Genomic DNA, 144,179 nt, shown 5'->3' with positions numbered 1-144,179 from the left:
AATTTGAAACAATCAAAGCCCACCAACCCAATTAGGTTTCTTCTGATTTCCCACAATGGCCGCCAATTCCCACAGAGTGGGTTCTTCCTACGGCGGCGCCGCCCCTTACAGATCAAGGTATGTGTGTCTGTCTGTGTCTTCGAATTCATCATATCTATGCAGTTAATTGTATATGATGGATATTGCAGAGATGGGCTTAGCACTCGACCCGTTAGTGCTTCTGAGGAGATCCAATTACGAATTGATCCCATGGACTTGGACGATGAAATTACCGGTCTTCATAGCCAAGTTAGAAGGTTGAGACATGTATGAATCTCCACCATTTTTTTTAATTTCGTATTCTATTTATTCACTCTGTGCTTGTTATTTCTTTATTTTTGTTGGGCATGTGTGAAATTTCGAAAAGATGATACTTTTTTTCTTATAAATTGAGCACTTTAGAAATTCGTTTAGACCTGATCGACCAGAATTAGGGAGTGGATTGGATTGGACTGGACTGGACGCATTTGAAGAAATGCAATTTCATAAGACTCAAGCCCGGTTCATTGTTTTTAAGGGAAATTGAACTCTTTTCTATTTAAACAAGTAGATGTTGGTTGAAGACTTGAAGGTGTTACATGCTATGATGGATGAAAACTTAGTAGAGAGCAAGGTTTTAAAAAATGCTCCCCTGTTGCAATTTTAACTTTAATGTCAAGGTTTTGAGGTCTCTGGGGTGATCACAATTGCAGCTGCATCGGTCACTTTTGTCAGTATTTTCCTGCAGCATCACAGATCCTGATTAAATCGAATCATGTCCAACGATGTTAGAGAGCACCTGGACTGGTCATGTTAGTAGCCAAAATTTGAGGTTAAATAAGAAGAGCAAAATATTTTGGGTTGGGGACAACTTTTTCAGCATAAATCAATCCAACGATGAGCTACAGCTAATAGTGATTTCTCTCATTCTATGATTCTTTGTTTTTTGTCAACTTGTAGGTAATCGCCTATTGGCTAAAATGTGGTTCTTGTATAGTGGGGGTCACCATTTCACTAGTTTTCTTTCTCTTTGGTGGTGTACAAGCTCCTTACATTCTGTTTTTTTTTTTTTCTTTTGATGGGAAAATTACCTTTTAAAAAAAATCATTGTCTGTGCTACTTTTATTTTTCTGAATTCCATGATAGTAATAGTGGGTTGTGAACTAAGTCTTAATATGCAACTGTGGTCGCGATCACAATCTTGCAGCAGTCTTTGAGATTTAAAAAATTACAAACAAATGCAGCCAATGTGGAGGAAACCTAAAATATCTTGATGTAATGGCGGTGGTAGACCATCTTTTAAAGCCTTAGTTGTGAAAACTAGCTAGTGTTGTCAGATAGCCTCTATATAGTGCTTTTGTATTGCAGTATTTCTTGGATCTGCGATTGCCACTCTGTTTTCCTATTTCATCCTTCATGGGTGTTGTGGTTGTGGTATGCATCCTGTACCCTCATGTCATCCTTAGCAAGTCTTCGGCCAATTGATTTTTTTAGTTAATATTGTGCCAATTTTATGCACTTTATTTTATTTACATAAAACAATTTTTTATATGTATATATATCATATGTTTAATTCCTAGATGCAACCTCTGCCAGTTGTGCATAATGCTATCCACTATATAATATAACAGATTGTTGGTTTTCCACCATTTTCTGCAATCAATAACACTTAAACGACCAGTGGCTTTAGATTACACCTTAAAACATGAAACGTGGAAGGGGAAATAAAAACATCTACATTTTTTAGGTCACTTAATTCTTGATTAGCAATGTGCATCTTCTTGGCCCCCAAAAGGAATTGTCAATGAAGAGAGCCATATGAATATGCTTGTGGTGTGTATTCTTTTTTCTCCCCCGTATTTACTAGAATATTTTATAATTGATGCATGTATGCTGTTTCCAATGATAAAAAATTAAGTTCAGTTTCCAACTACAAGTTATACGGTGTTCTATCAGTGCATATTGACTCGTTGAATACTTGAACCATATCCGGCTAATTATTCCTTTCATGGAGCTAGTTGGATGAGACTATATCATGTTTCAAAACTCATGTTCTATATATTTTTCTTTTCCATTTCTTCTTCCTTCGTTCTTATCCTCCTTCCAATATTTCTGGTGCAGGTTGCTGAGGAGATAGGAACAGAAGTGAAGTATCAGAAAAATTTCCTTGAAGAACTGGTACACAATTTCTTGGATAGTTTCCGCTTCTCAGTTTTGTTTTCTATTATTATCTGATGTGTGTGTCGCAAAGGGCATGTTTTGGTTCTTAGATGACACATGCAATGCAACTATATATATCCAATTTTTTACTAGCTAATTTCATTATAACAATACAAATTTTATAATTTGATGTTGATTATATTTATAATTTAAAAGTTAATCTGTCCAAATTCTTCATTCCATACAAAATAAATGTGGAAAAAGAAATAAAGCCATCAATATCAAAGAAAATAAGATAATTCATTTCAATTTAAAATCAGAATTCCAAAGTATGAAATAAATAATGATACAAAATTAAATATGATATGACAAGGCTTATATGTCTGCATCTAAATTTTTAGTATATAGAATTCTTCTGATAGTAGTATGGAGGTGTCATAGATATACTACTAATAATTCTAATAGCCTATTGCATATACTAGTTCTATCATTCTTGATAATACTTGCTTAATTATTTGGGATCTCCTTCCAGATTGTGGCACATGTTGAGGCACTAATGTATTGTCTTGTCCCCGTGAATTTATGTTCTCTGCAAGAAAAAAATGACTACAATTTTCCAAATGTTGCCGGCATCAGGCAAAATGAATTTTTGATTGAAATTTCTTTCTTTAGATTTTAAAAGCTGAATGCAAACTGAGAGAAAACGTTTTTCAATCAGAAAATTGTTGGTCAGCTTTTTGTAATGGTAAGAAGGACTTTAGAAGTTAAGGAAAGGAAAACCATCCATATTTTTTTGAACCCTTTATTAACAGTGTACACAGGAAAATCTTTTGGCTGGCTTTTGTTGCATGTCATTCATAGTAATTAGTGTTTTTATCTCCTCTTTAACAGGAAAATGTCAAACTGTCTTGTTAATATTTTAGCTTTGTCTTTTTCAACGCAGCAAATGACAATGATAAAGGCTCAAGCTGGAGTGAAGAACAACTTAAGAAGATTGAACAAGAGCATCATCCAAAGTGGTTCAAACCATATCCTTCATGTCATTCTTTTCGCGTTAGTCTGTTTCTTTGTTGTGTACCTTTGGTCCAAAATGTTCAGAAAGTGATTTACGGACCAGCTTCCTGGTTGAAAAATCCAGCTAAAAGGGCTTAATCCATCAAAACACATGATTACGTATTTTGGTGTAAAGAAAAGGCTCCATAACCCTTTGGAGTTTTCTATTAAATGTATCTGACTTTGAGATGTGTTTATTAGATATATAACGTAGTTAAAGCTGTAATTCTATTTTAAAAATGATGAATGATTTAAGTTCTTAAGAGTTTGCGGTGTTATTTTTGTCTATGAATACTGTGATAAATTAAGAACCTATGGAGCTAGCAACCATGATTTATCTAGGTTCTGTGTGAAACTGTTTATAAAGCCCCAAATTACTGGTTTGATAAATAAATTAAGAATCTATGACAAACCACAGCAGAACCAGTTTTACGGAAGGAGACGGTAAATTCGTTTCTAAGTCTTACTTTAACATCATTAATTAATTTTGATCTTTTAAATTAGAAAATTGTTGATTACAATTTTATAATCAAGCAATTGTAATATATTATTTTGTAACACGATCTGGGATATATTACAATTTAAACAGAATATATTTATTTAAAAGAATGTTTAGCTTGAACAAATATCATCGATTAACTTTTCCTTTCTTTCAAGTTTGTTTTTCCTATCTAGTTTTATTGTTTTTGTTTTTGTTTTATTATTTTTATAATAAAAGAAAATAGACCTTTCGTAATTATGGTTTTGTCACGCTTCTCAAATCAAATCACTTCGACTTTCTTTCTCTAAAAGAACTTCATATTTTGCTTCTCTTCTCAAAAAAAATTTCTAGCCTACCTACGTTCTCTTTCAAATATTTTGGTTAGATAAGATAAATCAAGAAAATAAACATTCTGAGAACCCTTTTCCAAGGAAGTGCGAGTCAAAATGGTAACCTGTTGGATATGGGCTAACCAATGAGAAGGAGGGATGACAATGCGGGGTGGATCATATGGGTCGGTCCACAATTTGTTATCAAAAAGTGCGGGACAAACTTACTAATCTAGTCCACTGTCCCGTTTAGGTCTGTCACATTTAACCCGCAACACAGGTCAACAGTGGATGGGGTGAGTTGACCAACTGATCCGCATAAATAAAAAATAATTATTTTATTTTCTTGCAAAACTAAAATCATACCACACTTACACATCTTTGCAATGTGATTTTTATTTTACTTTATTTTAATGTACTAAAAAATTAATATTTTATTTTAATCATTTAAAGAAGTTAATATTAAGAGTGTTAGTTGATTTAGTTTTAAGTAAAATCTTATATTTAAAATTTGTTAATAAAAAGTAATATAAAAAAGAGATTTCAATAAGATACTTCTTAAAAAATTTGTCATATGCGTTAAATATTTTGTAAAAAAAGTTTAATAAGATACTTTGATACATTCACATATATTTTGAGAAAAAAAACAAAAAATTAATTATTTTTAATCAAATCTTATAACAACCCTCATATTTGAATTTATTTATATTTTTTTATCTTAATCGAATGAATTGAAGCATTGAGGAAATTTTAATTTTGCAACAACAAAAATAAGTTTTTTAAAATATATTTTTCTTATGTAGGCTGGACCGTAGGCTTGCGGATTACCTCTTATGTGGGGCGGACCAGTTAAATGAGTACGCATTCATTGTGCGAGGCAGGCTAGTCCGCACTGCCACCCTTAACGAGAAGTAGGTTTTCTAATAGATTTAAGTAAGGGTGATAGGATAATGGCTTCTTCTTCATGAGCCTCCATATATTCTTATGGCACCTTATAAGTTTTTTATTCCAAAAATGCCTTTTTATATAAAAAAAAGTTAAATTACATGAAGTTATGGTTGTGGACATAAAGTCCCATAAGTTTTGTATTCAAAAAATGTTATTTTTTATAGTGTCGGTGCGTGAAGACATTAGTGAAGGCAAAGCTGTTGGATGCTCTATTCTTGAGTTACAAGGTGGTTTTCGGTGGTTCGTGGTGGTCATGATAATCGGAAGTGCATGTCTATAGAGTTTTTGGTCTCTGTACAATTTCTGGTGTGGTGTAGTTTATATTCCAGATTGTGTAATCTGAAGATTCACCAAATTATACAATTTGAAATTAATTGAAATGTATGTCTACCTTCTGGATTGCGCAATCCAGAACTTGTTTCTAGATCCGAAAAAATGTTCAGTATTAGCCAATTTGTAATGCAATATTCTATTATGGATTACATAATCTAAATTTTTTATCTGGATCCGGAAGCAAGTTCTAGATGGTACACACACAATTCAATTAATTGCAGATTATGGAGGGTATTTATGGATTATAGAATTTGATGGAGAAGTGCCTTCATGATTTGGAGATTTTGTTGGTGATCGGCGGAAACACAATGGAGGATGACGAACAAGGCCCTCCTAAGAGGTGTGATGGCCTTGGAGGTGCATGCTAGGTAGGGATTGAGAGTGGTGAGGCCATCTCTCTTTGGTAAGGTGAGAATTGAAGATCAATAGTCTAACCTTGGTTTCTAGACAAGAAGTGAAATTGGCTCAAATTTGGCAACAATTCACTAAGTATATTAATCTTGTAAAATCATGAGCCAAGGCACTCCTTAAATAGCAAGGGAGGCCGATTTACATCAAGGTAAAAGAGAGGGAAATTCAAACTAACCTATTTGAATTTGGCGCCTAGAATTGAAGCACATGGGAGGCATGTTCAAGGATCTAGAATGTGCAATTGATTCTAGAACTTGCGCTCCAATTGGGCAAGCTTGGACCGACCTAAGTTTAATTAGAAGTTTAGGAAACTCTAATTAAACTTAGGTTGGTATTTTAGGTACCAATCTTCATTTTAACAAAATTACAAAAGAAATATTCTATGCTAATTTTGACAAGAATTTAAATGCTACTCTACACTAGAGTCTATGGCGTCTTGAGCATGTATAGATAGGTTTCTCTGCCATCAGTGGCAGTATTCCAATCTTCTTGAAGTTTCCTAGCCATGGCTCTAGTGATTGGCCCAATGTGACATGTTGGTGGGCTTTCATTTGAGGTGGTGCTTGGGCCTCTTCCATCATCCCCTCCCTCTTGAAAAGGTCCATCACCTCGGGGACTATGTTTAGACTCTCTCTTAGTTGGGAATCTATCCTTCCTAAGATGAAGCCAAACTAGGTATCCTTCCTCAAAAATGATTTATCTCTTCCCCTTAATGTTATATTTGACATATTTCCCACTTTGTTGTTGTATTTGTTCTTGAACCTTCTCATGCATTTTCTTAACAAATTCAGCTTTGGTAGCGCCTTCCTTATGCATAAAAGTTTGTGGATTAGGAAGGGGTAACAAATCTAAAGGAGTAAGAGGGTTAAAGCCATATACAACTTCAAATGGGGAAATATTAGTAGTCTTGTGAACTACTCTATTGTATGCAAACTCAATATGGGGAAGATACTCATCCCAAGACTTGTGGTTACCCCTCATGACCTCCCTAAGCATAGTAGAAAGAGATCTATTGACTACTTTCGTTTATCCATCTGTTTGAGGATGACAAGATGTGGAAAATTGAAGCTTAGTGCCAAGTTTTTCCCAAAGAGTTTTCCAAAAATGGCTTATGAACTTTGGATCTCTATCCGATACTATGCTTCTAGGTAATCCATGAAGTCTTACCACTTCTCTAAAGAAGAGTTTGGAAACATTTTGAGCATTATCTGTTAGAATGGATGACTTTAAACTAGAGGGGGGGGGGTGAATGGTTTAAAGAGGGATTTCGAAAACTTTTAAGTCAATAATGAAATTATTTCAAGAAACAATTGATAAGGAATCCAGTTTGCCAAAATAATAAGCAAAAACAACAGCACCAGAAAAACAACCAGTTGTTTCGTAGAAACAATTGGTTGTACCAGTTCACAAAATCAAAACTGAATTTAAAGAGTTAAGGATAGAGAGAATGCACACAAATGTTTATACTGGTTCACTATAAACCCAGAGCTACATCCAGTCTTCTCAGAAACCACTGAGGAATTCCACTAAGCAATCAAACCTAGATCACTTACAACACAACCAAGAAAGTGACCTTGATCCCCTCAAGACACACACTTCTCTTGGCCAACACACCAACACTAAGAATGCTGATCTTGATCCCCTCAAGAACACACAACACTTCTCAGCAAACACACAGAAGAAACTTGTTCAATAGATACAAGGATTACACTTGTTACAGAAGAAAATCTGAAATCAATACAAGCAGAAATCCTATCTCACACTCTTTGATCAATCTCAATCTCTAAGCAATCTCAACTCTTTGAAAATCAGAATCTTGTTGTTCTCAAAAGATTGTTATTTCTCAAATTTGTTTTTCTAAATTTATTCACGATGTTTGTTATCAAATCTTAACAAACTTATTCATTGCATTTAAAGATTGGTCAAAGCATTAAAAACTGGAGCGTAAACAGTTAGAAAATCATTTAATGCTCAGTCAAAGCACCAAACAATTTTTCTGTTATGGTACCAAAACAAACAATCGGTTGTTTCCTCGAATCAATCGGTTGTTTTGGTTTTAACAGTTCAATCTAGAGTGGATTACAAAACTCAAACTACCCCAAATCCTATCTAGGACAACTCAGCAACAACAAGCACAACCTAGCCTTCAACATTCTTCAAAGGGTTTGGATTCTTCAAAGCTTGAACACCACTTGGTTCAACATTATCCACCTTGTGGCATGGAATAAAATGTGCCATTTTTCTAAAACGGTCCACAATCACAAAAATGGAGTCAAAACCTCTTGCAGTCCTAAGGAATCCTAGAATAAAATCCATGCTAATGTCTTCCCATGGAGCACTTACAATCGGTAGAGGAGTATAGAGTCCATTAGACATTGTTTTAGATTTAGCTTTTAGACATGAAATGCATCTAAAAAAATGTCTTTGAACCCCTCGTGTGAGGCCAAAAGAATTTTCCTTTTAAAAGATCAAGAGTCTTCCCATGAGACCTCCTTCATGAGATTCCTTTACAAGAAGTTTCCTATGTGTGCCTTGAGGTATACAAAGTTTTCCTTCTTTAAAAAGATACCCCTCAGACATATAAAATCCTTCTTGTGCTCTATGTTCAAACTTAGCAAAGAGGGATGCAAAATCTTGATCTTCTTTGTATAGTTCTCTTATGTTATCAAATCCAAGAATTTGGGCTCCAAGTTCTGAAAAGAGCACATGTCTCCTTGAGAGAGCATCAACCACTATATTTGTACTACCCTTCTTGTATTTGATGACATAAGGAAATTGTTCAAGAAATTCCAGCCATTTTGCATGGCGTTTGTTCAACTTATGTTGACCTTTCAAATATTTCAAAGACTCATGATCACTATGAATGACAAATTCTTTAGAAACTAGATAGTGTTCCCAAGTCTCTAATACCCTCAAAAGTGCATAAAGCTCTTTGTCATAAGTGGGGTAGTTAAGGGTGGCTCCATGAAGTTTTTCACTAAAATAAGCAATAGGATGCCCACCTTGCAACAAAACCGCACCTATGCCAACTCTCGATGCATTACACTCTAGCTCAAAAGTTTTTGAAAAATTTGGTAAAGCTAGAATGGGTGCTTTAGTGAGTTGAACTTTTAGCCTCTTGAAGGCTTGTTCATGCTTCTCATTACAACAAAGTAGAGTGTCCTTCTTCACTAACTCATTGAGCGGTGAAGCTAGACTTGAGAAGTTAGGCACAAAACGTCAATAAAATCTTGCCAAACCATGAAAGCTCCTAACATCTCCTCATTTTGTGGTGTTGGCCATTCTTGGATGGATTTGATTTTCTCGGGGTCAACATGTACCCCATTTTTGTTAACTACAAAACCTAAAAACACAACACTATCAACACAAAAAGTACATTTATCACTATTAACAAACAAACTATTAACTCTAAGCAGTAAGGGAACTTCCCTAAGGTGTCTTAGGTGGTCTTCTAGGCTTTGTCTATAAACTAAGATATCATCAAAATAAACTACTAGATATTTACCTATACAATCCCTTAAGACATGATTCATGAGCCTCATGAAGGTGCTAGGTGCATTAGTGAGACCAAAAGGCATCACCAACAACTCATATAGTCCAAATTTGGTTTTAAAAGCAGTTTTCCACTCATCACCCTTTTTGATTCGAATTTGGTGATATCCACTTTTAAGATCAATTTTGGAAAATATGATAGACACATGCAACTCATCAAGCATATCGTCTAGTCTTGGAATTAGATGCCTATACTTGATGGTGATGTTATTGATGGCTCTACAATCGCAACACATTCTCCACTTGCCATCTTTTTTTGGAACCAACAAGACAGGTACAACATAAGGGCTTAAGCTCTTTTGAACCCAACCCTTCTCCAACAAATATTGTACTTGCGATTCTATCTCCTTAGTTTCCTCAAGATTAGTTCTATAGGCTGGTTTATTGGGTAGACTAGCCCCCAGAAATAAATCAATTTGATGTTCTATACCTCTAAAAAGGGGAAGTCCTATGAGGCTTTCCTTAGAGAATATATCATCAAACTCTTTTAAAAGATCTTTTACTTGAGGAGGTAAAACACAAGTCTCAAGAAGAGTGACAGTGCATGTAAGTGTTCCTTTACAAATGATAAGGCTTGAAGGTTGTTCAACAAGAAGCATATTCTCAAAGGTATTTTCAAATTTTTCGTCTTGTTGAATGATCTTGTGGGAAGGAACACTCTTCTCCCACGCCTTTGGCTCCCTAAGGGCTTTTTGTTTTTCTAATTTTATTTTATTTTTTCTCTTCATCCCTCTTTTGTTTCATTTGTACTTGATCTTTTACCACTTGTGAATGTGATAAAGGATTGAGTATAAACTTCTTTTCGTTATGGGTGAAGGTAATCTCGTTGGTTAGACCATTGTGCATGGTTTTCTTGTCAAATTGCCAAGGCCTACCCAATAAGATGTGACAAGCTTCCATGGGAACTACATCACATAAAACGTTATCTTTGTAGTTTCCCATATAAAACTAGACTTTCACTTGCTTGTCTATAGTTAGTTCTCCATCTTCATTGATCCATTGAAGTTTGTAAGGTTTTGGATGAGGGACTAATTGTAGATTTAGCTTTTCAACCATCCTAGCGCAACAACAATTGCAGCAAGAGCCACTATCCACAATGAGAGAACAAATATTTTCTAAAACCTTGCATCTTGTATGAAAGATGTTCTCTCTTTGTGTTTCTAGGTTCACACTAGTTTGGTTGTTGAGGGTTCTTCTAATCATCATTAATTCCCCCTCACATGGATATACTCTCTCATTGTTCTCCTCTTCTTTCCCACTAGGTGCATTATCACATCTACTATACTCATCTACCCCCCTTAAAAACAAAGTTCTTTGATTTGGGCATTGAGCTTGTACATGACCTCTTCCATAACATTTAAAGCACTTGACATCCCTAACGCGAATAGGTGGAGTGAGAATATATTTTCCTACACTTTTGGGAGTTTCTCTTGGTTTTTCCTTAGGTACACTCTCCTCCATTTTAAATTCTCTTCTTGGATAAGAGTTAGGGTATGAACCTTCCCTACGACTTGAGGTTTTTCTCAAATTTTGTTGTTCAACCTTAATACACAATTGAACTAAATCATTCAAGTCTTGGTAGGGTAAGAGTTCAACTCTATCTCTAATCTCAAGATTAAGCCCACTTAAAAATCTTGCTATGGTGGTGGATTCGGATTCCCTAATTGAGGCTCTCATCATATATAATTCCATTTCCTACCTATATTCCTCTACACTCATGGTCTTTTGTTGGAGTCTTTGGAGCTTGTCCATTAACTCCCCTATTGTAATAAGAGGGAATATGGCGGCGTCTTAAGGCTCCCCTAAGATCATTCCAATATTCTATGGGAGGGTCCTTATGAAGATGCCTATCTCTCTCAAGGGTCGTCCACCAATACATAGCATTGCCTTGAAAAGTTAAAGTGGCTAAGGGTACATTGTTTTCTTCACTCACTTTGTGACAAGCAAACAATTGTTCTACTTTCATCTCCCAATCTAGATAGATTTCTACATTTTCCTTGCCATGGAAATGAGGTAGATCTACCCTAACCTCTCTTGGACTTTTTTTTTTTTTTTTTCCTTTCTAACTCTCCTAGAGGGTGTGATGGAAACCATCCAACCACATACATCCACATAATGATGATGAAGAAGAAGCATTGGATTTGAGGACAAATCCTTTTCAAGAGGGAGGGGATGATGGAAGAGGCCCAAGCCCATGATAGAAAAAGCCCAAGCCCAAGCCCAAATACAAGTTCAAGCTTCAGCTCAAGCCCAACAAATAGAAGATATGGGCCAACTAACCATCATTGGATGTCTTTCTTTTGTAATTACTTTTGAGTATTTTTAGTAGAACATAAAGGGAGGTGTAGATATAAATATAAAAGGTGCAAATGTATAAAGCTAAGTCACACCTTCCATGTGACATAAAAAGAAGGTGTAGGTGTAGATTTAGGAGGTGCCAAAAAAAAGAAACCAAGTCACACTTTCCTTGTGACTAGGAATTGGCTCCAAATTCAAATGCTTCTCATTTGAATTTCCCTCCACTTTCTTTTGAATTTCCAGCCCTCTAAACACTATAAATAAGAGGGCTTGGCTCATGTATTTGCAAGATTGAATAGAGTATTGTTATGCTGCCAATTTAGTGCCATACATTACTCCTTGCCTAGCTTCTAGGTTTTAATCTTCATTTCACCACCTTCAAAGGGGTTGGCCGAACCTCCCCATTTCCACACTCTTCATGCACCTTCAGGGTCACCACACCTCTTAGGAGGACCTTGTTCATCTCTTCCATTAAGCTTCCGCACCATCTTCAACAAACATCCAAGAAAAGCTCATAGGAAATCCATCATTTGGTATCATGAGCTATGGTTCTTCAAAGATGAGTATCTCTTTGTCATTTTCTTTTTGAATTTTCTTATTTCCTAGTTTTTCATCTTGATTCCATATTGTCTTGCTGTTTTAATTTTCGTTTTGAATTGGTGTGTTGTTTGGAATTTCCAATCGGTGCATCTTGTTCAATTGTTCTTGAGCAATCTTTGTGCAATTTTTGGTAGGATTCCATATAGTTTGTGTTGCTGTTTTTTTTATTTTAGGTATTTGAGTCCTTATTGCAATTTTAATTGGTTCATATTGTGTTCATTTGAGTCTTTTAATTTATGAATCTATATGTGTTTTGTCTAGTCATGTTTCTTCCAAAAATGTCATCAAATCCTAGTAGTACTTTTTTTGGCTTATTTGTTTCTTGCTTTTGGTATAAATGCTTGATCTGAATCTGTTGTGTTTTTGATCCTTTGGTGCTTTTTATTTTTAGTTTGAGTTCATATTGGTGTGTTAGATCCACATAAATTCCCTTCACTAATTCCATTGTGTTTCTTTTGGTATATCATTCTGTTTTTGTTTCTAGATTTACAGAATCCTTTGTTTCCACCATTCTGTTTTGGCTGATTTTGCTTAAGAAAATTAATTTACACATAAGAAAATTATGAGCCTGTGGGTTTTGCTAGATTGAGGTGTTAGAAAGAGGACAAAAAAAAGAATCCGTTCAAAAAAAGAAATAGAAAAAAAATGATAAATATTATAAAAACAGTGTGCAATCCTGACGCTACAACTTGCGAATCTGAGCATTGATTTTAGAAAATTTATTAAAAAAAATGGTGCATGCGTTTGGAGTGAAAAAAACGCCAAAAATTTGTTAAGATCTTGATCTGTTCAAATATCAATTTTCAGAAGCAAATTTTAAAAGGCCATCTCAGCATAAATCTGTGAAAATCACGCTTTCTGGACCACAACAACTTGTTTCAGTGGTGCTGTTTTTGATTTTGAAATCAAATCTAGTGCTATTCCTTAGGTTCCATTTTGTGTGCCATCCTTTCTTTGAGTACCTTTTATTTGCTTGTCTAATATTTCATTGAAACTCTTTCTAGTTGTCACATTTAATTCCATTTGTGTGGTACTGTTTTTCAAATTAATTTGTTTCTTGCTTTAATTCTTTGACCTCTAAGCTTGGTGGTGGATTAATTATCAATTGGTACTTGATTCAGTGGGAATTGACTTGAGGAGAGTCTAGTTTGCTTAATAGGTGCTGGATTGAAGAATTAATTACCTAATTCCAAGAGGAACAAAGGCAAGGGACAGAAACAAACACTTTCTAAATACACCACATACATTGGAGGGCCCAACAAAGAGGAGACAACAAAGGAAGTGCTAATAGAAAATCAACAAAGGGAGTATCATCTAATTTCTTTGCAACTTAACTTTTGTTAATTACTTGTTTAACTACGTAATTACACGGTGAGTGTGTCTTCAAGGGCTCCAAGTGTCCAAGAAGCCTCACCTAGGGCCGACTAGTTTAGAACTATCTAGCTTAGCTTTTGTTAATTGTTTTAATTGCATCTTTTTGCCTTAATTTGCTACGCTTATCAAACAGTTTTGTCTTGTTTAAGCTTTGTTAATTTTGCTTGGTTGATTAGATAGTTTGCATTGTTTTCTTGCATTAAAAAATTGATTTCTCCAACTTAATTGTGTTTTAAGTGGTTTACCAAGAGAAAGATTTGTGTGAAGATCTTGAGGGATAGTTTTTGGCTAAGGCAAGACTTGGTATTTAAGTAGTCCATTGTGACTCACCTCTCTTACCTGGAAAACTACCTTCTTTAACTTCCCTCATTTTTTTCAAAGTAAAACATTTCTAGACACAAAGTTCTAGTCATGTCTTCTCATTCTTCAAAGTCTATGGAAAGTGATGTGAAATCCATCAAATCCCTTTTGAAACAACTTTCCAAGGATGTTCAATTAATTTCATATAAACAATTGGAGAATGAGGCCAAAACTATTGTATTGACTAAAGCAAAGGATGAGAATTCTCAAAAATAAAAAAAATTACATTCTCATGCATCTAGCTCTAAAAATCATGATTCTCTTGGGGAGGAAAGTCTTAGAATAAATGAATATTATCAACCACCCCCTAGGAGGAATAGAAGGAGAGAGCAAGAAAGCCCAAGAGAGGTTAGGGTAGACCTACCCCATTTCCATGGAAAAGAAAATATAGAAGCTTGCTTAGATTGGGAAATGAGGGTAGAACAATTGTTTTCTTCCCATAAAGTAAGAAAGGAAAAAAAGATGCAAGAGAAAAGATCAAAAGAGGAAGACGAAAGGAAAACTAGTGAGAGTGAAGAAAATAAGAAAGAGAAGAAGAAAGCAATAGAAAAGCCAAGTGAGGGGTTGTGTGAATCTAGAAAAAATGAGGAATATCTTACAACATCCCTTGCAAGCCTAGTGAAAAAGGAATCCTTAGAGAAGGATTGCCTAGACAAAAAGGTAGTAAATTATTTTGAATATGTACTAAGATATCACCAACAACTGAAGGTCAAGTTATCTATAGGCATCTACAAAGATAAATTTTTATGTGAGGTAGTGCCTAAAGAAACTTGTTATGTCTTATTGAGACAACCATTGCAAACTGTTAAAATTTCCATGATCAATGGTTGTACCAACGAGACTACCTTCACAAATAAAAGAGAAATTCTTCATGAAGGAGAACTCATGGGCCAATTTAGAGTTGATAAAATTCTAGGGCTTTTAAAAAGAAAATTATTTTGGTCACCCATGAGAAAAGATGTTCAAAGACATTACCCTAGATGCATTTCTTGTTTTAAAACTAAAATTAAGGCAATGTCTCATGAACTCTATACTCCTTCACCTTTTGCAAATGTTCCATGGGAAGATATAAACCTAGATTTTATATTAGAGCTTCCTAGGACAACAAAAGGGTTTGGATCTAATTTTATGGTTATGGGTAAGCTCTTCTTTAAACAAGTGATAAGACTTTATGGTTTATCTCCAAGCATAGTGTTAGATAAAGAACCAAAATGTGAAAACCATTTTTTGAGGATTCTTTTGGAAAAACTTGGAACTAAGTTGAACTTTTCAATTTCTTATCATCCTCAAACAAATGGCCAAAATGAAGTTGAAAATATCATTTTTTCTACTATGCTTAGAGTAATCATGAGAGACAATCACAACTCTAGGGATAATTATAAAGTAGTTCACAAGACTACTAACATTTCTTCATTTGAAGTTGTATATGGGTTTGATCCTCTTATTCCTTTAGATTTATTGCCCCTTCCTAATACACATACCTTTGTGCATAAGGAAGGAGTTGCAAAAGCAGAATTTGATAAAAAAAAATGCATGAGAGGATTCAAGAACAAGTACAACAACAAATAGAGAAATATTATGAGAAGTTGCCAAAAACAAAAGGAATGGCAACTTCCTAAAGATGATTTTTATACAACTTCTCCAACTAACTCATTTGATTTGTTTGATGACTCACAAAGATGGACATTTGATCCTGGAGGACGAGCCTATTTTTCAAAATAAGAATAAGGCTGTTGTTCGAGATCAAACCTGTAGATCTGAGGACAGATCCTCTCAAGAAGGAGGGGATGATGGAAACCATCCAGCCACATACATCCACATAATGATGATGAAGAAGAAGCATTGGATTTGAGGACAAATCCTTTTCAAGAGGGAGGGGATGATGGAGAGGCACAAGCCCATGATAGAAAAAGCCCAAGCCCAAATTCAAGTTCAAGCTTCAGCTCAAGCCCAACAAATAGAAGATATGGGCCAACTAACCATCATTGGATGTCTTTCTTTTGTAATTACTTTTGAGTATTTTTAGTAGAACATAAAGGGAGGTGTAGATATAAATATAAGAGGTGCAAATGTATAAAGCTAAGCCACACCTTCCATGTGACATAAAAATAAGGTGTAGGTGTAGATTTAGGAGGTGCCAAAAAAAGAAACTAAGTCACACTTTCCTTGTGACTAGGAATTGGCTCTAAATTCAAATGCTTCTCATTTGAATTTCCCTCCACTTTCTTTTGAATTTCCAGCCCTCTAAACACTATAAATAAGAGGGCTTGGCTCATGTATTTGCAAGATTGAATAGAATATTGTTATGCTGCCAATTTAGTGCCATACATTACTCCTTGCCTAGCTTCTAGGTTTTAATCTTCATTTCACCACCTTCAAAGGGGCTAGTCGAACCTCTCCATTTCCACACTCTTCATGCACCTTCAAGGTCACCACACCTCTTAGGAGGACCTTGTTCATCTCTTCCATTAAGCTTCCGCACCATCTTCAACAAACATCCAAGAAGAGCTCATAGGAAATCCATTAGGGTGGTTGGTAGTACTCATTGATTTTAAGACTTTGTTCCCCATATGACTCATTTCCCCTAGAGCAAGATGCATGCAAACTTTTTTTAGATTTGGCGTATTCATCTCTTTCTTTAACCACTTTCCACTCATCCTGTATCAAAGCAAATTGAGCATCCCTTTCTTTAAGTTGGACCTCATGTTGCAATTGTCTATATGAAAGTGTTTGAACATCTTGTGCTATTTTTTCCAAAAGAGATTTGATAGATGTTCCCTCACTTTCATTGAAATTACGAGATTGAGAAGACATGGTTAAAGTTTTGTGTTATAAGTATTTTACCCCAAAAAAGATAAGGAGAGTAATGAAGGTAGCTTTCCAGGAAAGAGAGGTGGATCACTAGGATCTCTTAAGTACCAAGTCTTTCCTTGCCAAAATCTATCCCTCCAAACTTTTCACAAACCTTTTTCTAAGTAATTTACTTAGATCACAAGTAGGAATGAAAAACACAATTTTATGCAAAGAAAACAATGCAAAGCAATTAAACAAACAAAGCAAGTAAACAATGTAAAGCAATTAACTAAACACAATTAAAATCTACTAGCTAGAAAGCTTTTAAAACTAGGTGTATCCTAAGGTGAGGCTTCTAGACACTTAGAGCCATTGAAGACACACTCACCGTCTAATGCGTAATTATTCCACTAATTAATCAAAATTGAATGTAGTTACAATTCAAAGGAAATACAATAGAACTTGAATTACAAAAGTAAAATTCAGATTTCCTATACTATGCACTCCTTTGCTTTTGGTACTCTTTCTTGTTGTGTCCCACACTTTGTATGTTTTTGTAATCTTATTTGCTGCAGCCCCTTGCTTAACCTCTTAAGGTTAGTCAATTTAAATATTCAAAACAGTACCTACTAAGAAGGGATTGACTTACCACAAAGGTTAATTCCAAACTTAACAAGCACGACATCGAAATTCTTTCATCAACAATTAGAGGTCAACAAATTTAAAGCAAAGAACAATTCAATTTAGAAATAGGACAACAGCAAATGGAGTAATTGTATGACACAACTTGAAAGAATATTGAATAAATTTGACAAGCCATCAAATAAGGCACTCAATAAAAGGTGGCACACAAATTGAACCTAAGGAATGACACTAGAATTTATTAAGAAAACAAAAACAGTACTACTGGAAATTTTAGGCACAAAATGCGTTACTTAGAAAATTTATGATGAGATGGATATTTGAAATTTGAATTTTAAACTTTAACCACAAGCAGCTCAAGATCTTAGCAAAGTTTTGGCGCTGGAATCACACCAAAACAATGCACCAATTAATTGTGATAAGTGTTTCAAATATGTTATCAAATTACAGTCTCTGTTCGCGCTAGAATGCACACTTTTTTCATTTGATTTATCATTTTTTTCTATTTTGTATTTTGACTTACTTCTTTTTTTCTTGTTTTTCTAACACATCAACCTGTGTAAATCCATAATTTCACAATTTTTCTTCAATGGATTTTAATTTTATAAGTAAAAACAGCCAGCACAAAATTAAAACAGAGTAATCCTAATCCTGGAATTAAAAACAGTTTGAAGAAACTTTAAGAGCACAATGGAATTCATGTATAAGAATTTTTATGGATCTATCACACAAATATGAACTCAAATCTAAAAGAAAAATGCACCAAAGGATCAAACAATTTCAGATTAAAACTGGACTCAAAGCAAATCAAGCAACCAAAATTATCAAAAATAGTACTACATGGAATTGATGCCAATTTAGCAGAAACATGACTTGACAAAACACAATTGGATTCAAAAATCAAAATGACTCATATCAACACAATATTAACCGATTAAAATTGCAATGAAGACTCAAATAAACCAAAATTAGAACAACAACACAAAACTATATGGAATCCTACACAAATTTGAAAATTAGAAGCTCAAGAACAATTTGAACACAATGCACCTATTGGATTTCTCCAAACAACACCTAAATCAAATTAAAATGTAAAAAACAACAAGACACTCAAGAACACTTTGAAGAACAACACGAAATTAGAATGAACACAAAAATAAAAAAAAAGATAAGGCACTTATCTCTTGAAGACCATGGCTCTAGATACCAAATGATGGAGAAGTGCCTTCATGATTTGGAGATTTTGTTGGTGATCGGCAGAAGCTCAATGGAGGATGACGAGCAAGGCCCTCCTAAGAGGTGTGATGGCCTTGGAGGTGCATGCTAGGTAGGGATTGAGAGTGGTGAGGCCATCTCTCTTTGGTAAGGTGAGAATTGAAGATCAATAGTTTAACCTTGAGAGGTTTCTAGACAAGAAGTGAAATTGGCTCAAATTTGGCAGCAATTCACTAAGTATATTAATCTTGTAAAATCATTAGCCAAGGCACTCCTTAAATAGCAAGGGAGGTCGATTTACATCAAGGTAAAAGAGAGGGAAATTCAAACTAACATATTTGAATTTGGCGCCTAGAATTGAAGCACATGGGAGGCATGTTCAAGGATCTAGAATGTGCAATTAATTCTAGAACTTGCGCTCCAATTGGGAAAGCTTAGACCAACCTAAGTTTAATTAGAAGTTTAGGAAACTCTAATTAAACTTAGGTTGGTATTTTAGGTACCAATCTTCATTTTAACAAAATTACAAAAGAAATATTCTATGCTAATTTTGACAAGAATTTAAATGCTACTCTACACTAGAGTTTATGGCGTCTTGAGCATGTATAAATAGGTTTCTCTACCATCAGTGGCAGTATTCCAATCTTCTTGAAGTTTCCTAGCCATGGCTCTAGTGATTGGCCCAATGTGACATGTTGGTGGGCTTTCATTTGAGGTGGAGCTTGGGCCTCTTCCATCAGAATTTGAAAGGTATTTCTGAATCTGGAAATACCTTTTGGATTTTGTAATCTGGAATGTTTTTTTAAAAGAAAAATATATTTTGGATTGTAGAATTTGTTTCCACAATCTGAGAGGTGTAAATAGAAAAAAATACATTTTCGAATTTTAGAATCCATAATGTATTTTTTTAAGGACAAAATAATCTTTTTACCTGACCTATAGGGTGTTAGGAGAAGCTATGGAGGTTCAATAAGAAACAACTTAGGATAATTTAGTTGAGATGATGATGTTCTTCTTTAGTCCATTTTTAAAATAATTGATAAATCACATAATTTTCAAATCCATTATGGGTGAGTTGATAGTTGTCGTTTTGTTGTCAAATTAAAATGATTTTAGTGTAGACCTGTCTAACACTAGAGAGATGATAGTATAATTGTGGTGAGATGATCCCAAGTCATCCACCAATGAATCCAATAGTGAATCCAGTGAACAAAATTCAAAACTTATCTACAAGCAATGAGAATTAGCAATAACAATAATGATAAAAAGGGGGTTAATATTGTTTAGCATAAAATATAAAAGAGATTAAAACAGCAATTAAAAAGCGGTTGATCCCCAAGTTCCTCCATCAGTGAATTCTTTATAGATCATCTAAATATTATCATCCTTCAATTTTCACACAGAGCAAACCAGATTAAACATGCGTCAATCTAATTCAACTTGAAACTCACCATTAAAGCATGCATCTAATGGATTAATAAGTACCCACTCTGTTCCATGCGTGTACTCCATGGGAATGCTCATCTCCTCTCTCTTGAATCAAGCGTTCAAGTACAACCTCTCACAAAAATCAACTTTTCAGGAGATTAGAATATTAAAACAACTGCTATAGAGAATTAAAAAAAATGAAACTTTTATTGATCAAAACCTCATAACTCAATGGGGAATTATAAAGGAATCAACCAAAAAGGTTTAGCCTTTCATGAAGAGGCAAAACAAAAGTATTACAAAGAAGAGAAGAAAACTAGGTTTAGAATGTATTTGCTCCTCTAAAACGCAATCCAAAAAGCTCACCCTTCCTTCCTCTGAAGTCTCTTTTATAATCTTCTTTTCCTTACATAAAATTCGGATCAAAACCTGTCTTATGATATTGTTTTCAATTATCATATGCTTCTATTTCTGTCTTAAATTATTAAACATATATTTTCATTCTCAAACTGTCTCAAATTTTATTCTTGCTTATCTTCCATATATTGTTTCCAATTTACTTCAGACTTGTGCATTGATTGTAATTCATTCCAGTAGTATTGTGAGAGATATTGCAAAAGATTTTCTTGAATCATATCTTCAAAGTATATTTGTTCTATTTTTGAAAGATTTTGCAAAGCAATTTTAATTGCATGATTTTTAGAGAATATCACTGTAGAAATTTTCATTCAATTCCTTTTCTGAGATATTTGAAGATTTAATTCTCTAATTCTTTATTTCAGATTTTGTTTCCTGTTTTGATAAAAAAAATAAGCAACTTAGGTTAAAAATACAGAATTAACATAAATAATAATTAAGACCCAAATAAACCTAATTACAAGAATATTAATTAAAACAACAGATTTATTTATTATTACATTTCAATATTTTATGATTAAAGTTAATAAGTGTGAATAAAATCATGTTCATCGTAAGTTGTACCGACCAGTCCTAGGACGTCGTTGACCGCTAGCAATGTAGGGCCATGTAAGCTGGGTCCCGTGAGTGGCGTGGGCCAGTGTCTCGCAAGGCATGTGAGCCAAGGTGCCGAAGAGTGGTCAGGCGTTGATCACCAGGATGTACTGATGTGTCCTCGATAACAGAGTTAGGGCGATGTGACATCATACATCGGTGACTCAAACAGGAGAACTGGGCCACGAGAGGTGGATCCCAGATCACACACCAGTTATTAGTAGGGAGAAGCCTAGATCATGAGGGTCCATGCGTGTGTTGTGGATTACGCGTTCAGGCGTAACACAAGTAAAGAAGCCTTGGAAGAGCGAAGACCTATCAAGGTTACGTTACAGGGGTAAGCTGCATGCATGGCACGTGAACAGCTAGGGCACTTTCTGGACGGATGGCCCTAGAGATTAGGTTCACAAGTTGGTACCCAGGCGGTCATCCCGTCAGAGGTTGCACTCCAGTAAGGGAGCCTTATGCGCTAGATTGCCCTAAGAGTGTGTTATAGCGGCGCTAAGGCACACTCTCAATAACCCTAATTGCGGTTAGCAGAAATAGTGGAAACCCTAGAGTATATAAAGGGCAGTAACAAACCTAATAAGGTACGCAAGTCTTACGCGAATACACAGACAGTTTGACACAGAGCTTTACGGCTAAGTGTTTTGGTGTTTCCTAGCCCAATACTGACTTGAGCGTCGGAGTGCAAACGACCTCTAGGGCGCCCCTTTTTTCTTTGCTGTTTTAGGTGTTTGATCGAAGGAAAGCACGAATGAAGGTAGAGATATCTGGGCGTGTGATCGTCGTAGAAGTACGAAGGCAATCGAGTCAACCGGCAGAAACATTTGGCGCCCACTGTGGGGCCTGATTTAAAACATTGTCCCATTCACAAGAACGGAAAAAAAAAGATCCATCAAGATGAGAAACACGAGGCAAGGATCCGTTGCACCAAACGGAGGCGAGAGCCTCACGCTGCAACAGATCATGGAAACGATGTAGGCCCTCCAAGAAGCGGTGGCGGCATCAAAAGCGGATCAAGAACGCATCTAGGTTGATCTGGCTGCGTCCCAAGCAAGGAATGAGGAATTGTGAAGGGATTTGCGGAATCAGGCAGGGGAACGTGAGGTGGAAGAGCAAGAACCTGTGACACCACCCAGGGATTTTCCAATGCCATTCTCGCAAGCGATCATGGATGTCGTGATACCAACCACGTTCGTGGGGCCCAAAGCTACCTTCACAGGTGTAGAGGACCCATAGGCTCATCTCACGGCCTTCCACACGCAGATGATGTTGGTTGGGGGCTCTGACGCGGTGCGTTGCAAGCTGTTTATGAGCATGTTGGTGGGCACAACAATGGATTGGTTCATTAGCCTCCCTGATTGCCATGTGACATCGTTCACGCAACTATCTAAGCTGTTTAAATAGTAGTATGTAGCCAATCGGGCTCCCCCACCAATTTCTTACGATCTTTTTGACGTAAGACAGTATCAGGGAGAGCCCTTGAAGGATTTCCTCAATCGTTTTGAGGCACAGGAGGTGAAGCTGAACAGCAAGGACGAGACCATGATGGTACACGCGTTCAGGAAGGGGATCGTGCCGGGACCCTTCATTCGAATCGCTCATCAGGAACCGCCCCAAGACTTTCAACGAGATTAGGCGTCGAGCGGTGGCTCACATTGTTGCGGAGGGAGAGGTCAACGAGAAGCGCACATGCGTTGTCCCCTCGCGCCCGCGAGCACCAGGTCGACCTCAACCCATGAGGGTGCATGAGGCAACGACGGAGAAGAGGCCCCAATGAAGCAGCAGCCCTACGAGCCCAAGAAGCCCCAAACCAGGGGGTGCACAAGGGAGAATGTGCCATCAAGGCACAACTTCGTAGTAGAATTGAAGGACCTGATCGCCGTCCATAACATAGCGGAGAGATTGAAGATACTCGCAAAGATCGACAAGAAGTTGGGACCTAACAAGAATTTCTGGTGTGAGTTCCACCAAGTGTTTGGTCATCCAATACGAAACTGTTTTGCGTTGGAACACCAGTTAGACGAGCTGGTGAAGAATGGTTTCCTGAAGGACTACTTGGTGGAGTCACAGGGAACGAGATGCCCGTCCATAGCGAGATTCATACCATCTCGGGGGGTTTTTTAAGTGGAGGGTGCACCGCTTCTCAACAGAAGAAGTATGCACGAGTAGTAATGACAGTAAAGGCGCAACAGGCATATCAAGCCCTTGACGTCGACCTTGTCTTCACCAAGGCCGACCTCCGAGATGTCGTCCCCCACGATAATGATCCAGTGGTGATCTCAGTAGTGACCGCAGGAAGAAAGGTACATCGTGTACTGGTGGACCAGGGAAGCTCGACAGACGGATGTTCTAGACGACCTTCAACAAGCTGGAGTTGTCTCCCAACCAACTAAGGCCTTACACTGGCTGTTTGTTACTATGCTCGCATGGGAGGTAAAATCTAAAGTTTCCCCTAACAGGTCACTAGAAGCCCAAGGATATAGGGTTTTGTAGTTTGGGGTTGGATGATCCATCTTATATGAGGAAATCTAAAACAGAGAAGAAAAAACAAATGCAATGCTTAGAAGAAGAAATGCACGCATTTGGAAAAACGAAGCAAGGAAGCAGAAGAACAGAGAATAATGATTATAGGTGCGAAAAATATAAACAGTCCCATCGTAGTTATAAGCAAATTAAGAGCATCGAAATGATAGACCAATGGCAGTTACAGGATAAAAAAACGTACCTTGAGATGATTATCGAAAGGAGACAATGAGGTCTGTTTGAAGAAAAGAGAGCAGGGTGTTCGAGGCATAAATGCTCAAGAGATATGCGAAGAGGGAATGAAATAGTGAAGGGAGAGTAAAATTGAAGGGTTAACATATAAGGGGAAGCGCAAGCGACAACGCTTCCCAACCGTTGATGTGGCCATGTGTACGATGGTGAAGGAGTATAGTGAAACGTCACCTCGAAGCACTGTGCACGTCCCGTCACCCACAAGACACGTAGGTCGTCGCAGGCGAACAATTAGCTTTTTCACTAGAACAAGTTCCAGCTCGAGCCTGGGGGGCTTGTGTACTGGACCAGACATCGACATCGGCATCGGACATCGGACATCGGCACCTGTGTGGAACAGGTCGGTTCGGTGCTATGGTCGAGATAGTGGGCCACGTAAGTGGGCCCCCAAAAGATGTGTGTATTGAAACCCGTATATATGAAAGGTCTGGTTAGCGAAAGTGCATGTGGTGTGTATAGTACATTTGGGTTTAGCACAAGTAAGTACTCATTAGAAACGCCTAGGCCCAAGAGCGCTAGGGTTTCCAAGGGTAAGCTACATGCATGGTACGTAAAGGCTAGAACGTCTACAATGACAGATGGGCCCCATGATGCTGGTACATGAGTTGGTACCCTAGCGGCCATGTTGTTGGTACCCCATTATGTGTGGTTGCTACACTAAGATTGTGTAACAACGTAACAGAATGCTTCCCCAGCAAACCTACTTTCACTTGAGATAAGGTTCTCGTGTGAGAGGGGTTGCTACAATGAGGTAACCTAAAAGCAGTCTATAAAAGGGAATTGAGATCCCTAGTAAAGGGACACTGTTTCTAATACGGAAACTGCTTACTTACTTATTGTTTCTATAAGCCTGAAACTAACTTGATCGTCGGAGTGCAATCAACAGGTATGGCCACTTTGTATCAACGGAGTCATCTTCCAACGTCCAAAGGGATGCATAGAATCCACCAGAAGTAGGACGAGCCACCACTTGCCTTTGAAGTCAACCGACGACCAGGTCAATCACCAAGAACAATTATTAGTATTATTAATATTATTAATAGTATTATTAGTATTATTAGTAGTATTAGTATTATTAGTATTATTAATATTATAAATAATATTATTAAAGTTATTCAAATTATTAATATTATTAATAATATTATTAAAATTATTAATATTATTAAAATTATTAAAATTATTAAAATTATTAAAATTATTAAAATTATTAAAATTATTAAAATTATTAAAATTATTAAAATTATTAAAATTATTAATATTATTAAAATTATTAATATTATTATAATTATTATTATTATTAAAATTATTATTATTATTAATATTTTTAATATTTTTAATATTATTAATATTATTAACATTAGTAATATTTTTAATAATATTTATAACATTATTCTTAATATATTTAATAATATTCATAACACTAATATAATTATATTATTAATATTATAATATTTTTAATATTATTAATATTGTTAATATCATTAATATTGTCAATATCATTAATGTTACTAATATCATTAATGTTACTAATATTAATATGATTAATATCATTAACATTATTAATATCATTAATATTATTAAAAAAATTAATATTAATATTATTAATGTTCCTGTCGGTTGACTCGATCACCTTCGTGCGTAGCTACGAACTGCGTATCAAGGACTTCTTTGCCTTCGTTCCAATCTTCACCCTTCGTCGCCGTGAATACCTGAAACAGAGAAACAAATGGGCGTCCTTGCGGCCGTTTGCACTCCGATGCTCAAGTCAGTTACGACAGAAAACACCGTTGCACTTCCGTCACAGAACACCACTAACACCATGCTCAGAGAAATGTGTAACTCAAACTTTCTCGCTCTTAGTCACTTGTGTGTAAAGTGTGAAAACGTACCTTAGTCTGTTAGCAACGAGACCTTATATACCTTTGCTTGTGCTTCAGCCACATGTCTTCCTCTGACTTAAGCCTATCTGTGGGTGCAGCCTTACGACACTGTAGCCCAAACTTAGGGAAATCCCAGCGTGTAAGGCTCCCCTCTCGGAGTGCGTCCTGCGCGGGGGGTGATTGCTTGCGTGCCAACTCATGCGCCCAAGCTCCTAGTCACTCATCCTGGGAGTGTTTTCGCCTTCCTCACATGCTATGCATGTTGATCACCCTCTGGGACGTGAATATGCAATGTTAGAATAGTAATTGCAATGTCTTTTGTCCCTATATACAACCTACCTTACTTCCTTTCCTATGCATTGAAACGTATTTACTCCACTGAATAAAGTCAATATAAAACCTTGAACATTTCTATTACAGATATTTTATATTGATAATATGGTGGTTTCATTTTTGAAGCCAGATAAACAAATATCTGCTGTTATTTGAGATATTAAAATTTGTTCTCTTAGCCCGTGTAAGCAAGTAAATAAGCTAGGACAAAAATATATTGAAGCCAAATGCAATGTTGTGTTCCCATCATTTTATTTCTGGTTCATAATAAAATGAATCGATCTTTGATTTCTTTGTACTACATATTGCCAAGAACGGAGAGCATCTCGAACATGCATGTAATCCAAACAATTTTCCAACTATAGCCAGTCTGTCGACAGTTTAAATTAAGGCTATGTTTGGATTTGCTAATATACTGTAGCTAATACGGGTGCAGTTTGAATTTGAATCCACTTCTAAGTATACATTCTATAAGCCTACTCGCCTCTTCAAACCACCTAACATTGAGACTGGGGCTTGATAAGAAAGCTAATAACAACAAAAGAATTCCAATCTATTTTACCTTGCCACTTGCCCTATTCCATGCATCATTTCCATGTGCATATCCTGGATCAACCACAACATATTCAGGTGGAGCATTCTTCTGTCAAGAGCATATTCATCATCACTGTCATAATATTGATGTGGTTCTAGTGCTTTGAGTATCATTGCCAATAAATCTGTTTAGCCTCTTTGGAAGCTCAATTAAGTGCATAAAACTAAAAGTTTAAGCACTGAAATAATAGTGGTGGTTGTTTAACACTTACAAAAAGTGCAATTAAGTGATAATAATTCAGTAGAGAAAATCAATGACTACATTGTGAACATTTCCATATTTAAATTATTTAATTATTATAATTATCTTAAATATTGTATTATATAGTTTATAGAATATTTTTTTCTAACGTACATTAGCAATTAAAAGAATAGCAGAGAATCTGAATCCAATTAAAATTGTATATCTGTGCATAAAATTAAAATTTTCAGCAGTGAAAATTAATTATTTGAATTGCTAGCTAGCTACCTTAAACATAACTTTCTTATTTTATTAAATTATAACATGAGTTCCTTACTATGCATTTAGCACTTAAAATTAAAAATTCCTGATTTAGATATTGAGAAATTGCTTAAAAAATATCGTAAGAGTAATCTTATGACACCTTTATATTTTTGTTTATTTTATGGTATGATACAATATCTACAATTTTTCATATATATGTTCTTTGTATTCCCATACTTGCAACCTAAATTTTAAGAAATGTCACATCCATGTGTACCATCAGAGCCGTATCTGATACTAGTGCATGTGTTTATTCATCACATAGATTGAAATATAATGGTAAACTAAAGAAAAGGATACCAAATACAGGGAACAACCATTGGCAGTTTCAGCGGAACATGACCTCTACCGGTTGGACTTCAGACGACTGAATACATGAATTAATAATATAAGATAATAAATACGTGGCAAGAAAGCAGTTATAACTAACGTTGAATAGGTCAAAGGCACGTCGAAATACACTTTCATAATATCAAGAAGCCACTAGACACGACCTAAAGACCACTAACTACTACACATGCCTTGGCAACCGATTATCTAGCCCACGCGAGTGTGAAGGTCAAAGTCAACCTATAAAAGGTACGTTTTGATATCCTAAGAGAATAGACTAATCACTAGCATTCACTTGAGTGTCGAAGTGCAATCGCAGGTACCCCCGCCGACCGGCGGAACACACGTGCGAGGGAGAAAGAAGTTTGAGGAATTAGGAGATTACCAACACGACAACAAATTGTGTATCAAGTGGATCAACGTTACTTAGGCCCCGACATCCACACATGTACAATTGGCGCCCATCGTGGGGCCTGAGTAATCTCATCTTCCCAGACATAAGGATTTCAACAGGCAATAATGGTATCGGTAGTGAACAACACCAGGAATGATAACACAGTAGAATAGTAGATGATGATGCTTCAAACCCTTCAGGCTCAGATGCATGAATTGCTTCAGAAAGGAGTTACAGATCAATTGTGTCATGAGGAGGATTGGCGTAAATAGGAAGAAGAGCGACAGCGGCAGGCAGAGGAAGTGGCTCAACTGAAGGAGCAGAATAAAAGATTACTTCAGCGGCTTGAACAATCTGAACGGGGGAGAGACATTCCCGCGCGCCGACATCACCCACACATCAATCTGGAACAAAAATACCAACTCCCCATACTCAGGTGGTACATCACACGTCACTTACGCACCACACCCACCAAAGCGTTAAGTATGTTTCTCCCAGCAGGGTAGCTAATCCAAGGGGTCATCCCTTCACAGATGATATCATTGCTATGCCTCTTCCCGATAAGTGGAGGGGCTTAATTATGAATCTTTACGATGGATCCACCGATTCGGACGAACACTTAAATATTCAGAACACAGATGACCCTATACACCGTGGATCAGACGGTATGGTGCAAGGTTGTTCCCACCTCACTGAGAGAGGGACCCCTAGGGTGGTTCACTAAGCTTCCCCCGAACTCTATAACCAATTTTGACGTTTTGGAAGTAAAATTTACTACTCAATATGCCACGAGTAGACCTCACCGTATGTCCTCCATGTCTCTCCTCAATGTCAAACAGGAAAAAGGGGAAATATTGAGGGCTTTTATGGACAGGTTCAATAAGGTGTGCATGGGAATCAGGAATTTAAACCCAGATATAGCAATGCACCATTTAGTCTCAACCATTCTATTAGGCTGATTCACGGAAAGTCCTATCAAGCGACCACCTTACAACATGGACAAACTGAGAACAAGAGCAACTAAATTTATGCAAATAGAAGAACATGTTGACTATCACAAAAAAACACAAGTTGATAACACAGAAAGAAATAAGGGCACCCGTCCTCCCGTGATAACAACCGACCGAGACCGGTATCGTTCGAACAGGGGCCCCGCTTCCATAACTATACCCCTTTAACAATACCCAGAGGGATGATATTGGATGAAGCCTTGCAAGCTGAGCTCATCCCTACACTCAAACAAGCACAAACGCAACCCAATGCAGATACGGCTAAACGTTGTCAGTATCATCACAATTACGGTCATATGACCGAGGGCTGCCAGGTATTAAGGGATAAAATATTTTACCTTTTCTTGACTTGTTGGTATCCTACATAAAAAAAAATGGAAAAGCAATTAGTGTAGATAGAACATTTGTTACATCTTTATGATTCAATTAGTGTAGATAAAATATTTTGATTTCACTAGTTAGAGTCTCGAGTGCAAAGATGAATGGTCTAAAAGGCAAATGGATAGTTCTTCTTTGGAATGAATACCTCAAACTGTTATTGAAATGTGTTTTCACTTATAACCAACCTATTCTAAAAGATTACATTATAAAAAATTGAGAAAAAAATCATTTGACTTAGCCTGAAATGTCTTGAAAAGTATTGTGGGTGATAGAAAAAAACTTGTTGTCTTTAATTTGAAAACTTTTCACTAAGATATCCCTAAGTAAGGAAATTTTTTTATACATTGATTAATTTTCATTGAACTCTATGAGTCTCTATTTAAATCTCGAGATAAGCTTTTAAATCTCGAGGTAAGCCATGTTGGTCCTCAAATGGTAGATTTCGAAAAGGGCCAAACTCTCATGAAAATCTTTTTCTTAAAAAAATTCTCATAAGAAGCTTGAGAACGTTTAACTTTCTTAAGTTGTAATGGTGTAAGCATTGCACATTTTAAAGGATAGATTTTAAGTTGGAAAGTATATCAAAGCCACAATTAGATAGGTCTTGAAAGGTTGCCACCAAATGGATACAAAATAGTAGTGACCTCGTGAAGAGTGAATGATGGAGGATCATCCAAGCTACTATACACAAGAATAAAAGACAAATGAATTTTCTGTATGAATAATAAAATAAACATGTTTAGGATTTGTATTTTAAATTTCCTTATAGTATTTTATAGATGAAACAAAGATACTGTAGAAATCTTAACTTCTCACACAAGTAAGGGCTTCTAGAGCACCTTAGAAGAATACACACGATCTCCTTAAGCCACCACACTTACCATAGTTAAGTCTACTTAACTAGAGTTATGGTAGCTTAAGGAGCAAGGTACCTTCATATATAAATACTCCAAAATAGTCTTATGTATTCAGATTTGCAAATATTGAATGAAGAACTCTGAATTTGAGATTCATTTTCTCCCAAATCTTATTTTTCTAGAGAGCCTCCAAGGCCTATTAAATCCTAGAAAGTTGGCCAAACCTCTTTCTACTTCCTAGCACCAAAACTACTCCAATTTCTCACCCAAAACCTCTCATTCTCGATGCAAACTCTTCTCCATTCAACTTCTACAATATCATATTGGATTGCATCAGTGAAGTATACATGATATAATACTAACTTGACCAAAAAAGTTTGAAAGGTGCCTTTGTGTAGTAGTTAGGCCAAGTTATAATAGTATGATGATATTAGGATCAAATTCCAACAAAATATGTGCATCAAAAGTTAGTAAACCAATAAGTGTTCAACCTCAGAAGCAATAATCTTATCATCTTCATTGTAGTGATTAGTCATAAAGTGATCATAAGCCTTCTAAGTCCAATTGATTTCATTCTTGATGGTTTTGCCTAATTTGAATGCATCATTGATACAATTATCTCTTGCTACTTTAAATTTAGTTATAATTGTCGCATGAAGTAGAGTTGGTGGGAGTAGTACACATGAGAGCTCAGGAGCAAGAATGTCTCTATTCCAAAGGTTTACAACAACAAGAAACATCAGCATATTAAAAAATTATGTGTAAAAGTGGGAAAGACAAAGTAAAGTGAAGTTATTTATTCCTTTCCAGTGTTGACCATATGACTTTTCTACTTTGTCAAACCATTTCCCTTAATTGGTGTTTGTTTGTCAAACCAATTTGTAGAATTTAAAGGTAATGTGCATGAAATTGATCATAATTTCTCAATTATGGATAAAGGGGTTTTCTTCTTTAGTAGAAAGAAATGAATCTTTAAAATACTCATTGGGGAGGGTTAGCTTATAAGACCAAAAAAGGCATATTTTGTGCCAAAAGAATATTAAGGATTTAATACATGAATTTTCATGTCTTCTTTATTTCTTTTTTTTTACTAAAATAGTAGCAAATTTTTTGATAATGTACTCCAATATCTTTACATTAAAGACTAATAGAGGAGGAAAGCGACATTTAACTGTAGAATATGTGTGCTTAGTGGAAGAACAATTTGTTTGTTAGAATAGGATGCAATTGCTAGTGATAAAGAATGAAGGTTTTGAGAATGGAAGAGTTTAAAGGTGTGAAAACATGGAGGAAAAAGAAGGAAAATTAAAAAATAAAAAATAAAAAGTAAAAATGTATAGATTATTTTTATATGTGAAAATAGGGAAAACACAAGGGGGTTAAATTGTGTTTTAAAAAAAAATTGGCTGATTTTTGCAAGTATTGTTTAAGAGTGAGCAGTCAAATGTTATGTTTGTATTAGTGAGACAAACTGACAAATTTTTTTTAAAACAAAGTTTGGAAAAATTCTCCTTCTTAAATTAGTGCAATATTTATAACAAGGTGAGGAATGGAAGAAATTATTGAAGATATTTCTATATTAGTTCGTCTGATAGTACAAGCAACGTTCAGTTCTCAAACTACTATTTTAATTCCAATAGCTTCTTAGCATTATTCTTTTGGCCCATAGTCAATTTTGACTAACTCGTATGAGTATTATTTTATAAACCACTCTTGGCTAACACGAGTACTCTTTAAACAACAAGTCATTGTTGGCTTAAAACGAGTATTCTTAAAACAACAAAAGTCTCTCCTAACTTAAGATAAATAAATTGTCTAAAGTGTGATAGAAAAGATCACAAGAGTTGCATATTTTGATATTTACAAGGTCAAACTTTCTCTACCAGTTCACTAAACGAACATAACATTGTTCTTACAAAACTATTTTAGGGTACAAAAAAATGTTGGTATCATTTTAGCAGCAAACTGATTTTTCCTACTTTTTTTCTTGATGAATGGCTTTATATAAGCGCAAAAGCAAATAGTCATTGCAAATGTTTTGTTGACCATTGAGCAACTTCAGACTCACATAAACATCTTTCTCGTGTCTGATGAGCTTGAACGCAGAAGATGCATTAAATATTCTTCATGCATGCATTAAATTATATTTCCTTCTTTAAGTAATATCTTAATAGTTGGACGTATTTATCTTTTCTTAGACGGAATACTTTTATTATAACTTTTGTAAAGCGTATAATCATATGAAGCAATCATGTATTATTTAAACAAAATTTGCATCTTACCAACAAAACATAATTATATTTTATGCTTTGTTATTTTCAGCACTTAATTAAAACTAAAATTATTAGACTTATTTCTTAGCATTATATTATAAGGAGAGATAACGATGTTAATATATAAGTGGATAAGGTGAAACAAAATGACGCTGTTAACTGAAAATTAATTATATTTAAATTGTTATAAAATTTAAAAGGGTTGTTAATATTTAATTTGTTTTTTTAAATCTCATGTAAGATATTTGGAAAATTAAATGTCACTTCAAGAATGAGATAATTAATTGAGGGTAGAAAAGGGACACTTCTTAAAAATGAGAAGTCTTCTGAAATCGACAATAGAATATTCAAGAAAAATGTTACTTTTTGTCTTTTAAGTATTCAAATTAACATTTTCTTATGGACATTTGTTATTCATGATGGGTAAAACTCGAGAGGCCAAGAATGTAATGGTGGGATTTGATCTTCCAGAAATTATATTGATGTGAGACTTGTTAAGACTTTATGGCTGATTTCTCGAAGATAATTTTTATGTCTAAAAGAAATATCAATTTAAAAGTAATATATGTACTATAAAAGAATTATTATAATCCAAAGAAATGTCGAGAAACATGGAAATTTACAATTACATAGTGTATGTGTCTTTGTCTAAATAATGGCAAGTGAACTTTTGATAAGAGCAGCATAAATATAATGTAGGATTGTTTATATAAAGAAATTTAATGTAATTTTTAAGTGAGACAAAATAGACAACAAAAAAATAGCAATATTTCTATAATGCTAAAAGATTATAAAGGCTAGTAAAATGAGTTTGTTTGTATCCTTATCTGCCAACTTTTTTTATATCAATTAGTCAATATCTCAATATATTATTGGTAGACTTATATTGTAATTTATCTTTATATATTGATCATTCGTTCTAAGACATTATTTTTATTCATGTAAAAATAGAAAATCCAATATATATATATATATATATATATATATAAAATTAATGAATATTAAGATTTATTTTTCTTTGAAATTTAACGCTTATATTGAAATTTCATATTTTATGTATAACTTGTCTTGTATTTCTTCACACATAAATTGAAAAGTTTTTGGGTTTGTTATTTTAAATAAAAAAATCATAATTAATATTTATTTTTATTTCCATAAAATTTGAAATCAAATTTTTATAAGTTGTATTTGTTTTTGTTTCAATAAAATTGGTAATCAAATTTTCATAGAAAAGGTATCATTCATTCATTCTGTTAAAGAAGTACTATAATAAAATTCTTTATGTGACCAAAACGTTTTCTCGTATATGTAACACCTGAAGTATTAGTTGAAGTATTAGTAGAAATAAAAGTATGGGAAGAAAAAACGTAATTGAAAATTATTATTTTCTTGACATATTCTCTATTATTTGATAAAACTTACTAGAAGTTACAAACTTTGTCATATCTCTTATTGAATGAGTATCTCTCCGATTTATAATTTTCAATAAAATTTAATCAGTAATACAGTATAATAAAAAGAGTGGTAAATAATGTTCGTAACGTTCCTCTTATATTGATTAAACTCACAACCCCAGACTAATTCAAATTTGACAATGATCAAGATTTCTACTAATGAAAATGTATAGGAATCATGTTGCACAAGTATTCTTTGCACAAACCTTTTTATGCTCAACCAGCTTTCTCAAAGATTGAAAAAAAAATTTAAATAAATTTCACATCTAAATATATGATTACTTTTGTTTGAGTATCCAAATTTTTATAAAATTAAAAACTTAATAAATTATAAAATTTTAATTTAAGTTCCTAAAAAATACTAAACAAATTAAATCAAAATATTTAATATTAAGTAATCAATCATAAGAATCATGAAACTAATTTAAATCAAGAAAAAATAACCTTAGATTATTGTCTTTAAATTTAAATTTATCTTTTTCTTTTAACATTTCACTGGTTTTCCTGTTTTCCCTTAGTCCTTTCCCTCTTTCTCATTATTGCTTATGAGGACCCCCAAATGGAGAGAAAAATAGAAACCTGCCAAATATGGAGTAATAACTCCACCTATTCACTATGTCCAAATATGTTACTATTTTTAATGGTCCCTTATGCATCCCGTGTCAAGTTTCACAGAATGTTCATCATGGGAAGAGTGCAGTTATCAAGTTATACCAGATATTTTTTTCTCAGATGAAGTAATTCAATTAAATTCTATCCTTCTTTAAAATGAAGGTTACACCTTAAAATGTAAAGTACTAAGTAAAATTTATTGGAATACAAGCAGATTAACAATAGGTTCTGATTTAAACTTCCTGGAGAAACAATTTTGAAGTATTCACTAAATAAGTGAATTCATAACATAAACCCTTCTACTGCAAGAGCAAAATCATGCAGCCACACATTAACATTGTATATACGAGTTCTGTACAACTGAGTTCACTCAAGGTTATATGGACAAAAGAACAAAAGATTAATGTAATTAGATTTTAAAGCAGTCGATATTGTGGTGCTTGCGGTCGGTGTCATTCTGTCAGTAGGTCAGAATGCTTTACAGAGGTTAGTCTTCAAGTTAGATGAACCTTGTGGATCAATTGGACCAGTGGGACCCCACAACTTGGTCCTCTTAGCTTCGGATATCGTCACATGTGAAACAGCAGTGGCAAGTGCATCAATCCACGCACAGTCATCATGATATTCTGAATTACAACTTTCTGAGGATGAAAACGTGCTCGAACCATTTAGGGAACAATTATCCATCATCCTGTATCCTCCAAACCCAGATTCAGGTGCAGTAACACACTTGTGGCAAATAGCTGCATTTTGGGGTTTCAATTTTGATTTAACGGGCAGCATCTTCAATGTTTGCGCTGTATAGAACAATATCCATGGATGACCTGAAAATCAACCACCGAGTGTTAATTTAACATACACACAACGAGTGCGGAAGACTGAACCAATACAACAGTCAATAAAAGTACTGCTTTAATTTTTTGTTATTAAAAGTAAAAGCAATTGGGGAAAAGAGACTTTATCCACAAATAAGGCACTATGTAATAAAAACGACAAAATTATGTAGAGCTGGTAGATTCTCATTGTTATCCCAAACAAGAAAAAAAAACACAGACCCACTCGCAAGCATTTACAAAATGTATATATATCTCAAGGGACCCGCACAGCTTGTCAAAACAAGGTAAGCACTCTCATTAGTGATAGTTTCAACAAAACCAGGAAATACAATCTATGTTAATTATTTCAAGACAAAAATAACAAAAATCAAATTGAATAAAATCTTTGGTGTGTTCATCATCGAAGGAAAAAGATAAAGCAGGCAAACTCTCAATCATATATCTATCATAAACTTACTCAGTACTTCATCAGCTGTTATCCTTGCTGAAACATCTCTTGTCAACATTCTCCCAACAAGATCTCGAGCAGGTTTAGATATCGATTCCCACACCCCCGTTTGGAAATCTAGTTTGACATTTTTTATGTCCTCAAAAAGTGCCTCTTGTGAATCGCCTTTAAATGGAAGAAAACCAACCAACAAAGCATGCAGGAGCACCCCAGAACTCCATATATCCACCTTCTCAGAATATCTACCCAACAACACTTCCGGTGCAACATATGCAGGGCTCCCAGCAACACCTGTCAAATTCTGACCTGCAATACAAATTTTCAAACAATGAGTCAAGGTATCAATGACGTTGTGTTTAAACACACGTCCAACAAACACTGTTTCAGTTAAAATCTCATTAGAAATTCTTCACACTTTCATCACATAGTCAAAAACACTTGCATACACACCTAGAATTTTTTACTAGGTTTGGGCAAGTGTTTGAAAGAGCTCACACCAAACATCCTTATGAAACAAGTTAAGACAACATTAACTATTTTCAATTAATTTCAACACAACATTTTAAATAGCAGTCACAGTCACAGCTACGGTTTTTATCACGATCCTATATAACAAATTCAGCTCATGCTACTGCAATTGCAGGTTGCAAACACTTTATAAAAATATTGAACCAGTGATCTCACATGAACTAGTGAGATTATCAAAATAGTGTATATAAAGAAAGACAATCCTCACCTCACTTTTAGTAGGCCACAACATAAAGCAATCTTAAGTCTTTTTACGTCATTGCCACCATTCCGCCCCAATTTGTCCGACATTTACTACAAAGTGAAAGATTGCGATGAATCCGCAATATAAGCTTGCAATCACAATTGCAGTGGCCGTTGCTCAAAATTTTGAAGGAGCACAAAAAGCCACTACAATTGCAACCGCATTTGTCCCTTATTCACTACAATGTTAAGGATATCGATGAAACCACAATCTAAGATTGCAACAACAGTTGCGATGGCAGTTGCGATGGCAGTTGCTCCCAATTTTAAGCAATGTCAAGGATCGCAAAAAAATTGCAATCAGCAACCGCAAAAGTGGCCGCGTTTGTTCATTTACTAGTAAATGATCACCATGAAACCCCTAACCAAGACTAATTTCCAACAATGTGGAGGATTGAAAGGAAATTGCAATCTACGACAACCACATTTCTAACAAAACTCTAATCTACAACCAAAGCCACAGTCTCAGCCTCATCTCAGCCCAATTTCCCATAATTTCAAGATCAGGATAAAGCCGCAATCACGGTTGCGGCGACATTATCCTGCGATGCCAACTATCACAATACCATAATCACAACTTAAGATAATGACTGAAGCTCAAATCCTAAGACCATGATCGAACCTAGTCTAACCAAAAGGATCATCCAAACAGCATCTTTCACATATCAACTTACCCTCACAAATTCGGACGGCGAGACCAAAATCAGCAAGCTTAATCATCCCAGTTCCAGTAATCAGAACATTCTCGGGCTTAATATCCCTATGCACCACGCCCATATCATGACAATACTTAACAACCATCATTAACTCCTTCAGTATCCCAGCCGCCATGTGTTCCGAACACGGCCCCTCCCTCATCCTATCAACCAATCTACCCCCGGAGCACAATTCCATCACAAGGTGCCAACACTCCGCATCCTCATACACAGCTTTCAGAGTTACAACCCCAGGGTGACCCGACACGTGCTGCATTATCTCCACCTCGCGGTGCACCGTCTCCTCCCCCTTCTTCAGCGTCTTGCACGCGTAATCCACGCCCCCCGCACGTGCGCGGCAAACTGTCACCGACCCGAACTTCCCCTGACCGATCGTGCTCTTCCCTGTCAGGTAATCGTTCTCGATCCTCACGCTCCTTCCCATCCGCGTGGCCTCGTCAATGCACCCTATCTTCCGCTTCAGTCCCCGTGACGCGGTCAAAAGTGACGACGCGCTGCGAGTGGGAACCGTGGCCACGCAGTCTTCCCTGCACCGTTTGTTAAACCTCGGACCATGCTCTAGCGAGTAATGCGACTTCGAAACCTCCAGCAAGTTCGATCGCTCGCTGGCCTCGCTTTCTTTTCGTTTCTTTTTCATCTCATTCGGTGATCGCATTGCGGAAAGTGCACGATCCTGTTTCTGGCCAAAAAACAAAAACACTGGTATCAGAAGAAAAATAAAGATGATCAGATGAGATGAAGTGAGAAATGGTGAAATCGAAGGTGAAACCCTAAAATTAAGGAATTGGAGATTGGGGTAAATGCGTGAAGAAGTGAAGCAGAGTGAGTTCGGTTACGATTACCTTTCGACACGCGAGAAAAGAGAGAACCAAACGGTGTTTGTTTGTTCTCGAGTCAAAGAGTCCTCTCACTGTAACACTCTCGCATAATCATTTTGCTTAGAATGGGGTTCGGATATTTATATATAGACCGATATTCTCATGTGGGATTCACCACCATAAGGATATAGTGGGGGGCTCGTTTTGCGCGTTGATTATTTTGGCGGCACGAGTCAGAGCTTGGAGGTGCGGGCAGGATTGGAGTTACGTGACGTGGCGTTTTCTTTTTAGTTTGTTTTATTTGTTGGATGGACCAACGGAAATGTTTGTCGACACGTGGTTTAACAGATGGGTCCCATGTGCTTGTCCAACTGGGTCCTCTGCTGATTCGGATTTGGATGGTGACGGGCTTTAATGACCCAAATCAAGCCCAGTCAACTTCAATTGACGCTGTGTGAAGCAATTACAAAATTGGGGGAGCAAGATCCTAACTGTCATTATGTCTGCCTTAGTTATAATCAATTATTTCTATTACAGTTACAATTAGTCTTTAAAAATGGATAAAAATTTGTTGGATTATAGAAAAAGTTGTACTAATTTCTACATGATTGTCATCTGCATTAAATTGTTTTTATTGTGATCTCCAATTAGATACTATTACTAACTTTGAGAAAATATTTATCAGTACGATTTCTTTCATTATTACGTTGATTTGATTGTATCTGAAAATAATACTTTTCAAAGGATCTCATCATGATTCAAATTTAAAAATGAATAAAAGTTTTCTTTATTACAGGAACAACTCTATAGATTTTCAGTTCTATATATGGTATTTTCAGTTTTTATTCTCATCCCGATTTAGAATCTATTAATAATATCTGTAAAATATTTTGTAAACGTACTATTTTAATATATTTATATTTTTTTTACTTACGTTAGATTTAGTCTGTCTTTTTCAAGTCTTTCAATTTTTTTATTTAGAGGAGTTTTTTTTATATTATCAAGAATACTAAATAAATATTCTTTATTATTTTAAATAAATATTCTTTATTATTTTAAATAAATATTTTTTATTGTTTTTGTAAGAATCTTTTAATAATTTTTACATTAATTTTAAGTATGGAAATGCGGGTCAGTCCATAGTATGCTATCTCACTTTGTATAATTAGCAATTCTATGTCGTATTTTCAGTTTTTATTGTCATCCCAATTTAGAAACTATGAATGATATCCGCAAAATATTTAGGAAACAAAATTGAAAGTAATATTTTAATATATTTATGTTTTTTTAGTTTATTTATGTTAGACTTAGTCTCGCATAATGACTCTTTCTCAAACCTTCCAACTTTCTTATTTAGTATTTTTTTTTCTGTTATATTTTCAGGAATACTAAATAAATATACTTTATTTTTTTTAAGAGTCTTTTAATCATTTTAAGGATGACAATGTGGGTCAGTCCGTAGTCTACTATCCCGTTCCGCATAACCAACAATCTTATGTCACATTTTCGGCTTTTATTGTCATCCTAGTTTAGAAACTATGAATGATATCTACAAAATATTTAGGAAACAAAAATGAAAGTAATATGCTTTTTTTTTTGTTTACTTATGTTAGACTTAGTCTCACAACTCTTCCTCAAGCCTTCCAACTTTCCTATTTAGTGGAGTTTTTTTCAGTTATATTTCAGGAATACTAAATAAATGTTCTTTATTGTCTTTTTTAAGAGTCTTTTAATCATTTTTGCACTAATTTTAAGGATGGCAATGCAGGTCAACCCGCAGTCCGCTACCCCACTCTGCATAACCAGCAGTCTTATGTCGCATTTTTAGTTTTTATTGTCATCCCAGTTTATAAACTATGAATGATATCCGCAAAATATTTAGGAAATAAAATGAAAGTAATATTTTAATATATTTATGTTTTTTAGTTTACTTATGTTAGACTTAGTCTCACACGGTGACTCTTCCTCAATTCTCCAAACTTTCCTATTTAGTAGAGTTTTTTTTTCTGTTATATTTTCAGGAATACTAAATAAATATTTTTTATTGTGTTTTTTAAGAGTCTTTTAATAATTGTTGCGCTAATTCTATGTACTAAAATAAAATAATAATTTTATTTTTTATGCAAAAAAAAAATCATATCACACTCACTCACTATATTACAGTGTGACCTTTATTTTATTTTTAAAAAATTGAATTCAATGTACTAAACTAAAATGTTTTATTTTAATCATCTAAATGAGTTAATATTAAGAGTGACAACAGATTTAGTTTTAAGTAAAGTCTTCTATTTAAAATTTGTTAATAAAAAATAATTTAAAGAAGAGATTTCAATAAGATACTCTTTAAAAAATTAGTCATCTTCATTAAATACTTTGTAGCAATAATTTGATAAGATACTTTGATACATTTACATACATATAAAGGAACAATAAATGCAAAAAAAAACTTTAATTGTTTTTAATCAAGCTTTCTAACAACCCTTAAACTTGAATTCATATTTTTATCTTAATTGAATGAATTGAAACATGGATAAAATTTTAATTTTTCAGTAGGAGAAATAATTTTATTTTTATAAATGAATTTTCTTTTAAGAAAATATTTTACTTATGCGGGTTGACATGCAAGCCCGCGGGCTACCTCTGATGGGAGACAGACTAGTGAAATGAGTTTGCATCCTTTGAGCGGGACGAGCCAACCCAACCCGCATTTTGCGGGTCAAACACGATGCGAACCTATGCGAGACGGGTCAACCCGTATTGTCATCCCTAGCTAATTCTTCCTGCACCCAGATCAATACTGACATGCACCCAATAGGTAAATAGGCTTTTACACCTTTGAGCTTAGTGATTTAAAATAAGCACTTAGGATTATGAGATGCAGCCACGAAGAACCCATTCCAGCAACATTTTCACGACGGTTTTGGTGGTCCACGATGATGGGCAAGTCTCAATGATGAAGGGCGAGTGTTGTGGTGTTTGACTGGAGTTCTTCAGCAATGGTGGTCATCGGAAAAGGCAGAGTGGTAATCGGAGAAGAAAGGTGAGTTTCATTTTCATGAAAATTGTCGGCTTCTGGATAACGTTGTTTGATTTGTAATTTAGTATGTGTTAGTCTTTGGATGGAGAAATCTGGAGGTGTCCCAGATGACGTTAGCCACAGAGAAGAATGTTAGAAAAAGGGTTTCAGGTATGGAAATTCGTATATGTCCTATATATGAATATCCGTAGCCATTATGGATACATAAATCCATAAGTGTTTCGAATATGTAGATCCTGAACTTTGATTGTCTTTTTTTTTCATTCATATTTGATTTCATTTTTGAAAGGCATGGGAACATGGTGAGAACTAGAGGAGGATCTTCAAAGGTGGACCGTGTGCGACCAACTGCATTTGTGATAAGAAAGTGTGGTGATCTTAGTAATTCACTTCAAAATGAGGACTTTGAAGATAATGTTGAACACGAAGAAGTGGAAATTGAGGATGAAGGTTATCCAAGAGGGCCGACGGATAAGTGAATGCTGATTAATTATGAAAAGCATGTGGCAAGATAGTCATGTGATGGTTTGGTAAATAATGAATATTTTATATGAATGGTTAATTGCATTATCTATAGGTATGAGACGTGTGCAGTCCGAGTATTCTGAAGAGAAACCCCGTTGTATGATGTATGAGGTTGGGAAAGGACTTTAGTTGCAATAGTGAGGTTGTAGCTAGATACAATCACATTACCTGATATTTAGTTTTTCCCATACGAGGAGCGCATGAAAGAACGTCCATTTGAGTGAATATCCTTATTCTCGGGTTATATCAGGCTTGAAAGTTAAAGACAAATGCACTTGCCTAAACGAGTTCTCTGTCAGTATGGATATGTGTAGAGGATCCCTCGAGACCAACATCATTTAGTTCATCCCACACATCAATTTCCCCTGATATTCCCACGTATGAATCTTCGATATCCATTGGCATTATTGTATACAAAAAAAAATACATGCCAAAAGGCTTAAAGTATTCATTTCCGCAACACAAATAATTCATTTCGGATCCTCTCATCCAAGATTGGTAAATGGCTTCTGAATATCAACATCCATAACTTTCTCAACACACCCAACATTGGCTTTCGAATGACGATATCCGAACGCCTTATTATACATTTTGGATGCGGATATCCAAAAGTTACACTTAACAGTTCTTTATATCTACATCCATAAGGCAATTTTCGAACACCGATATCTAGAGAAAACTTTGCGTCATTACCACGCGAAAAATGGAAATGCTTACCTCAAACAACAACAAGAATTCCATTGCACCTAACAATAATGCATCGACCACCACCACTGCTACAAACAATGTATACCACAACCATCTCCACTGGAAACGAACACCACCCACGCAAGAACTCCCCTGCAACTTCTTTTTTCAAATACAAGTGACAAAGGCAATTAGGGAATTTTAAAAAATGTTGGGTGCATGCCAGAATTGATCTGGTACAGTTAGAATTAGCCTAATTGTTGATATAGTAGGCCCAATAATTTCACATAGTTTAGGATGTCAAGATCAATTTAAATATATACTTTTCTTTTAATCCTCTTAAGCTTCTTTTAAGGATAAAAATGTGAAGGAACTACGAGCTTCAAAACAAACTATATTTTGGATACCTCATTCTTTTAGCCAACGATTGATGGTTTGTTCCAGTACGTCCAATAGTCTTATATTGCTTAGAAATTGAGATCAAATACAATTTAACTACATATTTTTTTCCTTAACCCTTCGATATGTCTTTTAAAGACAAAACTATGACAAAACTTGGAGCTTCAAGATGGACAATACTTCAGATGTGATGATTGACTCAAATGATATCATTTTAACGAAGTTAAGGTTGTAAGAATTGTTTTTTTCTTTGAATGTTAGTGTGTTATTTTGTATTTAGAGATAGCAATAATGTAATTTAGTTTTCACATAACGAAACTCTATTTGTGAGCATTGAATACTTTTTTATTTTTTATATTGGAGTTGTGATTTAATATTTTGTTTATATCTTAATTAATTCATTTATTAAAGGAGGAGAGATTTATATGTTTTTCCCTCCACTTTAATATTTTAAGAGAAAAATGTTCATACATAAAATAATATATTAGATTATTCAAAGTATAACTAAAACAAATTAGCTTAAAGAAAATTAGTTCCATTTTCTTCACTTTACTTTTAAATCAAAAAGCAAAAAAAATGTAAGCCAACTCAAAATATAGTTTACAGAAAATTGAATTACGGTTGATTTTTCGGTCATTCCTACAACAATCCATTCAAAATTTGGTTATTTGCAAACTACACTAGTGCAAATAACGCATTTCTACAACAACATACTGGTGTAATATGTATTGTTCAAAGTAAAAAGAAAGTTTTAAAAATTAATATAGTTGGAGCATGACATATTACACTGGTTGGTTCCAACATGTGTAATATGTATTGTTTAGAGTAAAAAATAATATATCTAGAGCATGACATATTACACCGGTTGAAAAGACCAACCGTGTAATATGTATTGTTCATAGTAAAAAAAATGTTTAAAAAATAATATAGTTGGAGCATGACATATTACACCGGTTGAAAGGACCAACGATGTAATATGTAATATTCAAAATAAAAATAAAAGGTTCAAAAAATAATATATTTGTGTATTGAAAATGTTATATACATTTTAATGATTTATTTATTATAATTTTTAAACAAACTTTGATTTTGAGACTTCGAATTTGATTCAGAGCAAGATATTGTCTTCAGTAGCTACAAAATGGAGGCAATTTAAGACAAATTTGACATGCTATTACATCTTTAGCAAATACAAAGACAAGTTTCCTTGTGGTAAATATTGTGTAGATGAAAAGACATGGTCTCAATTTGTTCATAGTCGAATGGATCCCTCGTGACAAGTTTGTGAACATTTCATTATATATGTTATTAAATCTTATCATGAAATTCATAATTTATGTGTATTATGTACTTACAAGAAAAGAGGAAGAAAGGTCAAATTATTACACAAAATAATGTTACCCCCCACAGACAGTCTCGAGGAGGTTATGATTTTTTAGAGAAAAAGATAATGGAAGAAAAGTTAAAGAGGTAGAAAAAATCTGGTTCTGGTGAACTTATTTGTCCTCCATCCCCTCCTAGTCGACATGAGAAATGGAAGTTGGTCAGAACTAAAGTAGGGGATGAGATGACATTTGAGAAATCATTAGAGATTTCACAACGTATTGTATGTTTATAATTACATATCTTAGTTTTAGTATTACACACTTGTCATTACATATTATATTAACATATTGTATTATTCTTTATAGGATTCGCTAGCGAAGCAAAGCTCATGGGGAAGTTTTGTTCCTAAAGGTCGAGATGACATATTGACCGTGGCTATTGGGACTGAAGAACACCCTGGTCGTGTACATACTGTTGATTTTGGTGTTGGGGGTGAGACAATACTTTGGATTAGCTCCTCGACCCAACTTTTCTACTACAAATATCACTTAGGAGATAATGGAGCAATTAGCTGCACAATTGACAGAGACTGACACCATAACTAAGTTAGAACATAAAAGAACAAGTTACTAAAGAGTTAAGAGTTGAACTCGAGCAACGATATAATCTAGTTGAACCAGCAAATGTACTTCATGCTTGTGGTCGAGCTAGCACAAAAGGTAGTTTTGATGTCAAGGACTTAGAAGATGATGATAATGAATCCTTCTATCAGTGTAGGTTGTTTGTTGAAGAAAATACTTCTCATGTAGTGGTCATTGGGAGAGTGTATCCAGGAGGTTCAACCATGCAATTGTGCCCATGCAAGGTGATTTTTCTAGAGTAGTGGTTGAAAAAGTTAGAGATGCATTTGTTGCACTTCTAGTCCCACCACAGAGGTTGGGAGAGACACTTGTAACATTTATTGCACGACATACACATCTGATTAAGGCCATTTCAAAAAGAAATATCAGGTTTATTTCATTAAGGCCTATTAATGTTATTTAAATTTATACTTTATATTTGTTATTATGTTTTACAAGACTCCGGTACGAGACAAAATGCCCCAAATGGTGGTGATTTAAGCCCTCAACTACAACCACAAGTCCAACCATAACCATGTGTGGATCCAATCCAAGAGTTTATTAGGGTTTCACATCAATTGTTTCAGGATTATTTTGTCATCCTTGGGATGCAACAGTGTTTGGTGTTGACAATGGTGGTATACAATACATAACCATGCAGGATGTCTTTGAAATCATCCAGGGTAATCAATTATTGAACATCGCAGTTATTCAACTATGGATGATGTATGCACCCTTAATAATTACATGTTATTTAATCAAATGATGTTTCATGAATCATGTCACTTAATATATATATATATATAATATTAACAATGTAGGTATATAAATAAAATAATTATCAACATGGACAATGTTGATATTTATGTTTTCCTTGAGCCGCAATCCATATAAAGGTTCGAGAGTAAAAAATTAAATGTCAAACTTATATTCAAAGATGGAATCAGACATCCAGAAAGAGAATTTATATGGCTTCTTGTTACTTATATTTCATAATAGTACAATAAGCAACAAAGAAGCTTTGAATGTGGTTATTATGTAATGCATTGGATGTGAACCATTGCCCGTGTGAATATTATGGACTCTTGGGAACAAGTATTATAAGATTTAAATACTCTAACATCTCATTATAAATTCATATTTGTTATTATGAACACTAATATATTATTACATTTCTTAGTTTTTTGCAGAAACCGATCCACTAAATATACAAACTCTTGAACAAATTCATCAAGAATCATCCAAATATTTTTTAGAGATTAGGAATAAAAACAAGTCATAATTTCTAACTTTCTACATATATGTAAATTTTCATTAGTTTTAATTATACTATTTGCATGTTTTTATATTTCTTAATATAAAAATTAATTTGGCTGATATTTTAGTTTGATTTCACTATTATAGGTTGGGAAAAATCACAATTTAATAATTTTGTAAATAAAAAATATTACATATTACATTGTTATATAAATAGTCTATGTAAATTGTCACATATTATACCGATTAAAACCCACAATCAATGTAATATGTACATTAAATATGTGTTTCATAGTCATATATTACACTGATTAGGATCTATAATCAGTATAATATATTTCTTGTGAATGCTTTTTTTAAATTATTTTAATCAAATTTTAATAATTTATATAGTTGTTTATGATCTATGTAATATGTAATACATCTACTCGATAATATATCCGATTTAATATATTTTTTATAAAAACTTGTGTAATATGCGTTATTTCCGTTGGTACTAAACTCTCAAATTGTACGGTTAATTATACCATCTATATTGAGAACCCAAAGAAAAAAAGTCTGAACTGTGCTATTTGGATGAAAAAAATCACGTATATATCGCCTCTGACACATTTTATATCCTTCCAAACTTTATTTCTACAACTAGAATACTGAAATTGTCCAAATAAGTTCTATCTTTTTGAAGTAATGTTTTTATTATTATATTTGTTCAATCATTGCGAGAAAGAGAAAAGATATTTATCTTACTCTCTTAATTTGCAACTAATAAAGCAATATGATCAACATTACTATTGTAATAGTTATTATAATATTTAATTTTTAAATTATACTTATTAAGGATTTTTTAAGCACTTTTAATATCATCTTTTTATCTAACAACTTTATCTTTATCTTTATAGAAGAAAACATATTTTTTTTAAAGATTTCTCAAGTTTTTCGTCTGAATACATGTAAAATAACTTTTTTTTATTGTAGTAGTTGCATCAACCATTTTTTTTATAAATGCAGAAAACATATATAACTAAATGAAGATAAGCAACATACCAATTTTCATCAGTCATACATTCCTGAAATATAATGAATGTTGATAGATGCACTAATTATGATTTATGATGTTAAAAATCACCACTAATATTAGTGTAATGATAAGTTAATAATCAACCATACAACAATATAATTAAATACACTAGTTTATAATTTTTCAAAATTTCTCCATTTTTTTTTCTTCATATAAGATAACATTTTAGTAAAAAAAAATATAATTATAATATAGAGCAATTCATATTATAAAAGTCTAATTTTATAACCATCACCAATACTAATTTCTCTACAACCAAATCACCAATACTAATATTATGAATATTTAATTTTGCCTTACTTTTTAGAAGAAAAAAAAAACACCTATATGACATATCCTTTTATTATTTTTTTAATATTTTTCTATTATTCTCCTATTGCTTTGATTTGTATGTTTTAATTTTTAATTTCTGTCTCATAACTTTTACCGTCCATTTAGTTTGCCTTTAGCTATATTATGTAGTATGTTGCATATTATTTCAACATTATTTCAACATTCAATTGTATTATAAGTCAAGTTGTTTTTTAACCCTTCGCAAAACGCAACCATCGTCAACACAGTAAGAGAAGCAGCTTCAGTTTCAGTAAACAATGGGCGATTTTACGGTTGCGTTAAACCCTTCCCAAACCTTGGGCGCCGAGATTCTACCACCCGTCAATCGCACTTACGCGGCGGCGCGTGGGCCCGTAACCAAAATCGCTTTCAAACCGCACGGATTTCGAGCAATCCGCGCCTCGGTAATGCCGAGAGAAGGCCAGCAACAACCGTCTCTGGGAGACTCTCTCGTGAACAGTCCGCACAGAAACGACGTCGTTGATGTTATCAGAAGAAGCGGACTCTCTAACTGCCTCTCCGAAACTAACCTCCACAACACCGTTCCCGGTCTCGTGTCCAAAACCCGCGGCAAAGTGTGCCATCTTTGAAGCCGTTATTTATTTATTCGTCGTTATGTGTCCTTTGAATTGAAAAATTGTTTGTTGTGTGTTGGAAGGTAAGAGATATTTACGACGCTGGGGATTACCTCGTTTTGGTGACCACTGATCGGCAGAGTGCGTTTGATAGGATTCTTGCTTCCATTCCTTTCAAAGGCCAGGTGTGTGATTCATTCGGCTTTTGAATGGTTACGAATTCTTTTCTAATTGGAGTTAGGATACTGCAATGATTAGTTAAAATGCTATTGTAGTTTATTATGTCTACAAACACTCGTGGTAAATTTGAAAACATTAGACTTTATTTAGTTTACTTTTTTTCGAAAACTTGTCAGTACCATGAGCTCATTTTAATTGTTTGTTCGTTTGAACACGTTGCTGTTAAAATTTTATCTTCTTAGTATTTGAAGAAAACAATATAAGGGGATGAGAAAACATTTACCTGATTCTGTTTTTAGATTTTTAGCACACCTGTTTTTGAAATAATTTTCTTAAAAACTTTATAGATTTTGTATGACAAGGGAATCGGACAAACTGTATTTCTCTCTCTAAATTTTAGAAATGTGTATCGTGTGTTGTGCTATAGGCATGTCATGTTTTGAAAATTTTAAGTTTGCCATACTCCTGCCATGCATGTGTCATGTATAACTAACTGTATACAGTATTCGTGTCCCGTGTCATATTGTGTTATCCATGCTTTGTAGCAGATAATGTAGAAGAAAGCACAATTTTTATTATGAGAGGAATAACCATTATCTTTTCAGGGTACTTGTATTTGCTTTTTTGGCTCTTAACATGACACTTTGTGGACTTAAGGGAAAGGAGATGATCTAGATCCTTAAACTAATTGTTTTGATGGAGAAGTTGTATTGTAGATGAATAAGAGGATACGTGGAAAATTATTTTTTAGCTGGTGGAGCGGTGGTTACTGAACACTTGGCATTCAATAACCTGATCATTTTCCCCTCCCAATTGCAGGTTCTGAATGAGACAAGTTTGTGGTGGTTTGAAAGAACTAAGCAGATAGTTTCTAATGCAGTTGTATCGGCTCCGGACAAAAATGTTACAATAGCTAAGAAATGCTCAGTTTTCCCTGTTGAGTTTGTTGGTGAGTAATTTGCTGATCCAAACAATTTTTGTTGGCTTATTGGATGACTTCATTAATCACCTTTAGCTTCTGACACTATAACATGAAAGAGTGTTATCATGTAATTGCAGTTTTTCTTTTTCCATTTTATTTTGTAATACCATATCATGTGATTTCCTATGTAAGAATAGATGAGAACGAGTTAATTTTATTGGAGCAAGTGGGGATCAGAGCTATCTTATGTTATGATACGTCTGAACTTAAATACTGAATTCTCACATAATTGAATTCCTTATCGGAAATGCAAATACTATTATGAGAAGTGGTGAAAATAACAAAGATGGTTGGGCTTTTCAGGTTAATTATTACTTTCACATCTTATTAAATGCTTTGATAGGTACTATGATTGTTGATTAATTGGCATATTACACTGGAGTCACTTAAACAGATATTTTTTCTGCAAGGGAGATGTTTTTTAATGTACGATGTAGAAGAGAAGTCCTTTTGCGATAAAAGCTAACTAGGGAAAATAATAGATATTGTGGATACATCCTTGGCAGCATTTTGTTTAATTATTTTGAAATTTGGAAGAGAATCCATAAATTTACTTGAGTAATTGAGATAAAATGATTGCAGTTCCCTGTTCATGATTATCTAAATTTATTTTGGGTTTTTGCGGAAGATCGACATATTGTCCTGTGCCTTTGAAATTTAATTTTATTGTATTTGTGAAGTTTGTAAAATATTTAAATCTTTTAAAAATGGAAGGTTCGGATTCTAACATCCATCTGTTGACACGTGTTACTGGCTTGTAGCAAGAGGATTTGTCACTGGAAGTACTGATACATCTCTATGGACAGTCTACAATAAGGGTGCTCGGAACTATTGTGGAAATGTCCTCCCAGATGGTGGGATTTCTCATTCGTGTCTCATTCTTAAAATATATTTGTCCCTATATTTATTAAGACATTAACACATGACAGGAATGGTAAAAAATCAGAAGCTGTCTGAAAATATACTCACTCCAACAACCAAGGCTGCAGATCATGATGTTCCTGTCACTCCGGATGAGGTATGATGCCTAGTTTTATCACTTGCAACCAGCATATTCAGTATGGTTGAAGTTACAGCGAATGATCCTGTTATAATATTGTCTTGCGTTATCAATTAGCTCCTGGCCCCCTTATAAAAGAGGATGCTTGTGTTAAGTCATCAATGATGTTTCTTTTCAGTTTGCTTTATATTGCAGTTTTTATGTCATTATTTCTGTGAAAATATCATCCAAGATCTGTGAAGAAATGAGCAAAATTATGATTGTAGATTTTCTTGTTAAAGGTGGAGTAGTGGACTAACCTGGTACGTTGGTAAAAGGAAACATGAATAAAAGCCTAGGGTATCCCCATGATTATTAATAGAATATTCTTGTTCTTGGAGTTACTGAGGTGTGATGATGGAGTGGCACCAAAATGACTATCTTTGGACAACAGTGTTTTATCTCAGATTTTTACTTCTTCTATGATGCATCTCCCTTGCAGATTATAGAAAGGGGACTGATGACTCGAGCTGATTATGAAGAAGTGAGTGAAAAAGCATTATCCTTGTTTGAATATGGACAGGTAATAAGCTACGCTTGCTAAGTCATTTTTTAATTTGGGAAATAAAGGACACAATGAAGTGCCTTCTCACTGTAACTGCTAAGATCACACTTGTGAAATATGACATATTTTTTCTTTTGCACAAAAGAAGAAATAAATTTTAAATAATATGATAATATATGTAATTAACATTATCTTTTTTATTTGGGTTAGCTTAGATGGATAATGTATCAGCAACTCATTTGCAAACTGGAAAAAGATGAAAATAGTATGGGTGAATTTTTTTATGATGTCTGTTCTATAGTTAGGGTATACTTTTAGGAATCAATATGTGTAATGTAAAAACTGTTCTTCTCTGGAAGAGAGTCCATGATACTCAATGATGTACATATTCACATATTTTCTTTCAAGTTAGTTAGTTACACATTTTTTTAGTATGATATTGAATGGTTCAAATACCAAGATGTCTTTGCTTATTCTGTAGTTATTTCTATATTGTTTTTCATATATTTGGTTCTGTCAGATAAACCGTATTTAGTGGAATAATTAGTTAGTTAGGGAGTGAGGAGCTGAAATAATTAGAAAATGATGCCATTTTGCCTATAAATAAGAAAAAAAGTTGAGAGGCAGAGACATCTTGTGAATTGTAAAGTTCAGATTGTTGGGGGAGAGTTCAGCCCTCTTGAAAGTCCTTGGTCGGAATCATTTGTACTCTTTTCTGTTAATAAGAAACCTTTCTTTCTATAATTTTGATCCATAGTATACTAATGTTATATATTTTACATGAAAGGACCATAATTTCGGAAAGGTTATTTTTTGGTTTTAAAAGTAAAATGGTGAAAGGAGAGTCCCATTATCCCAGTGCTTTCTTAAGCCTTTTTAGATCTTTAGGAAGCACACAGGGTATGGGATGCACCATTCGTGAAATTATAGAGTATATTGTATGCACTATTTAGCAGTATGTTGAATTAGCTTGGTCTGTCCCCATGTTCTCTCATTTTTGTCTCTGCCATGCATAGTAGAGAAGAAATAGAAGTTAGGAACAGATCATCATTCCTTAATTATAAAATAGATGGCTTTGTTCTCAAACTCTGTAAGTATGGGAAATGTGTCTCTGTAAACGTTTAATAAACAGGCATTACTCAACTTGTATTCATCATTTAATGAAGGAACTTTGCTGTAGGCAAGTTGTCAATTCAAAAATTTGCATAAGTACGACCAACTTGCTCCAAACTTTATGTTATCCTGATGTCAAATCACTTATAAATACATTACTCAATCACTGAAGTCATCATCAGAAATCCAACAGCAGTAATATCAATTCAGTTATATTCGTCAGTGAAATATCTTAGAAATGCTGCTCTAGTGATCCGTTTGTTGCAACTTCAAGAGCTGTAGCCCACTCAACTTCCTTGTATTTCTACGAATCTCATCTCTTGCTTACAAATTTCATTTTTCCACTGTAATGGATGGAGATTTGTATGTAAATCATCACTGACTAGTGACCAAATTTTGATTATATGATTTATTCATCGAAGGGGCCTAGTGTTCTCTAATAATTTTATTTGATAACCTTCCTAGGAATATGGGTGATTGATCCATTATTGGTTGCTTGATCCTGTGTGCACAATCTATATTTCTACTCCTGTTAAATTATTTTTCCATTTGCTTCGTTTCACTTTTCCATTTGATTGACTTTGCAGCAAGTGGCTTCAGAACATGGCCTCATATTGGTAGACACTAAGTATGAGTTTGGGAAGGCAAATGATGGTTCAATTATGTTGATCGATGAGGTGCAATGCTATCCCTGATGGATAATGCGTATTGAACTCTCACATGCATTCACATAATAAGTATACAAATTTGATAAAATTCTCTTTCCAAACTCCAGGTCCATACTCCTGATTCAAGTAGATATTGGATTGCCAATTCTTACCTGGAGCGCTTTCAAAATGGTCTCGAGCCTGAAAATATTGACAAGGTATTTTATGTGTATCACCTCATTACGTGAGTTGTTTTTCTTTCTAGTGTATAGATGTAATGCATGTTTGGTGTAGATTCTTTTTCGGAAAATATTTGCTTATTTTCAAGCTCACTCAAGAATCAAAATAAGCTGAACCAAACATGCGCTTAGTGAATGCATTGCCTTCCATCTGTTAACCTTTTTTCTATGAAATATAGATAGTCAGCAATTCCCTAATATTTAAGAATCCAATTTTTAGGAGTTCTTGAGGCTGTGGTTTAAAAGTCACTGCAACCCGTATGAAGATGAGGTATTTACATTTTATACTGTTAATGGATTAACTTGTAAGCTGTAAAGATTGCATCACATCACACTGGTGAATTTTATTTAGGTCCTTCCTGATGCTCCCGAAGATCTTGTTTGTGAGTTATCCTGGCGGTATGTCTTCTGGCGCTAGTTCCTTTTACACTTGATATATTTTGCACTGAAGCTTACTTCTAGAAATGAACCTGAAGTAGTTGTGCTCTGAATTTTCTTTCTAAGACCGTAAGTGTCAGATTTGTAATGTACAAATTTGAATGGAAGAACTGTGCTGTGTATTGTCCTCTTTTTCTTTTATTTTTTTTCTTAAATTAAACAAGTTCAATTTGGTGCATAAGGGATGCTCAATAATGAAGAAATGAATAAACCACAAGGAAAAAAAATCCACCATTCATTCATTTAAGAGCTGCCAAAGCTCTTCGATGCCAAAAACACTAGTAGTTGATGCCCCTGTGGATACTTGCTTTAAAGTGATGCTTTTATGTTATTTATTTTCAGTAACATGCAAGGTTTTTCTTTAACTTTTCATTCTGAATAATTTATAAGAGGTTTAGATTTATTTGTTTAAATGTTAAATAGGAGATCCCCCTCTCTCGGCACGACATATTGTCGCCTTAGGTGATAAAAGGAAAACATTACATTGTTTAAGAAATTTTCTGACTGTTCCTTGCTAATATGCATTAAAATGGATACAGTGATCATCAGTTTTCAGTTTTCCACTTTCATGACATGTATATACTATTCATTCTTGTTTGTATAGATCTGCCTTCTGTTAATCAACTTGTGCTTGATTTGGTTACATTATTTTCATTGCTTTCATTTAAGTGAACATCATACTATTTTCTGCTGGACAGATACATTTTCTTGTACGAGACTATAACCAAATCAAAGTTTGAGATTCCATCGACCGAGGTAATCCATAAATATCTATTTTTTAAATTATATTATCTAATGCAATCGACACTAATACACTTTTCTTCTTCCAGGAGCCTATACATGACCGAATTTCTCGAAATGTTGCATCTGCACTGTCATCTTTAAAGTAGCTTGGGAATTTTTGGGCCCTATTCTTGCTCGTGTTGTAATCTCTTACTGTAATATACATTAAAACTTAAACTAATGGAGAACTTCTCCAAACAATTTTTTTTCTAAAGTAATTTAAACTAGAAAGAGATAACAATTTTCAATGCTCTATGAATACTTTCTAGATTGTCACGACATCCTTGCAGTTTCCTTTTCTAAGAAACAAAAAAAGAATAAAGGGCTGCTTCCGAAACCAGAAACCAATGTATTTTTCTGTCTTGTATGTTTTCCTCGTGACAACAGTATGAGAAGTAAACGAGGAGGTCGAGAACCGAGACTACGAAGGAAATGTGAAGAACAAGTAAACGAGGTAATCGAAGAGCAGTACAACCGACAGGAAGGAAGAAAGCGAATCCTCTCAATAGTTCTCCAGGCCCCAACCCTCACACCAGAACAATTGTCGTCTGGGGCCGAGGGACATTGAGTTTCAAACGCTAGTAGATGATATCAACCCGAAACATGGCAAGTAAAAGGATATCTGAAGCTGACCAGACCGTGTTGTTATTATCTCAGCAGAGAGAGATGGTTGAGCTGAGAAGGAGGAACGAAGAATTGAGTAGGAAGAACGAGCAAGAGATCGAAGTTTTCTGCAGGGAGAACGAAGACATGAAGAAGTTGATGGAAGGAGGATTGTCCATCATGCCGACCAATCTTGTCGGTAAGTCAGTCACCTCCCCTCCCAACCCGAAGCCGATGGAGGAAACTAAGGACAGGGCCCCCACTTAGGAGATTGACGGGGAGTCTTGCCCCAACAAGTTAGTCTGCACGACCGGTACAGTGGATTCTATGCGCCGACACCTGTTCACCGATTTCATCACTGGGGTCCCACTGCTAGACAAGTGGAAGGGCTTCAACAGGGATCGCTACGACGGGACGACCGACCTAGATGAGCACATTGAAGCTTACACCACACACATGAGCTTGTATACTGCTGAGATGCAGTCATGTGTCAAGTGTTCCCCACATCTCTGAAGGGAGGAACTCTCAGCTAGTTCACGAAGCTCCCTCCCTTCTCCACCGATGGCTTCGCGACGCTGATGTCTAAGTTTGAGACACAGTTTGCCACAAGCCGCCTGCACTACCTGACCTCCATCGCCCTGGTTGGCATCCGCCAGGAGAAGGGAGAGTCTTTGAGAACCTTCGTTGACAGGTTCAACAAAGTAGCGATGAGCATTCAGAATATCAACCTGGACGTAGCCATGCATCACATGTTGACAGCTCAACGCCTAGGATTGTTTGCTGACAGCCGATCGAAAGCTTGGATGAGCTCAAGAAGAGGGTCGCCAAGTATATGCAAATGGCGGAACTGAGGGAGTTCCGCAACTAGGTCTGTACGAAGGCTAGCGGAGAGAAGGGGAAGGACGAGAAGGAGTGCCAAGGTTGATCAGCCAACCGAGGAGATAGAAGGAGGTATAGACGGGGCAACCGATTTTCAAGGTACACCCCCTAACAACTGATAGGAGGAGGATCCTGGACGAGGTTCTCAGTGCTAAGTTGATCCATCCGCCCAAGAAGGCATCAAGCCCCGAAAATGTCGATCGGAGGAAGCGATGTCGATATCACCAAAATAGTGGGCATTCCACTGAGGAATGCCAAGCCCTTAAGGACAAGATTGAAGAGCTTATCTAGGTTGGGCATCTGCAACGTTTCGTCCAGGGCACTCGAGGCTCGAGACAGTGCTCCAGGTGGGACGAGCCCACCAACCGGAGAAGCTGCTCCCCTCAGAGGGCCAAATACGACCACCGACCAGAGCGTCGACCAAGAAGAGACGATTGCCCGCGTAGAGATGATCCCCCTCGGGAAAACGAAAGAAGTCATCAACACCATCGTCGGAGGGTTCGCCGACGGTGGAAGCTTTAACAGTGCTCGGAAGAAGGACCTCAGGGTCGTGCACCAGGTGAATGCGGTGTCATTCCGACCAAGAATGTCACCCATCACTTTCACGGATGATGATTTCAAGGGTGTCGATTATCAACTGGATGACCCGATAGGTATCGGTTGATATAGACCAGTTCACCATCATGAAAACGTTGGCGGACCAAGGAAGTAGGCATCCTCTACTGGAAAACCTTCAAGGCCATGATTGATGTGAGTTGAGTTTTAGATGTTTTCATTTAAGTGACACTTCTTTAAGATTAAGATTTTAGGAGTTAATGATGATGACCTTAGGAAAATTCCCACTGGACACTAACTTAACCAAGTGGTTAAAGTAGGTGTGAAGGTGCATTTCACAAAGGCAAAGATAAAAGACATTGTATAGTGAAAATGAATGCAATTGGCAAACTAAAGAAGAAAACTAGGAAACATAGAGGAAATGGAAGAGAAAACTTATGAAGATGGTGGTGGGTGGTCACGCCACTTGATGGGTGGAAACCACCAAGATAAGTGTTAGGCCGCCATTTGAGAGTTTCATTCTCTTCAAGATAAGACCAAAAGGAAGAGGACATAATACTCACTCAAGCTCTCACAATATTTGTGTAGAGTAATTATTCAATTTCAACATGTAAAATACAATGGATAGGCCTCCTATTTATAGGTGAAAAAATGGGAGCCTTGGAAAACAAGCAAGAGGATAGGATGGGAAAAGGGAAAAAATGGGCAGCCTTACAGTTTGACTTAGTTAAAATGTCTTCCTAAAGGACTAGGAACAAGCTAAAATGATACCTACACCCCTATTATGCTAAAGACACCTTATTCTAGCATATCTTTGTTATTTGGACCCCTAAAGTGAGACCAAATTATTTACAACTTGTTTTATTCTTTAAGAAGACCAGCAGGAAGAACATTAGATGCTCAGGTTTGTGTCCATTTCTTCCTCTGATGAGGTCTGCTAAATCCTTGGTGAGCTATTCACTTGATTGTTGAGATGACTTCTCATAGTGTGTATCCTTGGTCATCTCTTTGTTGGCTTGGTTTGCATCAATGAGGATACCAAAAGCAGAGATGGTATCGTATGATGACCACATTGTCATCTTCTCGGGTGAGAAGGTCGGTACTAAAGGCTACATTGAGCTTTATACCACCTTTGACGAGGGGAAAAACAGCAAGACTATCCGGATCAGATACTTGGTGATTGACGTTAGCACCTCGTATAACATTCTCCTCGAACGGTCGTCCATCAACCGTCTGATGGCGATCGTCTCGACACCCCACCTTGCAATGAAGTTCTCTTCAGCGTCAGGGGACATCCTCACGGTGCATGTGGATCAGAAGGTTTCCCAAGAGTGTTATGCTGAGAGTCTTAGAGTGGAGTCGATACGTAGAGAATGGTCCCACAAGTGCAAAACCCCTCGAGGACAAAAATCTCCTCACAGGGAAGACTAGCCTGCACTCATGGAGCATACGGTCGCCATGGTGGATCTTGATCCCCAAACGAATGATGATAGGCTGGAGTTCCAGGGAGGAACTGTGTCGAGTGCCTCTTCTTAACGAAGAGCATAGTACCTGTGTCGGCATGACCATAACAGCTGTCGAGGCTGAACTGATGCACGCCACACTGAAGAAGAATGTAGACCTTTTCGCGTGGACGACATCTGACATACCGGGAGTGAGCCTGGACTTCATGACGCACAAGCTTTTGGTATTCAAGGAAGTGCGCTTGGCAGCGTAGAAAAAGAGAAACCATGGTGATGAAAAGAGACTCACAGCCAAGGAAGAAACCAAGAAGCTCCTCGTTATACACGACATGGTTGGCCAACATGGTGATGGTCACCAAGCCAAACAACAAATGGAAAATGTGTGTGGATTACACAAACCTGAACAAGGCCTGTCCAAAGGACTCGTATCCACTCCCAAACATTGATCGACTGGTAGATAGGGCGGTCGACCATAAAATCCTTAGTTTCCTGGATGCTTACGCTGGGTACAACTAGATCTGCATGCACCTTTGGGACAAGGAGAAAATCGTCTTTGTGATAGACGACTCCAACTACTACTGCAGGGTAATGCCGTTCGGGCTAAAGAATGCTGGAGCGACCTATAAGCGGCTCATGGATAAGATCTTCAGGGGTCTTATCGGTCGGTGCATAGAGGTTTACGTGGAGGACATCGTGGTGAAGTCCGACTCTTTTGAGCAACACGTCAAAGACGTAGAAGAGGTCTTTGAAACCCTCGCACGAATATGACGCTTAACCCCGAGAAGTGCATGTTCGGGGTTGAGGGACGAAAAATCATGGATGCTAACCCACCCGGGGATCGAGGCCAACCCAGATAAGTGTCGAGCGATTGTCGAGATGCGAAGTCCTCAAAACATAAAGGAGGTCCAGCAGCTGATGGGACGTCTCATCGCCCTCTCCAGGTTCGTCCCTCGATTGGCTGAGAAGACCAAGCTAATGGTGCAACTGCTCTGCAAGGCGTCCAAGTTCAGTTGGGACGAGAAGTGCGAAGAGATCTTCCAACAGCTGAAGAACTTCTTGTCATCCCCAGCGACCATTTAGAAGCCGATACCTAACCAACCCATTCTGGTATACTATTCGGTCTCTGAGGAAGCAGTCAGCGCAACATTTGTTCAAGAGGTGGAGAATGAAGAGCGCCTGGTATACTTCATCAGTCGAACGCTCCATGCAGCCAAGACAAGGTACCGGATGATAGAGAAGGTGACCCTCGCCTTAGTCTTGACGGCCAAGCAGATGCAACCATACGTCCAGAACCACTCCATCACGGTAAGAACCAACTATCCCATTTTTAAAATTTTATCTAAGCCCGACCTTGTAGGACAAATGATCGGGTGGTCAATTGAGCTGATGGAGTTCGACATCCGATACGAGCCGAGAGGCACCAAAAATCCAAATTCTTGGCCGACTTCTCCGCCCTCACACCTCCCCTACCCTCTCGGTTGAATGGACGTTGTATTTGGACGACTCCTCAAATAAACCACGTGTGGAGCTGGAGTCGTCCTAGAAGGGCTCGATGATCTCCTCTTGGAGCAAGCCCTCCAGTTCGGATTCAATGTCACTAACAATCATACTGAGTATGAAGCTCTTTTGGCCGGGCTGAATCTGGCATACGACATGGGAGCCCGTGAGGTAGTCTGCAAGAGCGACTCCGAAGTCATGATTGGACAAGTTAAGGGTGACTTTGAAGTTAAGGAACCTTTGCTCCAAAAGTACTATCACACAATCTGCAACAATATGACTCGGTTCAAGAAGGCAACGTTAGAGCACATACGCCGCCAGGAGAACAAGCGCGCTGATGCACTCTCTCGGCTACCAACATCGAAGAAAAATAGCTACCATAAGTCGGTCGTCCAGATCTGGCCGAGACAACCTAGTGTGGCAGAGGTCGAATGCCTAACGGTCACCAACACCAAGATTGAGACTTGGATGACCCCGACCGTCTAATAACTTGAACACGGTACGTGTAAGCCGGAGGACGCGAAAGCCATGAGGCAACAATGTTCAAAGTACATCATGATCAACCCAAATTTGTACTGAAGGGGCTACACAACACCGCTGTTAAAGTGTATCACTAATGATTAGGGCGAGTATGTCCTCAAAGAAATCCACGAAGGGGTATGCGACAGCCATTCGGGCACTCGGACAATGGTTGCGAAAGTCCTCAGGGTTTGTTATTATTGGCCGACCCTCCAGGGAGATTGCGCAGAATATGTGAAAAAATGTGTCAAGTGTCAGGAGTTCGACCCCTTATATCACCTAAAGCCAGAAGATTTGTATAACATGACATCCCCATGGTCGTTCGCCATTTGGTGGATGAACATCATCGGTCCCTTTGCCCAGGAAAGAGACATACAAAGCTCCTTCTGGTTGGAGTAGACTACTTCACCAAGTGGATCGAAGTCGAGCCACTCGCGTCCATGTTTGCCAAAAATGTAGAAAATTTCGTATGGCGAAGTATTGTCTGTCGATTCGACATGCCGCACATAATAATAACAGACAATGGCCGAAAATTCATCGATCGGGGACTCCAATCCTTCTACAACGACCTCTACATCAAATCCATCACAACCTCGGTTGAACACCCTCAAACCAACGGGCAGGCCGAAGCTGCAAACAGGGTCATCCTGAATGAGCTAAAGAAGCGACTCAACAAAACAAAAGGCCGATGGACCAACGAATAGTTAGAGGTCCTGTGGGTGTACCGTTGCACCCCCTAGTTGTCTACTCAAGGGACACCATACAACCTAACGTACGACATCGATGCGATGATCCCAGTCGAAGTAGGCGAGCCTACTGTCTGAAGGGAGATGTTTGATCTGACCCTGAACGAAGAAAGTCTCTCGGTCAACTTAGATTTGGTCAACGAGCTCCACAGCAAGAGCAAGATTCAAGAGACAACATGCAAACTTCAGGCAACAAGGTGCTACAACACAAAAGTCCGGCCGAGGAGCTTTCAGAAAGGAGATCTCGTTTGGAGAATGAGGAGTGACACAAGGAAGAGTGAAGGAAAGTTTTTGTCCAACTGGGAGGGACCCTTTCGGGTTCGAGAAGTTGCAGATGGGGGGCATATCACCTAGAGTGGTTATCGGACATAATTGTACCGAGGACGTGGAATGCCACGCACCTCAAATTTTATTACAATTGATTAATAAAGTTTATGCACTCTTTCCTTGCCTAACCATTTTTCCATGAGGAGGGTTTTCGGTTGGGAAGGTTTTAACGAGGCGATTCTCTTCAAATAGATGCTAATCTAAGTTCCCGCATCTCAACCTTGGATCAGTCTAGATGAAGCCTCAATAGGCATACCCTGTTGATATTGTAAAGACTTGGTTCGGTATGGACAAAGCCTTAACAGACATACCCTACCGATACCACAAACAACTTGATATGGTCTGGATGAAGCCTTAACAGGCGTACCATGCCGACACCTTACACACTTGGTTCGGTCTGGATGAAGCCTTAACAGACATACCCTGCCGATACCACAAACAACTTGGTTCGGTCAAGACGTAGCCTTAATCGGCATACCCTACAGACACCTTATAAACTTGGTTACATCATAACCAAGCCTAAATATTAAAACGAACTACGAGCGCAGTCGAATTGCTTACTTAACTTCTTCAATTTTCCTTGTTCAATTAAGTTACCGACCGCTCGCTTAACTTGTTCAATTTTCTTTGATCAATTAAGTATCTGACCGACCACGCAACTTAATAAAAAAAGGCCACAATATGGAAAGAAGCGATCATTATATTTATAGAGAAAGGAAGGAGGGAGTCACACCCCGGCCCTAGAGGAAAGCAAAAGAAGGTCACAACCCGATCAAGGCTAAAAAATAATAAAAACACTAATTTCCTTCACCCTCGCCTCCCTTGTCAACATTAGCAACAACCTCCTCACCGGCGGCGGCCTTCAAGGACTCCACCTCCCCGCAGGGTAACATTCGACCTTTATACACGTCCATGTCGATGTCGAAGCCACCGGACGGAGGAGGGCCGCCAAAGAGAAGATGGGTCTATCGAACAGTCTGATCAAAACTCTGGCCTAGCATGACCAAACTTTCATCCATGTTCCTGTTAAGCTTCGCCTTAGCCGTCGCTTTCCTTGCCTGCAGATCTGAGACCTCAGCCTCCAGTACCGAGACTCGGTTAGCGCACCCCCCCAGGACCTCCTTTAACTTGGCATTCTCTACCGCGCTCTCTTGCTCCATCCTCTCTAGCTCGGCCACCTTGGCCTTAGCAATCTCTCAATCTGCCTCTGATCGAGTCAGCCTATCGCCATATGAGGAGGTGGCATCGTTGGCCTGCTTCAAGTTATACAAAGCATCAACCAACTTCTGTTTCATCTGCGTGACCTCTTCTACACGACGAACGTAGGCATCAAGACCTAGACGCGTGAGAACGAGGCCTCGGAAAAACAACTCCATGCCACTGTTGAGCAGATCCGCCTCCGGGACAACCATCACCATGGCACACGCCGATGAGCCAACGCCAACCTTCTCTCCCTTATAGAAGCGTATGTCGGCCCCGAACATAGTCTTAGGTGACTTCTGTGCCGCCACAACAACCTCAGAAGAAGGACCAACAAGCATAGTGGGCTCCATAATGTCGGTTGGGGATGAATCCACCTGGATAGGAGAACGTCGTGGGGGTGGAGGTGTCAGTATTGAGCTTGGGGACCAAAGGGTTGTGCAATATTGTCCCCCTCCCTTGGTCTTTTCTTGCTTTTGGCAGGAGGAGCCGAACCCCCAACATCAACAGTCGGGTGGATGCCGCCAATCGCTGTGTCAATGCTTTGGCGACCCTTGCCTCGTTGGAGAGCCTTCTCCCGGAAGGCATTCACGAGACTCTTGGCCTGAGGCACCTCGCGGCTCATGGTTTCTGCAAAAGACAACAAGGAAGATGTTAGAGCCATTTCGCCTAAAACATCACAACACAAGAAAGACCTCGACCGACCGAGACAAGTAAGAGTATCATACCCTCAAAGGCATCCCAGCGCAGTGCCGACATATACATGACCGCCAACTTCCGTGTTGGGAGTTTTCGAGAGAGCCTGTCAAAGAGAAAATATATCTCTTGCTCCTCAGCACTCAGGGTTGAATGAGGCCAGTCCTTGAACTGAGTGGGCTTGTTGGTCCAAAACAGAGGAAACTTGGACCGACCGACATCATCAAAGAAGTATTTCATCCCCTCCGGATGGATGAAGACTCTAAAGAATTTCTCCTTAAAGTTTTTGTAAGAGGAGAATGAACCAAAAAACACATTTCTCCACTGACTAGCGAATGCCACAAAACCGGTTCGGCCGGGTAATAAGTGTAATAATTCAGAAAGGATGAGGGAGTAGGAGACAGACGAAACATATCGTAAATAAGGCGAAAGGCTTGGATAGACACCCAAGTGTTTGGATGTAGTTGGGTGGGAGCCACGTTGAGCGTCCGAAGGACACCCACCGTGAAATTATCGAAAGGGAGAGAGACATGAAGGTCAGAGAACAAACAAGAATACATGTAAAAAAAGGGTCGCTCGGTAGGAGACCGAGCGGAACCCACCACGTCGGTCATCTACCACGGTTCGATACCGATGGAATCTATACTAAAGTCAGGCTTCAAAACACCAACCTTGTCCAAAAAATTGGCAACTGGGTCCCGTTTTGCAAAGGCGGAGGTGATCCGGGTCACCTTTGGATCCACCCAGTCAAGCCCCTGCGGGGGCCACCGATCAAAAGCACTGCTGGGTCATTCCCCCTTACCACCACTTCCACAGGGGCAACGTTTGAATTGCCCCGACCGACTGAACCTCGATCATGGAAGAGTTGGACGAAGTAGAAGAAGAAGACAATGAAGACGAAGACAAAGGAGATGGAAGAGGAGAAGGGGGAGATGAAGAGGAAGACGTGGGACGAGACAAAAAAGACATGACTAACCTTTTAGAAGACTTAAAGGGCGGTCAACAAAGAAGATTTGAAGAGCGGTTGGAAACTCAAGGGATCACTCAGGTGTCGGAGCAAGAAAACGCAAGAGCAGTAACTCGACACTATTGGGACCCCTATTTATAACCTTGGGGGTCTCGGAATGCAAAACGTCACATTTATCTCAACCGTTAGATCTAACGATCCACATTGATTGGCGCCAAAAAACCCTTCATTAATGAGGGTCATGTCATATGTGCAGGTGTCGCTTAACATCGCATCAAACCTCGAAAAATGCAACTGTCATACCAGGCCCAACCGATAGATCCAACCGCCACCACAAACCCCAAGGCAACCGACTGATTCATCAAACTCTTCAGATTAATCATCCTCGAGCTTGGGGGGCAAGTGTACTAGTACGACTCGTACGACCAAGTCCATACAACCTGTATCTATAAGGCCGACCGACATCATAAATCGAATTACACTCAAGTAAGACCAACAAGGCTAACCCATGATTAGAAGCTAGGTAATGCAACCCTAATCATGATCCAACTCCCTAATCTGGCCCAACAAAGTAACGCTCATGATAGCAATATAAATAACACACATTTCAAGAAACAAGGTACGTCAATATCGACAGTATTCTGACAGCCGAGCGCCGAACCCTTTTGCTGACTTGAGTGTCGAAGTGCCTTCTGCAGGTACCCCCCATTCGGTGCTTGCGAGGAGGCCGAAAATCGAGACTACGAAGGAAAGGTGAAGAACAAGCAGAGGAGGTAATTGAAGAGCAATACAACCGACTGATAGGAAGGACGAAGGCGAATCTTCTCAATAATTCTCTAGGCCTCAACCCTCACACGAGGATAAAGTTCCCACATTCTCATATTGATTAAGTACTTCTTCTAATATCATTTTGCGTATTTGTAATTGTTTTTCTACTATATCTTCTACTATTTTTACATTTTAATGATGAAATTTATTATTGTATATTCAACTCACCGATATTACATGTTCATGAAATGATAATTTAATGAGATTTCACCTATTTATTGATCTTTGGAGCTATATTTTTTTTTGAACTTACCTATCTTTCATTTGTAATCTCATATTTTCATTCAATTCAAACATATTCAAAATTTATTTTGAATAATAAAATTATATCAACTTTGGAAATATATTTGTTGCTTTCTGCCAAAAGTTAAAACATATTGAATATCAAATTAACATCAACAATACTTATCTTTATATTTGTAACTATCTATTTCTTTAAATTTATTCTTGCTTTTTTATCTTTAAATTATAAATAATTTCTTAAAATTACTAATATAAATACATATCTTTATGTAATTACGTACTTGTTTAAAGTTACCTTTATATTTTATCTTTACTATGATACTAATTTAACATTATCAATATATGTCTGTCATAAGTTTAAAAGAGAAACCTTACTATACATAAAGTATCTCAACAAAAATTAGTCATCGGTAAGACAATAAATATTTTCAATAACATAATTGTAAAAAAAATCATTAATTATAAATCTATAATATATAATATAAATCATTAATTTCAAAACATCTTATTTGTTTCCCATTTGCTACAATTGTAATAATTTTCTAAATATTTAGAGAAATTAGTGTAATGTATAAAAGGTAGGAGAGTAGTATTGTTAAAATAATAAAGCGATGTGTGTAGTATCTTAAAAAGGAGTATGGAGTTAAAGCAGAGAAAAATGTACCTTAGTCCATAAATATTTATTTATTATGAATTTTAATTATACAAAATAAAATCAAATTCATAATTATAATCAGTAACTTTTGTTAAAGAAAAACAAAATTAGGTAGTGTAGCGACAACTAGCCAGGAATTGAAATGAAACGACCCCGTTACATAAAGTCGATGATGTTAAGCCCGAACCTAAACCCAGTACGGTAAACCCCGAGGCCCAAACATCTGTGAGCACGCACCTTCACCGCCACCGGAATCTATTCCATAGTCGCCGAGAACACTTCATCGCTGTTCCGATGCTCTTTTAAGCAGATTTGTGGCCTCGCACCCTCCTCCTCCTCTCTATTGCGCAGCGATATCACTAATCCACACGCCTTTTGACGCGAATGAGAAGGTTCACGCGTTTAACGCCGGTAAGTGGAGGAACGAAAAATCCCAAACTATTCAAAATCTCCGTTCCTTTTTCTCTGGCATCGTTCACACTATCGATTCCTCCAATGCAGTATCGGCGCCATTTGCTTTCGTCTCTGAGCTCAGAATTGCTCGTGGATAAAGGAGAATCATCATTCAACAAATTATTGTCGACTGGCCAATCGTTTTTGCTGGCTCGAGGCACGTTTCTAATTTCTCTTGTTTTTGCATAATAATTAGTTTTTCGATATTTCTTTTACGGAATTAAATGTTCTGCGTATCAGCTTTGGTCAGTTGCGGTTTCGTCACGAAAACAGAGGAGTCTCTGATTCCGAGAGTACCGTTTAGATATCGTTATTTCCATGCCACAGGTTTGGTTGAATCGAGCGTGAATTACATTGTTTTTATTAATATTGGTGATTTGTGATGTCTTATACGTTGAGGTTTTCATTTGAATTCCCTTTTCTGCTTGTATTGTTCCAGGACTCTCTTCTTCGGCTGAGCGAGACTACTACCGAGTTCTTGGTGTTCCTGAAAATGCCAGTCAGGACGAGATAAAGAAGGCATTTCACTTGGTGCGTGAGTATTAGGAATCTCTTGTTTTGAATGGCTTATGACACATATTGATTGATGAAATCTATGCTTGTTAGGCTAGGTAGAGTGAAGGTGAAGTCTATTGGAAGATTGTCATGTTTTGTTAGGGCAATGAGGATGATTCAATTTCATTTAGAACACTTTTTGTAGGAGAGATGAAGTTTCATTTCAATTACTTTGTACTTGGTAACAACAATGGCAAAACACTCTATTCTCAGTCGGAGGAATATTTTTTTTCAATTACATTGTCTTGTTAGGAGTGACACCAATGGCAGATTAGATGATCTATTCTCAGTCACGACAATAATACCAAACCAGGTTTAGCTATAAGGATAGGGAAATCTTATAGTTACTAACCAGGTTTAACTGTTCATATGCTTGTTTCTGACCTATAAAAGACATCTATGGAGGAATATTTTTTTGTTTGAGAACTCATGAAGTCAAGACTGGGGACTTTCTTATAAGGGTAGGTTTACTTTAAGACTCATCTTTGAGTTCATGTTTAATTTGGTCCTCGATGTGTGTACCAGAGACATAAAAACTATCTGTAAATCATGTTTCCTGTCGACATTATAGTTTTGATTGAGGAAGCAAATTAGATGTTAACCATAAATTTGGGTTTTGGAGATTGGCATCATAAACAAAGGTTTTTTCTTGAGTAGAAGCGGCACGCAATATTGCAATTTTAGCAAAAAAAAAAAAAGGAAAATTACTTGTAAGGAGAAATTGAAAATGTCTAACAGCAACATAGATCAATATTACAGAATGTTTAGGAAATTAATGAAGATGTCACACAAAGGAGAAAACATTGAGAGTTATTTGTAACCGCAAAGCTCCTACCAAGCTAAAAGAGAAGTTTTTTCGTATTTCAGTATTATAGTCAGATTAATTGTACTCTATTGTTGGGAATCTTGAGCTTTTAAGAAATAGTGAGAGAGAAAAAAAATGAGAGCAGTAAAAATGAGTTTGTTAAGATGAATGTGTTGTTGTACAAAAAAAAGACATAATACAGGATTATTGTATAAGATATTGATGGTAACTTAATTGTGACAATGATAGAGGAAAAGATATATAAAATCTGTTTATATGGTTTGGATATGTGCAAAGGCAGCCACTGGTGAGGAGAGTGGATCTCATGGTTTTTACTTTAAGAAGAAGGGACAGAGGGAAGCTAGAATGACATTGGAGGAAATTATTAAAGGGATCTCATGCTGAATAATGTTCCTATGAATTTGGATTTCAACTGAGCCTAATTATATTGTGTTAGCCATGTAGCTGATCTCTTGTGAAATAAAGCTAATTTTGCTAAGCACTAAATTTTCTCTACATTTTACTTCATTTTTATCTAATTTAGGAGGGAAAAATTTTCTGTGAATGGAATAAGAAGTTAAAGCCATTCTCATTTTTGTTCATTATCTTTACTAAAATTATATTTTTTGTAATTAAACTAGTGTTTGAGATTTTCAAAATTAAAATTTTCAATATTTTTTATATTTTAATTTACATATTTTATAACAAGTGAAATAATTCTTCTTCAATATTTCTAAATTTTTATTTTTTTCACATTTAACATGTATTACCTATGCACTGGACAGGCTGCCTGCTAGTTTGGTGGCACATGGTATTTTTGATATTTCTCTAATGTGTGTGCACTAAGGGAAATTTGAAAGCTTTGTCCCATAATAAAATATGATGTCTTAGTTTTCTATTTTTTCCTTGATATCCCTTATCCCCCAACATCACATTAACTACATTCATTTCATCTTAATAAACTATAGCAAAGAGAAAAACATTGAGTTGAAACCATGTGTTTTAGAGACAACACAAATGCTTTTTTTTTTTATATTGAGAAATGGAATCCATACAATAAATAGAGGAGATTTGTTATTTTTTAATACTAAAGATATTACTTCGGAATAAATGAACGTGTCCCTAATAATACATATATAATCTACATATTTTTCATTATATAGAATTTATTGCTTATTTATATAATTATAACACTCTCCTTCAAGTAGGAACATACAAGTTGTATGTGCTTAACTTGCTGTAAATATGATCGAGCCTCGGTCTCTTTAGAGACTTGGTGAATATGTCAACCAACTGTTCACTAGAGTTGGCAAATCTAGTGGTAACATACTAACATCTCCAAACTTCAACTTTTCTTATGAAATAATAATCTACCTTGATATATTTGGTTCTCTCATGAAATATCAGATTAGAGGCAAATGTGCAATGCTACCTAGTTGTCACATTTAAGGTGCATTTGAGAATTTTCTTCAAATTTAAAGCTCTTTGAGGAGTTGTTTTTTTCCATATGAGCTCTCACAAGTGACTAATGCCATTGCCCTCTATTTTGCTTCTACATTTAATCTTGCCACAACATTTTGTTTTTTACTCTTCTAAGATATTAAATTACCTCCAACAAGAACACAACGGGGTTTCTATTGCTTGGTGACCTTGCCCAATCAGTGTCAAAATACCAAACAATTTGAGTATTTATCTTATCTTCATAAAGGAGGCCTTTTTCCAGAGGCATCTTAATATTTAGGATCCGTATGACTGCTACACAATGGTCTTGATGAAGAGAGTTTAAAAATTGACTTACTATGCTCACTACAAAGGCAATGTCAACATGAGTCATAATGAGGTAATTTAGCTTACCAACTAACCTTTTGTATCTCACAGGTTCAAAATACAGTTTTCCTTGTGCGTGTCCATTGGTGTGTCCATAGACTTAGTATTTAAAATCCCTGTTTCCTCTAGAGTGTCTATAGCATGTTTTTCTCTGAGATATTATGCATGTGAGGACATGAGAGTGGGTGGTTGGCTTGAGTGTTTGTATGGTTAGATGGATCGGCACGACACAATCCAAACTTTGTGCCTGTCAGAGCAAAATGGAGGTTGCTGGAAACTTGCCAGAAAACTCACCGGAGATGGCACCAAAACAGTACACTTGAACCTGATTGAAAGGCTTACCAAAAAGCTCCTCTGGTGAGTGGGTCTGTTGGCCAACATGGTTTTGAAAAAGGCTATATATATCGTGTTTAAACTATAGGATAGAAAGAGATATTGAGCTGAGATCGTGTGTTTGAGATAACATAAATGCTTTATTATATTAAGGAAATGGGATCAATACAAAAAATAGAGGAGATTTGATATCCTCTAACAATAAAGATATGATACTAGAAAAAAATAAAAATGTTACAAATAATACATCTATAATCTAGATATTACTGATTATTTAGGATCTACTTCTTATTTCTATAATCATAACAAAACTTTTCTTGCATCCAGAAAGAAATTAAGCAAAGTCTGAAAACCTAATACATGAAGGCTTAACAATTTCCCTCTGTATTGTCAAAGGGGTATAATTTGTAGATATCTTTTTGTTCTGCAATTTAATCTGCCAAACTGTTTTTGGAGCTTAGAGCGTACTAAAAATTGTATGTGAGCATTTTGGTTTTCACTATTTCTATATTCCATAACCACAGTGTTTTGACAACAATATTCCAAAATTAAATGTCTTCTTTTAGTTAATACTTCATCATGCCACACTTTTCTGAGTTGTGCAGCTTGCTAAAAGGTACCATCCAGATGCAAACAAGAATAATCCATCTGCTAAGAGGAAATTTCAAGATATAAGAGAAGCTTATGAGGTCTTTATTATCATTTTATGAAAGTTTAATTTTTTCTCTTACATTTTCAGACATGTTTACCCTTCCCTTCTTCCGGCTACATTGTTTATGGTCTAAACTAATTAGTTAACAATATATTTTTCACTTGCTGTTTTGCTATGTAATTTCAGACATTGAGAGACTCTAAAAAGAGAGCACAGTATGACGAGGTAGTCCTTTTTGCATATACTTTCAAACTTTAAATTTGATATATTAGTTACTGTTCAAAATTTCTAGAGCTTCAATTGGTTAAAGCTGTTCAAAATTTCTTTAATTCATAAATAACTCTTATTAATGTTGACTTAACTAATATTTTTTCCATTATTTTCTCCAATGAACCCTTTTTTCAATTGAAGATGCATACTCGTGGTTCAGAAGATACAGAATATGATCATGGTGATGCAGAAAGGTTTAGAAATGCTTATCGTTCTCATTTTTCGGATTCATTTCATAAAGTATTCTCTGAGGTATTTTTTTGCTCCCATAATTACGTTTACTTTTATTAATTAATAAATTAATTAATTGAATATATATTATCTTGGTCATGTGACTATGTATGAATGGTCAAAATTGGTTTTGCTTGATTTATTATTGACCATCCATTGAATGGTCACGATCACTTCTTCTCTTAGCTTGCTTGTATGCTCTTACGTAATACACACCTTCTTTCTTTCTCTCTCTCTCTCTCTCTACACACTAGTGCACACACACATTCTTTATGTTTTTGGATTCATTTCACCTTCTTTCTTTCTCTCTCTCTCTCTCTCTACACACTAGTGCACACACACATTCTTTATGTTTTTGGATTCATTTCGTAGAAGTTTTTGAAGAGGAAATCTCATAATTTCCTTGATATAACAGATATTTGAAGAATCAACTACTCAATTCTCATCAAATATAGAGGTTAGCTTAACCCTTGTTTCTCTGTAGTTTGAAATATATTCCTAGTTTTCCAAACTTAATTGTTTGCTTAATGCTATGCTGATAGGTGGACTTGTCTCTTACTTTCTCAGAAGCAGCAAGAGGATGCACCAAGCACGTGTCATTTGATGCATTAGTTCCCTGCGATTATTGCAGTGAGTAAAGTTAATATATCTGGGAATTAGGAAAGCTTTGTTTATTTTCCATTTGTTATTATTGGTTTAGGAAATGACAAAATATTTTTTCATGAGTAAATTTTGATTACAACAGAAGTTTAGCACATAATCTTGGTACATAATGATAACCCAATTTGATGCCAGACACTTTCATTGTATTAATCCAGATGGGCAGGGCCATCCTCTTGATGCCATTCCAAAAGTTTGTCCAACATGCAGGGGCTTAGGTCGAGTAAGTGCCTTGAAAAATCAATTTTGATTATTAAAATGACAATTATTTTTTAGCAAAATTTGAATCATCATGACTCATGAGTCAATTTCTTTTTGCAGCATTAGAGTTATCAGTTATTACTTGTTATATTATTTAATCTTGGTTGTGCTGTATTTTGCCAGGTTACAATCCCCCCATTTACATCCACATGCATAACTTGTAAAGGATCAGGCCGAATCATTAAGGTATTTCATGAATGTCATGTCAAGTAGTCTTGTATCATTGGTTATCTATTTTGTGCCATAATCTTTCATAATTTTGTATTTTCTCTATCTAATTGGTGCAGGACTTTTGCATAACATGTAGAGGATCTGGGGTGGTTGAAGGGGTTAAAGAGGTTAAAGTTACTATACCAGCAGGTTGGTTCTTGATACTTGTGACAAAGTTACCTGAAGTTGTATGTTGGTTAGAGCTCATCAATGTACAACTTGGTTGTTGTTGTAGTAGCTTCTTGTTCACATTGGAAATTCTTTACTTACAGATAATCATTTCAACCCATGTTTCATTTTTGTGTTCAAGTTTAATATGGAATGGAATAGCCTTTGGTCCTTTTTAAGGTGTTAATTGTTATGTAGAAGAATATTTCATGCACGGAAAGTTTTATTCATGCTGCAGACCTGCCCTGTGTAGGTTTTGTTTACATTCTTATCATAGTTTTCTATGAGTTGGTAGGTGTGGATTCGGGTGATACAATCCATGTGCCAGAGGGTGGGAATGCTGCTGGAAGTGGAGGCCGACATGGAAGTTTATACATTAAAATAAAGGCAATTTTCTGCCCAAATATCCTGTCTAGAGCTCACAATGTGCTATCTGCTGGCCTATTAATCTGTGGTTTTAACCAAATTTATCATTTTAGAGGGAAATAGTGCTTGTTTGGGAAGCACGCACAATGAATTCTTCCTTAATGTGACACATTTCATTATAAAAAATCTGTAAGATTCATTTGGGCACGCATCATAATTATCTTCAACAGTTCAAAATTAGTTCTACTCAACTTAAAAATTAACAAGCCTTTAGACACATTAGATTTATGATGTGGCAGAGGGGCATTTTGGCAAGCTGGGGCCAGTGCCTCCCTAAATAGCCTGAAAAGTTATTAAAGAAAATATTAATTCTAGTTAAACATCAGGCTAGCTTCCTCAAAGTACTTTTTTTTTTTCATGTAACTTGCTTCATTGTAAGTTCAAAACTGTATTAGAAACTGTAAAACCTGCGTCACTTAATGTACAATGCTTGGCCTCCTTAACTCATAAGTATTTGCTTCATACAGGTTTCGTTCTTTTCATATTTAGGCATTCTTGCTCTAGTATCTCTACACACTAAAAAGTATATTCTTCTTAACATACATAATAGAGTTGTTGTTCGCTTTGGTCATCCAAAGACACATTTAACAAAATTGCTCTTATAGGTACTGTTGACTTTAAATTAGTCCTTCAATGAAAATTATTACCATCAATAGTCCTTCTCGAAACCAATTCTGACACTGTATTCATGAATAGAACAGTATAACATCATGTAAGACTATGGATGTCCAAAATGGAAATTGAATCAATATTTCATAAATTTAAATAACTTAAAAAGTTTTTATGTTTTGTTAGATTGTTATGCTTTCTTTGATGAAATGGTTTCAAGAATTCTTTTGTAAAGTTTGAATTTACTTCATAAGTTAAACCCTGAACACCTTAAGAATTGTGTCATAAGTGAAAACTCTTGATACAAGTTTCTTTTTCTTTGGCCTGCTCTATAAAAAATGTCTAACTCTTTCCTAGGATTCATAGGTTATTTCCTCAAAAAGTTATTTACCAGTAGTCTAGTTTGGGTCAGGTAAGTGCAACATCATAGAAGTGCTTTGTTTTATTATGGAGGCAATTTTTATAATGCAGTAGCATATCTCAGTATTCTTTTCCCATCTTTATCATATGCCACTGTTTAAAAATTAAACCAGGAATAAGTTTTCTGCTATAGTACTATTACATGTTTGTTTGTTGTGGAAAATTATGTTCTATAATTCTATTCTTATTGCAGCATTTTTTTTTTCTGTTGATATAGGTGGCTGAGGATTCAATCTTTATCAGAGATGGTGCAAATATCTACGTGGAGTCTAATATTAGCTTTACACAGGTGAGAACTAGATCTGTTCTACGCTTCCATTATTTTTGGATGTCTAACCATCTAATTAAAGAGGAGAAAGACCTGAACGCTGATATAACACCAATTGATATGCTGGAGAAGAGTAATATTAAATCTTACAGAATACAGCAAATACAGCAGAGTTTTCTTACAGAATACAGCAAATACAGCAGAAAAAAGTTGTCCATGTTTCTAAAAAACAATTAACATGTATATTTCTCATGCTAAAGGACTGCACATCTCAAGTGTGACACTAGATATTTGGATGATCTAATTGCAAGTGCAATGTAGACCTAACAAAATCTTTTTAAGATAGACTTTGATACTTAACTCAATCTTAGATAATTGACTTGTAAGGTGATAATTACTCTCATATATTGTATATTGACACTATCTTTGGTCGATATGAGATTTTCAACAAAAGCAATGGTGTTCCTCTCCTGTTGCTTGAGAGCAGTTAGGCCACTGTGTTCATTTACTTGAAGAAAACTCAGATAATAAAGCCACACACTTAAGAAGTTAATCGGCATGTAGTGATCAAAGAAAGTGTTGAAATGAGTATCTCCTGATCTTCAGTCTTTCGGCTTGAGGAAACAGATTTACGCATATTGCATGAAGTTGTTTAGCTTTAGTTCCATATCTTCATCAGATTAGACAGCTGCAAATATCTATTATGTAATCTTGTACAGTATTGATTACAGCAAACATGTTCTTCTATGTCTAAGTCATCCTGCTAACATACTGTTAGTTCTGCAAATTGACTAAAATTCTGTAACAGTGGCTATTTCACATTTTAAGTGTGCTTAATTATAACAATTCTGTTTTTCCATTACATGCATTTTGTTAGAAAATATTATTTAAACGGGTCCCACTCCAAGACACTTGCACATACCATCTTTTGCATCTTAATTATCTGATTGACATTGCACCTAAGTTTGTATCAGTGTTATTAATCGAACAAAAGCGTTAATATTGCAGGCTATTCTTGGTGGCGAAGTTGAGGTGCCTACTTTATCTGGGAAGATGCAATTAAAAGTAAGTCAAGATTTATTTTAAAAATGGTATTCTTTTTTTTGCAAAGAGAAGTTTAGAGGAGTGGAGTATGCCCCATTTCAAGGTCAAGGGATGTTAATTATAGATCACTTACCAATGAATCCCTTCACCTTTTACTGATATTATTTGATCTTTTCCTGTTGAGTGATTTTAGACAACATCAATATAATATTTTTATTAGACTGAAATTGAAATGATATATAAGATTAGCATACCCCTTTTTTTCTTGTATCCAGGTTTTCTTCACATGAGTGACTTGAGAGACGGCTTAAACCTCCAGAATGTTGGAATATATGAAAATATATTTTCACATCATATCTTAGATTATCTCTGATGATTAGTCTCCCCTATGCTCCCTACGTTTTTTAGGATAGATTATTATATTCCTGTTTTATGGTTTGTTTCCCTAACTAATTGGGATTATATTAGTATAAAGAAGAGTTAATGTTTCTAGGTTTTTTGATCACACTAATATGTACATTGCAATGCATCATAATTGATTGATAGAATCCAGTGTTTCAATCTCTCTTCTTTCCTCTAACCTTTAATCCCATAGGTTTTAAAATGTACAATACAACAGTGTACACAATTAAATCCATAGTAGTCTATCACGTGCAAAAGTTGCACAATAGGACAGAAGTGGAGGAGCTCCAGGATGTGACAGAAGGCTCATTTATGACGTGCTTTCGTGTAGTGCCCATTGTAATATTTGTTGTCAAAATGATAACATTTTTTGTATTCCAAATTTATGTTCTAAATCTTAATGCTCAAGGGATACCTTTTGGTGGGTGAAAAACAAGCCTGGCTCTTTGTTAGTTAACGGGTTATTCAATTAGTGAGTCCAGTGGCTGATGATGTATATAAAATAGACATAGGGATTGAGAGTTGGGTCATACATCGTGTGAGAATTTGTGAAGGAATTGAGAGAGAATTGGTCCTTTTGAAAGTCCATAGTGTTCTTAATAAAATTCATTTATTCACTTGTATCTGAACTGATTTCTATCATTTTCTTCCAATCATCATTGACTTTCAACTTCCTAGAGTTATTGTTCGCATGACTCCTTGTTTTTGACCATATTTTTTCTAATATTCTGTGATTCTGTTACCCTCAGATACCCAAGGGCGTTCAACATGGACAACTTCTGGTATTAAGAGGCAAAGGTTAAATGAAATGTTCTCTTACGGACAGTTTTTGTAATGAGTTTTAGTCCTTCTGAAAAGTATATTTACCATAGTTGTTGATGCAGGACTTCCAAAGCATGGGTTTCTTGTACATCATGGGGATCAATATGTACGGTTTCGTATTAACCTTCCCATGTACGCCCCTTGCACTCATCTTTTGTTTTAGTGTAACTTCAAATGAGGAATGTGCTATTTATAATGTAAAGAAGCAATAAGATGTTTTTCCTTATAATATTGTTTTGATTTCAATTCATTATGGATTTTGGTCGATATTATGATATTGTGGAAAGTGGACTACATTATTGCGACACTCCTATTTCCCTTTAGTTGTTTGTTGTTGGCATTAAGCAGAATTAGCCTTTCCTAATAACTGGGATTTGATTAATTACATTTTATTGCTGTATCATGTATTCATTATTCTGTAGTTATAAATTCATGTGCATGTACTGTTTGTGGCACACAATTACTTAATCCTAGTGTGGTATCAGTACTCTAGGAAGACCTCCTTACCTAGTCAACCCTAATTTCCCCAAAAACTGCCCTATCCCTAGCTGGAAACATAACCATTGCATCTTCTGCCTCCTTGGGTGGACTGGTGGTTTCTGATTTTTTGCCGACTAGTTATCAAATATGAACATGTCTTTAATATTGGGTATACTTGAATTTGAATGTGATAAAAATCTGTGAGTTGCTTGCTTAGCTGATATATTATATATATATATATATATATATATATATATATATATATATACTACACCTAAAAAGCAGCTTTATGAAAGTTGTACAATAAAAATCATATGCACCAATCTTGGAACATATAAACTAAATTCTATGCCCTCTCTAGGACTTTACTAGAGCTAATAAATCCCAGCACATAGTTCCTTGGACCAAACCTTCTCCATGGTAAAATGACACTTGATCTCACTTGAATAAATAAAATGGAGAAAAAATAGTGTTACACTTATGTGTTTTTTATTGATGTATATATTAGAGCATAGTAGTTAGTATCTTACGATTCACGATACGTATCGTAAGAAACGATATGGTTTCACCCTCCCACGATACGAATCATATGAAGAATCTTTTTTGTCCCTGAATCTTAGCTGTATCATGCGATTCGCACAAAGAATCGCTGAATCCCAAAACAAAATGATTCCGTATTGTGTGAATCAGTGTGGATTTTAAAAAATGTGTAAATAAAAAAAGATAGACATAATTTGTTTAATAACATGTATGCACCTTAGAGGTTGTTTTGGTGAAATTGTGTGGTATATATATATATATAATTTATTGTATCTTGCATGTATACATATCTTATATATTTAAGTATATATTAAATTTTTTAATGTTTATGAATCTTACGATTCACGATACGAAACGATTTACGATTCATAATATCAGCTCTCCGATACATACTTGTATCTCGATTCTACTACCATGTATTAGAGTTACAAAATAAGGTAAGACATTTACCTTAAACTCTAACCCTAAAGTTGGGTACATACAAAATAAATAATAATAAAATAACATATTTTAACACTACCTTAAAGCTAGAGCATATAGGTCATATGCATCAAACTTGGAACATATAAAATGAAGCCTAGGTCCTCTCTGGGATTTAGTTAGAATATCGTGAGTTGTATTTGAATTGACAAACTCAGTAATAAGATCTTTAGATAACAACTTCTCTAACAAAATGACAATCAATCTCTATATGTTTAGTTCTTTTATGAAACATTGGATTGGAAGCTATATGAAGAGATGCTTCATTGTCGCAATACAACTTCATCCGTTCATTCTCAACAAATTTAAACTCTTGAAGGAGTTGTTTAATCTATACACAAGTTCACATGTAGCTAGGGCCATATATCTATATTGAGTTTCTGCACTAGACTGAGCAACAACATTCTTACTTTTCCATAAGATTCCCTCCAAGGAATACACAATATCCTATAATAGATCTCCTGTCAATGGGACAACCAACCCAATCTGCATCACAATACCCTAAGACTTGAATAATTCCCCTGTTCTCATACCACAATCCTCGTCCTAGGGACCCTTTTACAATTCTGAGAATGTGAGTCACAAAATTCTAGTGATCAATGTGAGAGTTCTCTGCATAAATTGACTTACAACTCCCATTGGATAAGAAATATTAGGTCTTGTTATAATAAGATAGATGAGTTTTCCCACCAACCTTCTATATCTGTTTGGGTTTGAGAAAATTTCATCTTAGTCTCTCATTAACTTCTGATTTAAGTCTATAGGACTATCAATGAGCTTGCAATTTGCCAAGTTTGTCTCTAAAATATCAAGAGTATATTTTCTTTGTGAAATGATAACACCTTTTGATTGCACCACTTCAATACTAAGAAAATGTTTTAGATATCCTATATCTTTGGTCGGAAAATGGCTAAATAAATGTTTTTCTACCTGAGCAATTTTAGTGATATAATTTCCTGTAATAAAAATATCATCAACATAGACAATTAGATAAACACACTTCCTAAGAGAAGTATGAGAATAAAACATTGAATGATTTGCCTCTTTTAGTTTCAATTATAAACTATGCACGATATGACTAAATTTATCAAACCAAGCTCAGAGTGATTGCTTTAGGCCATAAAGAGACTGATGTAATTTACAAACTAAATTGGGCACCCTTGTTGACTCTTTCGTCAAGTGAACCGAGTCAGATGTAATATTTTGTCTCAAAAGAAAAATGTCGAACCCACAAGGAACAATTTTTTAGCCACCAACGAGCTTTAGGGAAATCTACTTCACCAGTAGGTCTAACTTTAATAACATAGACCATCTACAATCAATTATCTTCTTTCGAAAGGGAAGAGGAGCGAACTCCATGTTCATTGCTTGCAAGAGTTTGCATTTTGTCAATCATGGATTATCGCCATCCAGGATGATCATGTGCTTCATGAATAGTTTTAGGAAGAGTAGTGGTAGACAAAGAAAAAGCAAGAGAATATGACAGAGACAAACAATGATAACTAAAAAAAAGGGTAAATAGTTAATTTAATACACCAAGTATTGACATATTTTGTTTTTAGTACAATAAGAAAAAAAAATTACAGTCTTAGTACAAAAGCTTCAATTTCGTTAATTTTGGTTGAGGTATTTGAACATATTAAGAAGTGGACTTTAAATCTAACTCAACCTTATAAAATCGGCTTATAAGGTGAGGTTTGCACCCACTTATGCACTATGAAATGTTCTATCTCAATTCAATGTGCGATCTCCAACACCCTCTATCACACCGAGACCCTCCAACTCGTGCATATGACTATATATTTATGGGTGGTTCAATAGTGGCCCTATAGTGGGTGGTCTGTAAGCCCAATTTCCCAACAAACTTTCGTTAGGATGGACTTTAAATGACTCTGATACCATATAGGAAGTGGGTTGTAAATCTAACTCAACTTTATAAAACCAACTTATAAGGTGAGGTTTGCACCCACGTATGTACTATGAAATGTTTTTATCTTTAATTCATGTGAGATCTCCGACAGAACACATGTTTGGTCTTTAGTAATTGTTGTGTGTACTTATTAAAATAACCCTTTTTACCCTTTGCTTTGTAAATTTAAGATTTTTAGTGGTTCCTTCAAGGTTAATTGCATATAAACAATAATTTTTCCTTTAATAAACTCATGCGACAGTTACTAAAGATGAAACACGTGCTCAATTATATTAACCATTAATTGAGTTCAAACAAAACTAACATAATTAAAGTTGTACCAAGACTGTAATATTTTTTCTTGTTATATTAAAAAACGAAATATGTCAATATTTTTGTACTCAACTATTTACCCCTAAAAAAAATATAAATAGGATATGGATTATGGGTAAATCAAATGCCTTTCGTAAGAGCAACAAGTCAATCTGATGTGGAGTTGTGCGAAAAAGTTTATGGAGAAGGATCCATGGCCTGAGAAGCTGTTGGAGGAGGATCAAAATAATAAGGAGTTCTATGCGTTGGTATGTAAGGAAAGATGTCGGGGCAATGTGAAATTGGTTTTTATTTTAGTTGGAGAAACTAGAAGCCCGAATCATTAGATGACCAAAGGTTGAAAGAAGGAGAACATGTTGAATGGAAGCGGGAGTTTCCATGGAGGATGCTAAAAAGGTTTCCTAAAAATGGTGACATCAACTGACATATAGTAGCTTTTAGCAGATGGAGTGGAGAATAACATTTTGTATTCTTTTAAAGCAAGAATATTTAAGAAAAACATTTAATAGCCTTTCCAAAGAGATATTATGAACAAATTAAGTACAACCAAACACCCTACGATGGTTTGGAAAATAATGGAGTGAGATATTTGATTTTCAAGAGAGGAAGAAGACATTTATTAAAAAACAAGCACTGAGAACTTCATCTCCCTAATGATGTATAAGAACATTTGTATTCAACATTAGAAAGCATGTGATTTCAATGATATGTTTATTCTTCCTCCCTGCTATGCAATTTCATTGTAGCGTGTGAGGACAAATGGATTGATGTAAACTACCTTGGCGGATAAGAAGGAAGAAAGCTCACTAGAAAAATATTCTCTAGCATTGATACTTTGAAATCCAGATTGGTTCTTAATCTCATTAAAGGACATGAATATGGACAAAATTTCAGATCTGTCTTTCATTAAATAAATGCAGGTACAATGGAGAATTCATCAATAAAGGTTGCAAAATATCTAAAGCCAAAAGATGTGACAGAACCAAAATATCTAAATGAATGGTAGAGAAAACTAAGTTACATCTTTTTTTAGTTTGTTTTGGAAATGATGACCTAGCATGTTGTTCTAGTTGACATGATTCACATTCTAATACTTGAAGTTGCTCAAGACTAGTAGCTATTATCTTCAACTTGGTTAGATTTGGGTGGGTGATCCAAATGATCATGCAAAAGTTTCGGAGTTAAGGTAGAAAAACAAGACACAAGTGGGCTTACTTTTAGATGATAAAGTCCATGTGATTCATGTCTTCTGCCAAACAAAGGACTTGTACCATGTTCCTGTATGACAAAGGAATTAGCATCAAAAGTTGCAGCTCAATTTAAAGAGCAAATTAATTGGCTTTAAAAGCCTAATCATATGTATAATATGGAAAGAACAAGACAAAATTAAGATTTATAAAAGGATATAAAGGAACCTGACCAATTCCTTGAGATGCAACTTTGGATCATGGGCTATACTAAGAAGGTGGGGAAATTTTTTGGAGAAGAGATAGATGAGAATGAAGAGCTATTACTGAAAATATGATCAGAGGCACTGGAATCAAGTATTCACGGACCTTGACCTTCCACAAATCGAGAAATAGAAGTTGTTGAAACTCTTAGCACCGAAGAAGATTGACCTTGATTTTTCAGATTTAAGTTTCAAACACTCTTGGTACTCATCTGAAAATTTGGACTCCTTAGATTTAGACACATGGGTTGTCGTGTCTGGAAAACCATACAGGAGTAGCAAGTCTTGGATATGATCTTTATTTTGCTGTACCTTTTAATGCCATTTCACTACTTATTCTCTTACTGTTTATGCTTGTTTGGTCAATGCTTTCTGCTACGCGTTTGAAATTGCAGCATATCTTATTGAATTTGCTTGTGATATTTTTTGTGCCTTACGATAACTGGTATCTTTATAGTGCTTGCCTTTTCTTCTTTGATTATCCTTACAATAAGCTCTGATATGCTTTCTTCCAAGTTGCATTTGCATCAACTCACTTCTGGTCTACTCATTCTTTTAGTGTAATCAATGAACGACAACGTGCTATACTTGAAGAACTTGCGAAGGAAGAAATAAATGAGGGAAACAGCTCTTCATTTGAGGGAAATTGGTATGTACATTCACTTAGTTCTTGGTATACCGTACTAGTTTTAGTTTGTCTATTGTCCTGGTAAATATTTGATGATTCCATCCATGGCTATTTGGATTGGGCTCGATGACAATACGGACACACCAAAGTTGAGAATAGTGGTAAGAATGCTTTGAAATTAAAGTAACTTTTAAAACAAATAATTATAAAGCATGCTTTGCCTTATCCTACGGTTATTGGTTGTAAAGGATTGGGAACAGGAGATAATGTTCATTGTGTCCTTTTCTTTGGGTATGAATTGCATGATCACAGATACCGTATGGGTAGAGCTCAGCCTTGTATGTATTTAGTTGATAATTTCTTTAGTATGATTGCTTGATTTGTTTAGTTTAGTTGTGTTATTATCTGTGTCTTTGAGTAACATCTGATTGTAATATAGACAAAAATGGATAACAGGCTTTACCAGCAGCTATCTACTGGTTGAACTTACAGGTGGCAGCAAATTCTTGAACACACGACGGCTCCAAAGTTTATGCTGGAACTATCTGTGCTGATATTATTCCTTATCTTCATTAACAAAGTGTTGACCTAATAGCTTGGTCAAAGATCAAACATGATTGCACAGCAGACTAGCCAAAGACCAATTTTTGAGATTGCGACGTTCTTCATTCTTAAGAACCATGTGAACTATAAGGTATACTACTGAGTTTATCTCGTTCACTAAACCTGTGGTAGTTTCAAGCTATGTCTTTTATTTGATGCATGCATGTTTCAAGAAAGAGCAGAAACAGTTGGTTGATCTTGATACAGCTCCATGCATTAGTATGCCAATTAATGCTGTTGACTATGCTATCAATTAATCAAAAGGTTGCATGCATGCACATGTCTTACTGATTGAGTTTTTAGAACTTTGATTAATTTTATTTATTGCCAATCATCTGATAGTGAAATAAAAGTCAGCAGGATAAGTTTGCCAAGAAAAGTACATCACATAATGTACTTTGTTAACAGGCAGGCAGCTAGCAGGATTCAGTGGTTCATTATCCTAACAACTTGGAACGATAGATAATTTTGCTTATTGCTCACTTTGTCCCATTGTGCCAGTTATGGGTAAAGTGGACCAAGTTGCAACTGACATCTATGGAATTGGGAAATGAGTGTTATCAATTTTTCAATGGATAAGATTGACAACTTTTTCTATAGTTTTACTGATTAATCCGATGGTCGCCGTGGGTTACATACACCTAACATGGGAACTTCCAATGTATATTTTTTCCCCTTCACTTTATAAATATATTTGTAGTGCATTTGATGTTGTACCCGTTCCTGGGTTTGGGGTTGCTTTTCTTATATGGGGTTCCTCATATAGCACTATTTCCACTCTTATTTCCCCATTTCCCCAACTAGCACCATTTTGTTTTTATTTTTATTTTCCTATATAGTACCGTTTTTTTTCCATGGTTTCATTTTGTATTTTCGCAAAAAAAATCCTCTTAGAATTTGGTTTCTGGGATGATGTTTTTAGAAATTTTTTTATTTCTTTGTCTAGAGTGAATGGAAAATAAAAAAATAAATATAAAATAGAATAAAAATCAATTTAAGAAATAAAATAAAATAAAATAATTTATGAAGAAATATCAATACAAAGAGAATGAAATAAAATATTTTATAGGTATTTTTATGTAAGTAAATATTATGGGTAAAATAATGTAAAATTGTAACGTTATTTTGTTTTTTCTATATTTTTATAGTAAATTTGAATTGTGGAGAGTAAATTATAATACATTTGTAAATATATTTTAATAATAAAATTTGGATGAAAAAATTATAATAAATTAGAATTTTGGTACCAAATTAAATGTTGGTATTTTTTTTTGTTAAAAATATATCAAAATAAGTAATAGTAATAATTAAATAAAATTAAGTGAATAATTGTGGAGGAGTGACGTGAGAATGCATATTATTATTTTGTGTATCAATCATTACTAACATTATTAGCATGATTATATTATATATAATAATAAAAATAAATATTAATTTATGTTTATACATTCAACTTTTATGTTGTTGTAGAGTTTAATTTTTTATTTTCTTTATTCTTAAAAAAAAATTTAAACTAAATATTTTTAACTTTTTATTTTTATTTTGTAAAATCTCATTTCTTTCTTCAATAATTATCTTTCTAACTATTTTAAACATTAAAAATATTTTTTTACAACCAATACATTTGTTCTTTTAATACATCTAAAATTAAAATTATCAATTCTTTTTAATTTATTAATTTCTTTTTACCTTTTATTTTATTTATTGGTTCTTAAATTTATTTTTATTCTATTTTATATTTATTTTTTTCTTTTTCATTCACTCCACAAATAAATAAAAAATTCTAAAATCAAAAGGGTGCTAGTTGAGGAAATAAAAGTGGAAATAGTGCTATCCGAGAAAAAAAGTCTCAAAATAATATCATAACAAGTTTAATAATAACAATCATATCTTTTATCTTTAGAATAATATCACAATAAATTTAGATAAAAATAATCATTACCTCTCATCGGATTTATATCTTATTAAGATCATATAACCGATATAACCTGGACGGTACACAACCCCTAGCCTCGAGCAGGCTTTAGTCAATGTTCACATGAAAAAGCCTTTTGCATTAGAAGCAATTGAGCCATGTGTTGTGTACTTTCTGGATTTGTAGTTCCATCATACCGATCAATGTTCAACCCTTTCCAATTAGGAGGAAGTTGTGCCTCCATGATTTCATCATTAAAGGGATGTCCCTTAGGTTATTCTTCCAAAATGAGAGTGCGTTCTGATTGATGGTGCCTGGAGGATTGATGAGTCTAAGTTCGGAGGATGGTAGTCTTCTCCTGATTTTGTGTATCCTTGAATTCTTCCGGGGAGGCTTGTCTTCTAACTTTTGGATTCAACCTTTGAGGCCCTGGTTCGGGCAGTGGTCTTCTGACTTGTTCTGGCCTTTAAGGCCTTGGTCCGGGTGGGATCCCGGCTAGTTGTTGCTTCATTTGATCATTTTGTTCACGGAGGATTCGTATTTCCTTCTCATTCTTTTAACGCATGACTCGCATCTCCTTTTGTTTCTTCTGACACAGAGCATAGCCATTTTCTTGGCCTTCGTCATTCTCTCACTTCTCATTTGCCTTGCCGAAACCATTTGCTGCTCTTTAACTCTATCTCGACCCCATGATGGATGTCAATTGTACTTGTATAGGCCTACATAGTACCTGCTACCGACTTGAACAATTGCCTTTGTTTTCTCGGTCACTCCTCCTTCTCATTTCTTCTTATACTCACTCCTTGATACTTGATCACTCCTTCCTTCTCATACTCGCTCTTTGGTACTCGGTAGGGAGTTAACCTGCAAAAGGTTCTCCGACGATCAAGTAAGTGCACTGTATAAGAGTGAGCGATACATTGATAAAAGCGTACCTTACTCTTGTAGTATATTGGTATGAGCACTATAAATAAGCATTGTCACATAAGAATAAGGTAACTTTTATCAATATATTATTCATTCTTATAGAAAGCACTTACTTGATCGTTGGAGAACCTTTTACATATTAACTCCCAACCGAGTATTAGAGAGCGAATACGAAAAAAAAAAAACCATCGAGTATCGAGAAACAAGTACAAGAAGAAAGGAAAAGAAGAATTTACCAAAAAATCAAAAACAATTTTCAAGTCAGTAACAGGTATTATCTATCTTCTATACAAATATAAAATATATACAAATATAAAATATAAAATAATTTAATAACAACTTTGAATTGCAAGCATACTGAGGAAGGGGTGGATAAATGAGGATGTATCTTGTACCGCCTTACACGGTCCAACATAGTGTTTAACTATTTCTTTTTGTGGAATATAAAAGCTTCATCCTCATCTGGATATGTGTTATGAATGAACTACATAGAAAGGATAATATCATCATTAGGAATGTGATGCTGTAAAGAGGAAGTTGTTATCCACATGCAATTAATGAACCATGTCTTGTTAAATTGTACATATATATAAATTTTTAACGTTAAATTTTATTAGTCTAGTAGTTGATTATTAAGTATTTATGTTTCATCAACTTAAATATATATGAGTTGAGATACTAAATATTTATTTTAATATATTCTTTGTTGATTAAAACAATTATTATTATTTTTAAACAAAATGAAATATGTAAGTATTAATTTATTAAAAACATAAAATATATGAATTATTTTGTTAAAACTATAAAGACTGTAAATGTCTTTTAAAAACTAATAAAAAGTATAATTATTGTTTTGTAAAAGCTTAACAAGGTTAATGTATTTTAAAACTTATAAAGAGATCTTATTATTAAAATTAAATAACTATAACTTAAAACATGACTTCTTTTTTTGTCAAACATAAAAACTACGAAAAACATTCTTGAATATATACATATTGGCTTGATTACACATTCTTTTTAGTTGATTAGTTTTTTCTATTATTAAATTTAAGTAAATATTTTTTCACCATTTTTTGTTTTTATTTTATCTTAATCCTCTAAGTGTTCATTTTGTACTCGAAATATCAAAATTTGACCTTTTAAAAACCTAATCTAACATCTTACATAATTATTTAAATGTCATTATTATAAAGAGAATTATGAATTGAATATATACAGAAAAGAGATTGTGAAATCATTGTGGTTTGGGTCTTGGTGGGGCCAAAGCTAGCCTTCAATATTGACAATTGAACACAAGCCAAGACAGTGAAATGAACTTTAGTTGTAATCATGAATTGGGAGGAAGACTTTGAGGTAGCTCTGTTTCTGGGCAACCCTTCTTGTTCTTTTCCCTCTCTTGTTTGATTTCACCATAGAAATATGACACAAAACCCCAAAGAGAGAGCAGCAAAGCAACCCCTTTCTCTGCTTCAAAATTTTCTTTGTATACAATAACACCCAAAACTTCAGTCACTGGAAGAAAAGCAGCAATTATAATTCCAGAAAACAAAGAGGAGGAGCAAAATATAACCCCTATTGCTCCCAAGAAGAAAAACTGCCACATTATTGCACTTCCCACCAGCACAACATAGTACTTCGTTTCACCAAGTTTATAATCTTTTGCTTCTCGCCAAATCACCTGCAAAACCCATAATTGCTACACTTAGTTTCTAAACTAATGAACATTATTACCATTATTATTATACCAATAATAATAATTAATCCAAAGTTTGCAGTATTAATTGAAATCCACGAATATTCACAATTTAAATGTAAGATTTATTTACAATACAAAAATGTTTTAGTAAATAGTATGTATATTTATTTATGTTGTAATTACACTGACATTTTATACACTCTATATTCTTTTTTAGTTTAATGACATGCACAATTATTGTAAGAACTTTTAATGAGATTGGGTAACTATTTATTTTCTATTTTTTTGTGTAATGGTCTAAAAAATATAAATAGGAATCAAAATCAAGTTTTGTATACTCATAATTACATGTTATATAGGATAATTTACTCAGTTTTAAAAAAAAAAATCTGAATAATTAATGGAATAAAAAGAATACATAAATTGAAGTCTTAAAAAATAGTGGGAGAGTTGTATGATGGATATTTTTCCAACCAAAAACACAGAAAAAGCTTATCCAAACCTTGAAGTCATTATTGATGAGCATTCCAATGGTGCAGAACAAGGTAGCAAAGAAGCACATCACGAACTGAATCTCCATCACCAGAGAGTACGTAACGCGCTGCTTGCTCCGTTTGTACACCAACTCCATCAGGGGCAGAACAAATCCGTACAGCGCCGCAGCCGCCAGAATCATAACGAAACCGATAACGTACTGCCGCGTGGACTCGCCGCTCGGACGGTCTCCACCGGAACGCAGCGCCAGCACCACCGCCGCGACGGTGAGAAGCACGATGGCGTTGACGGAGTAGGCCGTGAACCTGTGCTTAACGAGGAGGAAGGCGAAGACAGCGGTGAAGGCGAGGTGCGAGGCTTGGATGAGGGAGGAAGTGGAGACGGGGAGGCGCGCTATGCCGCAGGCGTAGAGGTAGTCGTCGAGGCCGGTGAGGATTCCGATGACGGCGGAGGCGAGAAAGAGAGGGAGTTTGATGGAGACGAGTTTAGGTTTTGGTGAATGATGAGAAGTGCGATGAAGGTGAGAGATGGTTAAGGGAATGAGAATGAGGGGGAAGGCGGCGGTTTCGAGGAAGCTGGAGAGCCAGATTCGGTTGCCGCCGTGGATGAAGTAAAGACGCATTACGAGGGGGCCACCGGAAGTGCCCATGGCTAGAAGGACTGAGTTTAGCAGTAGGAGAGTTTTCTTCATGCTTCTCTTCTTCTTCTTCTAACATACATAAGTTTATTCCTTTGTATCATATTTGTGCAACAATGATGGATATTTTTTTCTAATTTTTATTTTTAAATTTATATAAATTAATTTTAACTTATAAAAGGTTAATTTTATTTTTAACTTTTGTTTGGAATTAATTGTTATTGCCCACTCCTTTAAATATGTAATGAATGTCATTTTTTTATTGGATATGGAAATCTTTTGTGATCTTTTGCTTTTAAGACTTTGATTGGTAACTTTCTTTTTGGGTAAGCCTTTCGAAAAAAAAATTATAAAGGTGAAAATTGAAAATAAGTTAAGTCTATTAAAAAAGTTGAATTAAACTAAATTTATTCTAAAATTAAATGGTATAGAAAAAATTGAATTGTTAAAAAAAGGTGGTGACTTGTTTATATTAATCTAATTTTTAAAAATTAAATTATTTTCAATAAGATTATTTGAAATAAATTTAATTATAACTTATGAGATTAGAAAATATAATTTGAAAAAGATGTCAATTGGTAATTCAATCAAGATGTGGAGTAATTAAATGTAATTTTGTTCACTCAATATATATGGAATTCAATTCATTTAAATCACTATATAATTGAGTTTATTTATTTTGAACCATTTTTATAATTTATTTTAATTTTGCAATAATTGAGTTTGATTTATACACATATTTTCACCCTTAACCTTTTAAAAAATTACGAAGTTTATTTCCTGCTTGAGGAGAGGTTATTTTATATTATCCTCCATTTATTCTTAGTTTTTTATATATTTATTTTTTAGTATTTATGCCTACACTTTTATTCTTTTACAAGTACATATTTTAAATTTATTTGATAATTAATATTTACAAATAGGAACCTTCAACTTTAATTTTTTACAATGCATTCTTAAATTAATATTTTTTAATAGACACCTATTTTAATTTTATTCTAATTAATCCTTAAAACTTATCAATCGTTTATAAATTGAGCTTGATTAACACCATTCTAAAAAGAAAATTTAAAATTAGTTTTATTATAAAAATAAAATCAGTTCATGAATGAACTAATTTATAAAAGTTTTCTTATATAAGTTTTTTAATTTTTAATTTATGTATAAATTAATTTTAGTTTAGGAAATCAATTTTTTCCTATTTTCTCCTCTAGAGAAGTACTGTATGTAACATCCCTAATTTTACTCATATATAATAAAATAACAGTAAAACAAGAAATATTTAATTAACATATAAATATATACAACTATCTAAAAAAGATATCCCCCTTCATAGGGATTTTAATATTTACACAAAAGTTTACAAACAAAACATTCCACATAAAACATATGTTCCTCTAGATACTAACTGAAGAGCTCTATCACCTGCAACTTCATCTACTCCCGTATAAATTAACACGATCATCACAGATTATAGAAAACAAACACAAGACAAAGCACAAGAAGCTAGCTATTTTTAAAATTTCAAATATAAAACTTTAAATATCAACATAAACCATCAATATTCACACATTTTCACAAGTTCATCAAGGTTCTATCACGTTCATCATCCACATTACTCCTGTCATATTTCTACTGACTCACATACTCAGACACTTGACTCTACTTCCGAAAGACTCGTGTATTTAAATTAGCATCCAGAGACTTGCACCCGTCATACTACTCACTGTGAATCCACACAATCATGCACATAATCAATCTCAATATCTCATCATCTCATATGACAGGATAAATCCATTTGATCTACTCTGATTAGTTTCTTTCAAACTTCAGACTCAGCCAAATGAACCTCCTTCGACTCTCACCAACTGAATAACTTCATCTATGTGATTTCATTCACATGACACTCACAAATCAATACACCCTAATAACAATCTCAACACGGTATTTTCTTTCCTGAAAATACTATGTCTTGATCACACTTTCACCTCATTACATACATCATTTAACACATCAATCCATCATTCAATCACATCATATTTTAAACTTTCTAAACAATTCAAATATATCTCAAATTCACTTAAACACATAACTAAGTTCCAAATATATACTTTCTAAATCATTCATCATCTAAAATCAAACAATCACTTCTCATCAAACATCTCATTTAAGTAATTCAACAAAATATTCTAAAATAGTTCAACTCATTTATATTATCATTCAAACACTTTCAATTCTCAATCACAAACACTTTCAACAACTTATTCACCTTAAAATCAATAAAATATTCAAAATCAACTATTTCAGTCAATATATTACTTTACTCTTCAAAAGAGACAATCCTGCAAGCAAAAACAATTGGAATTGGTGACCACGTCACCCCCACATCCAAATCTACCCAAAAGCTTAAAGGTAATTAACCTGCACCACAGAGTCCTAATCAAAATCTAACTATATAACTAGGACCTTGAGTTAACAGAGATTAACCTTAAAGCTAAAAGAGTCACATGCAAAACTCTTGCTGAGACAACCCTATCATGTTCAAAATTTGACTCAAAGAAAATGGCAAAATTGAACTTACTCTGTTTAAGATTTTGATCGGGCAATCTTGTAGAGTTCATTGCCAGGAGTCCAATGGCAGACTCCGATCGTCAAACTAATAACTAAGAACGTTAGAATCATAGAGAGAAGGAAGAGGAAAGGGAAAAAGAAAACTTGTAGAGAAATGGTGGTTCTTTTAAAATGAAACCTGAATAACCGAATTTTCTATTTATATACTTTTTTTCATTTTAATAATAAAATAATCAGGTGTCATTTAAAATGTATCACTGTTACTCCAAGGTTATTTTCTATATTCTTACACTATAGTTCATAAATATTTGTATTCTTTTTATTATAATTCATTTTTATATATTTATTTTACGTGAAAAAATAAATATTATAAATCTATTAAATCCAAAAAAAATAGCAACTGTGAGCTTTTTTTATTATTTAGACTAAAAATATAGTAGTTTTAATTTTGGAAAATGTTTACAAAACATAATGCACTTTGGCACAATAATTAAATTCAACGAAAAACCTTTTCAGACTTATTTTATAAGGGGATTCATTTCCTTAACTAATAATATTGAAATAAAAACGACACAAATTTTAAAATACTTAATTTGATATTTGAAAATAAACTTTAAATTGAATTAACTTTGCAAGAAAAGTAAATGTCACTAAAAATAGAAAGTATTTTTATTGAATTTTGAGAGAGAGAAAAACTCAAAGAAATTAAACAAAAATGAAAGTGAATTTTGAAAACTAGAGGTAGGGAAATACTTAAAAAATAATGTCAAGAGAAACTAATACACTAAAAGTAAACACATAAAGAATTAAGAGGACCTCAATAATGGCAAGGAATAAAAAAAAACAACTGAGAATAAATAACAAATTATTAAGAATATATGAAGAAATGACATAAATTCTATAGAAAGTTGGGATCAAATTATACTCTTTTTTTTCATTGGTCATTTTGTTTTTATGTTACAAAATATCAAATATAATGTCCAAATACAACTCATGAATTAAATTATACATTCTTATTTATAATTTATTTTCCACTATTATTTCTTAAAACCTTAATTAATAGTCTATAATTACTTCCTTAATGTCCACTTGTCACTTCTCCAAGAAAAAAACATTTAAAAATAGTTCCATGTCAAGAATAACTTTTTATTATTGTAAAAAAAAAAAAAAAAAAAACTTTACTTTAGTGATGTAACTCAAATACAAACACATTTTTTTTTATTTCCATCATCACATAACAAGTATTCTTATCTTCTTCTTCTATACATAGAATTCTAAACCTCAAATAATTGGACTATATATTCTATGAATCAATTAAAGGTTTGTATTACCCTTCTCATTAGTATTTACTTATAAGTTATCGAGACTACAAATTAATTGACTTATACTTCCTCAATGTCAAAATTCATAATAAAATTCCGCTAGAGAATATTACTTCGAATATAGAAAAAATAATACAAGTATCTTGTTATAAATATATTTTTATTCACTTTGATCTTTTCTTTCTTATAAATTTTTTAAATCTTTAAAAAATTTATTCAACTTAATTTCGTTCAGAAAAATAAAAAGATTTGGATTTTTTTAGTAAAATTAACTTTAAAAAATGAAAATTTAAAATATTAAAAAATAGTAAAAGAGAGACGAAATAGAAAAAATGAAACAGAATTAAAAAAAAATCATCCATTTGAGCAAAATATGAAATTTAAGAAAAACTTTAATTTAGTTAACATAGATTATGCTTGCCTTTTAAAAAAAATAAAAGTCAACAAGAATAATAACTATTTATTAAAAATGTTTTTGTCTTTCTCTCTCTAATTAACTTTTTCTTCACCTCTAATTAACTTTTTCCACGCATTCTTACAAACCCACAATTCGTAGTGCACGTTGTGTTTTTTTTTTTTTTACAAAAGGACACAGTTTTAGAGATGTCAATGGAGGACGGCTATGCGGGTCGATCCACAGTCCGCTATCACAAAATGCAGGATAGACTCATTAATCTAAGGCAATTATTTTCTGCACCTAATCAATTGCGTCTTGTACCCGACGAATTTTTTAAACGGTGTCTTCTTTATTTTGAAAAACGGTGTAGGTGCAGAGAAACTTGTTTTTCCTCTTTGGTGGTGGTTTGAGTTGCAGAGGAGGTGGTTTTAGTGTGGTGGTGGACGGGCCGTTTGCAAGATAAGGTCCACCGGTTTACATTGTTGTGAGGTAGGAAAACATTTAAGTTGGTTTTTTGCATTTTGTTCGAGCTGAGCTGGTCACGGATACCGATATCCAGAAGTCTGATTTTAACGTTACGAATGCAAGCGTCCGGAAGTCATTGTTAAACACTCTGAATATAAACATTTGTAAGCAATTAACATTTACAGTTGAAGCTCCTGGACGCCTATGTTCGTAGTAGAGAAATGCGTTACGAATATCATTATTCGAAATTGGGTTTTGTATTTCGGATGTACATATCCAGAATTGGGTTTTGAATTCCGGATGTACATATCTGGAATAGTTAACTATGTTATGGATGTGGGCATGCGGAAATATATTTTTTGACTTATGGATTTCTATATCCGGAAGCTAAGTGATATTTTTTTTCTCAGCATTCTCAATGGATACAGCTGCCTCAGAGGAGAAATGCGAACGAAAGAATGGCAAGACGACGATGCCCGTTGCGTTCAGTGCGAAAACGAAGGTGGCGGTGGCGATGGCGGCTGCTGCGCAAAAATGAAAGGGTGTTGTGATTGGGTGCAGATCTCCCTTAACCAAATTTCAATTTCATTAAGGACATTTTCGTATTTTCACAAATTTTATTAAGAGCATTTTGGTATTTTTGTAAACATGATTGGGTGCAGGGAGAATCAGCTTTAATCTAATCCGCTAACATAATTTGTAGCCTGTGCAGACCAACGACGGGGCAGAACGGGTTGGTTCATTAGCCCACATAAATAAAAATAATTATTTCATTTTTCTACAAAATAAAAAACTATACCTCAGTCACTCATTATTGTTGTGTGTCATTTATTTTATTTTAATTTTTTTTAAAAAAAATTGAATTCAATGTATAAAAAAATGTTTTATTTTAATCAAAGGAATTAATATTAAGAGTGAGAGTGAATTTAGTTTTAAGTAAAGTCTTATATTTAAAATTTGTTAATAAAAAAATAATATAAATAAGAGATTTCAATAAGATACTCGTTAAAATATTAGTCATCTTCATTAAAATATTTTGTAGCAAAATTTTGATAAGATACTCTGGTACATTTATATACATATATAGAAAAATATATGCAAAGCAAAACTTTAATTATTTTTAATAGTCTTTTATCAACCTTATTACTTTAATTCATATTTTTATCTTAATTGAATTAATTGAACAATAAAATTTTAATTTTTCAACAGTAAAAAGAGAATTTTTTTACAATTAATGAAATTTTAATTTTTAAAAAAAATAATATTTTCTTTATGCGGCCTACCTCTTATATAGGGCGGGCTAGTGAAATAAACTCGTTGGACAGGTCAGCATGACCTACATTTTACTGGCTAAACACGAGGTGGACCAACCCACATATCTACCTCGTTGCGCCCCCACTACACACATATATGGAGCAAATTTTTTCCTTCAATCCTATAATTTCTTCCTACACTTTCTTAATTCTATAAATTTTAAAAGTAGATTATTATTTTTTTCAATTTTAGATTGTGAAATCTCGATGCATTATGAATTATTGAATCTGAAATATAAAAATTTAGATTTTATATATACTGTATAATTCATAATATAAAATTATAATTCAAATTATTCAATTTATAATCGAATTTTTTATTTTGGATTTTATAGATCATAAAGTTTTTCTAGATCCAAAAATTCCAAAATACAAAATTTATATTTGAGATTGTATAATTAAAAATATAAAATTTGTATTATGGATGTAAAATATAAATTTTATATTATATTTTGGATTCTAGAATTTATAATATACCATTTATATTTTGAATTAGCACAGCAAATTACAATCATTTTCTTTGTATTCTAGATTTCCACTATGCTTTGCCTCATATTTGCACTGGAACATCAAATTTTCTCTCTCCTAAGCAATGGAAAAAATGGTGTGAAGAAGAAAGCATAAAATTGAGATTACTTCCAGCACTGTCAATGATGAACTAGCTTTTATAATAGGTGTTCCCTCAACACTTAATACTCCATCCTTCAGTGTTGCAAGAATAGATGGGTGGAAGAAATTGTTGAGAGATTCGGCTTGAAGAGAAATGGGGTATTTCTAGGATTTGTTTATTTATTTTACTAAGGATAATTTGGTAATATCACCATCCCATGAGTGTAGGAGGAAACCATGGGATGTAGGAAGAAAAGCCCATACATACAAAAGTATAATTTGCTTGGTGTAGGATTAAACCATGGGGTGTAGGAAGAAAAGTTCAAATATTGAAAAGTGTAATTTGTTTTGGGCCATTGCATTCTCACCCCCATAATTTTAAGCACTTTTTTTATAAAAATTAAAATTTTAATTTTATCCTTTTGAAAATAAATTATTAGTTACGTGCATTCAATTTGGAATATGTAATTTAGTAAAATTATAGATTGTATATTTTGAAACTTTTAACTTCAAATTTTTATATTCTAGAATGCACAATTTGAAATACATATATTTCTATTTCAAGTTGTGTCTAGAATATACATTTTATAATATAATATACTTGGAATGCATTTCCAATCCAAATCTGTATTGGAAATACATTGTGAATTGTATATTTTTTAATGTATTAATACATTTTGAAATAAACAATCCAAAATGTATTGTTTTTTAAAATAACTTTTTAAAAAAATTTATAAACTTTGTATTTTGAATTAAACATTCCATAATATAATTTTATATTTTAAAATATACATTACGAAATATAAAATTGTATTCTAGCTTGTATGTTGCATAATATAAATTTCAGAAAGATAAACTTACCATTTCAAATTTTATGGGGATGCAACTTAAAAATACGGGGGTTCAAAATGCAACTGCCTTTGTTTTGCATCCGGTCCATACATAAGCATTAATGGAACACGATTTTCTTCAAAGACCACATAACTTTTTTTAGTTATCAATAAAAAGAATTTGAATAAAAAATAAAGAAGCTCTCAATTTTTTAAAAATCTGTTAGTTCATAAAATATTTTGGATTCTCTTGAAATATTCTTCTATCCAAGAGACACAAATAGACACATGTTGGATAAAATTATAAAGATTAAAAGTTTTATAAAGAGTTTTTAACCAATACATCTAACTACTTCACATGATTTTTAACCTCTCAATGCACATGTGCTTCTTGGAAGTGTAATGATAAATTTTTCCTTAAATTTAATAAGGTATAATTACCTTATTCGTCCCTATATTTAGGATTAATATTTAATTTAGTACAATGGTTTTAAAAAAAATTAATTTGGTCTCTATGTTTTTTAAATGTATCCAAATTGGTTCTTTCCATTAAGTCTCAGCTTACGGCGTTAAATGTTGCTTATGTGGCTTCACGCTCTCCCCGATTGGACCCACCACGTCAATCTTCATCATCCCAACTGTCCTCACTCCCTGCCTCACCTTCAGTTGTGCCCGCTTCGCCGACGGCAGCCGGTTCCTCTTCTCCTTCCACGCGCACGACACTATTGTACAATGTCCATAAACTATTCCCCGCCCTCACCATCCTCCTTCAGTCCATTCGTCGCTCCCTCTCCAATATCTCTTCCTCGCTGCCCGACCACCGCCCCTTCGACACCCCTATCGCTTCGCCGCCTTCGCCCACCTCCTCCTCCTCCCACTTTCTCAATCTACCCCGTCCACACCATTCTCAAGGGACTGACCACCGAGCTCTCCAAGGCCACCGAGACCCTCACAGTCTACAACAATAGCAACAAAATTCTTGTGCTCGTCAACTGCAAATATATGAAGATGAAGAGAGTGTCTTTGGTGGTGCCGTTTGGGGTGTGCTTCAGTTCAAGAATAGTTGGAAAGACTGTGACTGGACCCAATGTGCCAACAATTGATTTGGTTCTTAGAGGCGGGGTTGAATGGAGAATCTATGGGGTGAATTCAATGGTGAAGGTTAACAAAAAAGTGCAATGGCTTGGATTTGTGGATGGAGGTTTGGAGCTAGAAGGTCCCACAACAACTTCCATCGTTATTGGTGGGTACCAGATGGAGGATAATCTGTTGGAGTTTGATCTAGCTTCTTCGACAATCTCTTTTACTCCACAATGCTACATGTTCCCATTTTAGAGTCCTTTGCAGTTAACGAGGACGAGAATTTTCCGGTGGCGAAACGGGTGTGGCTGAAGGCAAGGCAGGGAGTGAAGATGGTGGGGATGATGGAGATTGACGTAGTGGGTCCGACCAGGGAGAGTGTGAAGTCACATAAGCACCTCTCTCTGCCACATAAGCAAAATTTGACGTCGTAAGCTAAGACTTAATTGAAAGGACCAATTTGGATACAAACATAGGGACCAAATTAATTTTTTGTTTTAAAACCACAGTACTAAATTAAATATTGATCCTAAATGTAGGGACAAATAAGGTAATTATACCTTTTAATTTCAAGGAATCATCTATGTGTAAGGATTAATTAGGAGTTAACTAAGTGTTTAACATAGAATTAGTTGGGTTTTAACTTTAACTTAAGTAGTTTTATGTTTATATTTGAGTTTCTAACACTAGTTGAGTGTCTTTTCCTCTTCATTGGTTGTGACATTTCCTATATAAAGAAGATAAAACATTATTGTAAAATCACTCTTTGAAAAATGTTTGAAATATTTTAGTGAGATATATCTTTATGAGTCTTTGAGAGTTCTTATTTATTTTGATTTTATCCTGAAATTTTTTTCAAGCGATGAGTTTTTTTATACATATCTTTTGATAAACATCTTGAAGGTGACATGTCCTTACCCTATTTGAATTCTCAATCCATTTTCTATTTATTTTTGCAAATTGTTCTTGTTTTAAATATTGTTTTCTTGAGTTTGAAAAATAATCACCATGAAATTCATTCCACAACCTTTCAATGTTTTTTCATAGATTTCTTTCCTCCAACACCTTTTAAATTGACCAAGATTATCTTATTCTAATAAACTTCAAATCAAACTAGCTTAGCACTAGGCATCAAAGTAATTGAATGCTTAATGGCATTCAAAAACCTTTAACAACCATTTATAATAATGGAAAAACTCATATTGCACTTCCTTCTTCTTCTAACATTTTGCTCAAATCCAAAAGTTTTTTTCCCATCATCATACCATAACACCATAATAGTCTACATTTATAGCTAATTTGATAATAATATATTTCTTCTTCTTTAGTTTGACATTATTCAAAATTCATCTAGCAAATTCCTTAATGAATAGTTTAACTACATTGCATTGACTAGTGGCTTCCACAATTTTTTTTATCAAATATTTGTTTATATATTAGTTTCTCCTTTCATAGTTCCCAACAAATTATGAGAATCTCATAACAAGGTTAAAGGCAAGTCTATCTTGTTTTACAACAAGAATTAAGAAGGATAGTAACTAGCTAAGTCTTTGTTCTTATTATAATGAAAATGACAAATACTTTATGTTTATTTTATTTGTAAAAATAAATATAATGTTGTATTAAATATTTGTAATCAATATGCCGTGAATTAATTTCTTTTTATCAATTTTCTAGTTCGTTATCAGGTTTTAGATTAATTTACTTTAATTGATGATTAGTCGATTCACCAGTTATTTAGTGAACTCCGATGGTTGAATTCGATTTTTAAAATAAAGTATATATATATATATATATATATTTGTTTAAAGGAATTAGTTTATAATATAAGTTTACAATTTACAATAATTTATTGAGTTAAAACTTTAAAATTAATATGACACAATCTACAATACATTTATATTCTAAAAGAATTATAAAATGTTTTTATGCGAAATTGTGGTTGATCATTAATCAAGCTGGTGGTTGAGGTTATATTTCAACCAAAACTGCAATTTAATATTATAGAGATGTGAACTAACTTAATTTGATAATCTGTAACTCAAATTTTAATTAATCTTCAAACTCAAATTCATTAATGCCAATTAAGAATTGGTGATCTATAACATGTATGGTATATAGTTAGGAGGATGAAAACTATAACCAGTTATTTTATACAACTATTATATTAATATTTTATCTAAAAAATTTATTTGTATTTCTTCTTATTATTATTTGAGTATATTAAAAAATAATAATTACGTGGTTATTTAAAAAATGGTTGTCAAAATTTATTTTATTTTTCTAAAAATATAATAATGTGCCTTACCTCAGATTGCTCTTGGCCCTTCAAAACTTCTTCCAAGACAAACGAACGAGATTCAAAGGCGAGCTGTATCGTTATATTACTACAAATTTTTATATTAATGACTGATTTTGTTAAAATCTTAATCAACTTTTTTTAAATACATATTTTTTTGGTCAAAATAAACAAATTCAAAACCTTAAAAACTTCACATATAATTTTATTTATTTCGTCGAACAAATCGAGACAGTTAATTTCAATTGAAATGTTTTAGTTGAGGTATCATTAGATTAATTATTAACTCAATTTCAATTAGAATGTTGGTATTCTAATTTAAAGAAAGTGGTATGAACTCGACAATGATAAAAATAATCAGTTAAAATTATGGATAAAACCTTATTAAAAACATTATTTACTTAATCTTTAGTTAGGAGTTTTCATTATGTTAATATTTTAAATATTGTGGGTTAATGATTTGAATATTGTATAATTGATTATGTGATTATTATATGTTTTGCTTACTCCTTGAATCGATACTTATTGTAATAGAACACTGTTCCATCTTCAATTATTTTCAAATAATGATATATGAACCTCCATTATTTTCAAACACTTAAATAACACGTTATTTCTCCAATTCCATCTATTTCTAGCATGACTCCATCTGTTCCAAAATACAAGTTGTTTAAAGGTTACTGCATAGATATTTAAAAAATAATCAATTTTATTGAATTTCATAAAAAATGAGTGATTTCCTAAAATACCCTTTTATCTCTAATTAAATGCTATCACTCCTACTCATTTGTTCATATTCTCATAACCATTCAACTTCTACGCATCCAAAGAGTATAAAAAGCAAGTAAGTTTTGGAACTAATAATGATAGGATTTACTAGAATTAGAAAGACTATTGTATGAATCCATGACTATTAAATAATATCATTCATGCACGTACTCACCCAAATCTTATAAGTTACTGCACTCCACACAAGATTCTACCTAATTTCTTGGAACTAAACCAATATTTTCTCCTTAGGCCAAAGCCAATAATATGACTATTAGGTAACAATCCACACTTTTAATCATTGTAACATATGACACATCATTAAACAATGCACCAACAATTCATCCGCAATTCTTCAATAACTTTAATCATGAAAAATAATTTACACAAAAAAGAATAAAGTGTAATGAAATTTCCTTCACTTTTTCTTGCGTTGGACCCGCGATATAGCTTACGGATGTAACATCTCATCCGATTTCAGAGTAACTCCAGAGAACATATGATAAGGCTTAAAGTCAAATTTATAAAAAATCTCTCTCTCTCTCTCTCTCTCTCTCTCTCTCTCTCTCTCTCTCTCTCTCTCTCTCTCTCTCTCTCTCTCTCTCTCTCTCTCTCTCTCTCTCTCTCTCTCTCTCTCTCTCTCTCTCTCTCTCTCTCTCTCTCTCTCTCTCTCTCGCAACAAATATATTTATGATGTGTTTGTTCCATTTTCTCTTGACAATGTACAAAATCAAAAACCTCAAAGAAAAAGAAATCAAAAAGTAAAAAATGAACAGAGAAAAAAAAACAAACAAACGACAGAGGACAGCTTATAGAGAATAAGACCGTTGGAAATTGTCATCCCAACGTTTGAACAGTTAGCTGACATGTGGCCACGCGCCACCCGGTGGGACCGGAATATAAAATTTCGCCGGGCTCAAGAAAAGGGTTGGTGAACCGAGTCGAGTGAGTCAAATCGTTCCTACCGTCAATCACCACAGTCAACCACATTCCTTCCATATCCTCCATTTCTTCCACCCCTTTCCTTTTAACCTTACCGATCAAATCCCAAAACAAAGTGTTTTTCTTTCTATTCACAAACAAAACAATCAACCTTTCCCTACACTCTTCCAACCTCTTCAAAAACTGCACCAACTCTCTCAACTCGTCCACACCCAAATCCCCCACCCTCCTCTCACTCTCCTCCACATGCAGTGAAATCTCACGCTGCACGCGCCCGTAATCATCGCAAACCAATCTCACAATTCTGTACATCAAGTCGATCCTCTGAAGGTGCAGCGACTCAGGCGCGTTACTCACCTGCTCCACGAAATCGACTAAACTTCGTATTTTACACAGCAACTCAACGCTAGATACCCCCGAAAACTCTCTTCCGACGCCGTCGCTTGTTAGATAATAACCCAAAACGCGCGAAACCGTCAAGACATGTTCCAGAACATTCGCGTACCATCGAACCCACGAGCTGAGCTCCAGAGATTCCACGTCCGTGTCGTCGCGGAAGGTAGCGAGGTTAAGAGCGTTGTGTCCTCCGTGCGAAGGGTAGTGCGAGAGGTTGTCCTTTAGCGTTAAGGGTCCCTCGGATACGATGTTGTGGAGAGTGAAGAGGCATTTCAGTGCCACCGTGGCGCTTTGAGTTCTGTGAAGGCGGTCCATGATTGCCTCTATGCAGTTGCGTGGCAGGAGATAAGAGCCGCGACCTGCGGAGAGAACGTCGGCGATTTGGGACTCCGACGGAGAAGAGGCGAGGCGGTGAGTGGTGGCGCGCAGGACATGGACGCGAACGGTGGACACGTGACGCTTGATTGAGAGTGATGCTGCAATCACTGAGGCTTTGTCTTTGAAAGTGTGTAGGAGATTTGTGAGTGCCTTGCGAATGGACATAGCGTGAAGGAGGCAAAAGTTGAAGAGTGTTCAAGTGCTCTGTTTTTTGTAGTTTCTTTTGGCACAAAAGTCATGCATGGCTCAATAATATTTCTGGTTCTTCACGGACGTGCACATTTGGTTTATTTATAACAAGTAAAATTATATAAAAACTATTTTGACTCAGCAAGAAAGTGAAAGGTGCAATATTTATTATATTCATATACTTTCTTCTATCTTTAAAAACAAACATTCATTTTAAAGTTTCATTTCAAGTATAATTTAAGGTTCCAACATTTTTTAGTAAAATATTTTAAAAGATTTTCTATTTTTTTTTTGTATTTCTACATAAGAATAAATACATGTATGTATTTACTAAATACCACTAAATTAAAGTAGTAACATTAAATCTGTATGGCATAATAATAATTTTCTAAATTTACTTTTATATATTTAATATACGAAAGGAAAATAATGATAATGAGGTTTTCTTTAAATTAAATTTTTTAATTATCTGATCTTCCTAAAAATTACATTTACGGTAAATAAACTAAAACTCATTGAGCTATTTTAATAAAAAAAAATTATTGCAATGAACAACTAGAAAGTATTATAAAAATAATAAGAATTTTTATAAAAAATATCTTGTAAAATTAGGGTGAAGAAAATAGTAATTAATTTCTCTTCTATCTCATCTTTCATTTTTATTCTATCACATTTGTTAATTTATTTATTATTTTTTCAAAATAAAAGTGTATGTTAAATTCTATATACAATAAGAATGTAATTATTATTTTCATTTATATTGAAATTATTACAAATTTATTAATGAGTTTCGTTCTTTTCTTTATTTAAGATATAGTATTTAAAAGTATTTAAGATTTTGAACAAATAAAGATATCATTAGAAAAATAGTAGAGAGAAAATAAAACGATGGTTGGAGTAAAATCATATTCATTTATTTATCCATTATTAATTAGCTGTCTTGCATTTATTTTATAACCAATTATGTTAATGTAAAAGGTACGAGTTATTTATGTTTAATATTTATTAGGTTTAATGATTATTTATTTATTTATTTTATTTATTGAGCTTTTATTTATTGGCTTATATATTGAACTTATTTAATTAAATTAATTTTATATAATCTAGAAGAATATGAAATATTTGAAAGAACCGATGCACATAAAAGAATATCATATTCTCCTTTCATTGAACGTATAAAGTATTTTTTCATTGTATATTAATTTTAATAATTTGAGATAATTAAATAATTTCAACCTTTTGCCTTAAAAAAAAAAAGAAGTGTACAAAATATTTAACTCAACCATAATATTAGTTACGTTAAATTTTTTTATATAAGGTACAAGTTAAATAATAGATTTTAATATGTAATTTACTGACTTTTTGGCTATGAAAATATATTTGTTTAGTGTGCACTTAATTTGTTTATGTAATTGTATAGACAGAGTAAATCTAGATAATATCTAAAATTGACTATAATTACTGTTGTGGGTTTGGTTACTCGATCGTTCTCCCTTACGTTCTTTTACTTCTAGACTTCAACACTTCTTCTCTTTAGTTCCTTAGTGCTCGGTCAGGAGTAAATTTGTAAAAGATTCTCCAACGATCAAGTAAATACTCTATATTGAGATTGTATAACTGATAAAAACGTACCTTATTCTATTGATGGCCTATATCTAACATATATATACATTAAATCAGTGTTAGTTGATTTTTAAGGATGTGGCCCTGATTATTAGGAAGGTATGTTTGGAGCATATCTTCAATAAACCAGTCTTAACTGATTTATCGAGGTGTCGTTCGGATTTAGTGGGTTGTGACGCTGATTTTTGTAGGATGTTTCCTTACTTGTTATTTATTGCAACTATGCTTTTAATGTGGTTGACCAACCGGTTAGTTAGTCACCGAGATCAAGTGACGTGACTCACTCAGTCTCGATACAATTTTAAACAAGTATTGTACTTTTAGAAAATATAAATAACTTAAATATAGATATTTAAACAATATTTGAACAATGTATTTATTTGAATAAAATTATATATTGGATGGAAAATAATACAACAAAGTTCTAACATGTACTTGACTATATAGCAAATTAAAGAAACAAACTGAATTGAGATAATAATTGTCTTAAATGCCTCGGATCATTTTTAGGTAGAAAAAAAGACCCTTGAATAATTCCTTAAATAAAGAGAATGCAAAATATTGTTAAATGCCTCGGATTTTTTATATATTGTTAATAAATACATTGCTAAATTGAATTGCTTAAGTGTAGTTTAAATATTTTAATTTAAAATAAGTTATTGTTATTTTAAATATTTTAATTAATATTTATATTTAGTGTTAAACTAGTTATAGCTAATAATAAAAGTTAAAAGTAATACTAGAAATTTTTATAAATCTAAAGATAGCAAATAAATATGTTTTTTATTAAAAAAGTAAAAAGGATAAATAATATGTGAAACATCATAATTTAATATATTAAAAAAAACTGTGAAAGCGTGCTTGAAAGTGAACACTTTAAATTTACAAACTTCATTGTCGTTCTTGACTTTTATCTCACCCTTTTTATACAAGAAACACCTTAAATTTAAATAAGGTCATTAAATAATAATAATAATAAATATAACACGATAATAAATGTAAAACATAAAAATAAACTAGTTAAATTAAATTTATAAAACACATTTTTAAATATTAGATAAATTAAATATTTAGAAAGAAAAAATATTTTGAAAGATGAAACGTGATATAAAAGTCACTTGAAAGTTTGATATTGTATGATAAATAGTATATTACAATAGGGGAAGGCCGTAGATATTGTTTGAATTGAAATGGAAGGAAAGACTAGAATTATTTATATGAATAACATATTGTCGAAATAATTTGACCAACTAAAAATTGACAAATTATTATTTTAATCTTTCAATTTTTTTCTTAACTAAATGCGAACGTGCGTGTTGTATATTTTATTTTGTATATTTTCAATTGCTGTCGGCTTAGCAGTCCTATTATAATGTTAATATTTAGATAAAATTAATCTTTATTATTCTTGAAGGAGTCATGCCTTCACGATGCAAAGACTAGGAATTATTCTTCTCATTCTCTTAAATGAATACTTTTTGACAAATTAGAACAAGAGTTTGGGTACATATGATAATGATCGAATATATGTATTTAGCAGTTTACAATAATATGGAATCAATTAAATTCAACAGTATATGAATCTTATTATTGAGTAATTGGATGATATATACTAAAAATTTAAATAAATGATTCTAATAAACAAAAGAATTTAAGAAAATAAAAGAATATATAAAATAAATCAATATATTATCATAAAGAAATAAACTGAATGAAATCATAATTATTAGTTGAAAAATAAGTATAACTATATTATAATTGAAATATGACAAGAATACGTAAAAAAGTAAAAGGTAAAGGAGATGTGATGTCAGACCCTTAAAGCACGGACCCACTTTTTTTTCTCTCTCTTTCCCTCTTTCCCTCTTTCTCTTCTCTTCAGTTTTTTCTTATAATTTATCTATTCTAAAATCTAATTATACATTCTAGTAGTAGTTTCAAACATGGTAAATTTATTTTTAATTTAAAGATTTTTCATTTTTTGTTTTTCTTTAGGATTTAATCATAAATATTGATGACAACAGTTAAGAGCAATATTCATCTCAACTAGTTTTACCATATATCGGGCTTTAGTGATATTTGAATAATATGTTTTAGGTCTCTAGATTTTGGAGTGGTTTTTCTAGTAGAGTTAAAGTTTCCACTAAAATAAAGATTTTTCAAGTAAAAGAAACTATTTATACTTTTTTTTAATAGAACTTTAGATAACTGATTTAGATAATAAGTTAATCTAGTATCTGTTTGCATATTAGGTTATAAAGTTAGTTAAACTGAATTTGATTACGAGTTTATATGAGTATAAATTTGAGATATGTATGTGATTGATGAAAGCTTGTATGAACTTGATATCATACATTTAGGAAGACAATCATCCTTTCAAGAGGAGTCAAAGGAGATTCCTAAGAAATAGACCTGAAAATGATGACCCACCTTATTTCTTAAATGAAAGGGAGTTTCTTTGTGACTTTCCAAAAGTGACAAATGTTCCATTTGAAACATTACCTGAGTATTGACAATATCATAATTTGACTAAAAGATCAATATTTTGAGATCTGCCATATTGGATGGACAATTCGTTAAGGCACAACCTTAATGTTATGCACATAGAAAATAATTTTTTTGATAATATCTTCAACACTATAATGGATGTTAAGGGTAAAACAAAGGACATTCAAAAGGCCAAAATGGATGTCATTGAATTGTGTGGCCCTGGAGACTTGAAGTTGGTTCAATTACAAAATGAAAAGTTAACAAAGCCAAAGACCAACTACATGTTCTCAAGTGAAGATGCTAAATCAATTTATATATGGATCAACAAGTTGAAGATGCTAGATGATTATGCCTCTAACATAACAAGGTGGGCAAATCATGATAAGGGAAGTATGCATGGCATGAAAAGTCATGATTGTCATGTTTTCATGGAGGATTTACTCCAAATTGTTTTTCGGTCATTCCTAGAATTTGTGTGGAATGCCCTTGTTGACTTAAGTCGATTTTTTAAATAATCATGTTCTAATACATTGAGGATGAATGATCTTGTCAGAATGGAAGAAAACATACCAATCATCCTATGTAAGTTAGAAAAAATATTCTCCCCAACTTTTTTTGATTCAATGGAACACCTCATCATTCATCTTCCTATGGAAGCAATACTTGATGATCTTGTTCAATACTAATGGATGTATCCCTTTGAAAGGTAATGATTGTCTTATTTATTTCAATGTTTACCATTCAACAAAAGATAACAATTACATGCCTACTTTAGGTTGATAGGAGATGCAAAGAGATTAGTGGGTAATTTTGCACGAGTAGAAGGATCAATCTGTGTATTCTACATACACCGAGAGATAACGTATTTATGCTCTCATTATTTCAAACATGTCACCTTATTGTTGAATACAAGTTTGAGAAATGATCCTCAAGCACATTCAAATGATGAAGTCGAATACATATTGTCATTTTTGAACAAATTAATTGTACCTAGTTTCAAGTCAATTATTGTAGGCTGTATAGTTTGTTGACTACTTTAATCTTTCAAGATTGTTCTTACAAGTTTACTAAATCAATGACGAATCGTTATACATACCATTTTTCCTGAATGGTTCAAGAGCTATGTAAGTGTAACCTCAACCCATACACGTTTTTATTTGGTCAGAAATTCATAAATAAATATAATCTTCTCCTATCACTACAACACAAGTTTATGATGAAAGGAATGTGGTAATCGGCCCAAAATTAAAGATAGTATCTTGGGTACCTAATTCAAAGGAAACATCATGAAACATGTGCTTTGTTAATGGATATAAGTTTCATACAAAGACATGGACTAATGGTAAGAAAATAACCAATAATGTCTTCTATGTTAAAATTGTTGGAGATCTTGAAGATTCTGCTAAACTTTTGTGAAGAATGTTTGATGAAGAAAATTAGCTTGAAGATGTATAGGTTATTGTCTTAGTTAGGATAAATTTGCTTAAGTGACCTTTTGCATTTTTATTCAACCTCATATCCCATAGTCATGGTAATGACCTCAAGCATAAGAGTCTTTTAAAATGTGTTTTAAAAATTTGTTCAAGTTTTAAGAAAACTGTTTTTACTGCACTAAAATTTCAATCTGTTGTTTTGAAAACAATTGATTTATTTTTACTGCACCAAAACTGTTTTTGATTTTTTTTTTCAAAAATATGTTTTGTCTCCAAAATTTAGTTTTGTTCATATATTATGTTTTTAACTACCCAAAGGTTGATTTTGTTACCATTAAGTGCATTTTCAAAATACAACATGTTGTTTCAAGCTTTAACCTGTTGTTTTTTAACAGTTTTTGAAAACAGTTTTAGAAAACTATTATGATTTGAATCCTATAAAAGGATGGCTCAGTTTCAGTGCAAATCGTCCCTTTCAATACAAATTCCTTACTATTTTCAAGAGCTTTCTTTTAGGTTCTCATGTGAGTTAAGTTTTTTAAAGTTTTTCTTAAAAACTTTTAATAGTTCTTGTGTTGGTTTCACTTTTGGCTTGGGATTAGAAGTTCTATCAAGTGGTGCAACTGTGGGGATCCGGTTTGAATTCCTTAGTCTGCAAACAAGGTGTTCTCTTTCCTAAATCTCTTTGTAAAGGTGTATTTGTGTATGCTTCTTGATAGTGTTTCTTGAAGTAGAAAGTACTGAAATAGGATTTTTCAACTTGTATTCTTGGTTCTTGTAGGGTTCAAGAACTGGCTTGTTTGTAATCTTTTGTAAAGATTGTTGTGTTTTTAGTGGAATCCATCTTAGTGTGAGATGAGATTGGATGTAGCTCAATATTGAGTGAAGCAGTTTAAATCTGTGTGTGATATTCTTCTTTCTTAATCACTACCTCTAAAAATGAAAATTACAAATATGTGATAAAAGGAATATGTTGTTTTAGAATTGAACCTGTTGTTTTACTGCTGTATTGGTCTGGAACACATTCTGTTGTCAAGATTTTGAAAATATTTTCAATCAGACTTAAAATTCAAGGTATCCTTAATCTTTGACAGATTTATACTAAAAAAATAAGTCACTTAAAAAATAATCTTGATATGGAACTGTTTTAAAAGGAATTCTGAAAAGTGTTTATTGTTTTTAAATTCTGATTTGTTTCTTGATCAATTTTTTGCAGAACTGGTTTGAATAAAACTTTTAAGAAAACTGTTTCTTTTAAAACATTGTGAAGCTACTAAAATTCAAATTAAAGAACTATTTGTTTTAAAGCTTCTGTTTTAAATCAAAATTAAAGATCTTAATCTTACTTGATTTGGTTTTCAAGATCTTGCTTTTAAAACTAAATTTAAATCTTTGATTACTCATTGTGATACTGATTTCAATATTCATAAATATAAGAACAAGCTTTGAATAGAATTCTTAAGTCAAAAATATAATCCATTAATTAAAAAAACTAATAAGTTGTTATTCTGAAATGCATCCTGAACAAGAAAATCAATCTGTTGTTCTTTAAATAAATCTGTTCTTTTACTATCAGGATTTCCTAAAGTGTGTATTTGTGAAAATTACCTAAGTACAATTTACCTCGTTCTTCAATTTAGACTCCCATAAACTCAACAAAAATGTGTGACAAATAGAGAAGATGACTTTTATGGTATAATTCACCATATATATAAATTGGAGTATGTTGCTTTGAATAACAAGATTCCCCTATTCTATTGTGAATGGTTTGATCATACAATGGATGTTGGGGCTAGATTTCATTTGTAGTATAATCTAGTTGAAATCAAGTTAAGTGGAAGATATGCACTTTATGATCCATTCATCCTTCCATAGAAGGCCAAACAAGTTTATTTTGTCACTTTCCCAAACATATTTAAGAACCTTCATGGTGGTGCGTGCCAATCAAAACAAAACATCGAGGACATGGTTGGCAACATGATGGATGAATTGTTGTATCAAGCTGATGAGATGTCTAATGTTTTACCAGTTAGAAGAATTGAACATTTAAAATGCTTAGCTGACACATCCATTGTCAAAGTACTTTGATATCCAACCACTTCTTAATGATGATGATGAAGAAGATATGGACCTCATAAATGAAGACTATTCATAAAATCACAACAACGACGATGAAAATTCAAACTTTGATAATAATAACGACTAACATATATTACTTTGAATATAATATGTTACGAACAACATATCATGAATTGTTAATTAGACTAATGTTATCAACAAATATTTTTTTTTATAGAAAAAATGGTTAGGAACATAGAGAGAGATGATTCCATTGTTAGACATGGCCAGGCTAGGCGTGGAGTTCCCACATCTATGCATGGCCAACTAGCTGTAGACATGGGAAGCATCCCTTGTTTTGGTCTTTCACCAGCGTCTGATGCTGTGATCCCATTCATCCACATTATCCTCTAGCCCGTCTTTCTACACCCTTTCCTCCTCCAACCATCAACATTTTCAATTTGCTTACACCCAATCCACTTTATCATTAGACACATATTTCATCATCTTCTCACCCCTTTAGTATTCCACCACCACCGAGGTCGTCATTATCTGTTCTGACTTACCACCACACTGCCACTACACCACTCCACTAGACTTGGAGCTCTCCATTCCAGCCCACACATGCTCTCTTTACCCAACACACCCCTGATAGCTTTGTACGACCCACCCCTGTTACCTTTGTGCATCGACCCTGCTCCCATAGTCCAGTCCACACGACCACTGCTGCCTCAGTGGAGACCTCAGGTGACAATGCAGACCATGACACCGATGCTAATTTAGAGCACGATCTCCCTACTAGGGATGTCCAGCGTGACCCTAATGATAGGGTCATCATCTGACCTCTTGATAAAGGGTAAGTCATCTTATATTTATATTTATATTACAAATGTCTGTATGATAATGCTTAACAATTTTATTTGTATGTATTGTAGTTGGACACCAAATCATTAAGCTATTGAGGCCATTGGAAATTGCATTTGGTCTCAATTTAGAGGCCCCTATCATCATTACGATGCCATGAATGAGGAGGACCAACTTAAAAGGTGGACTAAATTTAAGGTAATTTTAATTATTAACTACAATTTCATACAAATAATCCAATTTGAAAATATGTGAGACTAACTTATGTATTCTTGTTTTTTATAGACTAGAGTCACTTAAGCCCCTCAGGATGAGTGACATATCAGAAAGATCTATGAGTCCAAATTCAGAAAATGACTTTGTGACATGTTGACCAAAGCCAGATCAAAGGTTGTTCGATATACTTGGATAGGTGAGAATGCATGGGGTGAACTTCTGAACTATAGGGATACCCAAAAGTTCAAAGAAAAATCAACTCAGAATAAAATTAATCGGGCTTGAGCTCGAGGTGGAGCATTTAACCCCACAGGTCGTAAATCATACCTAGATATTGCAGGAACTTAAATTGCGAGAAATGTAAATGTCCGAAAAGTAAATTGCATGAAATGTAAATGACTGGAAATATAAAAGGAAGAAAAAGAAATCATAGGAAAAGTAAATTGAAGAAGTGTAAAGGTTGTAAACATAAAACAAAGCATGATGAAATGTAAATTAAGAACGATTCAAAATGTATTAAAAAGAAAGAGAAAAGTAAACCAACATGAATTGAATAAAAACGTAGTAAAGAAAAGCGAAACTCAATCCAGGAATGAAAAATAGGGATCGAAACCATGGTTCAATGTTCTTCTACTTCAAATGCAAGAGACCCAAATTTGGATTCCTTAATAATAAATAAAACATATAACCAACTGGTTCATATGTCCTTAAAACCCCATTTTCAATTGAAAATAGAATTTTGATTTTTAAGGGAAAACACTAAAACAAAGCATAATCTAACATGATTTTCAAATATGAAACTCATTTCCAGAATAAAATTTGTTTCAAAAGATGATACGAGAAAGTGAAAAAAAGTTAAAATAAGAAGAAATATGAATGAAGAAGAACTCAAGTACATTGCTTAGAACTCAAAATGTCAAAAACAGAAAATGATAAACTCTAAAAGCTTAAATGTACCTCTAACTACTGCCACACCTAATGACTAACCACTAACTATCTAAGTATCTAAACATATGTCTTATATAGTACTTATAAGCTTTTAATTTTTTAAAAAAGATCAGGCTTTCAATTCGGCCTAAAAGATCAATTCTACAACAAACAAAACTAAGTTCAAATTTTTCTTTAGGTGCAAAGTTGACCATCTAGTTCCAATTTTCCTCTTTCCGTTGACCATCTGTTGCTGGTTTCTATATAATTTATGCACTTTAAGTTCCTATTTTCATTCTTTATAGCATCAACATATTCTTTCAATCTTCCAAGGTCAAAGTTCGAAAATTTTCCATCAAATGATCAAAGCACACGTTAAATGATTCAAGCAAAATATAATTTGTAAAATCCATTTTTTATGATGTTTTTGTAAAAACTTTAATATTTGGGAGAAAATAGAAATATAATCTAAAACAAAAAGTAAGAACAAAAGAAACTTCAAGGAAATGCAATTAGTCTAGAAAAATACTGGAAAACTAAGAGTAATCAAGGACCACAACACGGACACAATATAAGAACTCAAACTTTTCTAGACCTAGTCTTTCTTCAGCAAGTCACCTACATAATTTTCTATCTCTTTCATCTCTTGAGGTTTGGTCTTATAACCTAATTTCTTGGGTAGGTGTCTCTCAGGACTAAGTCGATTTGATGTTCTATTCCCCTCAAAGGTGGAAGGCCATGTGGCAATTTCTCAAGAAATAGGTCATCAAATTCTTTTAAAAGATTTTTCACCCTTATAGGTAGAGAATGAAGTTATTGACTTGTTGATGTGACTTGATTTTAGATTTAGCCATTTTAGATGTGACACTTTACTTAGGATTGATATTTTATCAATTATATGGTGAGAACCCAAAGAAAATCCCCACTAGACACGAACTTAACCAAGTGGTTAAGTAAGTGTGAATGTTCACTTCTAGAGGGCAAAGGAAAAATACAAGTATATGGTGATTGATGATGAAGGGTGGAAATTAAATGAACATGGAAGGAATCATAAGAGCATGATAGAAACCGAATTGACAATGGAGGAAAAACAAGATCATAAGAACACAAAGATACATGGAGTAATGGAAAAATGGAAAAAGATGAAGGAAGGAAAAGCTTATGAGATGGAAGAGAGTTGGTCACGCCACTTGGAGTGTGTTCTTCCTCCAAGATAAGTGAGATGGCCGCCACTTGAGAGCTCTCCAATCACTCAAGATGAGACCTAATGCTAAGAGGACACAAGCCTCACAAGCACCTCACACAATTTGTGCAGAGTAACTTTTCTATTCAAATTCAACATGTAAAATACAAGGAGTATGACACCCTATTTATAGGAGATGGTGCCTTAGAAAACAAGAAGCAAGGGTAGGATGGGAAACCTAAAAATGAGGCTGCCTTTAGGGTTTGACTAAGTCAAAACCACACCTTAGACTTGTTCTTCTAAAAACTAGGTAAAAAACAAGCTAAAGTGATAAACACACCTCCCCTATTATGCTCAAGACACCTATTCCTTGCTTATCTTGCTATTTGGACCCCTCAAGTGAGCTCAATTTATTTACAACTTGTTTTATTCTTAAGAAGATTAGTCTGAAGAACATAAAATGCTCTGGTTTTTGTCCATTTCTCCCTTTGGTAGGGTCTGCTAGATCCTTGACGAGGTCTTCACTTGATTGTTGAGATAATTTCTCATGGTGTGAATGGTAATGTGCATTCTTGGTCATCTCTTTGTTGGCTTGGTTTGTATCACGCCCCCCAAGTTTGAGAGAATTCCACCTCGAATTTAGAACTCATGTAGATAATATAGTTAGTTTGTTCACATATAAGATAATGTTGGGTGTGGGATGTGAAACAAACTTATGTTCTTTGAGCTTGGGGAGTTCAAAAGGGTGAGCTCTTCTTACAAGCCATGTTGGGAAAGAATATTTGGGGATGAAAGAGCCTGATGATAAAAATCCTCTCAAAAGGTGAGAACCCTTAGGAGGTGTTTGATGTTCATCCCAAAGTTTCTTTGTCCAAGATGTCAAGTAATTTTTATTTGGTAATGAAAAAGATAAGGAAGACGGACACCTTGGAGGTGCAGTTTGTAGCATGGCACGAGTCAACGTGATTTATTTAGTTGTGTAAGATGATATTTTGTGACTCGGTTTATCTTTTCTTTCTTGCTATTTTTCATTTTCTCTTTTGTTTTTCATTTTTATTTGGTCCTCATGAACTTCTTTGGGAGAGAGGGGTTTTAAGATAACCTTGTGCCATTGGAAGTTAAAAGAAACGTGATTAGTTAGGCCATCATGTATAACTTGTGTATCATATTGCCAAGGCCCTCCCAAAAGAATATGTGTTGCTTCCATTGACACAACATCACAAAAAACCTCATCTTTATATTTTCCTATAGCAAAAGTTATGAGGACTTGTTTATTAACCATGATTTCCCTCTCTTTACTAAGCCATTGGAGCTTGTAGGGCTTTGCATGGGAGATGGTGGATAACCCAAGCTTTTCCACCACTCTAGTACTTGCTACATTTGTGCAACTACCCCCATCCACAATTAAGGAACACAATTTGTTATTGATAAGGCACCTTGTGTGAAAAATGTTTTCCCTTTGACTTTCATCAAAAAGGTTTTTGAATTTGACCAAGCATGCGCCTTATCACTAAAAAATCTCCCTCACATGGTAGTTCACACTCTTCCTCACTTTGGCTTTTTTGAAGAGGTAGAGGACTTAGACCTTTGAGAGCTATGGTCACTCATGACAACCCCCCTTTGACCATCATGGTTCTTTTTGAAGGACAATTGGCTGCTATGTGCCCAAAACCTAGACATTTAAAACATTTTTGACTTGAGGGTTTGGTGGGTGACTTAGGTGTAGAGGTTGAGGGTTGAGAAACTATAGGATTGTAAGTGGTATCTTTCAAAAAATTGGAAGGAAAAGTTTTTAAAGAAGTTTTATTTTTGTCCTTCCATGATGAGTGGTAGAATCCATCATTATGAGTAGTTTTGAAAGAAGTTTTCTTTAAAATTTGTGATTCAACCTTGATGGCTAGGTGAACCAATTTTTCCAAAGAGGAATACTCATAAAGTTCTACAACATTTTGTATTTCTCTTCTTAAACCACTTACAAATCTAGCTATCTTTGACTCCTCATTTTCATGCATGTCAATTTTAGTCAAAGTAGTTTCAAGATCTCTAAAGTACTCATCTACACTTCTATGTCCTTGTTGAAGCTGTTGGAGCTTCAACAAGAGTTCCTTCCTATAGTGAGGAGGAACAAACCGCGCGCGCATTCATAATTTTAAATCGTCTCAAGAGATCACAGTTGGCCTCTTGTTTACCCCAATGTCCATTACAACTTTGTGCCACCATTACATGGCATAGTCTAAAAACTCTAGGGAAGCTAGCCTAACTTTTTGATCTTCTTGGACCTCATACACATTGAAAATTTGTTCTACTTTAGCTTCCCATCCTAGATATACATTGGGATCATTTTCCCCACTAAAACTTGGCAATTTAATAAAAGAGAAGAGGGCTTGGATGGTTGGTGTGGGTGGCACCTTTCATCATAGTGGTGCATCCTCCACTTTTGCTCTACCTCTTGGCTACCATAATGGGAGTAAATCCTTGAGGTTCTCATGTGCTCCCATCTCCTTCCTCTTGGTTGTCTTGTTTATTTCGTTTCAAGCCTTTGCAATCTCTCCACTAAGTGCCGCATCTCTTCATCTTTTTGGTCCAAAGACCTCTTAGCTTCTGCAAGCTCTCCCAAAAGAAAAGCCTTTTGGGGGAGATTGTGTCTTGGAAGATTCCCTGGAAGATAAATGAGCCATAAAAATTGCACAAAGAGAACAAATAATTAGTGAAAGACAAGTTAATAACTCTTGTTGAAGATGGATGTTGCCTCTTCAAGACAAAGTGTTTGATGAAGCCAAATGTGCATTTTTCTTTAGTGTTTGTGTTTTGCTTTAAGGATGTCTTAGGTATAGATTAGAGGTTGTTTAAAGTAGGCTTTTTGCAGGGTAACTCACCTCTTAACCTCTGACCATGTGATAAGAGCAAGCACAAGTTTTATGAAAATGTTTTTCACATGTTTTGTAAAAATATCTTTTACTGCATAGAAAATGAATCTGTTCTTTTCTAAATGAATAGATTCTTTTCTTTAACTGATGCCTTGATTAAGTGTATTTGAAAATCATGTTTTATGCATCATGTATCTTAACTAAGTTTTCATTCCTTCAAAACGACTGTGTTTCACTTGTTAAAGAGTTCTTATTATCGTTTTGAAAATGAATCTGTTCTTCTGTAAATGAATAGATTCTTTTTAGTCTGGTGCCATGTTTCTCTTAAAAGGTTTTTCACGTTTTATCCTTGCACCAGGAAGTGTGACTAAGTCTCCTACATATAACAAAATCTCTCACTGCCTTTGAAAATAAATCTGTTCATTTTATTTTCAATCTGTTCTTTTTGTAACAACTTTAACTATTTTTTGAAAGTTTGTTATAAAATGTTTCCTATAAAAAGAGAGTTTGTTCTGGCTTTAAAAAGTTGTTCATATCATTGAGAAAACTGGTCTTACAACAGAGAAATAAGAGATTTCAGAGGATTAGCATGAGTTCTTGAAAGATTTTTTTAAATCACAAAGTGTGCTTGTTCTTGTTTGGTTCTAAGGCTTGGCTAGAGGTGCTGTCATTGTGTGAGCAATCTGTTCTACTGATCTAAGGCATATTTCTACATTCTCTATCAGGTGTATTCGTTTCATATTTCATTTCCTGTAAAGTGTGGTTGTAAACTCTTCTTGATAGGGTTTCTTGAAGAGTTGTGTGTGCTGGAATAGTGTTTTTCAGCAAGGTGTGCCATGCTCTTGTAGGGTTCAAAAACAGTGGTTTTTGTAATTGTTTTGAATTGTGGTTTAGTGGATTTCAACTTGGATTAGGTGGAGACTGAATGTAGCTCACTTGAGTGAACCAGTATAATTGTTTTGTATTGATTCTCTCTTAATCCCTGCACTCAATAATCGCTGGTCAAACTAATCTGTCAAGAAATAAATCTATTCAATTGTGTTTGAATCTGTTCTTTCTGGGTACGTGTATACTGTTCTTGATTTTCTGGAAAACCATCTGAAGAACTTCTATGTAAATCTGTATGTGCTGTGAAACATAATTGGAATTCATGTTTTGTAAAAGTAAACTCAATCTGTTAATTGGTTTAGAAACAAGAATTGTTTTTGTCTTCAAGGGTTGTGATTAATTGTTTAGTCCTCTGATTTTATTATGTGGAAATCAATTTGAACCTTGCATGCAAATCATCTTGCCCAACGTTTGAAATCACAGCACTGTGTTACTGTTTCATTAAAGAGAATAAGAAAAATAAATCCATTCATTGCTAAATAAATGGATTTATTTGTCTCTGTCCTGTGATAAAATCAAATTTGTGCGAAAGTTTTAAAAGCTCAATTGACCCCCCCCCCTCTTGAACTTTGACACTATTGAACCCAACAACTCTCATCACTTGTGTCACTCTTTTGTATAACAAAGAAGAGAATTGAACAAAACTCAAAAAGAAATTTATCTCAACAAAGGTCTATCTTGGTGTTTCAAGCTCTCAAATGAAAAAGGACAAAACCCTTATCACTTGATCTTAAAAGAACCACCACAAGACTAAAGAATTTTAAAAGACAAACAAGAAAAGATCAAAACAAAGAAGCTAAACCAAGTTGGAAACAGAGATGATTACAAAACTTTAAAGAAAGACAAACAAGAAAAGCACACAAAAAGACTCTAAGACACTTACTAAACCTTTAACAATGAAGTTTTCTTTTCTTTAGAAATTGTCAAAGCAAAAGGATAAAAATTCCACAATGTTAAAATCAATTTGCCAAATAAAATGAATCCACTATTTTGTTTTGGAAATGTTGCTTCTGAAAAGATTAGAACAAACAATTTGCGTAACTTCTCTTCTTCTTTGTTTTTTTTTTATACTTGTTTTTGGTTTATGGAAATAAGATGTCCATAATTTTTGTCATGCATGTTTTCATTTACTAGGGTGTGAAAGGACAAAGGAAAATCTTATTGCCTTGTGAATGAAAGTTATTTTGTTGGTAAGGCCATCATGGATTGTATGTTTGTCAAATTGCCATGACTTGCCAAGTAAATAGGTTCAACTTTCATAGAATGTCATACAAAATATTTTCTTGATAATTGCCTATAGAAATTGGAATACTCACTTAGTCTTTAACCACTATCCCCCCATCATCCATGATCCATTGAAGTTTGTAAGTTTTTGGATGTGGTATAGTGGTTAGAGCCAACTTGTGCACCAGCCTAGAGCTACAAAAATTAACAAAAGCCACTATCCATAATTACAGAACAAATGTTTTTAAAAACTTTGTAGCGTGTGTGAATAAGTTCTCTCGTTGAGATTGTTCAAGCTCAACATGGATTTCTTCTTCAAATTTTAGAACTTCATCCTCACTAGATGAAGATGTTGATTCGTCCTGGCTTTATATGCCTTTGTCTTTTAAAACCATGAATTTCTTATTGGGACACTCATAAGCATAATGTCCTCTTCAAAGATAACAAAAGTAGTGGATGTCTCGTGTCCTAGATTCCTTTGAGAATTCCTTTTTATACCTTTCATTTTGTTCCTTTTCTTTATTTTTTCCTTTTTTCTTTCCTTTCCCCTAGATTCCTCATATTGAGACTTGGAGGGGTGACCCTCCCTTTTATGTTCTTTCTTGAGATATGATGTGTTGGGGGTAGTCTTTCTTAGTGGTAGACCTTCGACTAAGCTGATTTCTACCCTAACACATAGTTGAACTAGATCATCGAGGTCATGACATGGAAACAACTTAACCCTATCCCTAATCTCATAATTGAGACCACTCTAGAACATTGCCATGGTGATCCTAGGTTCCACTCTAATATTTGCCCTTATCAACGACAACTCAATTTTTTGCTATATTCTTCTACAAACATATCTCTTGGTGGAGTCTTTGGTGTTTATCCATCAACTCCTTATCATAAAAGGAGGGATGACCTTTTCTTACAACTGCCCAAAATTTGTTCTAGTACTGGACTTGGGGCTTATTGTGAATCCTAAAATCTCTCACTAAGATTTTTCACCAATACGTGGTTGGTCCCCAAAAGGTTAGAGTAGCCAAGGACATTCTTCTCTCTTAGTCTACTCGGTGGCACTCAAATATTTGCACTACCTTCATCTCCCAATCTATGTAATCTTCTACTTTTTTTTTCCGTAGAATGGGGAAAGGTCTACCTTAGATTCCTTAGAAAATGTGGGATGTCTAGACTTATGATACATAAGGGTTGTTGGTAGTAGTCAACATTATGATGACCACTAAACACCCTATCACTTTGAGAATAAGGATCATCATAATCGTCTCTTCTCCTACCAAACCTTCTCAATATTTGCTCTTAGTTTTTTCTTGATTATTTATGAATTGAACAAACATGTCCTTCAATTCAGCTATATCTTTTTTTTTTTCATCCAAATTTTCTCTTGATATTTGTAGGGTCGTGAAGTTTCCTAATTTTGTGTGATTATATTTGGAAGATTGTTAGTGGATGGTCCAAACATTAGAAAGTCCCCGTCCAAATCCTTCTCTTGATCTTTGCAAGATTGTAAAAGTTTCCTAATTTTATGTGGTTATATCATTTTCTTTTACAGCACCATGATTTACATTTCTTGCATACACATTACCAAATTTCCCACTCAGACTAGTCCAACTATTTAATCGGGCAGAACAGGACATGGACTTTAGACAAATGAACCAAAGGAGAACCATGACCATAACTGGAAGTGGATCAATGCATATTCATCTACACTTATCTAAATTACATCCCAAGCACATAAGTTTTAAAATGGAAACTAAATGTTGAAACACAAACACATATAATCGAGATGCAAGAAAGGCATGAATGGTACTCAACGATTTCTTATTCAAATCCGAATATGATCCAAGCAGGACCTTCTGTGGAGTTCATGGCTTTGCTGAAACTGAATGTAATCTCCATATTTGATGGCACGGTATGCTTCTGGATTATCATCGCCAACAAACTCTGGTGCAGGACCCACAATGGTCTCAAGCTGAGCTCCGTGTGCTGTGGCAATGGAAATTCTAGTGCCTTTTGTGTTCACTACTGCACGATGAAGAACGCTCTTGTATTTCCCATTAGTCAGTATCTGAGACCACAAGAAAAATACTCATTCATTTGTTTTTCAATGTTGATTCATGTTTACCAAATTTCCTATTCATGTATACATGTGTACTAATTATTATCTTTTATAATTAATAAATGGTTGTATGGTTTTTCGTAATAATAATTTATGTTCTCTTTCCTTTGAATACAAGTGAAAACAATTAATTTTGAAGCCCTTGAGAAAGTTAGCTGACATAATTCAATTTTATGGATCTCAATTAAGTATTAACTTTTTTTTTTCTGAATAATTGAAACTTGATATTATCAATAAAAGGACTGAAAAATAAAAGTATCATTAAATGAAAAGTTTGAAAGAATGATAATATTAAATAAGATAAGATTTGTTTTACCTCCAGGTGATCTCCAGTGTTGACAAGAAAGGAGTTGGGTAAGGGGTTGACAGGAATCCACTTGCCTTTGTGTTGAATTTGAAGCCCACCAAGCTGGTTTTGCAGGAGAAGGGTTAGAAGCCCATGGTCTGTGTGTGCCGGAAGACCCATTGTAAGTTCAGGCTGAGGGCATGGTGGGTAAAAGTTGGCAATTAGCAACTGGGTCCCCAACTCTACATTCAACCTTTTAAGTATGTAGTTTTCTTCAAGGCCCAAGCTTCCACATATTCCTTTTAACAACTCTCCAACCACTTCCCTGCTCTTTCTTATGTATTCATCCACAGTTTCACTGCAAACAATATTCAACCACCAAAACAATCACTAACCATTAAACCTATTCTTTTCTACTAGTTTGATTGGTTGAGCTCAAGTGAACTCAAGTCCTAAACAATATACGATTATTGGGGTACTCGAATAAGCCTTTTGGTCGAGGTTTAAAGAAAATAATTTTTTCCTAGTTAAGGGTTAAGGGAATCTTTATTTTTCAAAAACCGCGTTAATGCTCCAACTTCAAGTCCGTTGACATAACATCGCTAGGGTCAATTACCGTATCCGAGGTATTGGAGTAACAATGTGTGCTGACTCGTCCCGCGTTTAGCCCTCAAAATGTGGGTCAGGTTGGTCCGTCACGCACAAGGAGTGCAAAGGTCATTTCACTGGTCATCCCATGTAAGAGGTAGCATGCATCAGAAAAATATTTTTTAAATTAAAAATTAATTATAAAAAAATATTTCTTCTGCTGAGGAATTAAAATTTCATCTTTGTTTTAATTCATTCAATTAAAATAAAAAATATAAAGACATTTAAGTATGAGAATTGTTAGAAGACTTGATTAAAAATAATTAAAATTTTATTTTGCATATACTTTTCTTCTATATGTATGTAAATGTCTGAGAGTACTTTATCAAAGTTTTGTTACAAAATATTTTAATGAAATCTCATCTTTATATTATTTTTTTATTAACAAATTTTAAATATAAAACTTTACTTAAAACTAAATCCACTCTTATTTTCAATATTAACTTCTTTAGATAATTAAAATAAAATATATTTTCTTTTGTACAATAATTTTTTTTAAAAATAAAATAAAATAAAATAAAGGTCACACTGGATTAATAATGTGTGAGTGAGATATGATCTTTTTTGTAGAAAAAATAAAATAATTATTTTTATTTATACGAACCAATGGACCAATCTGTCTCGTTCCGGTGTTGGCCGCATGAACTACGGATTATGTAGGAGGGGCTAGATTAGTGAGTCCGCCTCACACTTTTAGTATTGTCATCCCTAAGTATTGTTTGTTTAGTAACTTAGATCTCCGTTACCATTTTATTATTAAAAAAGTGACTAAGGGAATTAAATAAGAAAAATTATATAAATTATATTTGACCTAAATTTTTAAGTTGTGTATTATTGGACGTAAAGGGAACAATAGAAAATGTAAATAAGATTTGTAGAAAATGTAGATAAGATTTGCTTTGTATAAAATAAATATATTATCTTTGTTTTGTATACCTAAAACCAGGGGGTTTGGAGGGGACATGAAGGTGTGGGTGAACATGGCACTTGAGATAATCTCTCCAGAAAAGGGCTTTGTCCACCATGACATTGAAGCTTGTCCCATATCTTATTGGATCAAGCACCTTTTCTCCTGCGTACTCCTTTTTTTCTTCCTCACTCAGATCAAAGAAGCTCTGGGTTGCTCTAAGAATCTTCTCCCTTAGTGTCTCCGGCACACAGTGATTGATTAGCTATATAAAGAAGTTCAAAGTTAGCATTAAAACAAAAGTTGCATGCATGAGGAAAGAAACTCCAATATGCAGAAGATGCAAGGTTTAAGCTTAAATATGATCGAGAATACCATGAAGAAACCCCAATCACGGCAAGCATCGCCTAGTTGTTGGATTGCCTTGGAGCGTTCAATGGGATTGGAAGAGGTGAGTTGAGAAAAATCAATGGTGGGAATATTCTCTGTTTCATACAACATGGAATCTTCGGGGCTTTTAAGGCTAATGTAGTTGGAGGGAACCAACCTCATACAATTGGATTCAACTAATTCCTTAACACTTACCATTGTTAGTTTCTTCTGATAATGCTCCGTCTCGGTATGAATGGCAGAATGGAGCAAGTTTGGTAGAAGGCTGCCTAGTTACATCTCAGTTATAGGGTTTTATATAGATAAGGAACCTAATCCGGAGTAGATAAGAATACTAATGCAAAGGAGAAAAGTTTCTTTAATACCATATATACACTTAACAAACACTAATAATAATATAATAATATTTTGAATTAAAAAATAAAATTAAAAAAATTAATTTATTAATGTATAAAATGTATGTTTTCACGGTTATAATGTCAATATATTAATAATATCAGTATATCAGCACCCAATAAAAAAAGGTTTTATAAGTGTTAAATGAATATACCAGTGTAAGGTATTATTGTTATTTTCATTTTGACACTTTTTATGAGTAAGACTACTTTGTCACTTAAAAAAATACTTTTATTTCACATGTCATCATATTATTATTTTAATTATATTTTTTTTTTTATATTTGAATATAAAATATTAATATATATTATTATATTATTAAAATAAGTTATAAAGTGGGAATGTTTTGTTTGATATGGTGTCATACTTTTTTTTAATAGCAGAAGCCAACTTGGCACATGGAGTGTTATGGTACGTGGTTCTTATACAGCTACTAGCCAAAACTAGAATTGGGTTAACGTAGAAGAAGCAAATTCCTTTGCAGAAAATAAGGATAAATTGGATGTATGTGCGCAATTTGCAGGGAGTTAACACGTTTTTTAACAGATACATTAGTTTAGGAAGAACTTGATAGCACGCCGGAACCATCAAGTAGTACTAGAAAATGAAGTACAACATTTAACTTCCTTATCTCACAAATGAATACAATTTCCATGGTGGTCTTGTATACATCGCCACCGTCTATTCTTGTCTCCATCAATACTCTCCATTCTACGACCCTATATGAATTCTAAAGTGTCAACACCCAATTTTATCCTGCTAATTCAAATTTAAAAGAGTTTTAATAAAAATAATAACAAATAAAATTAAAATATAAGAATAAGAAAACTAGAAAGTTAAAAATGTAAAATCTTTTGGAAAATTAAGAAATTTGAAAATTTCATTCTAATAAACAATTTAAAATAAAAGTATGTGCTAGTTCTTTCTATTTGTTTATTTATTTATTTTTATTTTCGTTTTTCAAAAAAAAAGTATAAAAATAGAAATGATTTTGGGGTCAGCCCATTTTCGTTTTTTTTAAAAGAGAGAGATTTTGAGCCTAGTCCATTTTGGACACCATTCTGAGAACCCCCAAACACTAACAGACCCACAAATTGCACCCCAGTTTTCTCTGCATTTAGACATTCATCCACCCACTGCTTGAGCTACTCTATGGCTAATTCTCCCTGCACCACCAGATCAATTATGACCTACACTCAACACTACAAAAAAAATGTCTGTTTTACCCTTATTTTTCATATATTTATATCCACAATACAAATAACATTGTTCTGGATATAAAATCCGAAACGGAAATGTGCCTTCCAAATATCACAGTCCACAGCAAAGTAATGTCTTCTAGATGCTAAAATCTGAAAGTTTTTTTTTCATTCTGGATATAAAAATCTGGAAAAGATGACAAGGATAATTTGGGGTTTAAGAAGAAATGGGGGTGCATATCAAAATTGATCTGATGCAGGAGAATTAGCCCTATTCTATAGAGAAACAAGGCCAGAAGAAGAAGCCGAAAAACGGCAAATTGTCCCTGCACCTCCATTTGTTCTTTCTGCACTTCCATTTAATTTTCAAATACTAAATATGCTCATGATATTTTATACCTGATTGGTCAATCCATAACACCTTCATTTATTGAATTAAATACTGAATTGTAAATTTGGAAGCTCAAATCAAATTCAAGATTGTAATCTGATTATACAATCCAATTTATAAATTTAAAATACAAATCAGATTGTAGAATTCCAAATTAAGTTTGATAAAATTCCGGATTTAAACTTCAAGATTCTATAATCTGGTATTCAATTCAAGAAATGTAATGATCGGGTCAGCATCATGTTGAGCCCGTGGTTGGATCCATAGTTTTTTTTTTTCTTCTCTTTCTTTCTTCGTTTTTCTGTTCATTCACGCTTTTTGTTTGAAATGTTTGTGTTATTTGTTATTGCGTTGCCTTCCCACTATGACACGGTTTTATTCTCTGTTTTGAATGTGTATAGATACATATAAATGCATACTCATACTACAATGGCTCGGGTTCTGATTGGTTTGCAGATGACGAGTGCTACAATGCTCTCACTGTCAGCGGTTCCCGTGCTACTGCAATGCTAGTGTAGCTTCTTATTTAGATTGATAGCTACATAAAGTGCTACATTTCCGCTTTCTACATGTGGAGGCACCGTTTTTTATTGGCCAATTTTGGTATTCCATTTCTCGCATTTTTATTCCCGTGGGGGTGAGGCCAAATTGCATGAAATTTGAGAGCACTATGTTTTTATATTTTAATGCTTGATTTACTACTTTTGGTGTTGCATTCTCTACCTTTACATACTAATTATTGCTAGGAGTATTCACTTTTCCATTTAATGCTTCTAAGCAACTAGCTAGAAAGAGGATTCACAGTCCACACACAGTGACAAATGAGAGATTCACCAAGATAAGTAGAAAAACCAGTGACAAATTTTCTTGTTTCGGGACAAGTGGCCCAATCTGAATCACTGTATGCCTTGAGATGAGGTGTGCTTGCTGACAGAAATATGCCATTACCAGGGGCATTCTTGAGATATCGAAGAATTCAAAAGGCAGCTTGGTGATGAACTGTTGTGGGTGTTGAGACAAATTGACTAAGCTTGTTCATGCTGAAGGCAATGTCTGGTCTTGTGTTTGTTAAATAAATGAGTCATCTTATCAATCTGCGGCATGATGATGATTTTGCAGCAGGTAGAGGATACCTTGAGTGCTTGAAGGAGGTGAAGAATGGACCATAGGTGTTGGAATAGGAGCACATTCAAGCATTCTTGTTTCATGGAGAAGGTCCATGGTATATTTACGTTGTGAGAGGTGGATTCCAGTGTTGTTTTTGGCTACTTCTAGACCTAGGAAGAAAGTAAGATCGCCCAGATTTTTTATTTTAAAGTGTTGATGCAATAGAGTGGTGATGTGGGTGATTTCCTCAGTATTATTCCTCGTGAGAACGATGTCGTCAACATACACAAGAAGAGCAGTGATGTGATTATAATTAGTTTTTAAAAATAATGAGTGATTAGCAGCAGATAGAATATAACCATTATTAAGTAAAAAATTGGATAATTTGGCGTACCATTGTCTGCCAGCCTGTCATAGACCATAGAGGGAGCGTTGTAGTTTGCAGGCAAAGTGTGGATTAGGAACAACAACTCCAGGTGGTGGATTCATGTAGACCTCTTCAAGAAGATCTCCATGAAGAAAAGCGTTATTAAAGTCCAACTGTTCGAGATCCCAGTTATGAGATGCAGCCAACACAAGAAGAAGCCGCAAGGTGGTCAGCTTTGCAACAAGGGCAAAGGTGTCAAGAAAATCAAGACCTTCAAGTTGTGTGTAGCCTTTGGCGACGAGACGTGCTTTGTAGCGATCAATCGTGCCATCGGATTTGTGTTTTATTTTGTAAATCCATCGACATCCAATGACTTTCTTTCTTGATGGCAGAGGCACAAGTATCCATGTCTGGTTAGAAGAGAGAGCTTCGAGTTCGCCTTCCATTGCCTTTTTCCAGTAGTCATGTCCGGAAGCATCCTCATAGTTGTGGGGTTCAATAGAAGAAGAAAAAGAAGCAATAGTGCATTTAAAATTAGAAGATAAAACAGTATATGAGGCAAAATTGTTAATGGGATACTTAGAAGTTACAGTGTGTGCAGATAGCAAATCAGTATGAAAATCTTCAAGTTAAGTTGGAGCTCTCTTGACCCGAGTTAATCTCCTTGGTGGAGTATTATCCGTATTTTCAGTGGGTATCATGGGCTCAATAGCAGTATTTTGAGTATCATAAAAGAAATCATAGTTTGAATTATAAGATTGTGGAATAGGCAAAGATAAATTGTTGGGACTCTCATTTTTATCATCTTTCAATTTATATGGAAAGAAATTTTCATAAAAGATAGTATGTCTTGAGATCTCAATTTTATGATTTCGAAGATTAAGAAAAAGATAACCTTTAGTATGAGGTTGAAAACCTAAAAAAAATATTAGATACATATCTATCATCTAGTTTCTTTCTATGCGAAGTAATAGTGTTGGAGTAACAAAGACAACAAAAAACACGCAAAGAAGAAATATCATAAAGAGAACCATGTAACTTTTCATAAGAAGTCATGTTCTGTAAAGGGGTTGGAATACAATTAATAAGTAAAACAACATGTAAAACAGCAAAATGCCAAAAGATGGGGGGTAAATTGGCTTGGAAAAGCAAAGCACGGGTAACATTAAGAATATGCTGATGTTTGCGTTCTACAATATCGTTTGGTTATGGTGTTTCAACACAATTTTTTTGATGAATAATTCCTTTAGAAGAAAGCAGATTAGTCATTGCAAACTCAACTCCATTATCAGAACGTATAGTTTTGATAGTGGTGTGAAAATGGTTTTCAACATAAGATAAAAAAACTAACTATGTGAGTTCTCACTTAAGATTTCATGCACATAGGAATGACCCAAGTATAACAAGAAAAATCATCCATAATAGTTAAAAAATACCGAAAATCAAGCATAGAAATAATAGAGCAAGGACCCCAAATATCCATATGTAAAATTTCAAAGATATTAGAAGTATTGGAATGACTTAAAGTGAAAGGAAGTTTTCTTTGTTTTGCTCTATGGCAAGTATCACACAAATATAGTTTTTGAACAGAAATATAAGGGTATATAGATCTCAAAACATGCAATTTTTCATAAGAAAGATGTCCCAGTCTATTGTGCCACATCACCAACACTCTGCAACACCTTCACGTGACTCCGTGCAACATTTAATACAAGTAGTTGGCAAACACCCATTTCCAACGTTCCAAAACCCTTCCCATTCCAAACAATTTCCTTTGGGCTTCCATGCCATTCTGCAACCCACCCTCAACCCCCTTTGCCAACACCACACCCCAACGTGACCCAAAAGCCCGCACCAAACTCAACACACATTCCTAATATATTCCCACCCTCTCACATCTACCCCCACACCAAAGAAATTACTTTGGCCCACCAACCACCAACCACATCAAATATTCCAACAATTTTTCCCCAAACAAGCACCCACAAAAAAATCCAACGTGGCCCTATCCTTCTCCCCCCAAACACCAACATCCGCTCTCAATAATAACCCAACAATAACCACACCACCCCATTTTACCTTCCGCACCCCTAGTTCCTATCCCACCGTGTCATCCACCACAACTCCTTTACCAAGTTTATTCATCTAAAACCTTGAGGACAAGGTTACTCTGCAGGGGTCGACTATTGATCCTGGACTCACAACCATAAGGCCCATTAGAAGGGTATCTAGACCCATTCGGTTAAATAACTACATCTAAAAGGATTTCTTTTGTCCTTTGTGGGGATTGGATTCCCTTTGCTCATAGGATTTTGTTATACCTTTTCTATATTTTCAGCACAACTCTTTATTAGGACAAATAACTTTTCAAAGGGTATTATATATCCCACTATACTATAGACTAAGAGAGTATGCATGTTCTTGTTATTTTTATCCTAAAAAGTTGTTTTTTTTTTCTATTCTGTTATATCTCTTTCCCAGCTCTTATTTTCCTAGTTTTCTCTGCGTTCTTCCCCTTCCCGCTCCATCACTGTATCACCGTGAATTGCCAAGTACTTGAGAAATGTTAAAAGTCCAAGGGAAGGCAAGGCAGTGTTTACAGTTCTTCAAAGTTAAGGTAGTTGATTTAAATGGTCTAAAGTAGTTGATTGTTTGTCTTAATATATTTGTCGTTTGTCTGTGATATGAACAATCTTTTTCCTGTTGAAGGTAAGTATTATGTCACTGTTTGGACTTTGATTATAGTTGTGAATGGTAATATTAAACGACCTCAGGATGAAGACATTGAATCCAATGTACTGGATCGGATACTAACTCAACATACATTACATGCCCGACTGACCCAGCTGCAACACATTACATTTCGAACTTCAAATTTTCAAGTGTATAAGTCTGCCCATGTTTGTATGTCTAAGGGGTTCGTCCACAACTTGCAGAATTTTGATTTCTTCCATATGGTATTTTTGCATGACTGCTTGTCTGTAAACAATGTAGAGAACTTTAAATAGTAATGTGTGGTTTGAATCTTGGTCATGTTTGATGAAATCACAGTTCGAGACTGCATCTACGTCTAATTAATTTGTATGAAGAACTGCTTTTTTGAGATTAAGTGACATTGTTTCCTAGTTCTATCAGGTGATATTTAGTGATTCATCATTCATTATGGACATTTTTTTTTATATGATATGATACTGTAAAAAACTAGTATATTTTATATTTGGTACCGTCAAAGTTAGTATATTTGATATGATACTGTCAACTGAAGAAAAGATACAACAGAGATAAAAAAAAAGAAAAAAAGCACACCTTACACATATCTCTTTTAGTACAACAATAAAATATGTGAACATGAGGTCGTGACCTTTTTGATAAAACTCTAACATTATCCTTTATAATACAAAAGTTACAATGGTTTTTTTAGGACTTTAGTAGATGGAAGCTCTTCCATGTAGAAAAGGTTAAGAAAGAACAAGTTAGAAGACGACGGTTCCTTTTATAAATGGAATGCACGGAACTTTTTGTCACAAGGGGAGGATGATGTAGGTGGCACTAGAAGAGGAAGAGGGTTTAGAGAGAGGGGTGGGCTTGGCCGAGGCACAGGAAGAGGAACAGAGGGAGGGATATGGATGAAAGGCTTGGTTGATTCATGGATGCAGATGCTTCAGATGATACAGGGCCATATGTTAGAGATGATGCAGATGGTGAATAAATCTAATGTCCAAATATTGATGTGTTGAGGATTTTGTTTTCTTGAGTTTGGCATTAATTTCCTTGTCCTGGGATTGATTTATAATCCTTCTGTTATCCACATCTGACTGCAGATTCTTCATTAAAATTACAAGCATAAAATTGTGTGCTAACAATTTTCTTCGCACAAGAGATTGATTATAACTGAAAAGTTAGGACTTGTGAAAATTTCCTGGATTATTCTTTTGCAGTGCTCTAAAAGTTCACCTAGTTTTGTTTTTATTTGTTATTTCAGTGGGCATCATATATAAAATGGTATGTTTGTAACTTTTTGTTTTTGTTATTCGTGTGGCTGCTGCAGTCACCTCTTTGGAAGAAATAAACAATTTACTAACTTAAAGAAATTATGTACAGCAGAAGAAAGAAGAAAGTATTAACTAAATGATTGAATTTAATGATGGACAATGAGATATTTAGTGGTTGGTTAGGGTCACTGCTTAGCTGGTTATATATTCAATTTAAAGTAGTTTTCTTATGTTGAAACGAACTACAATGGAACTCGGAAGGTTAAAAACCTGTTGTTTGTTTTGGATGCTTTATGTGCAGTATATGATATGATTCTTTCTGTAAATGAGTAATGCTCAAAATTATTTATGCTTGGTCTGAAATATGATGCAGATCCACCCAGGCTGGGGATTTGACAAGAAATGTCATTTCATGGATAAGCTGGTTTGGGAAGTGTCTCAGCATTACAAGTAACTTACTTTGCCTTTCAAGCTTAAACATGTTGCATTTCAAATTTGGTTAACTTCAGCTTTGATTAAAAAAACTGCTATAACTCTTGCTACCTCTCTCTCGTACTTTGTAATAAATGAATTATCATTTTAATTAGACTTTCAAAAAGTGATGAAATATCTGGGCTCATAAGAATTGAAGGACATTTGAATTATTTGCTAGATAGAAATTTAGTAAGAAATAAATATATTAAAAAAAGGATTGTGCAAGTTAAAGTAATTGAACACATCAAGTTTAGTCCTGTAAAAACTATGAAGCTGTTCTAACAGAGTTATTGACTTTTGATTTTGCACTGGGAGAATAATCATCCCATCAAAATTCCAGGAATGGATAAAAAAGACAATATAATAGTAAGAATCACGTTCACAAAATTAAGATTAGTTCTAAAATTTGAACCAAATAAAAAAAAATGAAAATGATCAGTGTAAATTAAAAAAAATGATGTGAATTTTAATGTTCTTTTAGGAGCAAAAGACACGAACAAATAAAACCACAAAACAAAACTATGTAGGTATTGTTTGCTGTATACTATTTCCCTATACTATTTTGCTGTATACGATGTTCACACTAGGTTTGAGATGCAATAAGTTAAATCTTCTTCTGAAACTGAGTAATGGGTTTCTTTCTATACAAAATGTTTTCTTTAATTTTTTGTTTGTCACATGTAAGTTGTAGAAATTCAAGAAATAAACTTTCAATTTTAAATATTATACAAAAATAAAAATATTATTCAGGGAACATGAAAACGGTTGAAAAATTCACCTAAAATTTGTTTTTGTTATACTTTTATACAAGCCATTTTTGGCCTCAACTGTACCAATCTTCTTTTTCGTTAGATTGTTCTGTATCACACAATCCTTAGATGAGAATATCAAATGACAGTTCAAATTTAAAGCAAGTTTAGAGGTAGAAACAAGATCGTAGGTAAATTCAAGCACATATAAGACATTGGTAAGGTAAAATTTATTACTAAAAGCAACAATTCCAGAATAACTGGTGTAAAAACGAAGACCATTCGACAAACTAATAAGAACTGGTTTTATACTTTTATATGATGTAAAATCAGATAAACAAGTGCAAACATGATCAGTTGCTCCTGAATCTAATATTCAAGAGCCCTTAATAGTAGTGTAGAGATTAAAGAAAGTAGCATTACCAGTTGGAGAATCCTTATGATCTTCATTGACAGTGAAAAAGGCCACTTGGTTTAATTGTACTGGGGGCTGGTTCGCAATAATATTGGTTATATTTTGCTTGATCAATGCAGATAGAACTTGACATTGTTGAGCTGTGAAGATAGAGCGCATGTCTCCATTTACCTGTTATTGCTGACAATTCTCAAAAGAAACATCATCAGTTAAAATGGCATTAAGTAAAGGAGTTGTCCTACTATTAGGCGGGTTATGACCCGGAGGAAAACCATGCTTCTTGTAACATGTATCTATGGTGTGACCACTCTTACCACAATAGGTACAAATCTTCCTATTGCCACTAAACCTAAAATTCTTACTTTCTTGATTTGGGAAACCCACTTTTTTGAAACAGATATTCTCAGTATGACCAAATATTCCACAGAAAGAGCATGTAATAGCAGGATTACGACTGGCACTAGTATCGTTAATATTCGGAATAAAAAAGTTACTAGCCAATTGACGTTCTTGCTAAGCCACCAGAGAAAAAAATTTAGAAATAGGTGGTACCGGTTCCATAAGGAGAACGTGCGACCGAATGTTTCTGAATTGATCATTAAGCTCTCATAGGAATTGCATAGCTTGGTCCTCACATTTTCTTTTACTAATATCAGAAGCTACAGAGCAAGAACACTTATTTTGACAAACATGTATAAGGTTAGGTTGAAAATTATCAAGCTCATCCCAAATGATTTTGAGTTTTGTAAAATAGTCGGTCATTGATAAATCATTCTGACTCAAAGAAGATGTCTCTGATTGCAAATCGAAAATCCTAGAAAGGTCACCTTGGGAATATCTAGTTTTCAAATCGTTCCAAACATCAACTGCTACATCTATCCATATTACACTTTGTCTAATTGGAAGAGATACCAAATGTACTAACCATGAACATATATGCAAACCTTTATTTTGAATATGCTTATTTGTAGGAAGTCGCCAATGAAAAAAATTCCAGAGTACTAGATTTTTGGAAGGCATAATAGTTGAAGACCAAATGAATTTACCCCAATCACAAGGAACTCCTGGTTCCAAGAAAAAAGTCCTAGCTGATTTAAGAGTGAAACCACCAGACTAATCTAAAATCCAATTAGGAATATCTTGTTCCTCCCTAACCATGATATGATTAAAAATATGAGACATCTATTGTAAAGACAAAGGAATATTCCAATTACAACCTGTTCAAAATTGAGAGACTATATCCGGAATGCTAGCATCATCAGATAACCCTGCAATATTTGTTAAAGAAGTAGTAGAACACCATTTATTATTCCACAAATTAATAAAAGTACATGTACCAACAATCCAAGAAGTGTAGAATAAAACTGCTTAATTTCAGGGCAAAGAGATGAGAATCTATAAACCATTCTAAACTCGTATTTTGATTTAAGAACCCTGGCTTTCAGGAGAAAAGACCAAGGCCTGTTGCTATAAGCAAAGTTCTTAAGAAGATATGCATTATTTTCATGACGAAGATTAATAATCTTCAAAATCCTATTCTCAAGAGGAGAACAAATCATATCCCAATTCACGGTAACTATGCATTTTTTCATAATATCACCAGTCCAAATAAAATTTTGACACCATTGTTCAACTTGCTTAAGAAGTGAAATAGTGCATTTATACATATTAAAGTTATAAACTAGAAATCCAGTAATCACCGTATTGATCAACTAAATTCGACCTATCATGCTAAGAGATTTACCTTTCCAAGATGCTAGCTTCAATTTGACTTTATCAGCCAAAGGTTGAAGAAATCGACACTTTGGAATACCAACAAAGATAGACACTCCTAAATAATTGAAAGACAAACAACCATGACTACAATAAAGAATACGTTGAACTTTGGTGACAAATCTTGCAGAATTATCCATGGTGAAAAAACTACTTTTAGAATTATTAACATATTGATCAGAAAAAAAAAACACAAATTTCTAAGAGACTTATTATCTCCCATATAGAAAACAAATATGTCATCAACATATAAAATATGAAAGGGAATGAGATAACCTTGCGGACTAGCCATATATAGAATTTTCTTATCATTCACAGGCTTAGAGATACCTCTACTAAAAACTTCCTCTACAAGACAAAAAAGTAAAGGAGACTAAGGATCACCTTGTCTGACACCTCTACTGCAAGGAAAAAAACCCACCAAATTGCCATTTATTCTGATAAAGCATAACTGAACGAAGAATTGTACTAATCCAGACGACAAACTAGGGGTGAAAACAAAAGCGTGTCAAAACTAATAATAAGAACTTCCAACTCAGAGTGTTAAAGGCTTTATGAGTATCAACTTTGTAAGCCACATTACCTCCTCTAACCTTTTTAAAAAGCATGTTAATAGCTTCAGAAGCAATACCAATGCAATCATGAATCTGTCTACCCTGCACAAACCCATATTGATTAGTAGAAATGATTCTAGCAAGCCACAAGTGCAAGCCTATCCGCTAGTATCTTGGAAATAATCTTAAATTTGAAATTAGCAACAACAATTGGCATGTAATCTTTAATGGAATCAACATCCTGAATCTCAGGAATAAGAGATACCACAATATTATTCATTCCAAGGAGAACCAAGTTTTATTTAAAAAACTGTTGAACAACATTGCAAACATCCGTCCCAATAATTTCCCAGCAAGAATGATAGAAAACACCACCAAAAACCATCAGGACCAAGAACATTATTACCATTAAGATTAAGAACAACATTCTTGATTTCCAAAAAGGCAGGACATTTAATCAACATCATATTCTCCTTAGAGGAAACTAGCTCAGGAATATAAGTACCAATAAAATCTTCCATATTACTTGTATCCAAAACATTATAAATAGACTCATCATAATTATTTTTATAAAAGTTCAAAATATGATCCTCAATGAGTTTAGGATCCCCAATAACCTCATTATCAATCTGTAGACGATGAATCCCACTAGAGTTATCTCTCCTCTTGACCACATCATGGAAAAAGATGTATTTCGATCCCCATCTTTAAACCATAACATCTTAGCCCTTTCTTTCCAAAACAAATATGGACAGTGAATAGCATGATCAAGCTCCTCCTTAGCAATGTTTTCTTGATAGATAAGCCCATGAATATCAGACAAACTTGTTGAATACCAAGGAGGAGACCTTGCTTAAGAAGAACTGCATTGTGAACATTACCATAAGAATTTTTATTCCATTCTCGAAGCTCAATTTTCAACCTTTTTAACTTATGTTGCAAAATAAACATAGGACAACTAACAACCTTATTAGCCCAAGAATCATGAATAAGCTTCATATATCAAGTTTCCTAAAGTCACATAGAAAAGAAACAAAAATTGCTAACCTTCCTTAAAGAATTACTAGCAATACTAGCAAGAACAAAAGAATGATTAGAACAATTTTTAACAAGAACCTAACAAGTACAAGAATCTCATTCATCCATACACACTTCATTACATAAAGCTCTACCTAGTCTTCTATGAATTCTATGCAACCATATCCTTCCATTACACCAAGTATAACAAGATCCAGTAAAAGGGATACAAGAAAGATCATTGGTATTAATCCAATCAAGGAATTCATTACAAGAAACCTGATTAGGAGCCATCCTCCTTTGTTGTCATCTGCCGAGAGCACAACATTAAAATCTCCTAGAATACACCAAGGCCCTGTGAAGAAACTAAGATCCCTCCACAAAAATCATCTAACCAAGTATGTGTTAGCACCATAAACACCTGCAAAGCTAAAGCATTTATCATGAAGAAGGCAAGTTACAAAAATAAACTGAGCATTGACCAAGAAATTTTGGACAAGATTAGGAACCGACAAACACCAAGGCTTAGCAGCTTTATCAACAATAGGAAACGTAGCCACCAAATGCATATTAACAGATTTGAAAAGGACATCCAAAGCATCAATGTACGACATCATAGGTTCAACATGAAAAACTAGGAGGGTGTAGTTTAAGTAAACTAATCAACATCTCCACAATTTTGTAGTTTCCGAGTCCTTTAACATTCCAGAAAAATGAAGATACCTTCATTGTGACGTTGAAGAGAGAACTGCCTTAACAATTTTTTAGATTTACCAATCTCCTTAGGTGGTCCTCCTTGTTTTTCTTTTAGTGTGAACTATTTCCTTCCTAGTATCACTGGCATGTTCCTCCATCTCATTAGGATCAGCCCAAAATTTTGAGACAACCCAATTTTCAACAGTGATATGGTCAGAATTAAATTCAATAATGGCAGTCGAAATAATTGACGCACTAATATGAGGATCACCTCCCACATTTGTAGTTTCCAAACCATCAAGAGAGGAAAAGTGATTTTGTAGGACCAACATATCATTATCGGGGAGTAGTGCTTTAAACATCCCCAAGAGATTTAGCCTTTCGAGGGGAGGTATGACATGATGGAGATGGTACAATCACAATAGCAGATACCTCCACATGATGACCATCAATAGGAGTCTTAATTGGTGCTTTAGTATCCCTTGGTGATTTAGCCATCTGAGGAGAGGTAGGACGCTACGGAGATTGTACAACCATAGGAGCAGAGACCTCCACATGATGATTATCAATAAGAGTCGTAACTGAATGTACTACAAGTTGTGACTCTGAGCCCTTGGCTTGCATAACAACAGGTGAATTCCTTACCATCCCCGGTTTTGAAATATCCGAACTGGGAGTGAACAACCCCTGCCTGGGTGAGGACTTATCATGATCCGAGGCATATCTACAAAATCATCCTCCCCTCCATATGTTTTATTAGAAGCAAGGTGACCCAAATGTGACCCTGCATTAGCCTAGCCAGGAGCATCAATTGTCAATTTATCAATATGGCCTTCCACGAGTTTCGGCTGTGGATCTTTCTTCCGATACTCTTTATGTTGTTTAGGAACCGTGACCCTCCCCTGTTCCCGTTCATTAGGAGTTGTCTTCTGAGAAGGTTTATGTTGAGGTCCAGGAACACGAACCTGATGATGAATCACGCGACATTGAGCAAGCTCATGCCCAATCATCTTACAGTGAGAGCAAAGTGGAGGGAGTCATTCATATTCCACATCAGCTACAAAAAAAAGTCTGGATGTTCAACTAAGAGGTGATTGGGAAGAGGGGAGAACAAATCAATATGCATCAACACTCTAGCAAACAAACCCCTATTCTTTCTCATGGTATGATCATCCAAAGGCAAAGGAGTACCAAGAATTCTCTGGTGATGGAAAATATCACCCTTGGTCTCCAATACTCCAAAGGAAAATGGTAGATTCTAACCCAGGCCTGAGTTTTAGTACTCTTCATAGTAGTTGGAAACAAAGTCTTTTGTCTAGGCAAACAATCTCAAGAAACCAGGAGATAACTGCAAAGAACTCATCCTGAGGGCTCATCGCATGTCTTCTAAAGAAGCGAACTCAAACTCATAGAAACCCTTCCCAAGAGGAATTGCTTTCCAAGGTCCAAGAGTCTTCCATACCAGATGCAACTTTTTAGTTAAATCAATGTGTGTGAGAGGTTTACCCCCCTTAGATAGAATAATCCAACCATGTAAATGAGTCTTGCAATCCTCAAGACCAGCCAAGTAATCTACCTCATCAACCCGGAAAACAACCATGTCTCCCTTAATACAAGGAGTAGGTAGTTGAGACAAAGGAATGTCACATGTATTTCCCAAAGCCTAAGCAAAAGTATCCCTTTGTCCTGGCATAGAAGACACTTTCTTATTAGGGAACACTTCTCGATCCATCAAACAAGCCCATGGGATGAGGAAACCCGTAGAGCCCTTTGCCATTCTCAAAGGCTAACAAGCTACCGACCAGCCCACGCCAGCCACCACCGTCTCACAAGTCGCACCACCTAAAAATCTTGACTTTGCCACAAATGTTGATAAACATTGTGACTTTACCACAAATTTCGATAAAAATCGTGACTTTACCACAAATTAGAACTGATTACATGAAAAATGTGGCAACTTTGGTTGTGTGCAATAGAATTTCCAAGAAGAAATTTAAGGAAAGAATACACCTTGGATGCAGACGTAGAGAGTCGTTACGCCACCACCAGCTTCTCGGTAGACTGCCATGTTGCCACCGACCAGCACCTATGACCCTGCGCCACCACCGTCCACCACTAAGTTGGAGAATGAACAACTACCCACACAAACCCTGGCAACACCAAAACCCTTCGGAGGAGAGAGAAAAGAGAAAAATCTTATCTCACTTATATGTTTCTTACAAACAGGAAGAGTTAGAATGAAATTGTTATCATTCTTCTCATTGTTTGATAACATAGATAATATTTTTTATAATTAAAAATAGACATATTTTTTTATATGTCTTATTGTTATAATATATATATTTAGGTTGTCATATCCAATACTTCAAGCTGTTCGGCTTGTTTTCATGAAGTGAATTTATTTATTATCTGTCGCAGGTTGGCGCATCCATTTTCAGCTACATATTACATTCCTAGTACATCAATCAAAACAAAAACTAAACGATGAAACAGAAGCACGATTCAGATACAAGAATTGCGTCATGGATGTTGCCTAATTGATGGTAGGAGTTTGTTAATTTGATTCAGATCCTAATACGTTCCAAGCAAGTCTTTGTATCGAGTTCATTGTTTTGCTGAAGCAGTATGTAATCTCTGTACGTGATGGAACGATATAGTGCTGGATTATCATCTCCTACCAGCTCTGGCGCAGGATCCACTATGGTGTCAAGATTGGGTCCATGTGCAGTGCCAACGGAGATTCTAGTGCCTTTTGTGTTCACTACAGCACGATGAACAACGCTCTTGTATTTCCCATTCGTTAGTATCTGACCACAAAAATTGCACATTCATTATTTTCTCAAAGCTGAAAGTGAAGTGCATGCAAAAATAGGGAATGAATTTTGTTTCACCTCCATGTGATCCCCAGTATTGATGAGTAAGGAGTTGGGTAAGGGGTCGATAGGAATCCACTTGCCCTTGTGTTGAATTTGAAGCCCTCCAAGCTGGTTTTGCTGCAGAAGAGTGAGAAGCCCATGGTCTGTATGTGCAGGAAGACCCATTACAAGTTCAGGCTTAGGGCATGGTGGGTAATAGTTGATAACAAACACCTTGCACCCCAACTCTACATTCATCCTTTTGTGTATGTAGTTTTCTTCAAGCCCTAAGCTTAGAGATATTCCTTTCAGCAACTCTTCAACCACTTCTTTACCCTTTCTCATGTACTCCTCTACAGTTTCCCTGCAACCATTCAACGCAAAAACAATGATTGAAAAAACAAAATTTTCTTATACAATCTCTATGTTATGAAACCAAACAAATAAAGCTTTATCTAAAAAAAATCAAGGCTAACTAAGTCATTAGCACAAGAATTGTCTTCTCTCATTCTCCAAAATCAAGGCTAACAAATTCAACAATTTTATTCAGATGTTGGATGGAATTCGGCTGAGAGAACCAAATGGCCTAACTCTTAGATTGTACAAGAAAATGGGAAATCATGGTTTTGGGACCCTAAATTCTTTTGTCTCTAATTTTTATATTTTTTTAAAAGTAAAGATTTTTTTCGATAATTATAACTCAAAAAATTAACTTAACCTATGAAATTATTTTTACATATTTAAAAAAATACTTATTTCAAAATCTTAAATCATTGCATCGACCACTATATTACAAATTATAGTGCACAATAAAAAGTGAGACTTCCACCTTTTCAATGACATCCCGTGATACTTCTTTTTCTTCTTTATTGAGATGTACATCTTTCACAACTACTTTAAAATCAAAATTCTTCTTTAATTGAGATGTATATCTTTCACAATTACTTTAATTTTTTTTTCTTATGGTGACTTAGTTGTGGTGACTTAGTTTTCTTTTCCTTATTTTTTTTTTCAAATTTTTTTTGAAAGTCATAAAACTCAAAAAAAACATCAGGAAGGTACAAAATTGGAGTAAAAAACTCAATTTTTTTTTTATCTTTGAATTAGAAAAATTGAATACAATGAATTTTCTTGTCAACTCTCCTACACACGCTCAAATGATGAAAAAAACACTCAAATGATGAAATTGTTTTCTCAAACGCATTGCAGCTAGAATAAAGGTATGCAATTGGAAAGAAGGTATGAGGGTGCGGAGGTGGAGTTGAGGTTATTTAAAAATGAGGTTATGCTTCATATAGGGTTATTTAAAATTTCTACAAAGGTTAAAATCGATTTTTCACAATTAAAATGGAGGTGTAGGAAGAAGGTATGGAGGTGGAGGGAGAATTTATCAAATTTTAAAGAAGAAGACGGACAATAATATTTGGTGAATAGTAGAAAATGTCGACCATATAATAGACATTGACTAAGTTAGATATTATTTTAAAAGCTAAAAAACTATTGGTATCTAAAATATTTTTTATTACCAATAAAAATTTATAAAATAATTTTTAAATTGTTATTTAACATTAATAATCACGATTTTAACTACTAATTACTTTAAATTCTAAATTAATCACTATAAAAACTAATTTAGAATCTAAAGTAATAACTTTGGTAAATAATGTTAGATACAAATTTATAAATAGTTTATAAATTTGTATTAGTTATAGAAATTAGTTTAGATACTAATAAATTTTTTTAATTTATAAAAAAATATCTAACTTAATTAATATAGTAACTAATTATTTTTTATTTATAAAATTATTTATTTTTTAGTATTTTTTTTATAATGTATTATCAATAAAATAAAAATATTATTTATGTGACATCTATAATTAATACTACCTCCATCTGATTTTATAATAACTACTTTAATGATAACATTAAAAATAACAATATTTTTTTTCAAAAACTCCAAAATAGAAAATGGGGTACTCCTATTATGTAGGTTGGTACATATCGCACACTTCTTTGTCTCCCATTAGGTTTAAGAACTTTTCTTGTCCACCAATAGTAGTGCTGTACTACGTGGTGCAAGTCGGACATATAGCAGAGGGTTTTCATTATTTTATTATGTCCAAAATTCCAAAATTTATTTTGGAAGGCAGGGCTAAAAAATTGTTAGAAGAACTATAGAAGAACTTGTATTTAATAGAATAAATATATGTTTTTCCAGTAGAAAAAAAATGATAGAAGTTGGTGTAGTTTGATATGAGAGAAAGTTTAGGTAAGAAAAGAAAGAGTGGGGAGAAGAGTACCTAAGAGCAGGAGGCTTAGAAGGAGCATTGAAGTGAGGATGAACAAGACATTTGAGATAATCTCTCCAGAAAAGTGCCTTGTCCACCATGACATTGAAGCTTGTCCCATATCTTATTGGATCAAGTATCTTCTCTCCTGCGAACTCCATTTTTTCTTCCTTGCTCAGATCAAAGAAGCTCTGACCTTCCCTAAGCACCTTCTCCCTTAGTGTCTCCGATACACCGTGATTGATTACCTATATAAGCAGTTCAAAGTCAACAAAAGGAAGGAACTCCAACATGCAAGTGGACATGTTAAAACATGCATATAAGGCTTGAGGTTTAAACATGTAAATACCATAAAGAAACCCCAATCACGACATGCATCGCCTAGTTGTTGGATTGCCTTAGAGCGTTCATTGGGATTGGAAGAGGTGAGTTGGTGAAAATCAATTGTTGGAATGTTCTCCGTCTCATAATACAACATGGAATCTTCGGGGGTTTTATGGCAAACGTAGTTGGAGGGAACAGACATCGTAGTACTTGATTCAACTAATTCCTTAACACTAAACATCTTTAGTTTCTCCTCCAAGTGATTCTTCTCTTTCTGGGTTTAGGTGACAGAATGGAGTAATTTGAGTAAAACCTGTAACTTTGTATGCTATGTAGTTATATCAATTTTCGTATGCAGGCCCTTATATAGCCAACGAAAAGGAATTTTATATTATATAAAAATAGATTCATAATTATCGTATGGTTTTAGTGCTAAATTATTAATTCGTAAGTGGCGGCTACCATATAAAATTTTCAAGACCAGTTTTTCTTTTATCAATAAAAAATTAAATTAAATTGAAACGTTTGGATGTGAAATAATTATACATTCATGAAAAATGTGACATCCATGTTTTTTTTTATCGTTATGTGACCTATCCACGTGCTAACAAGGAGCAAAGAAAAATTGTGAGCCAATCAAATAACAAGCATTAAGCAGTGATAGAAACCACTGCTTTTTCTCATAAAGAGGGGAACAAAAAACGTGAAATAAATTTATTCGCACGTGACATCGTCAATCAACTAAAAGAATGACATGTTGACATTGACAAATAAAAAAAAAACATTTTTTTTTTTTAAAACTTCATACTACACATCACATACTCATGTGGATAAAATGTCTTGAATCCTATTTACGACGAGAAATGAAAAACAGGTGAATTTAAACCTCTCTTGTAGAGTGTGTAATCAATGGATGACCTATGTATAAATTAAAAATAAATTTTTGGATTTGAATAAAAAAACAATTTTGTTGACATATATTTGTTTGGTCAAAAGAGTCTTCTGAATATTCTGGTTTTATATTGGTAATTGGTTTAACTTTGAATAGAGAAGAGAGGATAGACTCATTACATAAAAAAAATTGGTAAATTTCTGATAAGTAATTGGGTGTGAGAGCCAAATGAATCGAAAGATTCATGTTTGGTCCGGAAGAGATCATAAACATTTTGAAATGGATGGAAAGCGAGTCTACTTTCATTAAGTGATTTATTAGATAATTGAAAACAGAAAATATGGAGAACTATTCGAAACTCAGAAGAATTACAAGAAGAGGCCATTGAATAGCTTGGAAAAGCCCAGACCCGCTTAAGGAAAGTTGAAATGGAAGCATATCAATTTCGGGTGAATGGCTATTCTGAGATCAAACGAGAAAAAATGAATTTAATCCATTCAATTTATATGGCTTTGGAATAATTAGAAAATTCCAAAAACAAAGCTATTGATTTTGAACAATAAAGAGTGATTAATCAAGTCCGACAATGGGTTTTACAACAAGCCTCGCAGGGAGTTCTAGGAACTTTAAATAGTTGCTTGAACAACAAGTTACATTTACATATTGTTCGTGCTAATATTGGCATGTTTGGGACGATGAAATAAAAAATAAATGATAAGTCTTTCTATTATAAAAAAAAAGTGTTGAATCAAGTGTGTTCAAGCTTTGAAGAATCAAAATCCTTTGAGTTTGATGGAAGGCTGGATGTGCTTGCTGTTGTTGAGGTGTTTTAGAATAGGATCTGGGGTAGATTATCTCTGTTAATCCACTCTTGATTGAATCCAAAACTTAAGTATTCTCAAACCTTTTTAATTGAAAGTGTTTTTCAAACTAAGTGAAAAACAACCTGTTGTTTTGTTGAAACAACCGATTGTTTTATACTTAGGTGTTTTTGAAAAAGGTTGAAAACTGTTTTTTATGGTTGACTTGCTGTCAAACCAAAACAACCGATTGTTTGTTTTAGGACCACAACATAAATCTGTTTTGTGCTTTGACTGAGCTTTAAATGATTTTATAACTGAATACGCTCATGTTTTAAATACTTTGACCAGTCTTTGAAAGCAATAAAGAGTTTGTTCAGATTATGTAACAAACAAGAACTGAGATTTAATCATAGAAAAACATATTTGAGTTTTTCAATGATTTTGCTTTTGAAGAGTTAAAGATTGCTTTGAGATTGCTTTGATCAAGAGAGAGTGGAATAGGATTTTCATCTTGTATTGATTTTAGATCATTCTGTAACAAGTGTAATCCTTCTGTACTTTGTGTAAATTCTGTTGTGTGAGGCCGAGAAGTGTTGTGTGCTCTTGAGGTTGTTAAGATCAACATTCTTGGTGGTGTATGTGCTGAGCCAAAGGAAGTGTGTGTCTTGAGGGGATCAAGGTCACTTCTTTGATGGTGTGTGTAAGTAATCTAGGTTTGATTGCTTAGTGGATTCCCCCAGTGGTTTCTGGGAAGACTGGATGTAGCTCTTGGTTTAAGAGTGAACCAGTATAAACTGTGTGTGCAATCTCTCTATCCCTTGAACTCTTTAATTTCAGTTTATATTTGTTAACTGGTATAAACAATCGATTTATTCTGCGAAACAACCAATTGTTTTTCTGGTGCTGTGCTAAATTGCTTTGTGTTTTTGGCAAACTGAATTCTGAATCAAGTTTTCTCGAAGAAATTTCATTCTAGACTAAAAAGTTTGCGAAAACCCTCTTTAAACCATTCACCCCCCCCTCTAGTTTAAAACCATACATTCTAACAATTGGCATCAAGAGCTTGGTTCTTGAAATTTATTAAAGTGTGATCGTAAAACTGTTTTTATATGGCTGATAGATTACCTTTCGGGGAAGGTGCTTCAATCAAAAACCATCTTTATTCTGTGGTTTGAATTATAAGTATTGGGAGGCTAGAATGAAAATTTTTGTTGAATCCATTGATCAAGGAATTTGGGATTCAATCGAAATGGCCCTTTCATTCCAAAGCTTAAAAAGAATGGATCTTTTATTGCAAAACTTTAGTCCCAATGGACCAATGAAGAATGTAAGATGGCCAAGCTTGATTGTACTGCTAAAAACATAATAGCTTCTGCACTGGATACTAATGAGTTTTTCAGGTATCTAAATGCAAATCTGCCAAAGAGATGTGGGACACACTCAAAGCTAATCATGGGAACATCAATGAATCAAAGGAAGTAAGGACAAGAAGTCAAGCACGAAGGAAAAGGAGGAAAAACCGAAAAAGCCTCAACCTCTGCTTCATGGACAAAAAGGAAGATGATTCAAGCAGTGTAAGTTCCTCTAACTCCTCAAATTCTGAAAATTACAGTCAATTGCTTCAAACTTTTCAAGAAACACATGAAGAAGCTAACTGATTGGCCTTCTTGAACAACTGGTTAAAGGGAATGAATAGCTGGCTTGAAAATAGAGTCAAAACATTGGAAGAGGAATTGGAAAATTTAAAAATAGATTTTGAAAACCTTGAAATAGTTTACAAAAACTCCTCTTGCAAGTGTGATACTCTTATTTGTGAAAATTGTGAAAATCTTGAGAAGAAAGTTCATTATCTTGTTAAAACTGTGGATAAGCTTTCAAAAGGTCAATCCAACTTTGAAAATGTCTTGGCTTCTCAAAACTGTGTTTTCGGAAAAGCAGGATTGAGTTTTAATCCAAAGAACAATCAAGATAGATTTTCAAAGTCATTTTCGAAACTGCCAGAAAAACAACTGATTGATCTTTCAAAACAACCGGTTGTTACATGCTTCTATTGCATGAAAATAGGCCATTCTGTCAGATTCTGTAAAATCAGAAAATATGTTGTTCCTAGAGGCTTTATGAAGTGGATTCCCAAATGTTGTAAAGGTTCAAATGATGAATGTAAACCAAATGGACCCACATTCATAAGGGGACCAAATCTTTGTACTTGAAAATCTTCTTTGTAGGAAACCTTGAAGGAGAGCATGCAGCAATGGTACCTGGACAGTGGGTGCTCAAAGCACTTGACTGGGGACAAATCAAAGTTTCTAAGCATCTCCTTTAAGCAAGAAAGACACGTTACCTATGGGGACAACAACAAGGGGAGGATTCTAGGAAGAGGATCCATAGGAGACAAAGATATCTTGGTCATCCATGATGTTCTCTATGTAGAAGGTTTAAAGCACAATCTGTTGAGCATTAGTCAATTGTGTGACAAAGGATATCAAGTTATCTTCAAAACAAACTCCTGCAAAATTTGTCTTCCCAACACAAAAGAGGTAATGTTGATTGGTAAGAGAATCAATAATGTTTATCTTTTAGATATCTTTTCTCCTTGTTCAATTGGTTGTCTTCTATCCAAGCATGATGAGTCTTGGCTTTGGCATAGAAGAATTGCTCACATTCACATGAATCACTTGAACAAATTAATATCTAAAGATCTTGTGATTGGGTTGCCCAAACTCAAGTTTGAGAAGGACCATATTTGTGAAGCTTGC

At 34.3% G+C, this 144,179-nt stretch overlaps 8 protein-coding genes and 1 long non-coding RNA gene across 19 annotated transcripts in view; 4 read left to right on the top strand and 5 right to left on the bottom strand.

Moving 5' to 3' along the window:
* LOC137823926 (bet1-like protein At4g14600) overlaps positions 1-3,571 on the top strand; it is a 3,746-nt gene extending 175 nt beyond the window's left edge. The window contains exons 1-4 of one of the 2 annotated variants that reach the window (XM_068629272.1): positions 1-117; positions 189-306; positions 2,140-2,196; positions 3,122-3,571. The exon at positions 1-117 is cut by the window's left edge and continues 175 nt beyond it. In XM_068629272.1, the coding sequence (XP_068485373.1) occupies positions 56-117; positions 189-306; positions 2,140-2,196; positions 3,122-3,283 (399 nt within the window). In that variant the 5' untranslated portion in view covers positions 1-55 and the 3' untranslated portion in view covers positions 3,284-3,571. Of the gene's footprint in view, positions 118-162; positions 307-2,139; positions 2,197-3,121 lie in introns of both variants that reach the window. The other variant, XM_068629273.2, reaches the window with a different exon arrangement.
* A 31,054-nt stretch (positions 3,572-34,625) lies between these two features.
* On the bottom strand, positions 34,626-38,138 carry LOC137826192 (serine/threonine-protein kinase PEPKR2). Of its 3 annotated transcripts, none has more exons than XM_068632077.2 (4): positions 38,024-38,138; positions 37,140-37,860; positions 35,704-36,000; positions 34,626-35,234 (listed from the first exon to the last, which is right to left on the bottom strand). In XM_068632077.2, exons 2-4 carry the CDS (start codon positions 37,834-37,836, stop codon positions 34,879-34,881), a joined length of 1,350 nt encoding a protein of 449 aa, XP_068488178.1. In that variant the 5' UTR covers positions 37,837-37,860; positions 38,024-38,138; the 3' UTR covers positions 34,626-34,878. The 3 variants fall into 3 exon arrangements, with proteins under 3 accessions (XP_068488178.1, XP_068488181.1, XP_068488180.1); XM_068632080.2 differs by having other exon boundaries at positions 37,140-37,880; positions 38,024-38,112; XM_068632079.2 differs by having other exon boundaries at positions 37,140-37,854; positions 38,024-38,106.
* Positions 38,139-47,419: 9,281 nt separating this feature from the next.
* PUR7 (purin 7) lies at positions 47,420-54,017 on the top strand. The gene is made up of 12 exons (XM_068631580.2): positions 47,420-47,836; positions 47,920-48,021; positions 48,836-48,965; positions 49,760-49,852; positions 49,928-50,016; positions 50,480-50,560; positions 52,243-52,332; positions 52,431-52,520; positions 52,762-52,812; positions 52,894-52,940; positions 53,678-53,735; positions 53,810-54,017. The coding sequence occupies exons 1-12, from the start codon at positions 47,519-47,521 to the stop codon at positions 53,867-53,869; spliced, it is 1,209 nt and encodes a 402-aa protein (XP_068487681.1). The 5' UTR covers positions 47,420-47,518; the 3' UTR covers positions 53,870-54,017.
* Positions 54,018-65,056: 11,039 nt separating this feature from the next.
* Positions 65,057-82,597, top strand: ATJ1 (DNAJ heat shock family protein). Of its 7 annotated transcripts, none has more exons than XM_068629833.2 (20): positions 65,057-65,351; positions 65,442-65,550; positions 65,634-65,720; positions 65,833-65,924; positions 69,519-69,602; positions 69,752-69,790; positions 69,977-70,087; positions 70,482-70,523; positions 70,609-70,696; positions 70,885-70,949; positions 71,111-71,173; positions 71,275-71,347; positions 71,661-71,752; positions 73,038-73,109; positions 74,097-74,153; positions 75,284-75,332; positions 75,419-75,488; positions 81,108-81,197; positions 81,669-81,870; positions 82,188-82,597. In XM_068629833.2, the coding sequence occupies exons 1-19, from the start codon at positions 65,325-65,327 to the stop codon at positions 81,766-81,768; spliced, it is 1,410 nt and encodes a 469-aa protein (XP_068485934.1). In that variant the 5' UTR covers positions 65,057-65,324; the 3' UTR covers positions 81,769-81,870; positions 82,188-82,597. The 7 variants fall into 7 exon arrangements, with proteins under 7 accessions (XP_068485934.1, XP_068485938.1, XP_068485936.1 ...); XM_068629837.2 differs by having other exon boundaries at positions 65,096-65,351; positions 75,419-75,462; positions 81,633-81,870; XM_068629835.2 differs by having other exon boundaries at positions 65,109-65,351; positions 81,633-81,870.
* Positions 82,598-85,789: 3,192 nt separating this feature from the next.
* LOC137826430 (purine permease 1) lies at positions 85,790-87,632 on the bottom strand. The gene is made up of 2 exons (XM_068632388.1): positions 86,820-87,632; positions 85,790-86,299 (listed from the first exon to the last, which is right to left on the bottom strand). Exons 1-2 carry the CDS (start codon positions 87,501-87,503, stop codon positions 85,949-85,951), a joined length of 1,035 nt encoding a protein of 344 aa, XP_068488489.1. The 5' UTR covers positions 87,504-87,632; the 3' UTR covers positions 85,790-85,948.
* Positions 87,633-99,454: 11,822 nt separating this feature from the next.
* On the bottom strand, positions 99,455-101,090 carry LOC137826998 (putative clathrin assembly protein At4g40080). The gene has a single exon (XM_068633167.2). It carries the CDS (start codon positions 100,982-100,984, stop codon positions 99,941-99,943), a length of 1,044 nt encoding a protein of 347 aa, XP_068489268.1. The 5' UTR covers positions 100,985-101,090; the 3' UTR covers positions 99,455-99,940.
* A 17,366-nt stretch (positions 101,091-118,456) lies between these two features.
* Positions 118,457-121,464, bottom strand: LOC137823974 (2-oxoglutarate-dependent dioxygenase 19). 2 transcript variants are annotated; one of them, XM_090293827.1, is made up of 4 exons: positions 121,327-121,464; positions 120,771-121,006; positions 119,217-119,544; positions 118,457-118,849 (listed from the first exon to the last, which is right to left on the bottom strand). In XM_090293827.1, exons 1-4 carry the CDS (start codon positions 121,327-121,329, stop codon positions 118,607-118,609), a joined length of 810 nt encoding a protein of 269 aa, XP_090149953.1. In that variant the 5' UTR covers positions 121,330-121,464; the 3' UTR covers positions 118,457-118,606. The 2 variants fall into 2 exon arrangements, with proteins under 2 accessions (XP_090149953.1, XP_068485475.1); XM_068629374.2 differs by having other exon boundaries at positions 121,117-121,428.
* A 6,658-nt stretch (positions 121,465-128,122) lies between these two features.
* Positions 128,123-137,070, top strand: LOC137823971 (uncharacterized). Its single transcript, XR_011083199.2, has 3 exons — positions 128,123-128,292; positions 128,957-129,033; positions 136,680-137,070. It is a non-coding gene; the product is annotated as an uncharacterized LOC137823971 (long non-coding RNA).
* Positions 136,644-140,096, bottom strand: LOC137823970 (2-oxoglutarate-dependent dioxygenase 19). Its single transcript, XM_068629373.2, has 4 exons — positions 139,754-140,096; positions 139,417-139,652; positions 137,153-137,480; positions 136,644-137,068 (listed from the first exon to the last, which is right to left on the bottom strand). The coding sequence occupies exons 1-4, from the start codon at positions 139,967-139,969 to the stop codon at positions 136,826-136,828; spliced, it is 1,023 nt and encodes a 340-aa protein (XP_068485474.1). The 5' UTR covers positions 139,970-140,096; the 3' UTR covers positions 136,644-136,825.
* Positions 140,097-144,179: the final 4,083 nt, after the last annotated feature.

This window comes from Phaseolus vulgaris, chromosome 8 (assembly GCF_051622355.1).
Source record: "Phaseolus vulgaris cultivar YP4 chromosome 8, ASM5162235v1, whole genome shotgun sequence".
NCBI classification, from domain to species: domain Eukaryota; kingdom Viridiplantae; phylum Streptophyta; class Magnoliopsida; order Fabales; family Fabaceae; genus Phaseolus; species Phaseolus vulgaris.
The sequence above is the reverse complement of the archived record's forward strand: the minus strand, read 5'-3'. Positions and strand labels throughout refer to the sequence as shown.

Bases quoted from the DNA above. Each gene is read 5' to 3' on its own strand.
- LOC137826192 (XM_068632077.2), bottom strand. From the start codon at position 37,836: ATGCGATCACCGAATGAGATGAAAAAGAAACGAAAAGAAAGCGAGGCC. The intron at 36,001-37,139 runs GTAAGTTGATAT...TTTGTATTGCAG, and splicing joins CGCCGTCCGAATTTGTGAGG to GTCAGAATTTGACAGGTGTT. The intron at 35,235-35,703 runs GTAAGTTTATGA...GTTGATTTTCAG, and splicing joins AACAGCTGATGAAGTACTGA to GTCATCCATGGATATTGTTC.
- PUR7 (XM_068631580.2), top strand. From the start codon at position 47,519: ATGGGCGATTTTACGGTTGCGTTAAACCCTTCCCAAACCTTGGGCGCC. The intron at 48,022-48,835 runs GTGTGTGATTCA...TCCCAATTGCAG, and splicing joins CCATTCCTTTCAAAGGCCAG to GTTCTGAATGAGACAAGTTT. The intron at 50,561-52,242 runs GTAATAAGCTAC...TTGACTTTGCAG, and splicing joins CCTTGTTTGAATATGGACAG to CAAGTGGCTTCAGAACATGG.
- ATJ1 (XM_068629833.2), top strand. From the start codon at position 65,325: ATGAGAAGGTTCACGCGTTTAACGCCG. The intron at 70,524-70,608 runs GTTAGCTTAACC...CTATGCTGATAG, and splicing joins AATTCTCATCAAATATAGAG to GTGGACTTGTCTCTTACTTT. The intron at 71,753-73,037 runs GCAATTTTCTGC...CTGTTGATATAG, and splicing joins GTTTATACATTAAAATAAAG to GTGGCTGAGGATTCAATCTT.
- LOC137826430 (XM_068632388.1), bottom strand. From the start codon at position 87,503: ATGAAGAAAACTCTCCTACTGCTAAACTCAGTCCTTCTAGCCATGGGC. The intron at 86,300-86,819 runs GTTTGGATAAGC...TGGGTTTTGCAG, and splicing joins TCATCAATAATGACTTCAAG to GTGATTTGGCGAGAAGCAAA.
- LOC137826998 (XM_068633167.2), bottom strand. From the start codon at position 100,984: ATGTCCATTCGCAAGGCACTCACAAATCTCCTACACACTTTCAAAGAC.
- LOC137823974 (XM_068629374.2), bottom strand. From the start codon at position 121,329: ATGGTAAGTGTTAAGGAATTAGTTGAATCCAATTGTATGAGGTTGGTT. The intron at 121,007-121,116 runs GTATTCTCGATC...TTCTTTATATAG, and splicing joins GTGATTGGGGTTTCTTCATG to CTAATCAATCACTGTGTGCC. The intron at 118,850-119,216 runs GTAAAACAAATC...TTGTGGTCTCAG, and splicing joins ACACTGGAGATCACCTGGAG to ATACTGACTAATGGGAAATA.
- LOC137823970 (XM_068629373.2), bottom strand. From the start codon at position 139,969: ATGTTTAGTGTTAAGGAATTAGTTGAATCAAGTACTACGATGTCTGTT. The intron at 137,481-139,416 runs GTACTCTTCTCC...GAATGGTTGCAG, and splicing joins TCTAAGCCTCCTGCTCTTAG to GGAAACTGTAGAGGAGTACA. The intron at 137,069-137,152 runs GTGAAACAAAAT...TTTTGTGGTCAG, and splicing joins ATACTGGGGATCACATGGAG to ATACTAACGAATGGGAAATA.